Source organism: Lampris incognitus, chromosome 17 (assembly GCF_029633865.1).
Source record: "Lampris incognitus isolate fLamInc1 chromosome 17, fLamInc1.hap2, whole genome shotgun sequence".
Taxonomy (NCBI): Eukaryota; Metazoa; Chordata; class Actinopteri; order Lampriformes; family Lampridae; genus Lampris; species Lampris incognitus.
In genome coordinates, this window is record NC_079227.1 from 16,856,490 (window position 1) to 16,998,547 (window position 142,058).

The window sequence follows — 142,058 nt, forward strand, 5'->3', positions numbered from 1 at the left end:
CCCAAGATCGCTCATTTGTGTCCAACTCTAAGATAATTGCTAAGATTTGTGTCCTGGACTTGATGATATTGAGACTAGAAGAAAAACAAAAAACAAACCCTCTCTACTGCTCCGAGGCCTCTAAAAGCTACTACATCATAATCAGGGTGTTTCAGTAAAGTGCTAACCGATTTAGAAATTGCGCTGTCTTGACCCACAGCCCAGATTTTGATGACGCCTTGCAATTTTCTCCACGAGCCTCCATGACAGTTGTTAAATATATTGGACCCCGTAGTTCAATTCAACTCGACACTGTCCGTCTGTCACTTCACTCTTTACCGTGGGGCTACTGTACCTCGGAGTTGCAGAAGTGAGTCTCTCTCTGCACGCAGGTCCCGGGTTGGAGCATGTTGCTCATCTCTTAAGCCCATTTAACAGCTCGTTACTCTCCCCTTGGTCTTCTGTTCAGGCACTCACCACTTCTTGGTCAAGTTCCATTTTGCTAATGTGATGGAAATGAGCCGTGGGCATTGCAAAGTGAAGCACGGCCGAGTCAGTGGTGGCCTATACCACTGCACACCATGAAAACACAAACAGGCATAACAAGCTTCAACACTGACGGGCAGTGAAGGCAGAGAGGACCTAATGACAGAAAACAGACCCTGGCCACCTGTAATTCAATTGTGTGGTAATAATCCAGTGTCGGGATCCTGTTGTATTCCTAGCATGGTGCTCGCTAAAACCACTTCAGAAATCAGTCACCGAGGAAGTAATTTAGTGTACAGAAATAAGTTTTTCATCACAAAATATTAAATTGGTGTCTTTTTTTTTTTCTTATGACAGCAAATTATTTGAAACCACTTTACTAGAAATGCTAAGGATGTCAGTTTAGCCATTCAATGACACTGATATTTTCATCCATCCATTACCCAAACCGCTTATCCTGCTTACAGGGTCGCAGGGATACTGGAGCCTACCCCAGCAGTCACTGGGCGGCAGGCGGGGAGACACCCTGGACAGGCCGCCAGGCCATCACAGATATTTTCATTTATAAAAAAAAAAGCAAATCTCTTAAGTTTTTAATAAAACATCCACAAATCATTTTTAAAAATACCTTATCAACCAGCTGTGATGAATGAGAGTAAAAATATTCAACTGGCTCAATACTTGTCAAAAGATCGAGGGAGTGACATTGTCTGAGTTCACATTGCGGACAGAGTCTGATGAGGATTAGATGAGGTCATCACCAGTAAGAGGCGTTTGGAAAGCTCTGGACCGATCCGCCGTGTTGTGGAGGTCACACCCTCGCCTCGGCGAATCTGAAGCTCTGACAGCAGAGAGATCCGTTCGCTGTCTGTCTTGCACCCACGGTAAGCCTGTTGGCAATACATAAGAGTAGCTTGGTTGTACCAGGCAGCCAAGACACTTGGAAGACTTAAACCTTTCTATCCGGTTAGCATGACAGGGAATCAGGGAAACCTTTAAGATTGAGTAGGATGGTAAAAAACATGCTCCTCATAATTATTAGTTTCACTGGGATTATAATCTTCTTTCGGCTTATTCCCTTTTTCTCAGAGGTCACCACCGCGGATTTTACAGTTTCCATCGGTACCCTGTGAGGGCACAGCACCAATGGCAGCCATTGTTAACCCGGGCCTTGACTGATCCGGTAGGGTCAATCCGCATACTGATTTGGCTTTTACGTCAGATGCCCTTCCTGACACAACCACTAACCCTATGGACGGGGGCACAGTTAAACCGCTGGATGCCATCCCAGTATTCATGGGCTTGCGCCCATGCCTGTCGCCTGAAGTTAGTTAGTTTCACTGCAATTACAATAATCAAACTTATATAGCATTTTTCAAAATATTCAAAGACGCTTTACATCAGAGGCAAAAATAGACAAGCAAAACAAAACTTTAATAAAGATTAAAAAAGAAAGAAAGAAGTGGTGCCAATTAGTAATTACCTATTAGTATTACGTATGCCCCTCATAATTATTAGTTCAACTGCAATTAGGGCCAAAATTCTTTACCTTAACGCCTAACCTCCGTGAATTGGTTGCTTCCGTAAAAGCTGCGCACCTACTTCACCTAAGTGAAGTATTGAGTTCATATTTGTGTGTTATCCCCGATTTGTTCCATGTCTGCGTGTCGACAGTGAGTGTACCTGTTTGAGGAGCTGTGGGGAGGGGTAGGCTGCCAGGATTGCGGAGGCTATGTCTGGACTGACTCTGTTGAGCTGTTGAATCTGTCTCTTCCATACATGTAGCAGCCCCTTCCCGGTTTTGTCCACCCGCTGCCCACCAGCCCACTCACTCTCCAGGTGAAAAGAAAATCCTGTCTTCTCCCTTTCTCGTCTGAACACACACACACACACACACACACACACACACACACACAGAATAATTTTTTGTGTGGAAAGTGGCACTTATTAGAGTTGTTAAAGAACGAGGCTTACTCACTTGAAAGGGGTCTCTGCGACTGCTTTGGTTGTCATGGCGATGTGATCTGAAAAGTCCTGCCAGGTTGACAAGCAGCGAACTGAAACGCCAGTGTGGAGCTGGAGATGCACCAAAGCCTAATTGGATAGCAGAGGACAGAGAAGAGTAACGGCAAAATCAAGAAGATTTGAAAAACTCACACAATTCCTTTGTTCAAGTCACATGAACAGAAAAACACCCATCTGAATGGATGTATTATTTCTAGGTAATGCACTAAAAAGATAGGCAAGGTAATAATTTTAACAAAGGAGGGGTATATTATGTATGTGCAGGTTTTTGATATATCAGCCACAAACACTCCTAATCATGTGTTGTATCTTTAGTTTTGACTCATCTCATCTCATCATCAGTTGCTTCTCCGGGGTCGGGTCACAGTGACAGCAAGCTAAGTAGGACACTCCAGACATCCCTCTCCCCAGCAACGCACTCGAGCTCCTCCTGGGGGATCCCAAGGCATTCCCAGGCCGTGTTGGACATGTAGTCCCTCCAGCGAGTTCTGGGTCTACCCCTGGGTCTCCTCCCAGTTGGACATGCCTGGAAAACCTCCAAAGGAAGGCGCCCATAAGGCATCCTAATCAGATGCCCGAACCACCTCAACCGGCTCCTTTTGACGCGAAGGAGCAGCGGCTCTACCCCGAGCTCCCTCCGGATGTCCGAGCTCCTCACCCTATCTCTAAGGCTGAGCCCAGACACCCTACGGAGGAAACTCGTTTCAGCCGCTTGTATCTGCGATCTCACCCTTTTCAGTCATTACCCAAAGCTCATGACCATAGATGAGGGTTGGAACAAAGATTGACTGGTAAATTGAGAGCTTTGCCTTCCGGCTCAGCTCCCTCTTCACCACAATGGTCAGGTATAACATCCGCATTACTGCTGATGCTGCACCAATCCGCCTGTCAATCTGTTGCTCCATCCTACCCTCACTCGTGAACAAGACCCCGAGATATTTGAACTCCCTCACTTGAGGCAACAACTCATCCGCAACCAGGAGGGAGCAATCCACCATTTTCCGGTAGAGAACCATGGCCTCAGACTTGAGGTGCTGACTCTCAACCCAGCCATTTCACGCTCAGCTGCAAACCGCCCCAGTGCATGCTGGAGGTTGTGTTCTGATGAAGCCAACAAAACCACATCATCTGTGACGAGCAGAGATGCAATTCTGAGGTTCCCAAAACAGACACACTCCTCACCTTGGCTATAGCTTGAGATCCTGCCCATGAATATCACAAACAGAATTGGAGACAAGGGACAACCTTGGCAGAGTCCAACACCCACCAATAACGTGTTTGACTTTGTGCCTAGAATGTGGACACAGCTCTCACTTTGGTTACACAAGGACCGGATGGCTTGTAGCAACTGCCCTGGTACCCCCCACAGAGTGCCCCGGGGTACACGGTCGTAAGCCTTCTCCAAGTCCACAAAACACGTGTAGACTGGCTGGTCAAACTCCCATGCCACAAGGGTAAAGAGTTGGTCTGTTGTTCCATGGCCAGGACGGAATCTGTATTGCTCCTCCTGGATCCGAGGTTCCCAGAGAGGCTGAGCGATGTGATGCTCTGATAATTAGAGCACACCTTACGGTCCCCTTTTTTAAATATGGGAACCACCACCCCAGTCTGCCACTCCACAGGTACTGTCCCCAACCTCCATGTGACACTGAAGAGGCATGTCAGCCAAGACAGACCAACAATGTCCAGAGCCTTCAGCATGTCAGGGCAAATCTCATCCACACCCGGCGCCTTGCCACCAAGGAGCTTCTTAACTACCTCAGAGACCTCTGCCAGAGATATGGGTGGGGCTTCCCCTGAGTCTTCAGACTCTACCTCCTCCACTGAGGATGTGTTAGTCGGGTTCAGGAGCACCTCAAAGTGTTCTTTCCACCACCCGACAACATCCTCAGTCAGGGTCAACAGTTCCCCTCCCCAGCTGAACACAGCCTGAGTCAAGCCCTGCTTCCCCTTCCTGGGTCGCCGGATGTTTACCAGAACTTCCTTGAGGCCAACCGAAAGTCCTCCTCCAAAGCCTCGCCGAACTCCTCCCACACCCGAGTTTTTGCTTCCGCAACCACTGAAGCTGCAGCCCTTCTTGCCTCCCAGTACCTGTCTGCTGCTTCAGGAGACCCCTGAGCCAACCAAGCCCGAAAAGCCTCCTTCTTCAGCCTGGTGGCTTCCCTCGCCGCCGGTGTCTACCAGCAGGTTCTTAGGTTGCCCCTTCAGCAGGCACTGATGACCTTATGACCACAGCTCCTACCTGCCACATCTGCAATAGAGGCTTTGAACATGGCCCACTCAGACTCCATGTCCCCAGCCTCCTTCAGGACACAAAACAACTTCTTCCAGAGGTGGGAGTTGAAGACCTCATGGACAGGGGCCTCCGCCAGATGTTCCCAGTTCACCCTCACTACACGTTTAGGCTTGCAGTCTTCCCTGCCATCTGATCCAACTCACCATCAGGTGGTGATCAGTTGAAAGTTCTGCTCCTCTCTTCACCCGAGTATCCAAAACAGTCGGCCGCAGATCTGATGATACAACCACAAAGTCTATCATCGATCTTTGGCCTAAGGTGTTCTGGTACCAAATACACTTATGAAGTACCTTATGTTCGAACATAGTGTTTGTTATGGCCAATCCATGACTCGCACAGAAGTCCAATAACAAGGCATGGCTCAGGTTCTGACCGGGGAGGCCGTTCCTCCCAATCACGCCCCTCCAGGTTTCTCCATCGTTGCCCACGTGAGCGTTGAAGTCCCCAGGCAGAACCCTATCCAGGACACCACCCAGAGACTCCAAGAAGACCGGATACTCCAAACTGCTATTCAGTGCATAAGCACACACAACAGTCAGAGCCTTCCCCCTAGCGACTCACAGTCATATAGAGGCGACCCTCCCATTCCCAGGGGAGAACTCCAACACAGCGGTGCTCAACCGGGGACTTGCGAGTATCCCCACACCCGCCCAGCGCCTGTCACCTTGGCCAACTCCGGAAAAGTAAAGAGTCCAGCCCCTCTCCAGGGGTTTGGTACCAGAGCCCATGCTATGTGCGGAGTTTTGACTTCCTTGTGGAAATTTTACAATTGGCACTCCTTGCTTTTGTCAGTGTCAGGTACAAGCAATTTGCTTCATTCTGATGATCTATTGCTACATACACCACCAACGCAGTCTGCTACCGCTACCAACCAACCTACCTCCTCTACTTCAATTCGTGATACTTCAGGTAGTGCTTCAATACCACTATTCTTATTCCTCTTCTTCGCTGCCGCTTTTCCTGCACGTTGGGTCTCCCTGAGGACTGCTTCTCGTAACCTCTTTTGACCTTGAGACTTCTGGGATCTGGGGGTAAAGAGGTTGCATTTTCAATAACTTTTTTTGTGTTACATTTCTAACATCCATACCCCTGACACTAACCTTTTAGCCTAAAAGATTGGTCTGGGTATCTTCCCCCACTCAAATACACTTTTCACACTTTTTTTTTCAGACTACCACCAACTTCCTCCATCCACTCTATCAAACTGGCAAAAGAAACAAGTGGCATGTTTATCTTTGCTTACCACTGGACATGCTAATTCAAGCCTAACAGAAAATCATTAGCACAGAATGGCATCGTTTGACATACAAATTGAATGAAGTATTTGTCAAATTGTCATCTCGAGCAGCTTTAGATTCAGATCCAAATGCAGCTGTTCTCTGCCCACCTGAAGTAATTCTCCAGGTCAATAACCACCAGGCTGAGGATCTTGTCGGGGTTACGGGCTTGTAGGTCCTGGACCCATGAAGTGAGAGTGGGGGCATAGTCTGCTGCTCCATACTTCTGTTTCTGGGTTAGATAGGGAGGGTGAGAGGGGGATTACAATGAGGAGCGCAGTATCAGAAGTACAGGGGAAAAAATAATTTCACATTCAGACAGCACACAAATCTGATTTTTCTATTCCGATAAGACTGACTGTCCACACTGTTATTTACAAGTGATCAGATTGGATCTGTGCATTGAGGCTGCTGTGTTCATTTACTGGCGTATATTCAAGGATTAGTACAGCACTGACGTTGGTGTGTGTACGCTAACTAGTAGCACATTCTCCTGGGTCCAGAAAGTTATCAGGAAGAAAAGAGTGCATATTCTCATTGTTTTCATCATAGCAATGTCAAGTTGCAGTGCAGAACATGTAGCACCGTCACTGGCATTGAACTGTATCATTCTGTGCTGCTATCACCGCAGACATCACTTTGCACCAAGGGATATGCATGCATGAGAGAACCAATGGCTTGTGGAGACATACAGTTGGGAGTTTAATGAATTTTTATTTCTGCAAGGATCTTCAAGTTTGGCCTGCACTGAGGCATTCCCCTGCAGTGAATGACATACGGACATGTTATCTCTGCATTTGACCATGAAAGGCTGTACTGCTGGTGCTCTTCCATGCATGCTTGTTCTATGGTTTGGTTTTTTGTCACAAGTATGTGGTGCACTATCGCCTCTTGCCTGGTGGCATTGTGAGTGACATAAAGGGGTGGCAAGAGACACTTGTGATTCAATCTTAGCCGTCAAACTAAGACATCTACAGAAATGCCATTTGAATCCTATAGCAAACCACATGAAATATAGTTTGAATCTGATTTGTAAATAATCAGATTCCATGTTTTTTCTTTTTGCCATGGAAACAATAAAACCATGATCAGATTCAAATCAGATTATCACAAAATATCAGATTTGGGCTGCCAGTCTGAACAAAGTCATAGTTCTGATAGAGAGTAGATGGACCATTAAGGTTTAAGTAGACCTCTGTCTTTTAGTGCTACACATAAAAAAAGTTGCAAGAAGGGTTGAAATATAGGCTAAGATCGCAACTGACCCATATTCAGTGTGAAAATGACAACCAGCAGTCCCACAAACCTCAGTGTAGCTGTGGATCAGAGTAATAAAATCCTCAACAGTCATCTGCATCACAACTTGGGCCTCTGATACACATGCCTCGTTACCTGGCTGAAACATGTACAGACATTTAGAGATTTATTTAGACAAGGTCAAATACAAGAGGGAAAGAAGAAAAAAGGTGTATGTGTATACGAATTGTATGTGTCACCTGTGAGCAGGGAGCTTTTCTGATCCAGCTGACACTGCGTGGAAGGGTTTGTTTTTCTATGGCACAGCTACAGCCCAGGGCCTGTACCGACATCAACAAAGTGCCTCCTCCTTCCAGCTGTAACAGTGCTGTAAGTAAACAGTTACACAGTGAAGCCATGACATACCCATAATTACCTCACAATAACTACTTGGGTTGTAATCACAGTAAAACCTCAAGGATTATCATTCTTTACTACCCATGTAAAACCTAGCTTTTAGCATGTTTTATTTTTCCTCCCTGCTGCTTACCTGGGTCCACAACCACCACCATATATTTGATACACTCATCTGGCCTCAGGGCTTTAACTGCGTCTGCTAGGGCTTTCCGCTCTGCTTTCTGTCGCTCTTGTTCTAGTCTGCGCATCTCTTTTTCCCCATGATGCCTCTGTTTGGCCTCCCTTCGTTTAAGGGCCTCCTCCCTGGAGGCCTGGATCTTCTCTGCTGTCCTCTTGGCAGGTAATGCATTGCTGTTCCCTGCCCAGGAGGAGGACTTCAGAGGTGGCCACAGCTGTGGGATATCTGCCTTCTCTGAGGCATCCAACATGCCTTGGTCACCCTTTCTCCTGGGTATGTCACGGGAGTTGAGCATGGTCTCTGACTGAGAATGAACATTTTGACCAAAGAGGTCCAAGCTGGGCAGATGAGATGGGGAGTGTTGATGAGGATCTTTGCCATTAGTGACAGTGGAGGCTGAAATGGATGAACTAAGCATTCCTTGTCTCTGTTTGAGTCTCAGAGCCAGGGGAACAAAGGGTGCATCCTCCTCAGACTCACTGCTGACCATCATGACATCAGCCACTTCGGTACCAGCCCCTCGCTGCACAGCAGAGACTGGGGAGGAAGGGGGTACCTCCTCTATATCAGAACTATCCAGGACCACCTGATCGGGTTTATCTATGTGGGTCTGTGGGGTCTGGCAGCTATGACGACTAGGCTGGAGGAAGTCATATACAGGAAAGTCCTCGTCAAGGTCACTGGTGGAGTCACTATGGCTGTCCATATTCTTAAATGTCCATGTGGGTTAGAGACAAGATAGAACACAAGTTAGCAAGCAGTCATTAAGAAAAACTGTGCTTTGCTAAACAACAGCAACCAAATACACGTAGTCCCCGGGTTACGAACGCCCGACATACAAACTTCCGTATTTATGAACCGACCCCGTAAAGCCTATTATTTTAAAAAAAATAAAAGTTACACACAATGGTTCATACTAACGAATGGACGGACTACTCTGCGTGACGCTCAAAACACTGCACGTTTTAGGCGGTTAGTTGGTTAGTTTGGAGAGCACAAAAGGATGTAATTTGGATTTGTGAATGCCCACTGCCTACCCAGCCACTGACCTCGACACATGTCACTGCTATATACACATTCTCTCTCAATTATAAATACTGTACTGTTGTTACATTTATTATTATTACTGCATTATTATGTTTATGATGTTTTAGGTAAAATACTGTAGCGTGTTCAGGTTCACTGGGGGGTTGTACATAGTTGGGGGAGATGTTTTGCTGTTCTAGGGGGTTGGTAAACTGTTGCCAGGTCAAGGGTTAGTGGGTCGGGTCTTTGGAGAGAGAGAGAGACGACCTGTGAGGCGTATTTAATGGTGGTCTGTACGGCGTGGCTGTGGCCAACAACAGCCGTTAATAAAGCAACACTCAGTTGTAAGTTTTGAAGTGTGTTTTTTGATAGCAGTGAATGCTACAATATATACTATATACTAAGACAAACATTTGACTAATTGATGTTTTTACACCTACGCACATTCTCTGTCGCTCTCTCAATTACAAATACTGTACTGTAGTTACATGTATTATTACTGCATTATTATGTTTATGATGTTTTAGGTAAAATATATATTATATAAAGGGAAGGTTTACAAGATGGTTGTGAGACCAGCTATGTTATATGGTTTGGAGACAGTGGCACTGACCAAAAGACAGGAGGCGGAGCTGGAGGTGGCAGAGTTGAAGATGCAAAGATTTCCATTGGGAGTGATGAAGGACAGGATTAGGAACGAGTATAGTATTAGTATATTGGAGGGACAGCTCAGGTTGGACGGTTTGGAGACAAAGCAAGAGAGGCAAGATTGAGATGGCTTGGACATGTATGGAGGAGAGATGCTGGGTATATTGGGAGGAGGATGCTGAATATGGAGGAAAAGGGGAAGGCCAAAGAGGAGGTTTATGGATGTGGTGAGAGAGGACATGCAGGTAGGTAGGTGGCTGGTGTGACAAAAGAAGCTGCGGAGGACAGGAAGAAATGGAAACGGATGATCCGCTGTGGCGACCCCTAACGGAAGCAACTGAAAGTAGTAGTATATACTAAAACAAACATTTGACTAATTGACGCTAGATGTGAACTGTATGTAACTGTTCCGATTGACATACAAATTCGACATGACTCTCAAAAATGGAACTCGTTTGTAATCCGGGGACTACCAATAGTCGAAACTTTTTCTACAAAGTGGCATGATATTCAAGTAGTAAAACGTAACTAACTATGCTACACATGGGGCTGTTAGCGTCAGGATAGCTGAAGGTAAAGTTTAATTTGTTCATTTTCATGCATCCCGAACGTCGGCCACACTCACCGCAGTCTGCTCAGTCACTTAATCCAAACCCTGCGTGTAAAAGTTGTTCACTTGAAAGTTATAAATTATGAGTCAAACTCTGCACTTGCATGTAGATATAAACGTTAATCTGTAAGGAAAAACACCGCAATGAAATTTTCAGGTTAAGGGAAACCGCTTTTGTTTGACGAAGTTCCCGCAACAAACTGCAGTTTGGATTTGCCCGCGTCACAGGGGGGGAGGTATTTAAAAGTGACACACGTTCACGTTGACGTGCGTGCGTGCGTGTGTCACGTAAATCAAGATGGCGGCGATCGCGTCCTTGGCATTAAAATCCAGAACAGGTAGGGTCGAAATCTTTTCATTAACTTGCTGGCAATTAATTTATCCTCATATTAAATTGCGATTCGTTAAATTAAAAAATTCAAGTCACTCTGAATTAGGTCTTAAATTCAAAGCGGCTGTATTTTATGAGATAATCTGAGTAGGTCTTATAAACTAGGCTACCCATCTATGCAGAGCATGGCTCTGGATGTGCATTATTCGCAGGACTAAAACATTTTATGTTGAAAGGTCTAAAAAAGAAACCAATCTTTAGAATACAAGAACACAAGAAACAGGCTAATCCTAGACTTAAATATGCTTTACGTTTTATTAGATGAAATGAGCAGGCCGTGAGGGCAAACTCCATGGCCAATAAGCTTCAGCAGAATAATGTCTATGACTTCTGGAAAGAAGTTAAGGTTATTAATAATATTAAGATTTCCGTGCTATCCAGCATTGATGGGATTACTGGGCCTGAAACTATTGCTGAATTGTGGAAAAAAACACTATAGAGACATTTTTAATTGTGTAAAGAGTGATGGATTTAATGTTGGTGATGTCTAACAATGATGATGTGGTTATTAGACCTGATGAAGCGTGCTATGCCATTGAGAAATTGTCATTGAACAAAGCATGTGGGCTTGACCAAATAACAGCAGAATATCTGAAGTATGCTAGCCACGGAATCTCAGTGTTACTTGCTATGTGTTTTTCTGGATTGTTAATGCATGGCATCCTACCTGACTCTATGTGGTCTGTCTTACTAGTACCAGTAATCAAAGACAAAACTGGTAAAATATTCAGCATAGAAAATTATAGGCCAATTGCTCTGGCTAGCATACTTTCCAAAGTATTAGAACGAATTCTCTTGGATAGGCTTCAAGAATACTATATATCAACTACTGACAATCAATTTGGCTTTAAAAATAAACATGGCACAGATTTGTGCATATATGCATGGAAGGAAGTTGATAGTTAATATAGAAGACGTAACACTATAGTATTTATGTGTTTTCTGGATGCATCAAAAGCTTTTGACCAAGTTAATCATTGTAAATTATTTGTTAAATTACATGAGCGAGCGGTCCGCTCTTATTTGATAAGGATCTTGCATTTTTGGTATTCAAATCAAACTATGCAAGTTAGGTGGGGTAAGAGTATATCTGCACCCTTCCCAGTGACCAATGGGGTCCGACAAGGTGGAATACTGTCGCCTGCTCTCTTCAGTGTGTATATGGATGATCTTTCCAAAAAATTAAAAGAGTGTAAGACTGGGTATGTGGTGGGGGATAGTCTTGTTAACCATCTGATGTACGCTGATGACTTAGTCATACTGTCCTCTTATAATGCTGGCTTACAGCAACTGCTCAGAGTCTGCTCAAGTTATGGTGTGCAGCATGACATTAAATTTAACTCTACAGAGAGTGTTGTCATGATTGCTAAAACCGAAGAGTATCAGAAGCAAAATTTTTCCTCATTCTTCTTGGCAGACCAAGCACTAAATGTGGTGAACAAAATAAGATATCTGGGTCACATCATTAGGAATGAGCTATGTGATGACGATGATGTGCAGCGCCGGTGTTGCAAACTGTATGCACAAGCCAATATGCTGGCACACAAATTTCATGTGTACAGATGATGTTAAAACTGTTCTTTTTAGGGCCTACTGTACTCCACTCTGTACAGCCCACTTGTGGTGCAATTATAGCCAAGCAAAAATGAAAAAGCTGCAGGTCGCACATAATGATGTGTTCAGAATCTTGCTCAAGCTTCCAAGATGGAAGTGCAAGCCATATGTTTGTGACTAGTAATGTTCCCACTTTTCAAGCTGTGTTGAGGAATTTTAAGTACAAATTTATGTGTCGATTAGTTAATTCTAAGAATGTAATTATAATGCTCTTAACTGAGCCTGCACAAAGTGACACTTCTCTTGTTTTTGGAAACATTGGAACAAATGTCTATATAGCTTTTAATCATTGTGGACTTGTGAACTTATGTTTTTAGCTATATTTTTGTGTTCTTGTCCTGTGTTGCATTTCTTTGTTGTTGTCTTTAATATGGACCTACCTTTTTGTCTGAATAAAGTAAGATTTGATTTGAATAGTCATGCCAAATGTTTCCTCTGGGGGCTCCGGTTTCCTCCCACAGTCCAGAGACATGTAAGTCAGGTGAATTGGCCGTACTAAATTGGCCGTGTGTGTGTGTGTGTGAGAGAGTCTGAGAGTCTGAGTCTGTGTGTGTGTTTGAGTCTGAGTGAGTGAGTGAGTGAGTGAGTGAGTGAGTGAGTGAGTGAGTGAGTGAGTGAGTGAGTGAGTGAGTGAGTGAGTGAGATGGCCTGGCGGCCTGTCCAGGGTGTCTCCCCACGTGCCACCCAATGACTGCTGGAATAGGCTCCAGCATCCCTACGACCCTGAGGGCAGGATAAGCGGTTCAGATAATGGATGGATGGATGTCAAATATAAACTGATGTGCAAGGGTTGAGGTCTAGAAAAGTAGGGAAATGTTCTCCAAAGGAATTGAATCAAGTGCAACCAAGTCCAGTTGCACTTGATTCAATTCCTTTGGATAACTATGACCTGGATGAATTAGAACATTCACAGACAGGGAAATGTTCGTTATCTAAATTTGATTTAATGGTGTATTAGTGATGCATTTTATATTTTGTATTGTTAGACTGTATTTTTAGTATATTCCTCTGTAATGTTATTTGTTCTTAAACCTAGTGTTGATATATGTATTTAAAAAAAAAAGATTATCCACGAACAGCGTTCCAGTGGCTTTTTTTTTTTGCAGAGTAGTAGGGGAAAACTCATTAATACTGACTTATTGGTTAGGATTAGGCTAAGGGTAGGGTTATGATTAGGGTTAGGCTTAAGTTGGTTATGGATAAGATTAAGGAAAGGCTGTATGTAGAGTATGAATGTTAGTCAGTTGGTTCAGTCCCTGCCACCCTGCAATAGATGAATTTGAGTTACGGTGCCAAAATTTAATGACCGGTCTTGTTGGGACCAAGACACAAAAGGAGGTGTCAGAATGTCTTTCTGCTGTTGGTTCCAGGTCTGCTGCTGCCCTGTCAGTCCTCTCTTATCAGCACGGTTAGGTTTGCGTCGAAGAAGTCTGGTGGTAGCACTAAGAACACTGGAGGAAAGAGCCCGGGTCGGCGATATGGATTCAAGAAAGTTGATGGTAACGTCTTTGCATTCATCACTTTGTGTACACAAATTTAAGTTCCCTCCATACACACACACTTGTCTCTAGGGCTGGGCAATATAACGATATATCGATATCGTGATATGACATAAGGTTTGTCTTTTCCTGGTTTTTAAGGCTGCATTGCAGTGAAGTGATGTAATTTTCTGAACTTACCACGCTGTTCTAGCTGTTTATTATTTTCCTTTACCCACTTAGTTATTATATAAGCATTACTGATGATTATTTATCAAAAATCTGATTGTCTAAATGTTTTGTGAAAGCCCCAATAGCCATCCCCCCAAAATCGTCACAGTATCGATTATTAAGGTATTTGGTCCAAAAATATCATGATATTTGATTTTTTCCATATCACCCAGCCATACCTGTCTCATTATCTTATCCTGACTGTGCTGTCTCTATTATTAAGAATCCCTTATCTTGCAAAGTGTATGTTTTATTTGCTTTGGTTCTGAAATCTCAAGAAGCTGAAACTTGTTAGTTTATACTGACTAATGGGGACAAAGATGTGATCTCATAACTGTGCAAAAGAACAGGACAGTGCAGAACATACAATTTTACATGTTCCATATTCAGTACATATCACAGTCCAAAATAAGAGAACTACAGTTTAAGAAATGACTCATACCAAAACTAGACCCCTGTTGATTTAAAATCACTTGAAGCTCATCTAATTTCAGCCTTACATTTCGTTTATCTTTTCCATTGATTTCCATCCATTTATATAAATATGTGAGAAATGCAACCAGTTTGATTTCAACTGAGTTACCCAACATTTAACAATGTGACACCTACCCTCCTAACAAAATGACTGTTGGCATGAAATTAAAAACTATTATTCATTCAGAATTGGGGGAGGGGGCGTAACATTATACAACTAGTGTCTTTTTTATTTTATTGTTTAACTTCAGCTGACAAAATGAAGTATTTTCAAATAAAGCATTTGTGGTCATTCAAATAATTTATAATAGCATGTTTAATGTTTACACCACACAACCATCATGGAGGGCACAAAACATGTCTCCTGTCGGACAGCAGTTGTGGTTGTTGTGTTCATAGTTAAGTAACAGCCACAGACAGTGAGCCATCTTTCTCCCAATTTACCATTTGTGAAGATGTTTGAAAACATCTTTAGAATTTGTGGTGACGGTTGTGGATGATGGGCTGACTTTACTTTTAATCTGTTTTCAAGGTGGTTTTGTCCATGCTGGCAACATCCTTGCAACACAGAGAATCATGAGGTATCACCCTGGAGCACATGTAAGTGTTTCAGCATTCTGTACTAAAATGATGCGTGAATATTATGTTAAGACCTAAAGCTAAAATTCTGAAGATCTACATTTAAACAAATATACCTTTTGATGCTTTCTAAGACTAACCTATTTAAGACAGCACAGCTGGGACCAATCCAATTCAATATCGGTATTGGGTGCCGATACTGACGTAATTCACTCATAAGGTATCGAACTGATGTTAACGATCCACAACCGATTCAGATTCCATAGTCTGATAATTTTATGAACTATAAATGTGTAATAATGCAATTTTAAGCCCATAGCCAAAATGGAATATGTAAATTCAGGTAGTATGCAGTGTTTTGAGTGTGGTGATGTCGGACACAAGCACTTTGCTTGCCCGCATAGAGAGCGGGAAGTGGAGGATGCAGAAGCCACCGACTAGGCGGCTGAAACTCTAAGACTCTGTGGCAGAGACCCTCATCCATGCCGTCATCACCTCCCATCTGGATTATTGCAATGGAGTCCTGTCTGGGGTACCTAGCAAAGCCCTAGACAGGCTTCAGCATGTGCAGAATTCAGCTGCCAGGGTACTCACCTGTACCAAGCCTTGGCAACACATCACTCCCACCCTTTTCCTCCTTCACTGGCTCCTGGTCAAATCCCGCATTTCTTATAAAATCCTCCTCCTCACCTATAAATCCCTCCATGCCCATACCCCTCAGTACCTATCAGACCTCCTCAACCCCTATATTCTGTCCCGGAATCTGCGGTCAACAGACTCGGGCTTGCTTTCCATCCCCCACACCACCCTGCGGACTTTTGTGGATAGAGCCTTTAGTGTGGCAGCCCCCACCCTTTGGAACTCTATTCCAGCAGAGATCCGCAATCTTTGAACACTTTTTTTTTTTACCCCCTTTTTCTCCCCAATTGTACCCAGCCAATCACCCCCCTCTTCCGAGCCGTCCCAGTTGTTGCTCCACCCCCTCTGCTGATCCGGGAAGGGCTGCAGACTACCACATGCCTCCTCCGATACATGTGGAGTCGCCAGCTGCTTCTTTTCACCTGACAGTGAGGCGTTTCGCCAGGGGGACGTAGCGCATGGGAGCATCACGCTATTCCCCCCAGTCCCCCCCCCCCGAACAGGCGCCCTGACTGACCAGAGGAGGTGCTAGTGCTGCAACCAGGACACACACCCACATCCAGCTTCCCACACGGCCAATTGTGTCTGCAGGGACGCCCGACCAAGCCAGAGGTAACATGGGGATTCGAACCGGCGAGCCCCATGTTGGTAGGCAATGGAGACAATTTTAAAAGACTACTAAAAGCCTGCCTTTTTGCTAAGGCCTATGGTCTGTAGTCTTTTGTTTGGTTTTTTTTTTGTTTTTTGTTTTTTTGTTCTTATCTAGTGTAAAGCATCCTTGGGTTCCTTGAAAGGCACTATACAAGACTTAAGTTGTTGTTGTTGAAACACTAGGCGGCTGAAGCAGGGGGAGTAGCGAAGAGGCGGGGGGTGGGGGGGGCGATGGCCGCGGGGAAACAAGTGAAACACCATAAATGTAAAGCTGGAGTCTCCTAAGCTTCAAAGTAATTCGGATAAAGATAAAATGGCTGTAGATGACGTAGTAACTGTATCAGAGGGACCCAGTGTGAGTGGAGGTAGTGGCGCTGCTGGGTGTGTAACCTCCCCGGCGGCAGCTGCTGCAGCTGAGCCCGGTCAGGAGGCGCAGAGTGCCGGAGAGAAGGCGGTGGCGGTGACAATCTTCAACCTACAATTACTTTACCTAGGTTATTGTCACAATTTGATTTAATTGATGTGTGGAGAAAACAAATGCAAGCACCAGACAGTACACACGGGTAAAGGTTTCAGGGAACAGGGTCATTGCTGCCAGGCTAGACAGGGTGTCTATCACTAGACACCTTAACACTAGGTTTGTCAGGAGCAACATATTTCCAGTTGGTTTTACAGATCACCACTTAGTCAGTGTTGTTTTATGTCTTTCACCAACAAAAAATTTTAAATCTTTCTGGCATTTAACATGAAATGACTACAGGATAGATCTTTTTGTAAAAAGAGTGAATTATTTGGGGTAATTTGGAGGGGGGGACACAGTTTGACTCTGTCAACTAACACATTAAAGCAGTTGTCATAGCAGTTTGCACTCCTACACCTGATGGTATGTGACCCCTACTTAAACTACAGTTCAAATAAATTGCTTTGGAATAAATTTAAATTTAATGCATTTTTGTATTTTTTTTGCTCTTTTAACAAGTGCTGTATGATTTACTACAGCCTCATGTAACCTTACACATAATACAAACAACAACAATAAGGATAATAATAATAACAATAATATTCATGAAAAAAGTGCTCTGGTATCGATATCGGTCAGTATCTATATCAGCAGGTATCCAAATTCAGGTGTCGAGATCGGAACTGAAAAAGGTGGATTGGTGCATCCCCAATCCAATCATAAACCGTTTTGTAGTCACCGTTTTGTAATGGTTACTGTCATTTCAAATGGATCTCTGAAATCTGGGTTGCTCAAACGCCTACTTACCACAGATCACCGTTTATGGCAGAGTAAAACAAAAATGACCATCTTCAGGATTGAGGTTTAAACGTTCACTGGCCAGTTTCACTCTAATTTGTGTGTCTGTTGCTTTGTTCCTCCCCATCTCTATCCCCTTTATACTACCTCTTCTCATATGGGCTTTCACCCTCCTTTTGCCTTTCTTCCTTCTTTGTCGACAAGGTGGGGATGGGCAAAAACAACACACTGTATGCCCTTGAAGACGGTACAGTCAGATTCACAAAGGAGGTCTTCATCCCACCGCCTCGTTCCGCCGAAGCTAAGCTCACTACCAAGCTGCCAAAAGGAGCTGTACTCTACAAGACCTTTATCAACATCCTTCCCACCAAACAGGAGGGCAAATTCAAACTGGTGGACATGGTATAATACTGGCAGGACTGGGATTTGATGCAGTGGATTGAACCCAGTTTTTTTCCTGTGAACTCGCGCATTGTTGGGATCAAGATGGTTTTGGTATGAGCACGTTGGAAGACGTTGGCCTTCATCAGTGCATCGACGGGGTCACACAGATTGGAATAATCAGTGCCCGTGAGGCATGTGTTTGGCCTAGTCCGTGAGAGAAGTAATGCTGAACTGAAATTCCCATGCAAATCCTTTTCTTTTAACTCATTAGATTCAGCCCTCCTTCAATGAGACGCTTCATTTCACTAGCTAGCCCAGGACACTGTACATCAAGGAATCTTTGCTCCCCCCCCCCCCCCCCCGTGGTTATTTACTGGAGCGTTATTCCTTAAAAGCCAAACGTGTATTCTTGACAGTGTCTGTACATTAGCTGTCTACATCTGTTGTGCCGTACCAGAGTGTCTGTCACATAAATAAAGTTTGACATGTATAACTCTTTACATCTGCCGACTCTGGCTTTGATACAAGGAATTTATTGATTAATGCCAGTAATTATTTAATGGACTAAAATACAATTCCCGCTGTTATTGGAGAAAAGTTTGCAATTCTATCACCAACCACGAGAGGTCTCAATGAATTTTGTTATCAGCTTGTGTTAGCCCTATACAATATTCACTATATACTAAACTTAATGAATATACCGTTCACTCGCTTTATATTCATTCAAGTTTAAAATGTCATTGAAATTGCCCTTCACAGAAGAATAGTAGAAAAAATGAAACGAGTATTTTTATTTATTAGCTGTCCTCTCATAAATTTGGCATAAGTTCAGAAGCAAAAATCAGTTTTAAGAAAACCACTTTCTGAAGTGCAGATCTAAACAGAGGTTTAGGATGAGGCTCATATGTGGAAAAGAAATTCCTGATAATTGGCAGTCTTGCTCTGGTATCCTAAATGTGAATGCTAAGGAGTATTGCTGTAAGTGTAAATATCAATACCTTTTTTTTCTGGTCACTGGGTTTGTCTGTTTGACATATTCCATCAAGAATAGGAGTTGAACAGTAATGATGGTATTTTGTAAATACTTGTGGTATGCAGGGGAGTGTGGACAATGCCTGGTACACTTTGCATGGGAGTTTTAACATTGCATATATAAACCACAGCAGGCATACAGTACATAGTTGGTGTTCAGATGTGTGTACTAACAGAAGGACGGGTAATGGTTAATAAGAGAAAGTTGCGAGTCATCCAGCATCTAAAGTCCAGAAGACAATCTGAGAATGTTGAGATTTTTAGCTGATCTCACTTTAAAAAGAGAAAAAAGTGGTGTGTTTAGACAGTCCTTTGGTTAAAGTGGATTATCTATTTTTTGTACTTGGTATCTGACCTGGGTTAAAAATTAACCCTTTGTTGTCGTCCAATTGCTTTCTCTCACTCTTCGACCAAGTAGAGATCTTAAGACTGACTTAACACTTCACGCAATGCAGGTTTTCACCATGAAGTGGCTTCTGCTGAATGCAGAAGCACAGTGGGCGAGCCACTATCCTTGTCCATATTAATTATTGAAATGAATTGATTCATTTGTCCTGGTCACCAGGACCCTCTGATAGTACAGCTTCAGAACTGTAATTAGGGGAATTCCAACAAGTGTAATCACAGACGTCTATCAATGGCCATGCCTCAAAGGAGTCATTCCCCAAACTCTGCTCTTGCCCCCAATGATATCATTGGCTTGGCTCTGTAACCAGCTCTTCCTCAGCCTCTAGCTTGGCAACAGATCTAGGATCAACATTTAAATAGACAGTGACCCCAGGTTGGAGCTTTGTGTCAGTTGGTTGGACACAGTGGGGCCTTGATGTTGTGATGACTGCTGAACGGGGCACAAGTTTTGGTTGGGTTGTGAGTTTTGTGTGTTTGTATGGATCGACAGCTGCAGGTCCAAAGTCTGAAAGTCCACAGGAGATATTTCAACAGACTGACGGAGGGTCCCCTCGTATGTTGGTGGAAGCTGTGGACATACCAAAAACAGCATATGATGTAATGAATTAAAAAAGAGGCGTTGATTTGGTGTGGTTCAGATTTAACAATTCTTATTTTATCTCTGTACATACAGTACCAGCCAAATGTTTGGAAACACCTTATTGAATGCAAGTTTTTCAGAATCTTGGAAGTCATTGCCTCAGAAGTCATTTCTTTCCAAAACAATTCTAAATCTAAAATAATCTACATTTTGAAATACCCCACACCCTAACAAGTTGTTTCATTTAGTACTTGAGTGAGGTTTAGTAAAAATAAAGAAAAAACCTACTATGAGTAGGTGTGTCCAAACTTTTGACTGGTACATGAAATAATAATATGACGATATAATTTCATGACCTCTAAGTCCAGGGTCATGATTCAAAGTATCTATGACTTTACTTGAAAAACCTAACCTACCTCATCTTCACAGTAAGAGCCACTGAGGCCGAAGCGCTGGGCGATCATAGAGTGGATCTGCCTCTGTCGGTCCTTTTTACGTACACTCTCATAGGAAGGCAGCCGTGGCACAGGCCCATTCAACTGGTAATCATTTGGCTTTCCAATGATGAACAATCCTCCAGCCAGCTTGATTACATAAATTCAAATACATACGTATACATAAATACATTTTCAGACAAAGCCTTAGCAACGATATAGTGCACATTATGTGTGTGTGTGTGTGTGTGTGTGTGTATATGTATATATATATATATATATCTTCTCATCTTCAGCTGCTTTTCCGGGGTCGGGTCGCAGTGGCAGCAAGCTAAGTAGGGCACTCCAGACATCCCTCTCCCTAGCAATACCCTCCAGCTCCTCCTGGGGGATCCCAAGGTGTTCCCAGGCCAGATTGGACATGTAGTCCCTCCAGCGAGTTCTAGGTCTACCCCGGGGTCTCCTCCTAGTTGGCCATGCCCGGTAAACCTCCAAAGGAAGGCGCCCAGGAGGCATCCTAATCAGATGCCTGAACCATCTCAACTGGCTCCTTTCGATGCGAAGGAGCAGCGGCTCTACTCCAAGCTCCCTCCGGATGTCTGAGCTCCTCACCCTATCTCTAAGGCTGAGCCCAGACACCCTATGGAGGAAACTCATTTCAGCCACTTGTGGCTGCGATCTCACCCTTTCGGTCACTACCCAAAACTCATGACCATAGGTGAGGACTGGAACGAAGATTGACTGGTAAATTGAGAGCTTTGCCTTCCGGCTCAGCTCCTTCTTCGCCACAACGGTCCAGTACAACGTCCGCATTACTGCTCATGCTGCACCAATCCGCCTGTCAATCTCCCGCTCCATCCTACCCTCACTCGTGAACAAGACCCCAAGATACTTGAACTCCTTCACTTGAGGCAACAACTCATCCCCAACCCGAAGGGAGCAATCCACCATTTTCCAGTCGAGAACCATGGCCTCAGACTTGGAGGTGCTGACTCTCATCCCAGCCATTTCACACTCGGCTGCAAACTGCCCCAGTGCACACCGGATGTCGCGTTCTGATGAAGCCACCAAAACCACATTATCTGCGAAGAGCAGATATGCAATTCCGAGGTTCCCAAAACAGATACACTCTTCACCTTGGCTACGCCTCGAAATCCTGTCAATGAATACCACAAACAGAATCGGTGACAAGGGACAACCTTGGCGGAGTCCGACATCCACCGAAAACATGTGTGACTTTGTGCCAAGAATGCAGACACAGCTCTCACTTTGGTTATACAAGGACCGGATGGCTTGTAGCAACTGTCCCGGTACCCCATACTCCTGCAGAACTCCCCACAGAGTGCCCGGGGTACATGGCCGTAAGCCCTCTCCAAGTCCACAAAACATGTAGACTGGCTGGTCAAACTCCCATGCCCCCCTCACCACTTCCATAAGGGTAAAGAGTTGGTTCATTGTTCCACAGCCAGGACGGAATCCACATTGTTCCTCCTGGATCTGAGGTTCAACAATCGGTCTGAGCCTCCTTTCGAGCACCCTAGAGTAGACTTTCCCAGGGAGGCTGAGTAATGTGATGCCCTGATAATTGGAGCACACCTCCGGTCCCCCTTTTTGAATATGGGAACCACCACCCCAGTCCGCCACTCCACAGGTACTGTCCCCGACCTCCACGCAATGCTGAAGAGGTGTGTCAACCAACACAGCCCAACAATGTCCAGAGCCTTCAGCATCTCAGGGCGAATCTCGTCCACACCCGGCACCTTGCCACTGAGGAGCTTTTTAACTACCTCAGAGACCTCTGCCAGGGATATGGGTGGGGCTTCCCCTGAGTCTTCAGACTCTACCTCCTCCACTGAGGATGTGTTAGTCAGGTTCAGGAGCTCCTCAAAGTGTTCTTTCCACCGCTCGACAACATCCCCAGTCCGGGTCAACAGTTCCCCTCCCCGGCTGAACACAGCCTGAGTCAAGCCCTGCTTCCCCTTCCTGAGTTGCCGGATGGTTTGCCAGAACTTCCTTGAGGCCAACTGAAAGTCCTCCTCCATAGCCTCGCCGAACTCCTCCCACACCTGAGTTTTTGCTTTTGCGACCACTGAAGTGGCAGCCCCTCTGGCCTCCCGATACCTGTCTGCTGCTTCAGGAGACACCTGGGCCAACCAAGTCCGAAAGGCCTCCTTCTTCAGCCTGATGGCTTCCCTCACCACCGGTGTCCACCAGCGGGTTCTTGGGTTGCCGCCTCGACAGGCACTGATGACCTTTTGACCATAGCTCCTGCCTGCCACATCTACAATAGAGGCTTTGAACATGGCCCACTCAGACTCCATGTCCCCAGCCTCCCACTTCTCCACTTGTCCTCCAACTTCTTCCGAAGGTGGGCGTTGAAGATCTCACAGACAGGGGCCTCCGCCAGACGTTCCTAGTTCACCCTCACTACACGTTTGGGTTTGCCAGGTCTGTCCGGCAGCCTTCCCCGCCATCTGATCCAACTCACCACCAGGTGGTGGTCAGTTGACAGCTCTGCTCCTCGCTTCCCCCGAGTGTCCAAAACATAACGGCCACAGATCTGATGATACGACCACAAAGTCTATCGTCAATCTTCGGCCTAAGGTGTTCTGATACCAAGTCAACTTATTAACTACCTTATGTTCGAACATGGTGTTTGTTATTGTCAATCCATGACTCGCACAGAAGTCCAATAACAAGGCACCACTCGGGTTCAGATCGGGGAGGCCGTTCCTCCCAACCACACTCCTCCAGGTTTCTCCATCGTTGCCCATGTCAGCGTTGAAGTCCCCCAGCAGAACTATAGAGTCCTGAGGCGGAGCCCTATTCAGCACACCACCCAGAGACTCAAGAAGGCTGGATACTCCAAACTGCTGTTCAGTGCATAAGCACACACAACAGTCAGACCCTTTCCCCCAGCGACTCGCAGTCGTATAGAGGCAACCCTCTCATTCCCGGGGAGAGCTCCAACACAGTGGCACTCAGCATGGGACTTGTGAGTATCCCCACACCCGCCCGGCGCCTGTCACCTTGGCCAACTCCGGAAAAGTAATGGGTCCAGCCACTCTCCAGGTGTTTGGTATCAGAGCCCATGCTATGTGTGGAGGTGAGCCCAACTATATCTAGTTGGTACCGCTCCACCTCCCGCACCAGCTCAGGCTCCTTCCCTGCCAGAGAGGTGACATTCCACGTCCTGAGAACCAATCTGCTATGCTGGAAGTCGGACTGCCCCAGTCCCCTCCTTTGCCTGCTGCCCGGCCTGCATTAGACCCTACCCCAATGCTCATCCCCGCGTGTGGTGGGTCCACGGGGTGGTGGCTCCATGTTTTTTCGGGCTAGGCCCAACCGGGCCCCATGGGCCAAGGCCCAGCCACCAGACGCTCGCTGATGAGCTCCCCTCCCAGGTCTGGCTCCAGAAGGGGGCCCCGGTTTCTCTTTTCCGGGCGAGGTGTTGTAGCTCTGCTGGTGTAAATTCACTGGGTTTTTTGGGAATCGCTTTTAGTCTGGCCCCTCCCCTGGGACCAATTTGCCTTGGGAGACCCTACTAGGGGCTATTGCCCCTGACAACACAGCTCCCAGGATCACTGGGACACACAAACCCCTCCACCACATTAAGGTGACGATTCTCGGAGGATATTTACACATATATAGTATATACACATATATACACTACCGTTCAAAAGTTTGGGATCACATTGAAATGTCCATATTTTTGAAGGAAAAGCACTGTACTTTTCAATGAAGATAACTTTAAACTAGTCTTAACTTTAAAGAAATACACTCTATACATTGCTAATGTGGTAAATGACTATTCTAGCTGCAAATGTCTGGTTTTTGGTGCAATATCTACATAGGTGTATAGAGGCCCATTTCAAGCAACTATCACTCCAGTGTTCTAATGGTACAATGTGTTTGCTCATTGGCTCAGAAGGCTAATTGATGATTAGAAAACCCTTGTGCAATCATGTTCACACATCTAAAAACAGTTTAGCTCGTTACAGAAGCTACAAAACTGACCTTCCTTTGAGCAGATTGAGTTTCTGGAGCATCACATTTGTGGGGTCAATTAAACACTCAAAATGGCCAGAAAAAGAGAACTTTCATCTGAAACTCGACAGTCTATTCTTGTTCTTAGAAATGAAGGCTATTCCATGCGAGAAATTGCTAAGAAATTGAAGATTTCCTACACCGGTGTGTACTACTCCCTTCAGAGGACAGCACAAACAGGCTCTAACCAGAGTAGAAAAAGAAGTGGGAGGCCGCGTTGCACAACTGAGCAAGAAGATAAGTACATTAGAGTCTCTAGTTTGAGAAACAGACGCCTCACAGGTCCCCAACTGGCATCTTCATTAAATAGTACCCGCAAAACACCAGCGTCAACATCTACAGTGAAGAGGCGGCTGCGGGATTCTGGGCTTCAGGGCAGAGTGGCAAAGAAAAAGCCATATCTGAGACTGACCAATAAAAGAAAAAGATTAAGATGGGCAAAAGAACACAGACATTGGACAGAGGAAGACTGGAAAAAAGTGTTGTGGACGGATGAATCCAAGTTTGAGGTGTTTGGATCACAAAGAAGAACGTTTGTGAGACGCAGAACAAATGAAAAGATGCTGGAAGAATACCTGACGCCATCTGTTAAGCATGGTGGAGGTAATGTGATGGTCTGGGGTTGCTTTGGTGCTGGTAAGGTGGGAGATTTGTACAGGGTAAAAGGGATTCTGAATAAGGAAGGCTATCACTCCATTTTGCAACGCCATGCCATACCAGGTGGACAGCGCTTGATTGGAGCCAATTTCATCCTACAACAGGACAATGACCCTAAACACACCTCCAAATTGTGCAAGAACTATTTAGAGCAGAAGCAGGCAGCTGGTATTCTATCGGTAATGGAGTGGCCAGCGCAGTCACCAGATCTGAACCCCATTGAGCTGTTGTGGGAGCAGCTTGACCGTATGGTACGCAAGAAGTGCCCATCCAACCAATCCAACTTGTGGGAGCTGCTTCTGGAAGCGTGGGGTGCAATTTCTCCAGATTACCTCAACAAATTAACAGCTAGAATGCCAAAGGTCTGCAATGCTGTAATTGCTGCAAATGGAGGATTCTTTGACGAAAGCAAAGTTTGATGTACAAAAAATCTTATTTCAAATACAAATCATTATTTCTAACCTTGTCAATGTCTTGACTCTATTTTCTATTCATTTCACAACATATGGTGGTGAATAAGTGTGACTTTTCATGGAAAACACAAAATTGTTTGGGTGATCCCAAACTTTTGAACGGTAGTGTATATGTACAGTGGAAGTATACATCGCAGTTCACGTTTGTTTTTGTTTTTTTGTTTTTTTTCCCCCATGATTGTGAATACATATGCAATGTGTTTACCTGATGTCCAGGAGCACCCTGTATGGCAGCACTGTGTTCGTTGTAAGCGTAGCTAATCAATGAGTGCCTCCTGTGGTACTGGGTAGGAGCATTCTAGGATAAGAGATCATCAGTGATAGGTTATAGATTGACCCGAGGCATTAGTGTAAAACAGTGCCATTAACTGGTGGTAACATGTTAATTTCATTCGTAAATATAATATAGTCACTACCAATGTAGTCCTTCTCCAAAGACTGTTTGAGCCTCGAGGACTCTGTTTTGGACTCTTTAACAGATGGCTGTTTTGTAATATTATAAATACTGCTGGTGGTAACTTCAAAAAGTATCACTAATGTGATGAAATTGTGAGTAACCATTATCATTGGCCTGTGATAGTACTGCAACGGCGAATCAGAAAATGGCAGGCAACACAAAAGTCCATCCAATATTTTTTTCCACATCATTAAGAACAACACTCATAGCATCAGATGACAGAGGTTGTCACCTTGTCTGTTGTATACAAAGACTCAATACCTGCTGACAAAAAAATGTAGCGGTGTCACAATGAGGTCCCCGCTCCCCTTCATACCTTTCATTATCACTTCTGAACATTTGACCTTATCTTCTTTTTTTTTTAAGAGTATTCAGAGGTTGTTTTTTTTTAGTTTTTTTTTTTAGATTATTCGTTTTACCTCACTCTACACGATTTATAGTGAAGACAACTAGTTCAGTATCTGTTTATCCTTGTGATATGTGAATTTGCTTTTTCAGTATTTCCGTCATTATGTTTTTATGCACGCTCAATAATCCAGGTAAGGACATCACAGAGAGGTGAATCAGTTCATCTGGACACAACGTTTAGTCATTAACGTTCTGTCATCGTTAGCCTTTTATTCCAAATACAGCTTAATGACTTGTTAGGCCCTGTGATGGCCTGGCGGTCTGTCCAGGGTGTCTCCCCGCCTGCCGCCCAATGACTGCTGGGGTAGGCTCCAGCATCCCTGTGACCCTAAGAGCAGGATGAACGGTTTGGATAATGGCTGGATGGATGGACTTTTTAGGCATCCTTTCGAAACCACACCTCATTGTATAGCCAAATATCATATGAGGAATTAATTTCTGTAAAGCTCTCGTCAAATCCCCCATGTCATCAAGTTGGTAGTGGTTGCTCTTACTGTATAATGTGGTCGGCCCTGGTAGGCGGTCCTCTCCCTGCAGCACAGAGGATCCTTTCTATAGCGGACCACCAGCACCAACACGAATACTATAAAAAACACTACACTGGCTACTGGAGAGGACAAGGAAAACATTACTCACATTTAGTAAAAAAACAAATGCAGAACAGTAACCTTTGACCTTTGATCAAATAGTTATCTTATTATCTAGATTAAAGCAAGATGAAATTTGCAAAATAACGACTGACGAGCCTTAAATGCCATTAATATGTTGGAAGAGTCGTAAATGAAACCGCGTGCCATAAATACGCTTGAAGTGTCGTAAATAAAACCTTGTTTGTTTTTATTTATTTATTTATTTATTTATTTATTTATGGATATAGTCTACTCACCGGAAGCCACAATAACCTTCTTTGGTTCGACCGGCGGTGTTGGCGTCACTGCGGTTGAATAAGGCATTTTCCCCATCCCCGCTTTATACAAGAGCGTCTCTCCTGTACATTTACTTTGCAGACATGACCGGTAGAAAACCAAAGTCAGATTCCGTTTCAGTCCCGTTTCACGGGCCAGAGCGGCCCTCTCGAGCCCTCTCGCGCACACGCCCTTTTACGCGCTGACTGGCATAAAGTTGACAAAGGTGCGCTTTTACGCAGTGGACCGAAGAACACCGGCGTGTTTTGACGACAAACTACTGAGCAATTATTAACTTTTAATCTTTAAGGAAACAAATTGGCTGGCCGGATAAATCCTGAAACGGGCTCTTCTGAAAGCGGTCCGCTGCTCTCGCTCTCCTCCGCCCCCCCGCCCCCCCCTATATTCGCTTACCCATGCGTAACGAAAAGAAGGCGTTTGGCGTGAATCTTGTGCAGCCTCTAGAGGAAGCTAGTGGAGACAACAGCCATCTGTCACGGCGCATTTGGATAGCGCGCATAGGCTACGGTGCCCTTTTTGTCTAAATGATAGATGTCTTTTAAGTCTTTCTGTCGTGTCATCGATCACATTACATCTACTTGCCCCTGCAACTCTTCTCCCACAGCCCCACCGCAGAGGGCTTCGTGATGCTGAATTGGCGTGACGTGGTCGAGTGGTCACGACAGTTTTTGTTTTTTTGTATATATATATATAGATACATATATATAGGCAGCACAGCCTACATACACGCCTGTGGTTCAGTTCAACGGAGGCGCGGGGGGCAATTGTTATAACGGGGGTGGAAATTGGGTTGGTGCGACAGGATGGTTGGTTGGTAGATGAATTTCAGCGACACCCCAAGAAAAAGTATAGCGGGGTCGACACAAAGGGAGAAAGTGTTCGTGCATGTGTGTGTGTGTGTGAGAGAGAGAGAGAGGGAGGGAGAGAGAGAGAGAGAGGGGGAGTTTTGTGAATGAGAGTTGTGCGTTGTGCCGTTATTTTCCTGGTCAGGATCTGCCATTGAAAAAAAAAAGAAACGGAGGATGGAGAGGATGGAGTCTATGGAGCCGATCTCGGCGTGTTATACCACCGATTACCCCGAGATCAAACCCGGGGGCGACCTTGGATGTAAAGAGACCACTGACGGCCAGTCAAAGACGAGCCCCGCTCCACTGTACGACGAAGACTTCATGCATAAGGTAAATCTAATATTCATAATCTCTGCAATATGAACACGTGTGCGTATTTAAGTGCGTGTGCGCGCGTGTGTGTAGTATATGCACCAATTGGGTGTTTTGTTTTTTTCATGTTCATGGCAGAAAATTAGCCAAGAATGTAAACTTAGTTGTTGGAAAAATTAATATTTAGTATTGTTCTTTTAGTATCGGCTCATTTTTGACCCAGACAGAATACGAGGGTTATTGTGATGCATTATAACCGCCACTGTGGTCCTGTGTGACTTGCGCTCTCCGTGGTGCTGATCCCGATCATCAAGCATAGGAGTTGGTTGCTTTCCAGGCACATGCCCCAAACTTGCATCGATGCTGAGTGGTCAGTTTTCAGGTTACCACAGTTCACTTTACTCCTATCAACTCCTCACAGAGCCTGCTGCACAGGAACAGCTCCCAGACCAGTCAAGGAACACGTCTCATTGTGTTGTGCCATTGGTCTTGTAATGGCCTACTTTCTTTCACCGAGGCGCACTCGTTTTAGATATAGGTCAGCTGGGGAAAAGCAGTGGAACAACACTTTCCATCTGCGACTCTACAAAAGCAAAACACGTTTGCAAGGTTTATAGGCCAGGACCGGAATGATTGGCTGCCTCCAAGTGACCCCGTGTTACCGGAAAATAACTGAGTCCCTTCATGGATTGTCCGCCTGATTGGAAAGCACTGACTCCATCTAACGTATTCATTTTGCACTTTGGCCAGCTGCCTCTTAAGTGCCACAGGACTATTACATTTGAACGACTCCCACTGCGCTTCACCCAATCTGCCTGTCTCTCCGTCTGCCTTTCTATCTTTAGATCTCTCTATTTTTCCCTCTTTCCTCCAGGCAGTTGTGTTTTCGTGTGTTTGTCAGTCAGATTGAGAGAGAGAGAGAGAGAGAGAGAGAGAGAGAGAGAGAGAGGGACTGTTTTATTGTGAGGGCTGCCAGGGCTGAGTTGCAGGGCAAATTATGGTATTATGAGTCGTTTTTTCACACTAGCCAGAAGAAGCAGCGTCATATAGACACCAAACACAACCATCTGCCCATTGGGCCTTTTCTGGTTTTCATCCACACCTTCCTCTGAACACTGTTTTCTTGTCTTACCACCATAAATCTTCCCCCTTCTCTCACTCCATGCCAAAAGGCTCTCTTTCCCCCAGCGTTGGTAATAAAAGTTATAAATACACTTCCTCTTTTAATCAGGATCACCCCAAACCCACACATGCACGTACATGCGGATGCACGCCCGTATGCTTGTGTGCATGCGCATTTGCGGGCATCAGCTGTCAGAGTGGTTTAACGTCCTGGAGGCAGCAGTAATCCGCCACTTTTCATCCAGTTATGCAGTTTCTATCCTCTTTAACCATATCTGCTCAGAACACACCCAGGACCAGAATGCGTTTAATTTTTTTATTCAGTAGCATTTCATGAAATTGGTATAATTGTGATGGACATTTCTATGGCTTCCAATCCAAACTGTGCTTTATATGAAATCGTCAGAAATACGTGGTGATCTGAAAAACCGTACTCAGTAACTTATATTCCAGTTCACAGCACATCGGTGTTAAATGCAGACTCAAAATAATACTGAACTATTCTTTTTTTTTTTTAGATCCTGCTAGCGATTAGCCACCCATGGCTCCTGAGTTCCCCGGCCTCTTTAAATTTTCAAATCCTGCAGTTAAGATTTTAAACACAGAATACTCTTAAGTCAACTGCTTTTTCCGGGGTAGGACCGATAATAGTTCATGTTTGGTGCCTGCGTAGCCTGTGGTCAGATGACCTCATCACGACGGTTTTTTCCCCACAACAACAACTGGGCTCCAGCAGGAAGGAAGTACAAGCACTGGCGGTTAACTCAGCTCCCCGGGAGCTCTGCAGAGCACTGAAATGTGTTTCTCTCATTCTGTCTTTCTCTCTTTTCCTTTCCATCGCCGTCTCATATTTCCTTTTGTCCCTCTTGCAGCCTTTCTCTCGCTCTCTTTCTCTCTCTTTCTCTCTCACTCAGAAACACATACATGCACACATGCACATACACACACACACACACACACACACACACACACACACACACACACACACACACACATCCATGGTCATCATCTACTCCACGTCAAATGCTCGAACATCTGTGGTGCTTCAAGCTAATTGCATCCAGTCTCCAGGGGGATGTTATGAGGCAGGCTCACTTCCAAGCCAACCCTGTTACCACGGTAGCAGCATCATACTCCTCTCATACACACACACACACACACATACACACTCAGATGTTGTAGTGGTGGCATGAGGGATGGGATAGGGTATATTTATATGTAATTGTGTGTGTGTGTGTGTGTGTGTGTGTGTGTGTGTGTGTGTGTGTGTGTGTGTGTGTGCGTGTGTCTGATTCAAGCATTAATTTAACTAATAAACTTATACTGCATGGCTTCTGTCTTCATACATGATGTTTCATAGCGTAAGTTGTTCACCAAGGTGTCTGCTGGGTAAGAGAGATATGCACTGCATTCATGTTAGATTGTTAGGTGAGGATCACCTGAAACACTAATATCGATATTGGATTGCCATATAGTATATATATATATAGAGAGAGAGAGAGAGTGAGAAAGAGAGAGAGAGAATATGCTGTGGCGGAGAGGGTGTGGTGGGTGCATGGTTGGCATGGGAGCCGGAGAGTCAGGAGTGACTTATCTGGTAAACAAGCCTGTGCCTTATCAACTTCTCTTTGTCTGATAAAAGCCTGATTAAAATAATAGTATGAATAAGACCTGACCATATAAACCGTTTTTTTTTATTGCCACGGCCCCAATAAGGGCTTCACTGGAGTACTGTGTGCAAAGCCTTTATTGTGATGTTAGTCAGGTTATGGAAACCCTGTTTACCTATCACACTGTTTTTCCCGATCAGAGTTTCTGTGACATCTTTGGACAGCATCTACCAAGTTACAGCAGCTGAACAGATGGCGGTCACCCGCTGTTGGCCAAGTTACCGTTTTGTCGAAAAACGAGTGAAACAAAACTGCCCTCAGCATCTCTGAGACGGTCCTGTGCAGCAACAGCACAGAGATTCTGGCGGCGGCAGGTAAACTCGCTGGGCTGGGAGTGGTGCATTAGCAGCAAGCTGCGGAAAGGCTGCATATATTAATCATCATTAGTCAGACAATGCTCCATTGTGTACAACCTGCAATATGAAAGGAAGAGTTTGTTCATACAACTCGTGTAAACAGCCTAATCGGTCTATTGTCTTGTTTAGATAAGGACCTCCGCCGGGTGGTTGTGTGCATGCCAGTGTAGCCTGTGTGTGTTTAGGCAGGCACAGGGCAAAGCAGGCAAAGGGCAAAGTTCAGGGGGGAGTCGGATAATGTAGACCGCGTTTAGCCGTTGTATTCCAGCCCTTGCAAAGCAACATTTAAAAGATGGGGGAGACTGGAACGGGACAGTGGGAAAGAGACCGGAGAAGGAACGTTTGTTCCGTCATCGAACGCCGAGATTATTGGATGAATCACACCTCGTCCACAACAAAGGCCGTGCCTTTCAGCACGCCCTACCTCCAGAGGACCTGAGTCCCGCCACACATGCGCGGCAGAGCTGCGTACTAGTCAGTCTTTCCATTGACGAGCTGTCTGAATGATGCTGACGCTCTTCCCATCACTCAGCGATATTCTCTCTGGACGGTTTCAGCGCATGAGGTTGTTGTGAGAAGAAAGCGTGCATCCTCAATCGCCGAGTGATTATCAAGGCTCTGTTGTCATCCCTCAGCTCATCTCCATTATCTCATATAACAGCCAGTTTACATAACTGCCAAAAAATCCATATTGAATTAGCAGCCGAGGCGTGATACTGAACTCTCCTGACGCAGAAGTCTCTCAAATCCCCTAAACGCCGAGATCAAACGGTGTCGAAAACTTGTAACGGGGCTTTTTTAGAAAGCCGTTCCAGCATCCCGGCACACACCATAACACTAACCCCTGCCCCCATGCCCCCATACCCCCAGCTGCCACCACCACCACCCGCCCATCCATCCTTCCCCGTGTAATGTGTCAAAGGGTGGTGGATTCGGAAACGGAAAAGGGAACCCTACTAACACTTTAAGCGATGCTTATTTTTCCCCCAAGCAATATCTTTATTAATATTTGTAAATTATTCCCAACAACAAAGAAACAAATGAGTTCTCATCCAGCAAGAGCGATATTAAAAGGCAAATAGATTATTGCCCAATGTTAAAATTGGGCCTTCCCTTACATGTCAGACATTTGGAGGATAACAACAGGATGCAAGGAACAATAAAAATAAACATATGTAAATAAAAAATGGTAAATAAATAAAAATCAAATGAGTTTCTCTGCTTCTCACAAGGGCTCCTCTATTGTTATATTCACGTCTTCCTTTCATTACTTGCACATCGTTATCAAGCTCAGACACACAGTTCACATGGAGCAGAATAAGTATTTAAAGGAGTGAGTTCACACAACCCCAGAGGACCACTTACATTTATACCTCGTCTGCCACATCCATCACATCACTTACATCCACCTTCTCCATACATTGTATAAAAGGACCCCAAATATTTTCAAAGAGCGGTCGTTTACCTTTAATAATGTAAGTAATGTTTTCCAGGGGTAAAGTTATGGACAGTTCTTTAATCCAACTAATGAGTTTTGGCTTACTGGTCTCCTTCCAAGAGAGGGAAATAACTCTTTTTGCCGGCAGTAAACAAAGATGATCCGGGGCAGCAACAGCTTTCCTGGGTGTATGACGTGTAGCAGGGTGTAAACCTAAAATGAAAAACTTGGGGTCAAGTGTTAAGTGTACGCCCAGTATCCTCTCCAGAGCTTGTTTAATCTCCCTCCAGAACTGTTCGACTTTATCGCATCCCCGAACACAGTGAAAAGATGTCCCCTTCTCCTGTCCACACCTGATACACAAGTCCGGCATAGCACTATTATACTTGTTTAGCTTTTCTGGTGTCCTCATCAGCCAGTTATATTGCAGCGATGTGAGCCGAGTATTCACAGTTTGTGTTTGTGCCTCAGCTCCTGCTGCTCCCCGTCCCCCGGAAGGGACGTCCCTCAACTAAACCATTATATCATTTTGAGACGATACCCTTTCCACAGCAGTTGTTTTGCATTTCTGTGCCCAGAATAGGTAATGGGGGAGCCGACAGACCCTGACTTTGAGACGATCTAATAAAGTTTTTCACCTGTAGGTGTTTGAAGTACTTGTGTGGGATGTCATATCTGGCAACCAACTCCTCAAACGACATTAAGGCCCCGCTATCTGCTGCCACGAGGTCCCCTATTGGCCCCTACTGACCGTTTTCAGTCCACTTCATAGAGCCTGCATCTGCTCTGCCAGGTGGAGGGAAAAGCAATGCTTATTTTAGCGGATGATGAAATGCAATTCCCTGATGTGAAAAGTCTTGATGCCCAACTTTTTCTTCTTCTTCTTCTTTTTTTTCCCTTCTTCTTCTTCCTCCTCACTCTCTCACCCCCATCGAGCTCTCTTTCTACTTACCTGTGTTGGGAATGCTGACCTTTGGCCTTTCTATCTTAGCATGAGATCTCATACAGGGCCCCCGGAGAGCACACTGAGGATGACCGAGTTCAGGAGAAGTTGCATGTTCTCGACCGGCACCTGTTTGAACCCCGTATGGGCTGGGTCGGCTGCTGATGCGTCAGTACTGCTGCTCCAGACGCACATGGCTAAGGAGATGGTGTATTGATTCATGCTCCTATTTATGGAAAGGATGCTTTTAGTGTTGTATTTCACTTGCTTTCCAAATGTTACCCAGCCGGGTATTTGAGTCTTATTCTATTACGAGGACACTTGTCCAATATCGTTGTCAAGGTAATACGGTTTTATTTGTGTGTGTGTGTGGAACGCCCGAGTTGACGCAGTCGCTGACTCACAGTTTTAATCAATCCAAGTGTGTGTGTGTGTGTGTGTGTGTGTGTGTGTGTGTGTGTGTGTGTGTGTGTGTGTGTGTGTGTGTGTGTGTGTTTTCTGGCAGACAATCCTGGTCGGAGACAGCGGAGTGGGAAAGACATCTCTGTTGGTGCAGTTTGACCAGGGCAAGTTCATCCCTGGCTCCTTCTCTGCCACCGTGGGCATTGGCTTCACGGTGTGTGTGTGTGTGAGTGTGTGTGTGTGTGTGTGTGTGTGTGTGTGTGTGTGTGTGTGTGTGTTTATTTGCATGCCTGTGTCTCTGTGGCTAATGTTTGTACAGTAGGTGGCAGCTCAAACAAATCAAATAAGTCAAGTGCAATGAATGATTAGCCGAGTCGCTTGTCAGGCAGTCTAACCTCCGAACATCGGCGCAATGAGTCCAATGTCCTCTCTCTCTCTCCCTCCCACCCGCCCCGCTCCGCTCAGAACAAAGAGGTGCCAGTTGACAATGTAAAGGTCAAACTACAGGTCAGTAAATCATTTCTACTCAATACTCTGTGGAATTTCCCAATAGTGGCCTATTTTTCAAGCAAAGACCTTGTTTCCAACCAGCGATAAACCCTCGGCTGCTTTGCCACCCCTCACCTGAAATCCCTATCGTAATAGTCGCTGTTAAACCCAAGTGCATGCTGGGCCGTGCGTGTGATCCCTGTCAGAGAAATTTCTTTTTTCCTCCATTCAGATTTGGGACACGGCAGGTCAAGAAAGGTTTAGGAGTGTGACGCACGCATATTACAGAGATGCACAGGGTAAGACGGAGAGATGAGAGTCCGCATCACTTACTGGGCTTTCTGTCGTGTTCATCACCAAGGAATTTTTTAATTTCATTTGGGGGGGGGGGAAGAACTGAAAGCTGCAATCATTAGTTCATCCATCCTTTTTGTTTGTTCTTATTTGCAGCCTTGCTCCTTCTGTACGACATAACCAGTAAATCGTCCTTTGACAACATCAGGGTGAGTCTGAATCATCGCAGGGGCCCTGACTGATGTGTAATGAAGTAATCAAGGAAAGGAAATAGCCTTTAGCAAGACATCCCAAAGGGGCTCGCAGTGACCTCTGTGTGCATGTTAACCTGTCATGCAGTCATTACCACCATGCAAATATTCTCTCTTCTCTCTTTCCCCCCTCTCACTCTCTCTCTCTCCTCTCTGTGTCTCTATCTGTTTATATGCATAAGTGTCTGTCTGTCTGTCTGTCTGTCTGTCTGTCTGTCTGTCTGTCTGTCTGTCTGTCTGTCTGTCTGTCTGTCTGTCTGTCTGTCTGTCTGTCTGTCTGTCTGTCTGTCTGTCTGTCTGTCTGTCTGTCTGTCTGTCTGTCTGTCTGTCTGTCTGTCTGTCTGTCTGTCTGTCTATCTATCTATCTATCTATCTATCTATCTATCTATCTATCTATCTATCTATCTATCTATCTATCTATCTATCTATCTATCTATCTATCTATCTATCTATCTATCTATCTATCTATCTATCTCTCTGTCTGTCTGTCTGTCTGTCTGTCTATCTAGGCATGGTTAACAGAGATCCATGAGTATGCACACAGTGAAGTAGTCATCATGTTGCTGGGCAACAAGGTGAGGAAGGAGTGCAGGAGAATCACTACAGAATAAGGACAGTAGGAAGAAATCACGCATTGAGAATAACATATATCATCTTTAAGAAATGTGTTTTGAAAAATGTCATTTCACATGATATGAACGTTTATGAAAAGAACACACGTGTGTGTGTGTGTGTGTGTGTGTGTGTGTGTGTGTGTGTGTGTGTGTGTGGTGAGCTCATTCACTAAATAAGTAGTTTTTGTCCCTCTCTCCACACTGAATGACATTCACATGACATCATTCTGTGGTAACGATGCTGGTTTGCTTAAAAGCCTGGGCATTTGATATTTTGGGTTGTTTGCGGCGTCGATCTAGAAATTGAAGCGTATCCCACTTTAGTTGTCATTTGTGATTGTTAAGATGGTGTTGTGTGTGTAAATAGAGATGTCCTAGCATCACCGCACAGTGCGCTGTGTGTCACGTGTTCGTGTGGTTCTGTCTGTCAGGCCGACATGAGCGGCGAGAGAGTCATCAGGAGGGACGAGGGAGAGAAGCTTGCCAGAGTGAGTATTTTGCAAACCGTCTTGTGCATATTTCAGAAACCATATTCATCAATCTATAATTATCATGAATAACTCACTTCAAACATGTGTATCCGTTACTCGGCTGCTAATTATTGATGTTTTCTGATTCTTGATATCGAGGAGTATTCAGTGCCTTTCATGGAGACTAGTGCCAAGACCGGCGTCAACGTGGAGCTGGCTTTCACCGCGGTGGCTAAGTGTGTCATGACCTTTTTACACAATAATAGGCTTTCCACGTTGCGTCTGTTACGACAGCGTCAACCTGGCCTGCACTGACCAGGCCTGAATCGCGGTCCTTATCACATGTCTGTGGTCCAGTTTTTTGCTTTGTTGTTCACTAAACTCGTGTGTCTTTCTCTCCACAAGGGAACTGAAACACAGGGCCATCCGACACCCGAACGAACCCAAGTTTCAGATTCACGAATATATCGAGGCGCAGAAGGAGAAATCGGGCTGCTGTAGCTATTTCTAAACCTCCTCTCCACATCCGCCTCCTCCCCGGTTCTCCCCTCCCCTCCATTCCATGCACGCTTGGTGAGCCATCTTTGAGGAACACAGAGACACAGGGTGAGAGAGAACAGAAAGAGGTTCCATGACCACGAAGCCACCAGGCCAACCACCGGGCCACCGAGACTGACGGCTGAATGTTGACAGAATGAGAAATCCAAAGCTGGGGTTTGCTGCATACGACAAATGATTGCAGATCATTTCTCAGTTGTCACTTTTCTTTCTTTTTTTGTGATTCCCCCCCCCCCTTTTTTCTCCCCAGTTGTACTTGGCCAATCACCCCACTCTCTGAGCCGTCCCGGTCGCTGCTCCACCCCCTCTGCCGATCCGGGGAGGGCTGCAGACTACCACATGCCTCCTCCAATACATGTGGAGTCGCCAGCTGCTTCTTTTCACCTGACAGTGAGGAGTTTTGCCGGGGGGGCGTAGCACATGGGAGGATCACGCTATGCCCCCCAGTCCCCCCCCCTCCTGGACAGCTGCCCCGACCGACCAGAGGAGGCGCTAGTGCAGTGACCAGGACACACACCCACATCCGGCTTCCCACCCGCAGACACGGCCAATTGTGTCTGTAGGGATGCCCGACCAAGCCGGAGGTGACATGGGGATTCGAATCGGCGGTGTCACTTTTCAAGAGCAATGGATGTTCTTTAAGTTAAGTACACCCTGACATCGTCATATGCTAGTAGAGAGCAGCCTATGTTACGTTATGCCACATTGAAGTATGTTCTTCCCTCTGCAAGAGCTTGAAAGTGGATCCTGTCGGAAATATCAGCGTTTCAGTCAGCCGTTGCAGTCTTGTGGTAACTTCAAGAGTGACGCAATCTACCAATGGATCGAGAGTAAGGCCATACACTGTGTCCTGGAGTCAACCCAGCGTCAAGTAAATGCATTTTACAAAAAAAAAATAATCTCTAAGTGAGCCAAGCATCCAGGAAGGATTTTCTTGATAAAATGCAGTCAGTTACTGTCGGATAAAGCTCAGGGACTCGACTAGCAGAAAAATGTGCAAAGCAAACGTGTTTCGGTGTGAGCTGCAAAGCTGCTTGTAGAGAGGAAAGGAGTCTAGCTAGCTATTACAGTAAGTGGTGTAATAAAGAGATCATCGACATTACAAATGTTGCTCTGGACAAGGTAACAACATCCACAATAGATCAAACACGCCAACAAAGAAGAGTGAATTATTTGCACAATGGTTTACCACAGGGAAATCCATTGTTCTGTCATATTTAGTCCTCTCTAAAAGTTGTACACATTTTTGAGAGATAAAAGTTTTATTTGATTACTTACTGTGTTTTGCCAAGTTTGCTGCATGCTTTTTGTCTTCTCTTCTTGTAACTTTGTTCACTTCTAGGATTTGAGCTATTTTTTTTTTAGATCAGTTGCATGTTTACAACAATGCAGAGTACCAAAATTTTTGTGCAATGCATCCAAAATGAATTTATCCCTCTCTGATGTTTGCATCACTATGAACAATTTCTTTATGTGCACTCTGGCTGACATCATATTTCAACTTGATGCCCAGGGTTTAATTTCTGCCCTCAAAAAAGGTAAAAAAAGATAGGTAAGAAACGTAGAAGACTCTTGTCCTGTGTTGCATGGTTGGCTACCGCATCAATACAGAGCACATCACAAATTACATTACGCACTAATGATACCAATGCAGTGGCCCCATGTTCAGGTTTTACTTGAATTTAGGACAACTTGTGAAATGCCTGTCTACCAGTGCGCAAGTTCAGAATGACCATCCAACAACAGTATACAATTAAGTTTTGAGGAAAAACACGCTTAGAAATAAGTTCATGTTTGTTTTATTGAAGTTGGCGCTGCTATTCATAAAGTGACAGTCCAGATTGCTTGGGTTTATTATATCTATAAGTGATTCACATTTTTGCTCTTCAGACCTTGTATACGGTCAGATTTTATTTGTTGTTGGAATTATATTGTCCAAAACTTTTATGTGCTGTATGCTATATTAAAAAACAAAACCAAACTATTTTTCAAACATATTGAACTTTTCTAATAATTGTTTGTCTTCCCAACTGTCCTCGGACCAGTTTGCTTTGTGTGTGTGTGTGTGTGTGAGAGAGAGAGAGAGAGAGAGAGAGAGAGAGAGAGAGAGAGAGAGAGAGAGAGAGAGAGAGAGAGAGAGAGAGAGAGAGAGAGAGAGAGAGAGAGAGAGAGAGAGAGAGAGAGAGAGAGAGAGAGAGAGAGAGAGAGAGAGAGAGAGAGAGAACCGCCAGAGGGCAGCATTACATCCTGCTGTTGAATTTACAGGCCAGCTACAATCAGATGCGCTTCATTCACAAGCACACAAGCCAAAATATCAAGCAGAAGGATGGAAACATTAAATCAAAACAGAACATTTGTGACGTCACACAACATCTGTCTGCTTCAACCCTCTGAACAAAATCTTCAAATAAAATCAGGAGGTTTGGCGTATTTATCACACACACACACTAGCGTCACGGCGAATGTGAAACGAAGTAGTGATGGTGGATTCGCGAACGACCCGATTCTTTTTTAGCGGCTCTTTGGTACGAGTTTGGTGTACTTCGGTCGTACTTGGTGATGGCCGTTCTGTCATTGTACCCAAATGTCACTGTCTGCCCTAAATCCACTCCCCCTTAACGTGAACAGTGAGAATCAGCAATTCTAGACGTGTTTGTGGGAAGAAGAAAAAAGAACCAAACTCGAAAATGCAGCAGCAGTATTTGGATGCACTTAAGCAATAAAAAAAAGGATAAAGCTGAGTGCAATACTTGCAAATCTAAAATATAGCTTAAAGCAGGGTCAACAAACCATCTTCACCGCCACTTAAAAACACAGCATCCAACACAGACGGATATGGCGTCACCTTGTGTCACGTTTACAGCGCAGATCATTGACATTAGGTCTGGCAATACGAGAAACGTAGTGCTGCTAAACCCGGTCCACACATGTGAAATCAAATCATATTGGGGGGATGTCTAAGTCTGAATCTGATCGAAATCTAACGCTATCGTTATCATTGTGCTTATTTCGCAGATAAACATAACCTGCCCCCGAAAAGAACGGCTTTCGGGAAGGAACTCAGCTAAAAGATCCGGCTCCCTTCAGTGAATTGAAATTCCCATCACCAAAGACGAGCCCTTTAACTGCAAAAAAGAAAAAGTGTGAGAAAGTAGGTCGAAGTACAAGTGAATCGAATATAAACTCAATAGTCAGGTCGTGTGGAAAGTAAAATCAGGTTTATCACGTGGGCTACGTTCAAATAATTATGAATAACTCGAGGGGCATGGCACACAGGTGGTGCAAATGCGCAGATGTACAGTGGATACAGATGTACCGTACCCACGGACAACTGCGTTAGGATACGCCCACGATACACCGTCCTCTAATCTAATTTATTGTCATCCAGAAGCTTTATCCACAAAATAACGTGAAAGACCTCCGCTGGTGGCACAGGCGGTCGGTGAGTGGTCTATAATGCTCCGGTGTTTTTCCCACCCGTGACGACTGATTGGCTCTGTCACCTGTAAGCTGCGCAAACGGCGTCGTTTACGCAAAGCGTTTCCAATCAAATCCAGAAGAAGCGCGGGTCCGTATGCAGAAGAAGTAGACCTGCGCTCTGCTGTGTAGGAGAAGCACCGCGGCGGGACGGGGCCGGGGGAGAAGACGACGAGGAGGGATTGCGACACAGTTTCGGGGAGGATCTGCAAACGGGCGGTTACGAGTGAAAACTCAATATCGCAGCGGAAAGTGAAGGAGGGAGAAGTCAGCCAGCTCGCAGGAAGTCGGACGGGGGCCGTTCTCGGGGCGCACACAACAGGTGTCGCTTAATGATCGGGTGGCAGTAAGCGGAGCTCACTTTCTAACCGTTTCAAGTCAGACGTTTTAGGACGCTGGATCGCAACCGTTTCCCTTAAAGTTTGACCAAACTTTTTTTTTTTATACGAACATGTCTCACCTCCGACCAAGACTTTGCTCTTTGGAGAAGGGACCGGACGGCTACGGGTTCCACCTGCACGGAGAGAAGGGAAAGAGCGGCCAGTTCATCCGGCTGGTGGAACCCGGCTCCGCGGCCGACGCCGCGGGTCTGCTCGCCGGGGACCAGCTGGCGTTCGTCAACGGGGAATGCGTGGAGGGCGAGAGCCACCAGCAAGTCGTGGCCCGGATAAGGGGCACCGCGGGGGCCCTCCGACTTGTCGTGGTAGACGCGGAGACCTCGGAGCTCCTCCGGAAACACAAACTGCAGTGCCGTGAGGAGTTCGTCACGGACGGGATCCCCCTGCCCTGCGGCGACTCCGACCGCGGGGACGCGCAGAGCAACGGCAGCCGGAGGGAGTCCGACCCGAGCCCGGTGGAGAACGGCGCGGTCACCCTGGAGAGGCTGAGTGTGAGCTCTAAGGTAAATTAGATTTTATTTTATTTATTTACTTTACTGTCAGAAAACAAGGATACGTAATTCTCGCAGATGGGAAGCGCAACTTTCTTGGGACTTTGCCGCAAACAGAACAACACGTAACGGCGTCTTCGCCTCTTTGTAAATGGGTGTAAATAGGCGATGCATGCGAGTAGCTTACGTTAGTCTACATGTGGTTTACGTAACATCCTGTTTGGGCAGGATGGCAATACAATACAAAGCCTTTGCACAACACGGAGCGAGCGTTGGCTCAGCCGGCGGTCTAGAGGTGCCAGCTGACGGCCCAAATCACACACTTAAAAACTCCCATCACGGACTCGATTCGCTTGAGCTCATTTGCATCCCTGTAGATGGCGACTCTTGTGAAGTCTCACCGTGGATGAGTCTGCATAGGCAATACTAAGTGACAGAGTACAAAGCAGAGAGACCAAGTAAAGAAAGCTGTGTGTGTGTGTGTGTGTGGGTGGGGGGGGGGGGGTCAGAAAATAAGTATATTTCAACAGTTTCCGTGACGATAACAATTTTATATTGTAAAATGAATAAATTCAACACGTCTAATGTCTTACAGCAGTGCACTCACAAACATTATTTTTGACACACATACACACACACACACCAGTAAATTGCAAGCCAGGTTCTTTAAGTGCTGAGCATCTGAAAACTTGCTTTAACCATTTTCAATTGCATCTAAGAGCAAATGACACACAGGTTGATAGCGAAGCCTTTCAGCATCTCCCAAATTGCATTTTAAGTGAGGCTGATTTGCATATCTGTCACTGAAAGCTTTGGCATCTTACATACACACTGGATGGGTCATACGTCGACGCTGTTTACTGTAGATTTTGAAATTCATCAACAACTTTATACTGGGAGGTATGGAAAATGATATTATCACTATAATCATGGGGCGTTTTGCATAGTATGGATACATGTGTCACGGTATCTGCCTACATATGCAAAAGTGCCGTGTTTAAGAATTCACATAAGTTCATCACATTGAACTGTTTGGTAATGTAGAGGATAATATCAAACCAAAGCTACTTTCAAATAATACTCCTTCAAATATTTCAGACCTCATTTTGTGAGACATTTCAGATGATGGATTCTTTTTATCATTTAGACAGCAAAATTGCATATCACAATGACAATAACTGAATTTCATGCCAATACAAGACCATTGAAAGACGGTAGTATTGAATTATTGCCCAATCTACTGCAGGAGTTGGGCTGTACAAGCCAAAACAAGCAAGCTCTCGTTTTAGTTTCCTATCTCCTCCAAATCTGTTTCTGGAAACCTGCAGTGTTTGTGTGGGGGGGAAATAGATCCTGTGCTACCACAGGTGAATCATATAGGAACTATTAGCTTAGACAGGTGACACGGTGAAGCATACCATAAGCTTCTAACCATTCCTGTTAAACAGTCTGTTGGACAACAGAAATGTCTTTGAGTTCCTCTGTTCTCCCTCCACGTCTCTGATCAGGTTTTGCCTGTCAGACCAGGAGATTGACTGCTTTGATGTGTGTTGATGAGACCGCACATGTTGTCTCATGTTCTTGTCATTGTCTATAAGGATTTAGAGATAAATGACGTCATTAGCGCTTAGTTACTCAGGCCTCATGAAACTTCACAATCTGTGCTAACTTGCAGCTGAATGAAGATGTTATTCAGGTCTGTGGGTACAGATGCTGGTGTGTCACAACCTCTTGTTTTACTGGGAATTTGCTTTGCACTGGTAGGCCCAATACAATTATTAGTGAGAACACTGTTTCACTCCCGATCTCCACTGTCTCAGCACAACCACTGTCATTTCTAGAAGGAAACTATGGACTTCATGCAGGTCCGGCCATTAAACATGTACCCAGCTCTCAGATCCTGGGTGCAGCTGTCGATCGATCCACAGCAACGTAGAACTGAATTACATTTCACATTCCATATATATGATTCTGTGTATTGCATCTCCCGTATGGCTTTCTCTCTTCTCTCAAGAGATCATGCTCTTGCTGTTTGTTATGAAGTCTTTTTTTTTTTTACAAGATTTCATAGCTAAGAGTGTGCAAGGCTCACCAAGACACCAGAAAATACCTTGGCTACGTAACAGTGTCAGCAGGTGCAAAGTCTATAGCCTGACATTGGGTAACAGTAATACAAAGTAGCCTTGTTTTCAGCAGTGTTTTGCTATTTGGGGAACTTAGAATAGAAAAGCATTGTTATTTATGACCTGTGATACTGATTTGGCAGTGATGTGAAACCTTATTGACCGCCACAGGGAAACTTTCTTTTTGCCTTTACCCTCCATATAGGGAGGTTAAGAGGTCATCTACAAAAACTGGTAGGGATTTAGTGTCTTGCTGAAAGATATTTGGGTAGGGCGGATTCCTGCCAACTCAGAAGCCTTTGTGTGGATGTTCAGGTTGAAGGGTGTTCTTTCTACTTGCCAGGCCACCCTGCTGCTGGGAAAGTGGCCATGTTTCCAACAAGACACACAATATCAAATCAAAATTAAAATATTTAAGGCAACAAGCAAAAAAAGTTGCAAATCCTTGTGCTTTATACGTAGGATGACATTTTGATTGATGTGTGTTTCAGGGGAGCTTTTGGACCATGTGAGGTTTTTAGAAAACTATCAATACTGTATGCAAGTCAGTGTCTCCATCTCTTTCCTATCTGATATGAGCCATTTGCCTCTGCAAGTTCTCTGGCCTTCACTGAGTGGCACCCCTTGGCTGGCTAGCATCTGTGATGCTTCTGTCTTCTAGCCACATTCCTCACTGATGGGAGACTTGGCAAGGCCTGACTGGTGGCCTGATAGTGGCCTTTGATTTTTTATCTTATTTTTTTACTTTTTTTTTGGCATTTTCCACCATTTTTTATTTGATAATGATAGTAGAGAGAGACAGGAAAGACAGGGGAGAGAGGGGATGACATGCGGCAAGGGGCCCGGGCCGGATTCAAACCCAGGCCGCTGTGGTGAGGACTCAGCCTTATAACTTAAGGTACGCGTTCTACATGTGAGCCACCAGGGCACCCCAGTGGCCTCTGATTTTAACTAGTGTTGGGGAGTAACTAGTTACATGTAATGACGTTATGTAATGAAATTACAAAATAAATGTAAACGTAGTCCTAATTGCTACATCAATTTCTCCATAACTGTAACCAGTTATAGAAAAAAATATGTAATTAAATTACTGTTACTAATCAAAATGTTGGCGATCACAAAGGGGTTACATCTGCATATATCCCCCCCCCTTTTCTCCCCAATTGTATTTGGCCAATTACCCCACTCTTCCAATCCGTCCCGGTCGCTGCTCCACCCCCTCTGCCGATCCGGGGAGGGCTGCAGACTACCACACGCCTCCTCCGATACATATGGTGTCGCTAGCCGCTTCTTTTCACCTGACAGTGAGACATTTCGCCAGGGGGACATGCTATTCCCCCCAGTTCCCCTCCCCCCTGAAGAGGTGCCCCGACCAACCAGAGGAGGCGCTAGCGCATCAACCAGGACACACACATCCAGCTTCCCACCCGCAGACACAGTCAGTTGTGTCTGTAGGGACGCCCGACCAAGCCGGAGGTAACACGGGGATTCGAACCGGCGATCCCCGTGTTGGTAGGCAATAGAATAGACCGTCACGCTACCCGGATGCCCCTGAATATATTCTTTTCAGTAAAAAGTAAATTTGTTGTGGGGGTTGTGCTTTAAAATCAAAACATTCAAATCTTAATTGAGGTTATATTGAATAACTTTTAATAAAAGCTTGACAGTAATCAGTGTTGAGTACTGTTGTGAGGTTTACACTGCCGGGTTTACATTTATGTTTTTAGGACTTTTCAGCTTTATTGCCCAGTTTAAAACATTTTTTAGAAAAATAATCGAATATAATAAGTTGCATTACCATCAAGTAATTAAAATCGTTACATTACGGGGCATCCAGGTAGCGTAGCAGTCTATTCCATTGCCTACCAACACGGGGGATCTCCGGTTCGAATCCCCGTGTTACTTCTGGCTTGATCAGGCGTCCCTACAGACACGATTTCCAGCATAAAGTTCTCCAAACCTCAGACAATGCGTGCCGAGCCCTCACAGAAGTCTTCTTTGAAAGGAAAATTAGCATTTGGGCTGACCAAACTACCTCAAAGCAGTATCGTAACCAAACCTTAGAAGGGCTGGTAAAACCAACTCCGCCGATGCTGCTCTCCACTTTGGATGAAAGCGCGAGCTGAGCGAGCGTGTCATCATATTATGGTAACATCCTGGCCTCCGATGACTCAGACCCCTACCACCCTCTGAGTGGTGTATTCAGTTACCATGGAGACTCCCGCAAGCAGAATGAGGCATTGTCCATGGTGTTTGCATGGGGAGATCAGGAAAAGGGAGAGAGAGATTCGTCCAAATAGGAAAGAGGAGAGAGAGAGAGAGAACTCTCACGCCTCAGCTAAGGAGGCCACACTGACCCTGAAATGCCTGCACCCCCTCCTCTAACATGCACTCTCAATGGGGCTGTATTCTCCCCGGGTATTGGATTGTGTCTGTGTGCGTATGTGGGGTGGGCGTGGGCAGGAATTGGCTGGCGTGAGGATCAAACTGCGATTTGTCCGGCACTTGGAAGACTTGAAAATGTCTCACAAGTCGGAGAATAATGAGCAAAGATAAATCAGGCCTAATCTGCAACACAACCCTATACATATTAATGGTAAAAATGAAGAGTCATGGTTGAATAATAAGGGCCATGGCCAGTAATAGGGAAGATATTTCTGCTGTTCTTGCCATTTTAATGGTAAAAACGAAGAGTTTTGGTTGAATAATAACTAGGTCCATGACCAGTTATTGGGCTGATACTGCTGCAGTTCTTGCCGTTTCCATCCTGGAAAGCAGTTGTTTTCAAACCAGACTTGTCATGCCAGGTCAAAAGTGCTATTTGGTTCGCTGGAATACTTGACACAACAGGTGAATGTAATTAATTACATGGCAGAATAGAAAACCATGGGCGGCATGGCGGCCCAGTGGTTAGCGCCGTTGCCTCACAGCAGGAAGGTCCTGGGTTCGAACCCCAGGCCGTCCCAGGTCCTTTCTGTGTGGAGTTTGCATGTTCTGCCCGTGTCTGCGTGTGTTTCCTCCGGTTGTTCCAGTTTCCTCCTGCCATCAGAAAAGACATGTATGTTAGGGTTAATACTCCTGCCTGTGTCCCTACCCAAGGCAATGGAAAGAAGAACTGAAGTTGGTCCCTGGGTGCTGCGCGGCGGCTGCCCACTGCTCCTAGCTACTAGGATGGGTTAAATGCAGAGAGTACATTTCATTTGTATGTACGACTAATAAAGAGTATTCTATTCTATCTGTACTATGGGTGGGACAGCCCTGAAAACCACTGCTGTTCAGCAATTGCACTGATATTTTGCATCTAAGTGGTCACGCCAATCAGCTTGACTGTCATGTCAGCTTTAATTCTCGTGTTGGTAGACGGTCCACACTCAGTTATTCGTTTACAAGTCACTCACTCATTACATTTTCCCTGACGTGAATTTCTGGATGCCACTCCTTGGGTGTTAGATACGTGAGTGCTTGAATACTTTATACTTCGGACTCCGGGAGGGGGTAGCTTGAAGGCCTTGAGGCAGCTGGTGCGCCTCCAAGGGCTCTCTACGGAGTTTCGTAACACTCCTTATCACTCAGCTCACATAGTTAGGAGCCGCCTTCAATTTCCCTTGTTGCTAATGTGAGTCTAATTCTTTGGCCTTGAGTGAGTGGAACGAGAACAATTGATCTGGTGCTTTATTGATTTGGGAGTACTACAAGCCATGAATCATGACTTAAGACTAGTTTTCTTTCCTTCTCGATGCTGAGGTCTTCGCTCATGTTTACGTGTTGTTTTTAAAATTGAAAAAATGGGGTTCTTTTTTTTAAGATTAGTGAGAATATTGTGTCAGTGCTGATATAAAACTCGATTTCTTTTTCGATGTTTAAGTTACCCTTGAGTCCATCATTATTAAGCTGTGATGGCCTTCACTCTGTCAACCAGGTTTTATATGGAGAGTCTCATTACAGCTGCCATGCAAAACAAACTACAACATGTTGACATCGTCTCATCTAGATCCTTGTTGCATCAGCTTGTTCACATATGACACTCGAAACAAATGTGCACTCACACATACACACTATTTCAGCACTGCCAGTCTTGCTCAAAACTGCCTTTATTCATAGTTTTATTGTATTTTCTGGACAAAGAATATGAACAATTCCACTTTTTTTTAAAAGATTGGTCTCAGGGTTTAACAAAGAAGTACCAACTTAATCTTAATAATTCCACTCCCTGTATCTCAAGATGGCCACCAAAAAAAAAAAAAAAAAAATCTGCAGATCTATTAAGGTTTTGTCAGGGTCCGTGGCATGATGGGGAATATAATAACATTTAGTTCATTTCTCTCTCGCCGTCGCTTTCTCTCTCTTGCTTGCCGTACGCTACTCGTCTTCTCTCTGTAAAACTCTGCTAATGAATGCATCGATTCTACATTATAGACAGGGCTTCATCCTTAAGCTTAGCTTCATCCTGTTTTCCCTTCTAATCAATTGAAGGCGCTAAATTGAGTGTTCACTGTCAGTTTCAGCTTGACCAAGCAGCCATTGATCGGGACAGATTGCAGATAATACTGATGCTCTCTCTGCCGTCTGCTGGTGCAGATGCACACAAGGCACAGGAAGTGGTGTTGAAGAGAGACCTGTTTTAAATGCAATAATGAAAATATATGATTTCCTGTGTCTGCCCCCATTAAATGAATTACACTGCCTTTTATTGTACCCTCATCCAAAAAAAAAATCTTCCCATCTTTCCCTCATCGCTCCCAACTTTTGAGTACTTTTCTCAGCTCCTCTCTTACATGATCCCTCTACATTCACAGCAATGACTTCTGGGCTGTGGCCTTATATCTTTATTTTCCTTAATGTTGGTTACTTGTAATGTCTTGACACATGCTCAATAACCCAGGTAAGAAAATCAAAGAAGGTTGAATCAGTTCATCTGGACACAACATTTATTAACAGAAACGTTTCATCACTCAACTAAGTGACATCTTCAGTCTCAACTGACTGCAGGTATCCCCACCCTTATAAACAACACAGTTACATAACGACCGAAACCAACAGCCAGTTTCATATGCAAATATGGACGTGACCACTAACTAGAGTTTCAATAGCCATGTGTGCAGTTCACAGAGGGTTAGGGAATGCTGCAATCACAGCACTGTGAAATGGTGACGGATTTACTCTTAGCCCCCCCCCCCCCCGGTTCAGGGATGGTTGTTCCCTCTTCACATAGATGGCCTCTTTGACTCCCCATTCAAACCATCATTCCTCCCTATCAAGGATTATCAACATTATATTTATATATCAACATGATATCAACATTACTTGTAATGTTGGTGATCAAGGATGTGAAAGGGATTGCGCTGTTGCAATCATTGTCAGTTTATTTTCAAAATGAGAAGAAAAGCCGAACATGAGCTTGCAATATTAATAAAAAGTTATGCAGAGTTGATCAGATTTGACTCCCATTGTCTAGGTATAGGAAGCCAAACAAGGAACAGTAATCAATGTCAAATCAAGCAATTTCAATGCATCTTTTCCCTAGAATCAAATACAGAAAATCAGAAAAAAAGAGGCTCCAGCTTTACTCAGTACTTTACTTTTACGGTGTGTGTAGGGCCAGGTGATATAGACAAAATCCAATATCACAATATTTTTGGATCAACTACCTCAATATCGATATTGTGGGGATGACTATTGGTGCTTTCACTAAACATTTACACAATCAGGTTTTTGATAATTAATCATCAGTAATGGCTCTATAATAACCAAGTGGGTAAAGGCAAATAATGGAACAGCTAGAACACTTTACTGTCACTTTACTGTAAATCAGCCTTTAAAACCAGGAAAAGACAACACTTGTGTCATATCACAACATGACGATATCCAAAATCACAGTTGATTTCTACTCTCATATCACGATATCGATATAATATCGATGTATTGCCCAGCCGTAGGTGTATGTGGCTTCATCCACTCTGCCAGCTATTTAATCATCTTCATATTTGTTGTATTCAACACTGCATAAATGAACCTTTGTGAAAATTCGTCTTATGTTGCATGTAACTCGCATGTATGCACATGCATGCAAACACACACACATATAGTATAGTATATATAGCAGCTTCCTGTGTTGCTACTTGTCTGACAGTGAGTGCTTGGGTGGAGCGCCAGCGCTATATGCAAAGCAACCACTTCCTGTCCTCTGAAACTGGTTGCCATAGTGTTTGAGCCCCAGTCACTGTTTGTTTTTCTCTGAAGAGACATTGATAGCCATGATATCGCACGTAGTGATGTTTCCACGTGTTCTCTACTGACTGTGTGAGCTGATCACATCCTCGGACAATAAATAAAAAGGTAAATATTATCATGTTCATCAGGAAAGTACACAAGGCTCTCTCCCAGCCACATCTGCCACACCGATAAGCCGATAGTGCTCTGACGCTATTGCCATATTTCAAAGCTGTTAAGATCCCAGTCATTATGGTTGGTGGGGAGGTCATAATGTATGAAAAAGATGTGAATCCTGTCAAACTAGGTAGTTACCCAGGTGACTATTATAATATTTCCCCTATCACCCAAGTGTTAATTCAAGTTGGTGTCTATTTCACATGAGGAAATAGCAGAGCGAAGAGATGGGCGTTTCTTTGTATAGGCTCTACACTACAGAAATTTATTTACGGCATGATTTCAGATCACAACTTGGTGTTCAGCAATGATAAAAAATATGATCCCAAAGAAAGCTGTATTACTTAAAAGTAATATTACGGGCATCCAGGTAGCGTGGCGGTCTGTTCCGTTGCCTACCAACATGGAGATCGGCGGTTCGAATCCCCGTGTTACCTCTGGCTTGGTCGGGCATCCCTACAGACACAATTGGCCGTGTCTGCGAGTGGGAAGCCGGATGTGAGTATGTGTCCTGGTCGCTGCACTAGCGCCTCCTCTGGTCAGTCAGGGTGCCTGTTCAGGGGGGAGGGGGAACTGGGGGGGAATAGCGTGATCCGCCTACGCGCTACATCCCCCTGGCAAAACTCCTCACTGTCAGGTAAAAAGAAGCAGCTGGCGACTCCACACTCCACACACTCCGTCGGAGGAGGCATGTGGTAGTCTGCAGCCCTCCCGGATCAGCAAAGGGGGTGGAGCAGCGACCGGGATGACTCGGAAGAGTGGGGTAATTAGCCAGGACCATTGGGGAGAAAAAGGAGGGGGAAATCCTAAACAAAAAAAAGCAATATTACACCGTTCATACGTCAACTGAATTGCTCTGATGTTGCTAATATGATTATGCACCACTCATCTCCGTGACCCAACGATTCAAATATTCTCTTGATTTGACGTCCCGTTGAATTGTGAGTGATCTGCAGGGTACTTTATTCCCCAGCACACCTTCATATCAAGCATTACACAACCAGTTCTCCCCTGCGGTGCAGGTTGCACTGATCTCTGGACTTCTCAAGTTGATTTTTCACGAGTCTTGCACAAGCGGGACTCTTAAGGCTTGTGTGTCTCAATACACACAATGATGAACAAACATTTAAACAGTACTGCAAGAGATATTTGACTTTTCAGTAATTCTTGAGATGACGCTTGAACCATAAGTGTCATGCACTTACGTCACACACTTTTTTTTTGTGTGTATTTCGTGTCTAGGCTAGGTTAAAACAACACCGTGCCATGCCTTTATACAGGATAGGATCCCGTGTTAGAATAGAGTGAGCTGGGAAATCATTAACCTTGGATATTCAACAGGACCGGGGAATGTTTACAACAGCTGTCCACCACTGTCTCAATTTATACTGACGTCCAGAATAAAGCCTGCACAGCAGGATGTGGGATCGTTCTGAGGACACTTTATGGCTCGTATAATGACAAAGCTCACACACACCAGGTTCAAGCATCCATGTCAGCAAGCTCTCGCGCTGCTCAAGTGTCCTTGAGCAAGACCTTGAATTACCCACAAACCTCTTGAGGTGCTCTTCTGTTGTTGTGCCTGCACTCTGGCTTGCCTGTGAATCAGTTCCAATCAAACTTTATTTAGATTGCATAATCCATTATCCAAACCGCTTATCCTAGTCAGGGTCGCGAGGATTCTGGAGCCTATCCCAGTTGTTATTGGGCGGCAGGCGGGGAGACACCCTGGACAGGCCGCCAGTCCATCACAGGGCTCACACACACATTCACACCTAGGGACAATTTAGTACGTCCGATTCACCTGACCTACATGTCTTTGGACTGTGGGAGGAAACCTACACAGACACGGGGAGAACATGCAAACTCCACACAGAGGACAACCCAGGACGACCCCCAAAGTTGGACTACCCCGGGGCTTGAACCCAGGACCTTTTTGCTGTGAGGCTACCGTGCTAATCACTGCACCACTGTGCTGCCCTGCAAATGGCACAGTGGCGCAGTCGCCTCACAGCAAGAAGGTCCTGGGTTCGAGCCCCGGGGTAGTCCAACCTTGGAGGTTGTCCCGGGTTGTCCTCTGTGTGGAGATTGCATATTTCACACGTTAGAATGCAAGGCGCTTCATAGTGAATGCAAGTCCACTGTTAAAAAGAAGATATTGATAATGAGAGAAGAAGACGGCAGTAAATAGGTAAAATAAAAGTTAAGAAATGGGGCAGGTGACAAGAGAATTTGAATCCGGAAATCTGTCACAAACTCAGAATTGGATACTCTTGACCTGATTTTATTCTCTTTAGCTTTCTCACGACAGTAAATTTGCTGTAAATTTTGGGTTGAGCTATCAAAACGCTGCGTACAGAGAGGCCACATGGAAAGAATAAGGCTGTCCGGGTGCAGGCGTGGTAAATCCTTTCTCTGCAACACATTTCATTTCTAGGAAAGTGTGCAGTCAGCCACGCTGAGCACAGAAGAGTGTTTTGTTTTGTTGCCAGCATGTTTTAGGGACACAATTTTAGAAAGGCTGATGCATTTGGATCCTCTCCCAGTAGTGCCGTCGTCAGTATGGTGCTCATCAAGTATTATGAGCACACTTTATCGGTGCTGATTGCTGCTGCACCACTAACTTGTAGGTTTCCTGTGTAAACAGGCTGTGTGTGTCTGTGTGTATGTATGTCGGTGTCTGTGTGAGCGAGTGCAAGAGAGAGAGAATCATTGACTCGGGGATGAGAAACTCATACTTGTTGTCAAATGTCAATTGGATTGTGCTTTAAAACTCAGTCATTTCAACATGCTTGTTGCATGTTCTCATTGACACAGTGGATGCTTTTTTTAACTGCAATACACACACACACTGCCGTGCGGTAGATGGCTATTATTTTCTCCTCAGTCTGTGTGTTGGAGCATGTAGAGTGGTAAATTACTGGGCTAAATACGAAGGAACTAGGAGCCAGCAGCCAAACTGATTCCCACTGGGCAGCTGAATGAAGAACTAATGTTGACATTGAAGTCTACAGAGGAGTCGAGGTAAGCGAATGGAATAAAGTGGCTTGACTCATTAAGTGGTGTCAGACTGCGCAGTAAATATGATGCTTCTGTATTTGCTCTGCGGAGGGTATTGATTTTCAGTCTCTGCGTGCAGTTTGTCACTTCAAAAGGGCCTTTTTAGCCCCTCGTGTCGCTCCTGCCTCCCTCCTTTTTTCCTCCTCCTCAGTCCCACGCTGGTTACTGTCACTACGCCCAGGCCCTTGCTCTTCATGGGGTCTCGGAGCCCACAGCGGCTGACAACGACAGACTTTGTTCTGGGAGTGACAAGAGGTCTGAGCCCCTTGATAGCCATCTGGCCATACAGTGGCCCATCACTACCATCAGCAGGCTTTTTAGACCTCGTCTGCATGATGCGGTGTGTGTAATATTAGGACCGACCTGTAGGCATACGTCTCCTGGAGAGAAAGAGAGGCAGAAAGGGAAACCGTTAAAGTGAAGCTGACAAGAGGGCGAGAGAGAGAGAGCGAGATTTATGAAGACGGTAAGTGAAGGAGACGTCTCCGTTCTCCATTTCTCTGGCACGCGCTCCCAAGGTCTTCATCAGATTGACTGTAGATTTGCTTGGACTGGCAGAGTAAGAGAGGCTGAGTAGGAGAAGTAGTTCTCTGTCTCACTTCAACTCCTGTGCCTTGGGCAAATGCCGTCTTCTGCCGTGGTGGGGTGAATGGCTCTCACTCGCCTCAGCTGGAGAGACCGTCTTGTTTGGAAATCTGCAGGCTCATGTTCAGGGTGTGTGTGTGTGTGCATGCATGTGTGCGTGTGTGTTAGTTGTTCACAATATAAACCGAGGAAACCTAGCATTTCTTTATTATAGTCACTATGTAGACTGCAAGACAAGATAGTCGTGGCCTTCTAATAGCATTCTAATTATATTTTGGCACCTGAGATGTTATGGCGCTATTATGTCTTCCGCAACAGCCACAGGTCATCATTTCTAAATGAACATCCCTCCATTTAGGTGTTCAAGTCATGAGGGCTCAGCAATCATAAACCAACTTAATTTTATATGACTCACTGATCCACCGCAGTAACTGCTTTACAAATGTGCAGGTAAGCTATCCTGAGCAGATGCTGAAGTTGCAAAGGTTGCTCTATAAACGTCGAGCGGCAAAGAATCATTAACGGGCGACTGCTGATTACCAAGGCCGCCCCACAGATAGCGGCTGCATAATCGGGCAAAGGAAGTGAAGAGAGGGTCGAGGGGCACATTTTTTCAGGGCCTTAGATGTCCTGTGCAGCTATCACCTAATGCTCGTACCAGATTTAAAAACCTTTTTATAGCGGTAGGATAGAGTCAAACTTTTTGAATATTTATGCTGCCATTTATTTATTAAAATGAGCCGGACGTTTCAAACTAAATTAAGGATCGTAAACAATAAAATTGCTGAACGGGCAGATAAGGCGGTCCGCTGTGAGGTCTTTCCACAGCGCAGTCATCTGGACGTGACCTGTGAATATCCCAGGTTGGCCTTACGGCTCAATCAAAGAGTTATTGTAGTCTCAGAGATATGGGGAAAGCCGAGTTAATGGATGCCTTTTTAAAAATGGCGTGAGATTTGTAGTCACCTACAATGACTAAACGCTCACTGACAATACTTTTAAAAGACTGGTAGATGGTTTAATTCCTCGGTTGGGACATTTACCCGTAGAGGAACGCTGAATATCAGCTGGTCAGCTGCAGGGTGCTACAGAGGACAGGCCCACTTCTGCTCAATTTTGACAGGAAGTGAGGTCAGCGCGGGTCACACCCATGCATGTACCCACACACGTATACACACACACACACACTCTGCACACACAGAACCGGGTATTGTTCTGCATTCCAGCTATCAGCTATCCTAGTGTGTTACCTATGTTGACGCTTACTGTATCATTAGGCTTGCATACGTCACAGAGGGAAAATAAGCTTTTTGTTGCACTTTTATCTTACATTCTCTTTGTGCTCTGCTTTTCTTTTTTTTCTTTTTTTTTTTTTTTTGGCAGACAGGATGCTTTGTCTGTCAGCACAACTATCTGTACCACACGTGAATAGGGAAGTTCTGTCCTGGCTCTCAAGGCCTCTTAAGAGATTGGATTTCAGTAAAATATGAATCTGTAATCTCAGGGTAATTACATTCTTTTATTCGTTGCACTTTTTTGCTAATAGACGTCTTGTTGTATTGCTCCATGGGCAGCGCACAACAACACAAGCAAATGTCAGGTGCTGACAGTTTAGTTCCCACCGGAACTGCCCGATAGTGCTGCACGATTTGGTGAAAAAGTCACGTTGCGATTATCATGGGCACTATTGCGATTGCGATATAATAAATTTATACATATACAAATAATACAAATTTGTCACGTTGCAGCGACATGTAGCAACTCTCGTTTTGCATGTTTTACACAGTACTTCTTTCTGCTCAATGTCGCTGAGCTTGAATCCAAAATATCGCCATATAGCAGAGAGCAGGTTTGTTGTTTGTTTGTTTTTTGTTTGTTTGTTTGTTTTTTTGCCACCAGTTCATCAGCATTAACTTGCTCGTTGTCATCGGCATCCATTTTTTTCCTTCTTTCTGGTCTGCGCACAGCACACCAGAAGTCATGTGACGCACACATTTTATTGCTTAATTAAGTCGCAGCCTTTTGCGGTTGTGTAATCGCACAGTCTGACGTCGCGACTGCGATTAGATTAATCGTGCAGCGCTATTAAAGATGTATAACTAGCTGAATCTGCCAGTTTCTGCCCCTACAGGAAGGGAAGGCCGAGTTGCGGCCTCGCCTGTGCCATCTGAAGAGGGGGGCGAGCGGCTATGGCTTCAACCTTCACAGTGAGAAATCCAAACCGGGCCAGTTCATCAGGTCGGTGGACGAGGACTCGCCCGCGCAGGAGGCCGGTCTGATGGCCCAAGACAAGATCGTGCAGGTGAAGGAACAAACGCGGCGAGTGTCGCGCACAGACATACCGCCTCTCGCTCACCACACCAGTAACCTGTTGTGTCACCGGCTGACTCGTTCTCATCCTCAGCTCACATTTTCTCCACTAGCCCTCGAAGTGCTTGTGTACACATGTGTGTACAACACGTATTTTCAGTCATATTCACAGGCTTTTTTTAGAGGCAAGAGATTGGTGTGTGTGTGTGTTTGTTTATATGTGTGTTGGTTATAATCCCATTACCTCAGAGGTTTAGTGGGAACTCTAATCCACAGTCGTGTTATTTAATAGCAAGTGTGTCTGTTTCTGTGTTTTGCAGGCAAGTCTTTATCTGTGCTTTTGTATGTGTATGTTTATATGATGCATGTTTGTTTCTGATTTTGTGTGTGTGTGTGTGTGTGTGTGTATTTGTGTGCCTGTGGTGTCTGGCATGCCTTGCTGTTCCTGTGACGCTAAAATGAGCCTTTTCGTTCTTCATTGTGTTGCTGTTGCTCGCCCCCACAGGCCATGTCATACGTAATGGGACCAGAGTTAATCCACTTACTGTGCCTCTGGGGGACTGGGGCTCTGAATTACACACTGGTCAGACAGTCTACAGCGCCTCTCCCAAAATATTCATGCATAATTTACACGGTTGTACCACAACTGTCTACAAATTCTCATCAGGTGGGCGAGTATAAAGGAGAGTCGGGTCTGTATGTGTATGCGTCTGTGTCTTTCTACATAGAGGTTGCAGGGTGAGGGGTGTGAGCACGTGTAAGGGCTCTGTTGTCCGATGCTGGAAGTGTGGGAGTCGGTGAGAGGGATTCCAGACCAGCGTTCCCACCTCAGATTTTCCTCCCACAGGAATTCCACCGTGACGGATCTTCCCTGGCTGTTTGATTAGTTCCTGGTCCGGGATTATGCCTGACCAAGGTTTCCTTGACACACCACCTTGCACAACATTCCCAAACGTTTCCAACACGTCTGACATTCCTCCGTTGTCATGGAGGAGCTCCAGATTGAGAGCTTCCCACTATCTCGTTTAGGAACCTCCCCGCTCTATCATTTGTTTCTTCTTCGCTTTCCGCTCTGATGGGGCTGGTGTGAAATCCCAAAAAGATATGTCATGTGTTTTTTTTCTTTTTGGCTACAGATTGTAAGGGAAATTGTGAGGGGAGATTCTCCTTACACAGCCCTTGTTCTAAACAAATAATTTGTCTACTTCTCTCTCTCTCTTGTCTCAATCCTGTCTCTGACTTGCATTGCTCCTCTTCTCTCTTCCAGGTGAACAGTATGTCAGTGCTGGGCATGAAGCACGCAGAGGTGGTGGCAGCCATCAAGGCAGGAGGAGATGAGACCTCCTTGTTGGTCGTCGACCCTGAGACTGACGCCTTCTTCAGCAGCTGCAAAGTCCTCCCAACTGAGAAGCACCTCACTGGTCAGAACACACACACACACACACACACACACACACACACACACACACACACACACACACACACACACACACATACACATAGACAGAGGTTACCCAATGGCAACTGGTCACTGGGAGACTCAAATTTTCAGCCTGGTTCAGACCTTGAGTCCTCCATTTGCCCCTATCATGTGACCTTAGCAATGTTAATTGTATACCATTATATCTAACGGGCCACCTGATCGGGAAAATAGAGAAAACTTCTGCCTATGGCAAAGTTAAAGGGTCTATATGATGCAGTGTCAACAGCATTATTCATGATTTATACGTGCCAAAAACTTTAGGCAGTAGATTTTAGATTTGGTTTTATTGGAAAGACTGAACAGCTTTACTTCTCTCCAGTTTTCTGTTTGCCATAGACAGATTTTCCATTACATACAGAGAAAATGGGACTGAGTTCATTGCCATGGTGTGGCAATGGATGCTACTATTAGCTGTTCCTGCCATCCATCATGCGTCTGCTATTTGCTAGCTAATTATAGGTGACTTCAGAACTTGAACGTTGTCCAAAAGCTCATTTTGATTGTGTAGTTGCATCATTTTATCAAATATTTACTGGCCCATAATGTTCAACAAGTTCACGCGATGTTTTATTTACCCATTTCTTGCATCAACATCCGTTGGCATCATCTAACAGACCATCCCTGAATGAGATTTCACTCTGTGGTCCTGTTTTTATCAAGCCAGCACCAAATGTCAGACGTGGCCAAAATCTTTTACAGTTGGTTCCTAAAATCGAGCAGGCTGGAAATGGATGAGGAACCGCGTCTTTCATGGGTACACCCATGGCACGAGTTTATAGTGGAAAAAAACAAAACAAATAAAACCGCTGGTTTGAAATGCATTGTCGTCATTTGTCATTTTCCAGTGTTTTTACTTTACTGTTGATGATCGTTTATTGCTGAAGTTCCTATACTGGTCTCATGTTTCAACAAGTACACATGTGGTTAAATGACCAAAGACTGAATTTAATGATCAAATGCAAGGCCATCAAAATGCAAATTGTCCTCTTTAAAGATGGAGTCATAGGAACTGTATCTACAGTTACCCAAACAAGGCAGTACAAGAGCATTTGGGCGACATGGTGGCGGAGTGGTTAGTGCTGTCACCTCACAGCAAGAAGGTCCTGGATTCGAACCCCGTGGTTGTCCAACCTTGGCGGTCATCCCAGGTTGTCCTCTGTGTGGAGTTTGCACATTCTCCCCGTGCCTGTGGTGGGTTTTCTCCGGGTGCTCCCGTTTCCCCGCCATCAAAAAGACATGCATGTTATAGGGTTAATACTCCTGTCTGTGCCCCAGACCGAGGCATGGCAAGATGAACTGGAGTTGGTCCCCGGGTGCTGCACGGCGGCTGCCCACTGCTCCTAGCTACACAGCTAGGATGGGTTAACTGCATAGCATAATTTCCCTATGGGGCTCAATAAAGTATATCAAAATTTTAAAAAAAATCCCCATCACATTTGCATTGTTAGTAGGCTATTTATTAAGGGATAAAACAATGATACACGCATAACCAGTGACCATTTCCTCAGATCTATTGTTTATTTAACATTATAAATACCATTTGGATTTAATTACACAGTCTTGAGTTACATACAGTGTATATGGATGGACTGAGACTCTTGTCCTTTTCTCTTCTAGGACCTCTCCCTGAGCCTGTGTCAAATGACGAATCGGAGGAAGACGAGGTGAGGATTAGTGTGTGTGTGTGTGTGCACATTTGCAACACAGTCCTCCATTCTTGGGTGCACGTGACAATATATAAGTCCTATCAGTGTTTTCCCCAGCAGTTTGTCAGGGTTCTCCTCCGACACGACTGATACATTTATTTGACCCTTGTGTGCCTCCCCCCAGCTCAGAGAACCAGATAGCTGCTTGGAACAATCCCCACTGATCCTCTCTAGACATTCCTGGTCGAAGATTAGTAGATCTGGACAGTGTTGTGTGTTGGTTTCTGTCTCTCCTCATGTGCTGCTAGTTTCCCTTTCAGAGAGAATTTGAAATACGTAACACAGACACAAGAAGATGAGAATCTCACAGATAAACATTGTCCTGTACGACAAAAGATGAATGCCCCCACCTCCTCTTTATACACACATGGTTAAACTCAAATATGAGTGTGCTGCACACACGCGAGTACACACACACAGAGACCCAGTGACACCACGGGAAAAGTGGATTGTTCCTCGAGTGACATTGCCGCTGACCCCTCTAAATGGCAACAAGATCAGGGGACAGTGGGCCAGTGTCTCTCCCCATCCCGTCCTGGAGGATTGGAGTGCCTATAATTCCTAGGGCGTGTTGGGGATTATGCAAATGAGATGACTAACAAGGCGAACTTGCAAATGCAAACAAACACAACTCCCTCAGCGGCAAGTACAATCACAGTTATCCATTTATTTGCGGTTATATAACAACACGTTTGTCACAACAGCATTTATTCCCTCAGTGCCGATGTCCTCTGTTATCAACGGAACCGGGCCATAAAAGCCAGTTACTCCTCACACATGCAAGCCTAATCTACCCTTCATGATCGAAATGTACTCTTTATTCACCAGGGTCATGCTCAAAACACAGGAACCATTGCAGAGAACCGTATATCTCAGATGATGGCTCATGTGATCTCGTAGAGACGTCAGATAAATTTGGTGGCTTCTTGGTGTTGGTCACATGTATAAACAACATGACCAACAAGCAGACATAGAAAGGGCTGTGTTAGGAGCTTTTAATTTCAGGATATGTGGTATATTCACGGTAGTTTCGTCTGACGTCTTTTAGAAATGGTGGATATCCGTTTCAGTTCTGTACAAGCTTGAGTCAAGCAGGGTACGGTGGATTGGGACAATGCAACACGAGAATGTGGCGTTGCTCTGGAACAAACGTCTGTTTGACTGTCTTCACACTTTAGCAAGTTTTTATTTTCATTATGTGCATAGATTGGTGCATATTTTACTGCTAGGTGTTGCCATGGGAGTTTGTCAAATACAACACAAGGTTTTGAGACAATCCACCTAGCAATAGTGCAAAAGCTCTGAATGAAAAGAAAGCTTTTCCTGCCCTCTAGTGGATGACATTATGTACTATATCTGGTATGTCAAGTGCATTGAATATAAAGTGTGTGTGCGTGTGTTTTGAAGGGGAAGCGAAAGACAGCAGTAGAAGTGCATCCTAAAGTGTCTGTGAGTCCATCTATTTCCAGTGCCTCCTCTGATGCATCCCTACCAACAGCCACCACCAGCACCCCTCCTCCAGAGGTGTGTGTGTATATATATATGTGTGTGTGTTTGAGGGGGTGTTCTCTGTTTGTGCCAGCATACGCATTTGGAAAGGGAGTGAGGTTCAGGGTTAAGTGCATCTGACTCCATACGCATCTGTGCTAACAGCGACAAAATTTGCTGACTACTTGGCCTCCATATATTGCTGGGCAAATTTTGCTTACTTGCAATATATTGATGTGTCAGTAGTTGGATATGAGACTAGATATCTGGGATTCTGGTTCTTGTATGTCCTGATATAACGTCCTGGTCTTAAAGGCTGGGTTAGTGAGTGATAAGTTATCAATTTTCTGAAATTAACACAGACTGCTTTAGCTGAGTGAAATGAACAACGAATGCCTCTACCTGCTTGGTCATCATTTCCATATTACTAACACTTCTCAACTTCCCTGCATGTAAATATCTTAAGAAAGGCACCAGTAGTAATATTTTGATATTTGATTGTCAATATTGCCCAGCCCTACCGAGAAGGGCCTGTATATTTCATGATATCCATACAAACATAAGCTTCCATGGCTGTGTGCAAAACTCCATGTTGGAACTAATTTGAATTTCTTGTTCGAAAATCTATTCTACAAGGGGGAAAACGTTATGTAATGTGAATTTGCATGTGTGTCTGTGTCCAGGCGGATAAGGCTCCAGGGCCGGTCTCTGAAGCCAACGAGGGTATTGGTCTGAGCATGTCGGTAGCCCAGGCCAGGGAGAGAGCCCACCAGAAACGCTCAGCCAAGAAAGCTCCACCAATGGACTGGAGCAAGAGGAACGAGCTCTTCAGCAACCTATAAAGAGGTCAAAGAACCCGTCTCTCTCTCGCTCTCTCTCCCATACGCATTCCTTATGAAAGATGCATATATGTTCAGTTCATTAAGAACATTTAACCTTATATGAAACAGTGTTATTCTCATGATTTTATTGTTTTGATTTGGCTCTGCTGTGGTTGATTATTAGAAAATGGACTAATAAAAATAGTGTAAGCTGAGATGAAAAGGGGAAAATTACATGTTTCTCAGAGAGGAATGTGCAAAAGCTAATGAAAGACCTATTACCAGACCTGTAATACTAAGATGATGTATTCACATTATGTGAACAATCAGTAAGGCTGCGTATTGTAATACTGTCAAGCTTTTGATTTCTGCAGTCACGACGATCGCGTTTAACAGTTTTAAGGAATGAGAATTTGCATTTGCAGTGAACATCTGTCGATGAATAATCAAACGTTAGAATTTAACCATATGCTTGATGGCCTGTAAGGTCTCAGCGCTTCCTGAGACCTCTTGGTCAAAGTAAGGATTCATGAAAACACAACTCTTCATAGAATGTATATTTTGCTTATTCATAATGTGAATTCAGACGTGAGACACTTTGGAGACGGTCATTCTTACAGTAGAGTCTTGAGCGATAAGACACAACTGCTTCTTCAGCCTTGATGTGAACGGCTGCTCATCAGGTCCATGTGTATACCTGCATAGAATCACCTGTACATCCCCACTGTCGTGATCCACCCTACCAGGATCCCTTTCAAGAAAATTAGATTTTTTTTCCCCCCCATCTTGTTAGATTTGTACATATACAGTAAATAATTTGAGAGGAATTTTTATTTTGACTGAAATGAAGAAAAAAAAATCCTCAGTTGCTTCGATTGTTCTGAAACTGTTTTCGGATATCAGACTTACTTTGTAGAGCATTTTGGTGGGGATTTAGAAATATAAAAAATGTTTAATCAAATGAAATTGTCTTGAGGCTTTTTTTTCTCTCCTTTCTTGTGATGTATCAATAACACATTTGTTTGCACACCGCTACGCTCTCTGGTCGTAAATGACAAACCAATTTTAAGTACAAATGATTCTTTTAATTATTTTTATGGACAATGCACAAAATGAATGGAATGTTAATGAAAGTATTTGCATTAAAAACAACACAAGAGAAATATCAGTAGTAATTAAAAGTTTAGGATTTCATGTCGAAATGCACCGTATCCCATGAAAGTTTTCTAAATAAATTCAGGATTGTGGAGTACAGAAGGGGTATTCTGTTGCCTACCAACACGGGGATCAGTGGTTCCAATCCCCGTGTTACCTCCGGCTTGGTCGGGCGACCCTACAGACACAATTGGCCGTGTCTGCGGGTGGGAAGCCGGATGTGGGTATGTGACCTGGTCGCTGCACTAGCGTTTCCTCTGGTCGGTTGGGGCGCCTGTTCCTCCCACGCACTACGTCCTCCTGGCGAAACTCCTCACTGTCAGGTGAAGAGCAGCTGGTGACTCCATATGTATCGGAGGAGGCATGTGGTAGCCTGCAACCCTCCCCGGATCGGCAGAAGGGGTGGAGCAGCGACCGGGACGGCTCGGGAAAGTGAGGTAATTGGCCACATACAATTGGGGAGTAAAAGAGGGGGGGGGGGAAGCTTGTGATGTCGTGACCCAGAGAACGGGATGGATTTATGACAGAAGCAGGGCGTCTTCATCGTACTAGTTCTCTATTTCCCTTTAAGGTGCAGAGACAAATGGTGGCCTGATGGAGGAGTTTGGCGTAAACCAACAAACAACATTAGGCAGTGCAGAAAACGAGGACAAATTTCAATAGATAATACTCTTTTGGTACAATTCAGCATATTCTCTTAGTGTTATGTATTCACTTTTACTGGAATAATTGAGATGTTGGCTTCGCTTGCAATCAATAAGGTTGACTTTTTTTTTTCATAATGAGTCACCATTAACCGTTTAATATTTTCTGCAGGAGGCAGGTCACCAGTTGCACCCTGAGGATAGCAGTAAAATCTTTCACAACTTTTCTAGAGATGGACTGACTTCCATATGCTCTAATAAGAGTTTCGCTACACGGCAACCTGACCTGGACAACCTGTGCTCTCATTGAAAATAGTGCTTTCAAGAATTGTCCCCCCCCCCCCTTCTATTAACAAAATTCTTATGTGCCTCCCCTAGTGAGTATAAAAACTTGTCCAATTTTGGAAAACCATTTACAATCACACATACATAAGGAATATGCTGCTTGTAACACAGTAAACTTATTTTATATTAATATTTTCTGCTCTGTAAAAGATAAGCTACAAAATATGCAGCAGAATAACACGCGTGTATGATTTAAATATTTGATCAATCTGTCAATAAGAATTCCATTTGTTAAAAAAAAACAGTCATATACCTTAAGTAGTATAAATATAGTCATAACTCCATTTACAATAACTTTAAACACATCAGAATACAACCCAACATACACTGTGCCACCATACACTTAATGCCAATATGCAAAGCTCTATGCATGTACAGTTAATATATATGTAAATGAAACAGACCCTTATTTCAGTAGTAGTAATATATCTCTCACACGTACACATCTGGAAGGCTGATCCCACAAAAACAAACACCTATCTGCTCTCGCTTGCTGTTGCTCCAATAACATTCCCAGGTGTGTGTCCTAAGGCTAAGTGCATGTGTTTAAAATCGGACGAATATCCCAGGAAAGCTGGCGATACACCTTCTTTTTAACTGGAGGAGTTTGGAGATTCCGTGGGACTAGCCTCACCATATCTCCACATTGCTCTCCTTTCGGATACCTGTCAAGGGCTTTCTTTTTTGTCTTTGTACTCCTTTCAAGGAATTACTTGGCCCAGGTAGAGAAGCTATTCCAACATGGCGTTCAGCTGGTCTGCCAAGTCATCAAACATATTGCCAATGTCATCCAGAATGTTTCCCGCTGCCTTCATTGTGCTGTTGCCACTGAGGAGGTAGAGAGAGAGAGACAGACAAAGAAAAAGAGAAGCAGGTCATAGTTCTGGATTTGTATAGTAATTATACTTCTATCAGTGATAAGCATGATGAATATTTTATGTGACGTTGTAAGTTGGCGTTACCTGTCCATACTGTTGTCCTGTGCCAGTTTGTTCTCCACCACTTTCAGCGCAGCCTCCAGTGATGTGCTGGTCTCCTCCAGCCTCCTCTGTACCAGGAGCTCTGGACAGGCCACGCCGGCCGGGGCCTTTGCTGTTTTCCCTGCCTGGCCTGGGATTGCTGGGGAGGATGGAGCGGGAAAAGCCAAACTTTGGACCACGTTTAGGTTCACTCCTGGGGGACATTGGGCTGTGAGGAATGGAAAAGTTGTAGAGGGAAGGAGAGGAAAAAAAATGGAAATATGATCAATTCATGTCTTCAGTGTTATAGTTTTGTTTATACAAATTGGATGATGATGATTAGGTGATGTACTTTATTGATCCTCGTGGGAAAACTGAGAAGTTGCAGCTGCAGAAAGGTGAATTGAAACAGAGATAAGAATAAAAAAAACAAATGCACAAAAAAAAATCTCAGGGTTAAAATAAAGTAGTAATAATTTTCTTATCAGGTTACAGATGCACACGTTAAAGAACAGGTTTTAATTGAGTATGTTTTTTCAAGTTTATTTGATGACTTACAGGCTGAACTGGGCTGAGGGACACTTGAGGCAGACGCAGCAGCAGGTCTTTGTGGGCTGGCTGACTTGGAGATCATAGCCTGTACATATCTGACTGGTTTAGGACTGGGGATGGATGAATGTGGCTGTACACTGCTGCATAGCTTCGGTGAGACTGTGTGAATCTGCACACTGGTTAGTTTAGGAATCTGGGTGCCAGGTTGTTTAGGAATTGAAGACGCTGTTTTCTGGGGACTGGCTGGCTTGCTGGTGAGTGGTGGTTTGAGAGGACTGGGAGGGTTGCCAAACATGGGAGGTTTAAGGCCTTTTCCCATTGAGCCCACCCTCTGGAAAACTTTTTCCTGCCCCGGAGATTCCTCATCACTCAGCAAGTCACCATTGGTGTACGTGTGGAATACATTAGCTCTAGCTGGTGTGTGTACAAATGAGTGCTCTCCATTGGCAGGGGTGGTGACCTCCTCTGGTGTCCCAGCATCTTTGTCTTTGGGTTTGTGTCGTCTTTTCACGGTATCCGACTCTTTTAGATTGAATTCCGGAAGCTCCAGGGTCTTTGGGACCTGAGCAGGGCCTTCCAGGGGAGACTGGGCCTTCGTTTCATCCTCTGCCCGGCAAGCAACTCCTACCCGAGGCCGTTGTTTGATGGTGAGATTACCCTCTTCAGCAAAAGGCAGAATGCCACTCGAGCTGTTCTTTGTAGTGGGGTTATTTGCCACCTGACCACTTTTCCTGCCTCTCACGTTCTCATCAACTTTGCCCTCAGTTCCTCCACCTCTCTGTAGTCTGTCAAGCCTTCCCTCTGTCCTTTCACCACCAGTCTTCTTCAGGCCTGCTAGTCCCTGGACAGGAATGGGTTTGGAGGAGGGTTGTACAGGGGTCTGAATTATAGGTGCAGGTATGTGAGCAGAAGAATCGGGTGAATGTGGGGATGAGAGAGGTGAGCAAGCAGGTGTGCGTGGTGAATGGGGTGGTGGGATGTCTATTCTCTTGGAGGGACCACCAGCACATCCTTCTAGTCTGGCGGCAATGCTCCTCACACTTCCTGCACTCTCCGTCGCCACTCCTCCCTCCACCTCGACCTCATCCTCTGACTGGCCTGTCAAGGCGCTGCTCACTGAGCTCATCCTCTTAGGAGGTGGTGGTGGTGGGCCTTTGTGTCGGGAGCGAACAGCAAATGAGTGGCTGCGGTTGATGTGACGCTGGGCACCGGTAGAGCTGCTGTGCCCACGTCCTGGTCGGCGTGCCAGGGTGGCATACGAGGGCATGTTTACAGCAGAAGCAGAGGTGGTAGAGTTGGTAGGGTCATCCTCTTCGTCCGGCTCGCCATCAGACAGAGCGTAGCGTGTCAGACTCTGGGCACGCTTCTTGGGCATGCTCTTTTGGGAGTTGACAAGGAAGCCCTGTCCAGGCCGGGGACCTGGGAGAGGAACAGCTCCAGCCAGGGGCTTGGACAGTATGCGTGATGCACCATCTCCACAACCTGCCTGGGTGTGGAGGTAACTGAAGGCTCTCTGTGTGGGAGATGTCTGCGCAGAGGGAGAAGGAGGAGAAGAAAGTGGATGATGTTGGGGTTGATAGAGGCGGCTAGGGGATTGAAAGGGTTTTGACTTGGGTGGAATGCCTGGGTAGGCAAAGCGCGGCATCTTGCTGGGGGTTAACGGAGGAGTGAGAGGAAGGAAGGGCAGTTTGGTGGGGGTGGAGGACTGACGCTGGGGTTCCCATGTCTCTGTGGATCTCTGTCTGTTTCTCCCTCCAGGACTGTCTCCTCCATGCTTGGCCTCCCCCCCTCCTCCACCATTCCCCAAGCACTCCTCAGGCTGACTAGATGTCCCAGCTGATGCTGCTGTGGCTTGATGATCCTGATTATAACCCGGATAAGAATTACCGGAATTCCCAGAGCCACGGGACCGCATCCCGATGCTTTCCTGACTCACTGACTTGGTAGACATGGCTTCTGCAGAGGCCGCGCCTCTCACAATAAACCCCTCCCCCACTCCTCCTCCTGCCTTGCCCATCATTGCACTCTGGAGCTCGATGCTCAACTCACTGTCCTGGAAGGAGAGGAGTGCCCTGGGCGTGCGAGGAGAGGAGCAGCAGTCATTGGAGGGAGCACCAGAACGTGTGTGAGATTTTGTATTGTGTGTTGGTGTGTGCTCAATGGCCACCAGCTCCAAGGCAGCGGGGGGGTTTTGTCCCCCACCAGCTCTGTCAGCATGGTTACGAGAGCGCTGCAGGTCACAGAGTCTCTTTACTGCCAGCATCAGCTTCTTTTGATGGCCTGAAATGGACAAAGTCATTACATTTATTCAAATCAGAGACAGAGAGAAGGTGTGGATGCTTGTTTGTGCATGTATGTGTGTTTGAGTGTACAGGTCTATGCACCTGTTACTTTGACAATGTAAAGTCTTACCCAGTTTGGTGATGCCTATTTCCTGCAGATCCTCCCAGGTGATGTCTTTGACAATAGAGATTGAGTCATATCCATTCTCACACAATCTCTTCTGGTACTGTGGCAGACCTATCACACTCAACCACTCCCCCAGGTCACACTGTCAAACAAAGAAAAGGGATGAACGGGGGGTCAGCATTGTCATCTCAAACTGAAAACGGCACAACTATCCTAGATGATGTGTGACTCAAACTATCAGGGCAAAACTAAGATAGATAGTTGGACATGGTGTCACTTTATGGGTTTTACAGTGTGTGTGTGTGTGTTACGGGAGGTCAGGCACATTTTCTTACAGGAATATAATCAGGCAGCCACTCGGGGATGCTTAGGTTGCCTATCTCTATTGAGATCTTCTTGCGGTGGCCTGGCTTGGTCACTCCAATGGCTGTCAGGTCCTGAGGAACAAACATCAAATTTAGACACTGAATTAATGAAAAAAGCATTACCAATTGGTGGACTCCTTCATCTAAAGCACCGTATAAACAAAATTACTGCAAACATTGTGTTCTCAAGGGTCATCCAACCCTTAACCATGGCAGTGTTAGTGCCATTCTCCACATACTGAGCTAAACTATAAATATATATAAAAAATATATATATTTTTTTAATAGCATTTATACATACAAACACTCACAAACCTCAGGGGTCATTCTGCTGATGGTGGGTACATCATATCCTGCGTTGATGAAGTTGGATGTGTACTGCTCCAGTTGGAACTCACACAACCACTGGTAAATAGCCTCAGAGTCCTGCAGAGAGGAGGGACACAAGAGTACAAGTATTAACTATTAAGACACACACGAGTACATTGTGGATTTATGTCGTGATATTCAAAGTTACAGGAGCCTTTTTGCGCACACGCACACACCTTGCCCTCCAGGAGTTGTTCTGGCCTCACAAATCCCTTCTGTGGCGTGCTGTTGGCCTGCCGACGGGGACCACCTAGAAAACACACACTATTAATCAATCGCAAGGGACGACAAGCCTACGCCCAACTCAACTTTGAATTCTGAGGAAGGAAGCAAACATTGTCCAAATTTAATATTGATGATATATAATTTTTTTAAAAAGTCGGCGAACTGCCAACTCCCCTTTAAGAAAACACTGTCGTCAAGAACAAACGGCATCACAGCATGAAAAGTACAGGACGAATTGCCAATTCCTACAAAGTGAATCAGATCCATACGGGTGGGGGGGGGGGCTGGGGGCACGCACAAACTAGTAAAGCAATGACTGATGCCTGTTTGCTGGTGTTATTCTTTAACCAACCTCTTATTTTTGTTGAGTCCTGTCATGTAGTCTTGCCAGGTGAGCGAAGATGTGTTATCGACCTGATCTGAAAGGCCAGTGAGCACGCTAATGACATATTACCACAGCTCACTGAAGAATGTACTGTCCCTCCTCTTTTTCTCCTTCTCCCTTCAGGGGGATCACTCCATTTACCTCTCTGGCTTCGCTATTACACCTCGCTTCTGACGAGCTCCGTCTATCCCTCAGTCACAGGGGCTCTGTCTACCACCTGCAATGTTCTCTTCAGTTGTTCATCACTTCTGCTTTTACCCCATCAACTCTGTTTTCTGTTTCTTTCTATTTTAGCCTCGCTCGCCTTTGCTGTCAACGGGCCTGGGGCCCCAGTTATGCAGAGGAGCAAAACAGCACCTAGTGCAGAGTTATTTGGCCCTGAGGGTAACAGTGATAAGCAGACAGAGAGATACATCTTGGTGTTTCTGCACACCTCATTAAATCATCAGAAACACACGGCTGCAGAGAGAGAAAATGTACTCTTAGACTACACTGTACATAGTCTAAATGAACATGAAATGTCCGGTGACAAAAAAAGCCAGCCACTATCCAGGATAATGTGAATTACCCTTCTGTAAACGGAGCCCTGGAGAACAGACAAAGCATATCAAAATCATCAGATGGGGAATCTGAACATGCGTCTGTGCCCAGAGATGGTGTAGTATATAGTATTTCCTGTTTAGCTTAGGATCAAAACCGTACAGAGACTGCTCTCCTGTGTCTCAAGCGTTGTCTCGCTTTCTGTCTGGATGACCAAATTAGGAAACGGTTAAAAAAAAACAATCAACACCCGCAGCCAAACTCGACCATAGAAAATGGACACGTGACCCTTACCCTTCAGCAAGAAAGCGAGTGGCAGAGCTCCCGTTGTTTTGCACTTCATCGCTCTATGCGTCCCTCTTTTGACACTGCAGAACACCACCCGCTATCGGTCTGTCTGACACACATCCCCCAGGTTTAACTTGGCGATAAATCCCACTCTGCAGTTGCCTCATCCGTTCCTCTTTCTCTTTTCACGATACGAGCCCCTCATCTCTCGAATCCTCAACTTGCCTTCATTTCACAAAGATACTTTTTTTTCCCCTCCGGTAGAACATCCGTCTCCTCCCTCCTTAACCACTCCCCTCATTCCTACAGTCTCTGTTTACTTTTGCTCCATCCCCCTGACCTTGAGGTTGGTTCAGATCCCTCGCTTCTTGCCGCACAGCGCCCTTTCAACAGCGTGCAGATGAACCGCTGAGGGCTCTGCGCTGAGGCCTCACTCAGCAGAAACAAACCCTCAAAGCCCAGAGGATACCTCGCACACAAGTTTTCTTCTGTGTGTTCGTACCTGGCGCTTACATCACACAGCAAACACACCAAAGAAAGGCTTCTTCTTCTCCAAGGCACAAAAGCAGTTTTTTATTGTTTCTTTTGATCTGAAGTGTACACGTGTGTTGCAGGGAGAAACTGGCGATTTTACTGGTTTCGGCGGTGAGATAAGCCCATTTCCGCTCCTTTTTGCTCTCATTTCCTTCAGCCTTAAAGCAATAAAAGTTCGGTTTGCAGAAGAAGCTGAAGGCTTGAGAATCTATTTTTGGGAATTACACACTTAAATTCGCCGTCAATATATTGATATACGCACGCACGCACGTGCGCAACTCACTGACAGTGTCAACATGGAGAGTGACCAAAGTGCAGAAACCTACTATATCAGGTCACATGGGGGAAAGTTTATAGAGGAGCTTGGGAAAATAGCATTTTGATGCTACAACATACGTACTTCGACCATAATTTGTATTTTCCAATTCGAATACATAGGGAACACTACTGGGAAGCCACAGAATGATGTAAAAACCTCAAAAGCACACAAAAAAATGGATCTTGTGCAATCTCATCTCAAAAAATATGCTAAAAATAGGCCATATGAAAGTAAAAATGTGATTTTATAATCTGACTGCAACTCTCCATGACCTCAATACCGTTTCCATGACATTTGATCAATATTTTATCATTTTCCAGGTGTTTTCCATGACTGGAAATACTAGTCTGCAAATTCCCAGGTTTTCTGGGATTTTCAGGGTGCGTGGGAGCCCTGCACTTACTGTATCTACATGACTTACCCGAGCGTAAAACCCTGAAACTGTAATAGTGATTTAAGGGCTCGCCAACAGACTTGACTTTATAGTTTCCTGGCAATGCTAACACGTCTCCAATGAACCATATGCCCGTATGTTTTTCACAAGGAAAATAACAGAAAAAGGTTGGACGGAAGGAGAGAAGCAAATAAAGGGAAGCGCCAAGTGAGGAAATATTTGAGGTGCTGACTAACCTGTGGGCGCGTCGGCCGGTTTGCCATGCTCCATCCCTGCAGTGTGGAGGTGGTCTCTCGATTCACCAGTAGAGGGAGCCAGCTACACAGGAATACAGGGAACAGTACAGAAAAAAGGGCCCCTCTTAAAATGGATTGATAATAACGTCTTTCATAAAGGGTCCTGTTTACAGGGTGTTCTATATAGGGCAGGTTACGAGCATTTTTCTACAAGGAACGATTTCATGGCTTGCACTTATTTGTGAAAGAATTTGATGGTCTAACCTTGCCGGCGTCGGCATTGTGGCGGACATGAGTTCCATTCTGTTTGTGGCCGCTCTCTGAGCTTTGCCCACTACCAGCACTGCGACTGCTGCCCACGCTGCCCGCACTACTAATGCTGTGTCTGTCACCTGTGTGTATGAGAGACAGAGAGAGAGAAAGAGACAGAGAGAGAGACAGAGAGGGAGGAAAGGGAAGGGGGCAAAAATGTAGAAATTGGAAAAGATCTTGTGACTGAAAACTAAATGTTTAGGTGTAGCTGATGGCTAATGGCATCGTGCCAGGTAACTGATGGTGCTTGTGAAAACTGAATTAAGAGTCTGTGTCACAAACTTTAAGGTGGGATGTAGACAGGCAGACTGTTGGGCCTTAAAAAGCCTGAAGAAAACTTCCAGGCAGGTGCCACAAAGGAGTAGAGATTTTAAAAGGGAGTGGCGCACACTTATGTTAGTGGATCATTAGCCTTTTTAGGTAACAGGTAGGGTTGCCATTGGGTGTGATTAGGTTCAGTCAGGATTTGCAGGTCAACACTTTGGGATATAGTGGGATAAGGCTGGGGGTGGGGATGGTCAGTAGGGGGTTGAGGGTAGGTAAAGCCTCCTGCATGGGTGGTGAGTACACTGAGGTGGGATCCACCTGGGGGGGAGGGGGAAGTACTCTGAGTTCTACAAACGGCAAGCAGATAGGCCCCGTTTACACATGGCATTAACATGTGTCTTGGGTGATCTGATCACAAGCAGACAGCTCTAAGTACGTCAGTTCACACCTGGCATCAGAATGCATCTCCACAAGCATCTCAAATGACCATTTGTGATCAGATCTCACTTCCCCGCGCTATATGCAGATAAGCACGTACACCATTTCTGTTTCCAAAGACCAAATGTGTTGTTTTTAACCTGCGGGAGGCAGCATGCAGCATATTGTTATGGCTTCTTCTTCTTGTTTCACACTTTAATGTTATTTTCAGACGGGGAGCGATTGACGCACCTGAGTAATTCCTTTTCAATGAGAGGCTAGCTAGCGGGCAGGTAGGTCGGCACGCACAACCTGTCAGGCAGAGGGACCAGTGGGCACATGAGATGATGCTGGATGAAACTGTTGCGGTCATGCTCGTCTCGTCTCACACCCACTACCAGAGTTGCATTGTCTTGAACTTTTCTACACGATGCGCAGTGTCACCCCACAAAATGGACGAGAGACTGATGCTTATATATAACTTTTCTAAACAGATATAGATCTCAACTAGACTCAACAGTAAACTGACTGAACTAATTTGAAAGAAAGAAGATACAGTTGTACCAGCAGGGATACAGTAGTGTACAGTAGTGTGGAGTGCTTGTCTGCCTGTCTATTCAAATGAGGAGCAGATTGAGACCCCCCGGATCCAAGCGGGTTCGCAAGTGAAGTGTCGCTTACTGTCTGAAAAGAAAAAGATCATAATATGACGTCGTTGGTACGTGAATGGGTACGTACTTCCGCTTACGCAGATGACGTCAGTTGAGTAGGCAGTCCTTCAATGTGGCCCAGGACACATTCGCATACACACTGCTAAAAGAATGTGGCCATATGTAGCCCAGACCGCCTCCAAATGTGGTCTGAGCTATCAGATCTCAATGCGTCCACAATGCGTTTTGGGTGCATTCGTACCTGTACTTGGAGCTGTCTACTTGTGATCAGATCACCCAAGGTGCATGTTAATGTAAACAGGGCCATAGACCCATTTTATTCCAGATGGATCAGAAGCACACGGGTTGGCTGGTTTCTACCAGGCCAAGTATTTTGAGGTGTTAAAATTGCTACAAGGAGTTTTTCATGGATTATTTAGCACTCTCGATGTAATATTGATGCCTGGACATGGCTGCCATAATTAAATGAGACCATCAGAGAGAAGATTAGATGTTGCTGTATCACGATTCCAAATGTTTGTGTTCAGGTCGGATTTCCTGCAGCATCTGACGAAACGATTTACAGCACACAGACGGGATGGAGAGCCACAGTTAGCAATATATTACCTCATTCCTGTCTATCTTGCAAACACTGATTTCTCCATAACACCACTGCATCTCTCACTTGTCTGTAAAACAAATGCATGAGCTACCAGAGGGTGAATGGAGATCTTTACGACAATGAAGTTGTGAAACAATACCGGTTTTCTCCACAGCATCACGCAAGGTCAATGAAAATCCAAAACTCCTCGTGGCAGCTTTAACTGTGGCGTATTGGCGGACTGGGTTAAACAGTGGACTGGTGGATGGGTTAGGGTGAATTCCTCACAGGGTGAAGACTGGCAACAACAAAGGAACCCTAGAAGCACGCACTCAGGGGTCCTCACGTTGGAAGCAAGCTAGGAGCCACACACTCTTACCAGTGGGAGAGCTCCTGAGGACCCAAATGTCCTGAGTGGGGCTAGCAGGACTAGCTGGGGCTGAGAGCTGACTGCCAGAAGGATCACCTAACAAACACGCACACACATAGACACGCACACTTTAGCCAGGTGGAGATCCTTGTATGCAGACACACATTGACACTCATAGACTCGCCACACCAACTTTAGCAAGGTGAACCTATCGAGCTCACGCTCAGCTGTGCTACAGGTGGGTCAAAAGGCAAGATGCATGATTGCACCACCTAGCCCTGGGCTGCAGCAGAAAGGGGCTAAAAGAGGGGACACTGAGATCAGAGAAGTGATGGTGGGGAAGTATATGGTCTATCAGGACAGTCTTTGAAAGAAATTAATATAGATGATAAAAAGAATTTAAAAAAAAGAATGATCACCGTTACAGAATATATGCATGAGTGTGTGTGTGTGTGTGTGTGTGTGTGTGTGTGTGTGTGTGCGTGCGCACGCGCACCTGCGTGTTCATAGTAGAGGGTGTAAGAGTCATCGGTCTGAGGGGTAGGGCCATGGCTTGCAGGAGGAGCTCTGGACAGGAAGTGTTGCCGTTGGTTAGGTAGAGAGCCTTGGCGGGAAAGAGTGCCCCCTAGGTTTAGGGAAATGGGCACAGGAAAGGTTGACATGCTTGAGTGAGAAGTATTTTTGCACATATGTGCGCACACGTGCATACATATGTACACGTTGCCATGTGCTTTTATGTGTATATGTGCTTTTATGAATATATGATGTCGTATGGGTATGTGTGGGAACAACCCAAATTAATTTTTGGTGCTGTAGAAACAGAATCTTTTGAGTACATTATGAAGTTCATCATCAATCCCATTCACTAAATAGATCCACCACCACTAAAATGGGAGCATATTTTGTCTAAATCCCCTCTGGTGTTACATAAGGGACTGATGAATGGGAATGTAAGATCACCAGTATTTCTGAGAGGGCTTACTTTCTTTTATGTGTGTGTGTCGGTCCGTGACTGCTGACACTGTTGACATTATCATTGAGCACAGACGCACACTCTCACACTCTGCTGACTTTGCCTCTTGAGCAAAGAACCTGTCAACTGCTCCCAGCTATAAATTGAACCCATTTGCCTCTCCCCTCTTTTCCCTCAAGCACAAGTAAACCCCACCACACATATATCCACACACAGAAACAGGGCGCAATATCCCAGCCTAGACTGTAAAAGCTTTAGCACAGAGCTGACACTTCCCAATCTGGCCATAGTAATCCTATTAATGTGTGTGTGTGTGTGTGTGTGTATGTGTGTGTAGGCCAGTTGAGGACCTCGAAATGAAAACATGCTGCATGCTGTGTTCTAGATCATGTGGTGTGCATATCTTTATTTCCTTGTTGGTTACAAGACCTCTCACTGTATCTGTGTTGTTGTATTAATTTCACTGCATAGTTGCAGGTGAAAAACAAATAGGGTATTCAGATTCATGCAAACATGCCCCTTCTTGCAGATGGCCAGTCAGATTGACGGGACAGAGACCGAGCTTGTGCATGACTGTCAAGAGCACTTTTCAAATCAAAGTTAAGCTAGCCCTGGGCTTGCCGGGGCTAGTCCCCTTTAGAAAGCTCTCATGTGAAATTGTTAGGTGCCCTGAAGCAGAGTGAATTAGCCTCAGGTCAAAATGACCCTAGAGAGATCAAGATGTCACGATGTACTTTATTAATTAATCTCCGTGGGGGAAATTCATCCTCTGCATTTAACCCATCCCAACACACACTGGAAGCAGTGGGCAGCTGCCGTGCAGCACCCGGGGACCAACCCCAGCTCTTCTCGCCATGCCTCGGTCAGGTACACAGGAGTATTTACCTAACATGCATGTCTTTTGGCATCTTAAGTTAGCTCTAGGCTCAGCTTAATGTTAAAAACTCTTTTTGTATGTATGCATAAAACATGAGATTTGATGTTTTGTTAAGTTTGTGCACGTGTTGTGCGCATGCCTGCCTGTTTTACCTGCTCTCCTGCTGAGGACTTCCACCACAGATGGGGGAAAGAAGCCCACCCGGTCTGTTCCCCGCTGGTTGTCATGGATGTGACCTTTCCACCGCCCGTCTGAGTGCTGCTCCAGGACCTGCAATTAATCAATCAACCAATGTAGGTTTTGTCTTAAGTGTGTGCCGTCAGAATCAGCCTCGGTGCTGAAAATGTCAAAGGTAAAGCTACCAAAGGTTACCAAATGATGAGGCCATTTTACATCTCGTTAAATCCAATTAGAAATACAAAACGATACAAGCATTTCAAAAAGCATCTGAAAAAGACATTACTACCCATTATTGTACAATTTATACAAAAAAAGATTACTCTCATTATCATTAATTACCTATAATTTGCAAATTATTTTTCACAAGGCAGTGACAAAGTGCCGTTAACAGCTTCAATTAGGGGAGGATTTCCTTTTCTGCATCTATTAAATTGCTACTTAGCTTCAGGGAAAACAATGTCCCCATTGTGCATCAAGCCATCGCTCCTAGGGCATCTCAAATGTCCCTCGTCTTCTCGGATTTACTGTTGACATATACTTCAGCTCAAAAGCTGCACAGAAAAATGTCTGTTTGACAAACATTTGTCTTTGTTAACTTATGTCAACTCCAAAGTTGTGTTTCAACTCTGTATGACTTCGCAAGACACGTTTTAAGGCTTAAACAGCAGAGCCATGAACTCAAAACACAGTCAATTGAGTGCGAACGGTAACCAAGTGCCTGGAGATGCTAGAATAAACACATCTGTGTTCAGACAGGATGGAGCAAAACAAGATACGAGTTCAAACAACATTTTTGGACGTCAAAATGACTTGTGGAAAGATAGTGAAATGCACTGAATCACAAGGAAACACATAACCACGCACAAGTGCACAAACACGCGGCAACACAAACATGCTTGCACTCGCATGCATACACAAATGAGTGTCTAAACAATGTGTGGGAGAGAGAATGAGCAAAAAAAGTCCATAATGAGAGAGTGACTTGAGCAAGTTTCTACCCGTTTCTCTTCTGCGGTCTCTCATTCAGAGTATGCCAAATTACCCTGTACCATCCAACACAAATCCCAACACAAGGGATACTTTACTACAAGACTGCTTGTCACATAATCCCTACATAGCCGGTTTTTCCTCATACAATGAACAGCCAGAGAGATGACGCGGCCAACCGGCATGAAAGAAGTTGATTTACCATGCCAAGAAACATTTCTGGGACAAAACACTGGAGTGCACCTGAATATCCTGATGGCTAACAAACAATGATGGCGTAACCGCCTAGTTTAAACACTTAAACACAGTAATTCACTTGGGAAAGGTACACTAATTGATTGTTGAAATTCCTCATAGCAGCAAAACAAGCTTGTTTTTTAGAATCCCCACTCAGTTAGGCATTTTTTTTCAATTCCATGAGCTGCCAATAGACAAACAGGCAAAAAAGGAGAAAAAAAGGCAAGCAAAAAAAATAAAATAAAAATAATCCCCTTTTCTCCCAAAACAAATTTTGGCCAATTACCCCACTCTTCCGAGCCGTCCCAGTCACTGCTCCACCCCTTCTGCCGATCCGGGGAGGGCTGCAGACTACCACATGCCCCCTCCAATACATGTGGAGTCACCAGCTGCTTCTTTTCACCTGACAGTGAGGAGTTTTGCCAGGGGGACGTAGCGCGTGGGAGGATCACGCTATTCCCTCCAGTCCGCCCCCCCTCGAACAGGCGCCTTGACCGACCAGAGGAGGTGCTAGTGCAGTGACCAGGACACATACCTACATCCGGCTTCCCATCCAAAGACACCGCCAATTGTGTCCGTAGGGACGCCCGACCAAGCCGGAGGTAACACAGGGATTCGAACCAGTGATCCCCGTGTTGGCAGGCAATGGAATAGACTGCTACACTACCCGGACGCCTTGGAAGCAAAATGTTTTGAGCTGAGCTGAGGCAGCTTGGTAGAGTTCAACAAAACAACACAGCCAATAGAAAGACTATTGGAGAATATAACCATGACTTTCACAACCATTACAAACATTTGCTCACACTCAACATACACAACCATGAGTTATGTACCATGATGACGTCCCCGGCTCGGAGGTTAAGGGCTGTGGGATCGTGGAGGTTCCAGTAGTCCTTTACTGCACGAACCTGGAGGGAACTTGATGCTTCTAAAGAGAGAGGGGTTGGGGTGTAATCCAATTGATTATACAAATCTAAACAAATAAAGTTTGTTTCATTCCAATAAACCTGCGTTCTGATCCGATGGATACCGACCGCTACAAGGCATCGCCGTACATGGTAAATCGAGATCCACTGACCTCTAAGCAGCTGTTTGATTTCCTTGCTGGCTGTGGAGGTGGTGAACTGGTTGACAATGTCCAGAGCTGTCTGGTTGTATGTGTTACGCATATTCGCATTAATTCCCGCCTAGGGACACACACACACACACACACACACACACACACACACACACACACACACACGCGCACACAGTAGGGGTTGTTGTTTCTGTTAAGAGACAATTCTGAAATAACATCGTCCTACTTGAGGAACTGTGTCGACACCTCCGTCTTATACCAGCGAACACAAACACTCTGCTTGTGATAATGAGCCTAAGGTTGGGAGACACATATTTCTTTCATACACAGACAAGGCCAATGTGTGAAACTGACGAAACTACGTCCATTAAAGTTAATTAAATCCTAAATCGTGTTTTCTGAGCTGTAGACATTTCTTCATACCCTCAACCGGATGAAATCTTAAATATCGGACATAATTTCAACATCGGCCATGAAGACTTCCCCAAACCCATCCATCCATCCATTATCCAAGCCGCTTATCCAAATTCGGATCACGGGGATGCTGGAGCCTATCTCAGCAGTCATTGGGCGGCAGGCGGGGAGACACCCTGGACAAGCCGCCAGGACATCACAGGGCAAACACACACATTCACACCTAGGGACAATTTAGTACGGCCGATTCACCTGACCTACGTGTCTTTGGACTGTGGGAGGAAACCGGAGCACCCGGAGGAAACCCACGCAGACATGGGGAGAACATGCAAATGCTGCACAGAGGATGACCTGTGATGACCCCCAAGGTTGAACAACCCCAGGGTTCAAACCTAGGACCTTCTTGCTGTGAGGCGACCACGCTAACCACTGCACCACTGTGCTGCACTTCTCCAAACCACTTTACATTTTTTTTTAATGAAAAAAAAGTTTTTGTTTTTTTTAATTAACCCTCTTTTCATTGAAATGGTCACTTCTACTGCACCACTGGCACCACCCTCATCAGTGACATAGCACCAAAGATTTCAGTGTATTCTAATTGTCAGAATCAGAGTTTCATCTTCAAGTCTCTGGTTCTCCCACTCTACCCTCCACACCTCAAACTGGTATTTTCAAAAGCATTTGTTGGGCAGCAAGACAAGCTGAACCCGTGTTTCACATCACCCTATAACACTGAAAAGTCACTTAAAAACATGGTGTGTTTACGCTGTTGTTGCTTACGTCAAGTAGCAGCCGCACTACTTCAGTTTTGCCGTAGAGGGCAGCTTCATGCAGGGAGGTCCCGGCTTTAGTGACTCTGTTGATGTCAATACCAGCTTTGAGCAGCAACCTGAAAATCATTGCACACATTAGAGGAAGGCTGCGGGTGACTCATTACTCCACAGAAATGGATCCGTCAACTCAGTAGTTACAAGCATCTGGAATATCTCATTAAATCATATGCCCCCCCGCCCATACAAAGACACATTAACTAATATCTCGCCACAGCCCTGGGAGAGGACCAGCTGTTTGAAAGCTTAGGGCATCCAGGAGGGGGCCCTGGGCTGAGTATTAGAAGTTCAAGTCGTGCGCTGAAATAAATAATTAAGACACACTGATATTATTTCACCAACACTTCTGAAAATTAGCTGAAATAACACAACGCCCCTGATATGCACTGAGGTATTTTCCATTTGAAGGAGAATAGTTAAATGGGTCCATTACTGTTGTCTAGACCTTTACTTGTAACAGTTTAATGGGAGCTAGGAAGCTCCCGTTCTCCCCTGGGCAGGGCCGGGGAATGTGGGCAGGCGAGGATGTTGTTTGCAAACACGGTTATGACTTGATGAGATCACAGCAAGTGGGGCATAGCAGGGGTGCAGGACGCACAGGAGACGTGTTCAGAAATGCATCGGCGGAACAGCCAGCAAGGGATGTAAACCAGCTTCCTCAGCTCCGCAGAGCTTTAAATCGTGTAGTGCAGAAACTGTGTGAGAGGCTGAATGTCTGAAAGAAACGTCTCAGAGCTTAAGACTTCTTTCACGTCTGTCCTGCTGATTATCAAGTCATTCAGCCCCTCCCTCCATCAGGAGGAAAGTGCCATGCCTTTTGCATACAGAAAAAGCTATTTCACATCAATTAAGTTAGGGACATTATAGGTTATTACAAAGGCCGTTTTAATCCATTTTGTTTAGGTGTTAGTGAGAAGGCTGCAAAAACCCAAAACAAACCAAACCAAAATAAAATGACTCCTTCTGAGAGTGATCATTGCTCAGTTAGTGAGCCACACAATCATCCCTGCTGTGCCATTTTACACGTTCTCTTCTTTGTCTGCCATTGCACATTCCAAGTCAGGAGAATGTGAGGGGAGGATAGGAGAGAGGGGTTTCCAAAAAGGACCGCTGTGATGCAATTTGGGGAGAATGGGAATTGTTAATGGCACATCAGCGAGAACGGAGCTGCTTGGGTTCATACATACCTCAGGTTATGAAGTATTCTGTGGTTATGTGTTAAAATTCCTCAAATTACAACACATACAGTACTTAATACAGGTTAATGCGAGTAAATATGCACCGGTATACACACACACACACACACACACACACCAACAGACAGTAAACACACTCCACTTAAGTAGATGCAGATGAGGGAGGAACAGGAAGGCAGCAGCACTGAGTTGATGTAAGGATTTCAGCACTGTGCTGATTGTTGCCGAGCCTCTTTTTGCTCTAACCTGATGATGTCTCTGTGTCCGTTCCTCGCAGCCAGGTGGAGGGGCGTGGTGGAGGAGGAGTCTAAACCATCCCGTCCCTCCCCCTCAAGCAGGGTTGCCACCATGTTACTGCTCAGCAGTAACTGAGCCACCTAAAGAAGAAATGAAGGAGAGGAAAGAAGGCAGAGAGTGAGATCAGACAGGGATGGTGGAACGGGAGGCAGAAATTACAGCATTAGCAATATAATGACGTAACATTTACTTGACAAACTGGAGTAAAATTTGATTTTTTTTGGGGGGGGGGGGGATTTCCCCTCTTCTTCTCCCCAACTGTATCTGGCCAATTACCCCACTCTTCCGAGCTTTCCCAGTCACTGCTCCACCCCCTCTGCTAATCCGGGGAGGGCTGCAGGCTACCACATGCATCCTCCGATACATGTGGCGTCGCCAGCCGTTTCTTTTCACCTCCAGTTCCCTCTCCCAACCGAACAGGCGCCCCAACTGACCAGAGGAGGCGCTAGTGCAGCGACCAAGACACATACCCACATCTTGCTTCCCACCCGCAGACACGGCCAATTGTGTCTGTAGGGACACCCAACCAAGCCAGGGGTAACACGGGGATTTGAAGTGGTGATCCCCATGTTGGTAGGCAACAGAATACACTGCTACGCTACCAGGACACAGCAATATAATGACTTAACATTTACTTGACAAACTGGAGTAAATTTTTTTTTTAAAAACAATCATAGATTAACAACATATACATCATATATACGTGGAGTTTTTTAAGTACATGGGGGCATACCTTGTATGCAGCCATTTGATGCATACAAGGTATATCTAAAGATACCCATGTCGCTACATCATCCTAAACACACGTGCACATGACAGCCCAAAGTCTGCTATGCTCCCCCCGTCAAACTGCAAACTCAGACGAGAGAGCCAGATGATTTAACAAGCATGACAACTCTGTGTGTGTGTGTGTGTGTGTGTGTGTGTGTTAAATCTGAATTACATTGCCAGCTATACGTTTCACAACGAGGCTTATCCGCAGATGTGACAGAAGGACAGAAAAGCACACACTGCAGTGTGCAATCCCTTTAAAATGTACAGTATGTGTGTGTTTTGTGTTCCCAGGAGGAGGAGTCAAAGCTCCTTTTCCTTTAAGCTCAAACAAGCTTATTTTATATTGGGTAGTGAATCTAAGCTATGCGAGATGTCTGACATTGGCCTTGTCCCCTCTACTCATCACATGGCCTTTGTTAGACATGGTGGACAAATATATACACCCACACACGCGCACTCACACTAAAATACACTGAGTCCTTGTGATCACCACTTATTCTGATCAGCGGGTCTCACATATCACCAGCACAGAGGCGGAGGTTTCATGTTTATAATGGGATAACTAGGAGAACATGAATTAGAGTCAATGAAGCTTTAAGAGAGCTACGATACTGTACCCCACACACACACACACACACACACACACACACACACACACACACACACACTATAGCATGACTCCTCCATTTCATTCTTCTGACTAAGCCGACAAGACCTAACCACAGCTATGCAAATTTGAGAACGCGAGCCTGTCTCACAGGTAGTCACATACATACACATGCAAACACACACACCTTTAGCCTGCCGAACTCGCAGGCCAGATCTAGAGGGGTCTTCTTGACTTTATTCATCAGGCATGGGTTGGACTGGTGCTGCAGCAACATCTCGGACTGAGAGATAAATAGAGAGAGATACACACACATGGTCATAAGGAGTACGAGAGAGAGAGAGAGAGAGAGAGAGAGAGAGAGAGAGAGAGAGAGAGAGAGAGAGAGAGAGATGCACAGAGTGTAAAATAAGAAAGAGAAGAAAGAGGTCATATGTTTTAAGGCAAGGCAAATTTATTTGTATAGCAAATCTCAGAAACAAGGCAATTCAAAGTGCTTTACACAAAACATAAAAGGCATTAAGACAAAATGTAAAAGCAACATAAGGCAATAAAAAGACATTTAATAACAAATAAAAAGCCATAGTAAAAGTTACAGCGCAGTGCAACATGATAACCAAAAGCTTCAAATTTGACTTAATAAATGGCAGTGGCACACAGGAAAGACTTCAGCTGTGATTTTAAAAGAACAGAGTTGCAGCAGACCTGCATAAAAAGTGAAAGCTGCTTCTCCATGTTTACTTTTGACTTTGGGGACAGAAAGCAGACCTGTCCTGGACAATCTGAGAGGTCTGGGGATGGTTCATAGTGTACCAGAGGATCAGAGATGTATTTTGGCTCTAAACCATTCAGTGCTTTATAAACCAGTGAAAACATCCAATACGTGCATAAACTCCTCAGCCATTCATCCCAGCACGGTCTCAGCACGGGTGTTGATGTTTTGTCTTTAAGGAGAAGATCGAACATATGATAGCTCTGCTGGTGTCTCTGGGCCAAGGGGGGGTGGGGGGGGGTCAGCATTGTGTTTTATGCTGTTGTACTGTGGGGTCACTGCAAGTAAAAGGAGAGGGCAGCAAACACGGCAGGGCTGCCTATGGGTTCCATGACGTGTTGAGGTGTCTGTGAGCGCAGCCAAGACACGCTGAACTATCCGGTAACACGTTTCATGAAAAGAAAGGACGAGGCTGAAAGAACGTAATGCGTGTGTTTGGTGTCACCAGACTCAGTAACTCCATTTCACCTACAGACTACCAACTCCTCCGCAAAAAGAAAAACCTGTCTAATGGTATTAATGGTATTGTTGGTGAACAAAGCAAGCTGAAGCACAAAGAAGATATATTTCACTGAAACGGAGGGCCGGCAATGCCTTGAAGCATTCCCTTTGGCGGTGGTGGGGGGTGTCTGTATCCACATCTGCCTGCACTTGTGTGTGAGCACTCACCACATCGTAGTGTCCATACTGAGCAGAGAGGTGCAGGGGTATCTGTCCGTCATGGGAGCGAGTGTTGACTGAAGCTCCAGCTCTCAGGAGCAGTAAGACAGAGTCCGCTTTGCCCTGCCATGCAGCGTAGTGGAGAGGGCGCATACCTAGGGAGAGATCGACAACGGGAAAGTACACAGGGAGAGACAGACAGACAGACAGAGAGAGCGAGAGAACGAGAGAGAGAGAGAGAGAGAGAGAGAGAGAGAGAGAGAGAGAGAGAGAGACAGAGAGAGAGAGAGAGAGAGAGAGAGAGAGAGAGAGAGAGAGAGAGAGAGAGAGAGACAACGACTTTAGGCAGGAATAAGGAATCTGGGATGGTAACGCCAGTCAAGCTATGGAAACAGCTAAAACAAAACAAGGAGGGCAAATGATGAGTAAAAATAGGGATTGACGCCAACAAAATAAGCGGGGCACAAATGATGAAATATCATTTCCTCTCATTCATGATTATTGCCAAGCATTGAAGTGTTTTCGGAGTTGTTTGCTCTGACGGGTGAAGCTTGTCTGCTGTTCCGTTACCGTTGATGTCCTTGATATCCACAGTGGCCTGGGACTCCAGCAGCAGAGACAGCAGCTCTGTGGTGCCTGTCAGAGCGGCATGATGCAGCGCTGAAAACCTGACAGACAGAGAAAGAGGGGGAGAGAGACAGACAGACAGATGGAGATAGATGATGAGGGAGCGGAAAAATAAGAGAGAGAGAGCGAGAGAGCGGCAGATCGAGGGAGAAGAAAGGGAAGAGACAAGGAGATGACAGGGGTTATAAATCTCGCTGACGACTTTACAGGAGGTGTACATTTTTCAGAAATCCAAATTGAAATGAAATGTGTGTGTGTGTGCATGCACAAGTGGGCGTCTGTGTGAGTGTGTGCGCTCACACCAAAACTCTGGACTGAGATAATCATCTGCGTGTTTGTGCCCGTGCATGTGTGTCTACTTGTCTCTAGGTGTCTTGTCAAGTTGCGATATATTCCACAGAGGAACAAATTAAAGACATAAATTCTTAGCTATGATTCTGGCTTGCTTCGGGACACAGACGCGTAGCGTTGCAGACGAGGTGACCCTCTATCCGAGGCAGACGACCACTGAATTATGACCAGGGCAGACCAGGCTCCTCTAATCTCCCGGCTCATGTCCTTTGGCTACCCCACCACACACCACCACCACCTCCATCCTTGATGCTGCAAGGGATCCGAGCTAGTTGGTACTGCACCTATTTTCTGATGCAGAGCCTGAGAGAGCGGGTGTGTTTTTGTGTAGCCTTAAGCGGGAACTTTCTATTCCTTCTCTTTTTCTCTGCATTTATTTATATGTATTTATGCAAGTGTGTGTGTGTGTGTGTGTGTGTGTGTTTATCTCAATCCCGAGAGGAGCTCGGTGCTAGTTTGTTGAGAGCCAGTTGCACTGTGTGCTCTCATTTCTGCTCAACACAACTTTCTGTAGACTAAGTAATTAAGTTTAAGTTAAGTTTAAGTCAAGTTTCCTTTATTAACCCCCTTGGGGAAATTCCTTTACTGCAAATTAACCCATCCTAGCTGTAGGGTACAAGCTGCTCGTGACAACATGGGCAAAACAAGCAGTCGCTGCTCCAGAACAGTCTGGCGATCTGGAGTCTTGACTTGCAGACATCAGACTGTGTCGAGAGGTTCCTTACATGCGTCAGGCTTTTACCGAGAGACCGTATCTGTCCATCTTAAGCCGGTCTCTAGGAATCTCTTCCACACAGCCATCAGACTGGAGCCATCTTCAGACTATGACTGGGCTTATGTGGTTCATTGTTTAGGTTCCTGAAAGCCTTAGTCACACACCTGTTGACTTATCTATACATCCACCCATCCATCTCTCTCTGCAAGGCTTTGTCTCATTCATCTCACCCATTGGTGAGGCGTCTGCCACTTTTCATTTTTCTTCTGAGGGCTGGCCATCTTTAGTCTCCAGCCCTCTCTCTCCATCTCCCTCCATAAAATGGGCAACACACACACACACACTCTTAATCCCCAGCGCTGTAATACTGGAGTAGTGTTGACTTAGTGACTAGTGACTTGTTTGCTCCCTGCCCCTCGTCTCCAGTCCTTCTGAACTCCTCTCATATATCACACAGGTTACCCCCCCACCACTATACCACACACACACTTCAAATTCAACACCCCTATTGTGTATCACCTCCCACACACCAAACTGACCCTGCGTGTAGACACATGCAGCACACACTCAAACACACAAGCGCGCGCGCACACAGCCTGTGCACTGGCACGCGCTTACTCAGCGGTTTGCAGGAGGGCTGTCGGATATCCTTATTAAACAGACCCTGCCAATAATAATAAAGCTCAATAGATGAGAGGTCATTCAAAGGGGCATAAGGAGTCTAAGTACCTCACATTACGTGTGTGTGTGTGTGTGTGTGTGTGTGTGTGTGTGTGTGTGTGTGTGTGTGAGTGAGTGAGAGACAGAGAGAGAGATAAAGACAGAGAGATGAGAGAGCGAGAGAGAGAGAGAGAGAGAGATAAAGACAGAGAGAGATGAGAGAGCAAGAGAAAAAGAGAGAGGGAGGAAGTATAAATAAGAAAATTAAAGAATTACAGAGTATAGTGTGTGTGAAAGAGTGTATGTCTGTGCATCTGTGGTGTGTGTGTGTGTGTGTGTGTGTGTGTGTGAAAAACTCTTGATTCCTGTTTGTCACATCTGAACATTTCTGCCAAATATAACTGAAAACTACCCTACAGCAAACAAGAACTTCCAAAAAAAAAAAAAGTTTCCAAAAAACTGAAGAGAGCAAAGACCTTCCAAATAAGGGTGACAATGACTATCACACATTTTAAGCAAATAATTGCCTCTGATAAAAAAAACAAAATGGTTTTTATTACCTTATCGCTGACAGCATATGGTTATACTCATACTGATTACATATCAGTGTGTGTGTGTGTGTGTGTGTGTGTGTGTGTGTGTGTAAGTGGGTGTGTTCAGGGAGGCAGGTGGGGGGTTGTAGTGGTGGTGGGGTTGTTCCAAGTCAACCATGAAACAACCACACCAGGTAAGGTGTATGTACTTTCCACCCTGCTATTATAGCTTCAGCAAAGCATGTCAATCAAACGCCCCGATGCCAGAGTGATGCTTCCATTACATTCTTGTGACTGAACTATGTCCTAACCGCGGCTATGCAAACATGAGAACACAAGCCTGTCTCACACACAGTCGCACATTCACTCAACGTCTGCAACACACACTCCCTTACCCATCCGAGTCCTGGTAGTTGATGTTCAGTCTCTTGGTGGAGCCCAGCAACTCTGGAAAAGAGGGGGGAAGAGAGAGAATGGGAAAAGTCTATTAGTTTGGGGAGAAATTTAATTTGTCTTTTCATCACAGCACTCCCGAGCTCCTTCCATTCCAGCAAGAACTCTGTGTTTTCACAGCAGGAGCGCGCTTGTTCTTCTCCTCCTTGCTGTCATCGCGACGTCTTTCAAGCAACCTGACAGCTCGACAGAAGAGTGTGTTCTCCGCCTCTCCCTTCCTTCTCGACACGACTCCTCCAGGGCAGCCAAATGAATCAGAAAAACAATTTGCCTTGCAGAAAACGCACCAGTCCGGCTCAATCATATGAATCTCATCACAAATGTAAGCGATTTATAGTGACGACCAGGGAATACAATGTTTTTGTATGCATGTTCAAAAGTAACAGGGTGCTAAAATAGCGAGTCTTGAGAAATAATACCTGTTAAATAAGCATGACTAGACAATATGACTCACCTGTGAACATACAGACAGCTACTTGTCCCATGGCTTAGTCACACATTCTTGGTTCCATCAAGTAACCTCCTGTTGGCTTTTTTACCCACTCACCTCTCTTCCCGATATACTGACGTTCCCTCTCTGTCATGGTTCAAAATAAGGCCAGGACCTGAATTATATCGTGCACCCTGGACACCCTTTGTCTTGCTGGGCTTTCACCATACCCACCCCTCTTTGTCTCTGCAAAACTTTCTCAGCTCTAAGTACTGTCCATTCTCAAAACCAGTTCTTAAGCAAATCCCTACTACCTGACTACACTTTCATAAAATTAAACTAGACTTGCAAAGGCAGGGGCCGAATCTTCAACTACCATCTTCTTTCCACCTCTGGTGTCCTTCTCTGATCTCCTTGTGAGGACACAGAGCCGTATAGGGACTACTGTCCCCTGCCCACAGATGGGCCGATCTGCCGAGGCAGAATACAGAGCCATTCATAGGAATCAATTTCTCCCAAAATCTTCTCCCACTTCTGTGAGGAAAAACTCAGTGTGTGGGATAGAGTGAGAGAAAGAGAGAGAGAGAGAGAGAGAGAGAGAGAGAAGGGAACTGGAGCACTGGTCAGCGGTAGTAGTGTTGCAATAATAGTGGAACACTATTTCAACATCACCTCTAACCCACTAATACCCACTGTACATTACAAGACTTCAGAAACCTGAAAATCCTGCATTGCTCTGGCCGAGACTGATTTTAGAAACATCCTAATTGTGCCCGCAGCAGCAAAAATCTCATTGCATTATTTGATGCGTAGTAGGCGCTGACAACAGCCTCGGTCTTTGTCTGCAACTGCACTATGGCCTAATAGCTCAACTTTCAAACACCTTGTTTACATGCCGGCGTAGGCCTGGTCCAACACTGCACAGTGAAAAGGGCCAGTGGCATGACTGATGCTATCGAACCCAAACAAGACAAGTGCGAGAAATAAAGAACTAAATTGCACAAAAGGGTACATTGACAATTACACAGATAGAAGAAGTGGGCACTGGGCGGTGAGCCAAGTGGGGTCTAAACTGTCCCGATGATAGTGAGGCGCCTTTCGGGAGTTCTAGTTACAACTTGAGCCGACATTCCAGACATAGCACGCCCACCGTACTATCCTACCCCTTCGCTCACTCACTCACTCAGACTCTCCTCTATGTCTCTTGCTCTCTTCCCTCTCAATTTAATCTATCTTGATTTTCCTCAGCTTTCTATCTCCACTTTCTATCTCCATTTCCTCTCGCTGAAAACAGTAGTTTCCTACTCTGCAAATGACTACAGGGGGCTTAGTTTGACATCAGGGTCAATTAAACGACCAGCATGTCAGCAACTGTGTGTGTGTGTGTGTGTGTGTGTGTCCCCCTCCCCTTTCCCAGCGCTTCCCACACACAACCAACATGATCATTTGCAATGCAATAGCTCGCCTACAGAAACACGAAACCAGTCATTTACTGTGTCCTACGGGTTTGGATTTTGTCAAGACAAAAACCATGCGCACATCTGTGTGAATGCACAACAAAACACACATACACACACAAAACATACACAACCTTGGGGATTTTCAGATATGATACCTCAGTTACGGGGTAAACAAAAACAAGGCATGAAAAACAAGGCATGAATCACCTGTCTGCTGTGAAATCATACACCTTATCCAAGAGCTGGCGTTTATGTGCAAGTGCACAACGTATGTGTATTGCTTTCTGGGTGTGAGGTGCAATGCTAACTGAACAGTAAATCTCAGAACTTTTTTTTTTTAATTGCCGAGACATTGAAATTCCCTTGTTCTTTAAGGCAGAGTCGGCATCTGCAGAAATGGCTCTGCGCAAAGACCCGCGTATGGAGCTCATGTGCCGTGAAAAATCAAAAAGCTTTTCAAAACGAACCCAAAGATGGGGTTTCGCGGCATGTTCGGTTCACCTTATTCAGTGTGCCGGCCGCAGAAGGATTTCACCTGAGCAAAGCTGCAACACCCCTGAGCAACTTTTCCAAAAAGATGATGCATCCTGGACTGAACCAAAGAGATGTCGGCGCTTTGATGTGGAGAACACGAGCAAAGCAACAGTCGCAAGGGGAGGGGGGGGCATTCGAATGCATCTTTTCTCCTCCGTTCAGGTGAGATGAAGGGGAATGTTTTCTATGCCAGGTGAGTAAACAAGTAAAGAGGTGGGGGGGGCTTTTAAAATGCTCACCACAAGATCAGACAAATGCCCAACACCTTGTTAATGAGAATACAGCAACATCTAACACAACAAGCAATAAAACAGCAGCATCCTCCCTGTTTCATCACCTAGCTTGACGGTACTGCTTCATTTAGTCATTTCATTTAAAAACAAAAAAATCTAGCCTTTGCCCAAGCTTTGATAGGTTAAAGGGACATCCAGATGGTGTGGTGGTCTATTCCATTGCCTACCAACACGGGGATCGGTGGTTCGAATCCCTGTGTTACCTCCGGCTTGGTCTGGCATCCCTACACACACAATTGGCCGTGTCTGCGGGTGAGAAGCCAGATGTGGGTATGTGTCCTGGTCACTGCACTAGCGCCTGCTCTGGTCGGTCAGGGTGCCTGTTCGTGGGGGAGACTGGGACTGGAGGGAATAGCGTGATCCTCCCACGCGCTACATCCCCCTGGTGAAACTCCTCACTGTCAGGTGAAAAGAAGCAGCTGGTGACTCCACATGTATCAGAAGCGGCATGCGGTAGTCTGCAGCCCTCCCCTCCCCAGATCAGCAGAAGGGGTGGAGCAGTGACCGGGACGACTCGGAAGAGTGGGGTAATTAGCCGGATACATCTGAGGAGAAAGGGGGGGGGGATGAATCTCGCTTTCGGGAATGCTTCTCAACTCCAATGCCGCGTGTTGAATCTCACCGACCATTGTCTCTGATTAACAAGCCTCAGATATTGCAACATCCAGATCACACTTGCCCTTTTCTCATGCTGTCTGAGTATTTCTGAGATGCCCCGTCCATGTGGTTCACAAAGCGTAAGATGAGAGCCGCTGCTCCACGCATGTCACTATGACTGTGCTCCGCCGAGCATCTGTCGCCCTCCACGTTTTGACAACCCGTGTCGCCCTGCAAGAGCAACCCGTTTCCAGAACGCTGCACACACGTTGAGGTTGGTTCCTTTCTATCCTCACATTTTAGAGAAAGACACAGGACGGGCTTTCATCCGTACTCTAGCTGCCCTTCACACTCCAAACTACTTCAAGCGGAAACACCAAAGAACCAGAAATAGAGACAATTACCCTACCAGGAAAAGGAAAACACACAACTAGTTGATGCATATTTGATTAGAGAGGTAAGAGGGGTGTAAGAAGAAATGATGCCATTTGCTGGATGGCCTAACTGGAATTCTGTTGATTGCTCTTCATGGGTGGAAAATATTCCTTGGAGGAATACCGCGTGGAATTCTGACCCATTTCCATCCACATGGGCCTATCATTACCCAATGCACAAATGGATCCTTGATTCTGAAACTATAGCTTGGGATGACCCTATAACATGTGGGGCCCAAGATTTCAAACATACAAAAACAGTAAAGCCACAGTGGCGTGGGGCGAAGCTAAAATACAGAGGAGCGAAGGGGGTAATTTCGGGCTATCATCTGTCTCTTGAGAAAAATGGTTTGCGGTTAGGTAAAGACCTCATCAAGGGAAACGCTTATCTGAAGAACACATCAATCTAACTCCACTGATTACTGTCAGGGTAAACACAGGCTCCGTGACCACCAAGACAGAGCAGAGGCCTGGTCACACCCCACATCTTCTGAGGAATTTCTAATAATACAATTAAAAAATTATTTTCAAAGCATTCGTTTCCTCGAGCTAGACTGATAGAAAACATTACCTTCTAGGATATATTTTCCTTGGAGCATGTACTGCAGCAGACATTTATCAAAATAAGGGGCACCAGAAAGTTCATGGAATATGGAAGTAGATGAAAGTGTCCTTTTCTACCTTGAAACCGAAGTTTTCCACGTTCTCCATTTTGAGTAGTCCTCATGACATACAGTACAATTTACAGTATGCTATTAAAGTGTTAAACATCACAATAGATCCTGATGGCGGTATGGTATAAGAGGCACCATTTTGTTGTTTCTCTGCCACCTTTTTCACTTCTTATCCTGATGTTGGGGAGATCTTTTTCTCAGCCTAAGACTAGCCTGCACACCTGCATCACAGGCCCGGGAGAAACCAAGCCCTTATTTATAATGAAATGAAAGCCACTTTATTCGACATTGTATTCTTACAATGAATTCGTTCTCTGCATTCAATCCGTCCTTTTGTATAGGAGCAGTGGGCAGCTGCACCACCCGGGGGCCAACTCCAGTTCTTCTCTCCATTGCCTTGCTCAAGGACACAGGCAGGAGTATAAACCCTAACATGCATGTCTTTTTGATGGTGGGAGGACACCGGAGCACCCGGAGGAAACCCACACAGACACGGGGAGAACATGCAAACCTCACACAGAAAGGACCTGGGACAGCCTGGGGTTCGAACCCAGGACCTTCTTGCTGTGAGGCAACAGTGCTAACCACTGGGCCACCGTGTCGCCAGATATCAGAACGTCTTGTGTCTGTAATATCCTCCTTGGTCTCTGCAGCGAAGCGTCCCAGGCAGATGGCAAGGCGATGAGCAAATCCTTGTAACTGTGTGTGTTTGTGTGTTCCATGTCAAAAAGTGCAAATTAAACAGGGACATTAAGTCTCTTACAAAGTGTGTGAGCCATCATCCAGTTCACTCTCTAGTTTAGAAAGAGGAGAGTGAGGCGGTCTATTCTAGCTCTCACAGTGCCAGCTATCAACTTCAAAAAAACACAAAAAACCCCCAACATAACAAAGACCATTCTTTTGTGAAGAGCTGTTGCACAATGGCTGGACTTTGAAGATATGATGATGTAAAAACACTGTGATGGCGAGGGGGCAGGGAGGAAAGTTGTTAAAACTTGACTGCCACATTGGCCAATTAGCTCCAATTGATTTGTCAAGCCAATGGACAAATTTCCCCACGATCCAAAGTCTGAACACATCACTATGCGAGTGGCTGTAGCTTGGCAGCAAAACACCACATTAATCCCTTTAAAGAATTACATTTATCAATATTTCATACAGAGGAGATGCTTGTGAGGTTCAGGCTGCGAGGAAGAGCAGAGTGCTGGTCAACGTGTCAGAATAACTGAAGAATGGACAAAAAGCCCTCAAGTGAGATAAGGAAAAAAAAAACCTTCAAGTGAAGGTGAAAATGTAATGTAAAAAATTCAGTTAACAAAAGGAAGCATAGCCCTATGTGGCATGTGGGGGGGGGAGAGAGAGAGAGAGAGAGAGAGAGAGAGAGAGAGAGAGAGAGAGAGAGAGAGAGAGAGAGAGAGAGAGAGAGAGATGTAGTTCGTGGATGTGTGTGTGTTTATATCATTTTATCCAAGCAAAAAAAATACTGTACAGAGCCAAAAGAGGACAGTGCATATGAATAAGCAAGGCGACACGCGTTATCTTCATCAATTCTTCATCAATTTTTCCATCACTGCATCCTTTGATAAGAAAAAAAATAATAACTAGAGCTCTTTCTCGAGACAAACCCCCCTGTGGCACAAAATAGATGAGAAAAACCAATACATCAAAACAGACCTAAGCCACATCATCCAATAATGTTGCTTTTTTGTTAAAAAATTCAGGCAGTAATCTCTCATGGTGTCGCTTGCAATTGGGTCAGACACATTCAATATTCGTTCACAATGAGCCCATGTCGCAATGAAATAGATTTTCGGTGTTGCACTGTTTTCTGTGCCGTTTGGATGTACATGAATTTGTTTGTTGCGTGTACAATCATTCGCTTGTGTTTACTTCCCCGCAAGTCACCAGGAGATTACCACAGGAAAAACACACCTGGAGGGTATGAAACAGCATAAGTCCCAGCCCTGCACCTCGAGGACAAAACACTTTACATACCATTCAAATCATCTCTGTTTACACTGGCTGCTAAACTCACTTCAAAGCCCGTCCTTAAGGCAGCGCACAAACTTTCCACCACAAACTACGGATACCAGGCAACGCGTTGCACATTTGCACGCATGAACCAAAAATGTGTTTGGAGTCTTTTGGTAAGCTGCTGTGGTTTGAAACAGTTTTAACAGATCGGTAGCAAGCAGTTGTGTTCACCAAAGTGTGGAAAAGAGATCCCAGCAGTACACATGGAATCGATTTCAGGCAGCCCTCGCTCTTGGATTAGCATCTGCTCAGGCTGACATCCTCATACTTAAAACAGTAAGCACACCATCAGTCTCTAATGAGCAATAGATCACCACGCGTCAACCAAGTATGTCTGACTGGCTGCGTGTTTGGAGATAAAAACAAGTCACTCGCATTCTGCAAACAGGACAACTATTCAAAGATCGCCACACATGTCTTGTGGGTGGACCTTGACAGCCATACAAATTTCAGAGCTCACCAAAACCCTAACCCTTGGGCTAGTTTAGTGAGTAAAATAATAATAATAATAATGATAATAATGTTACATACTACACAGCTCTACAGGAGGAATCAGGAACATTTTATTTGTCGTTTCCCCCAGCCCACAGCAATGCAAAACAAAGACAAAAACACATATCCAAACTACAAGAACACACATATCCAAACTACAAAAAAAACTACAAAAACACATATATCCAACATAAAAAAAAAAAAAACCTGTCCAAGAGAGCAAACACCAGCCAGGATAACTGCCGGTCTTGCATGGGCTAGCAGTTAGCTTAGCCTGCCCCGCTTCTGCGTCCGTTAGACCACCCTCGGTGCTTCCTCTTCGGGCGCAGCTCCAGGCAAGGCCATGGTCCCTGGGCCCACCGGACACAGCAGATCAGACTCCCCCAGCTGATCCAACGCCAGATCTCCCAGCCAGACACCCTAGACACACCTCCCCACACTCCACACGACGACACCAAAAACACAGTCAACGCCAGGCAAGGCTGCCGCAAGACTGCCCTCAGCATTATCAGAACTGCCGGTCTGCATGGGCTAGCAGTTAGCTTAGCCTGCCTCGCTTCTGCATCCTGTCAAACCGCCCTCGGTGCTTCCTCTTCGGGCACAGCTCTGGGCAGGGCCATGGTCCCTGGGCCCACAGGATGCAGCAGACCAAGCTCTCCCAGCCGATCCAGCGCCAGCTCTCCCAGCCATCAAACGAAGACTAACTTGGATGCAGATGTGGACAAAGACACTGCATGGATGGTACTGGGTGAGGCTGGGTAAGTTTGCGCCACCATCTTTTCACACCGGTACAAACAGGACTAACAGAGTACATGATTACTGCAAAACCAAGTACAAAAACACAGATATAATTACCCTCTATTATACCTGTTATATAGTATATATATATATATATATATATATATATATATATATATATATATATATATATACACAACTTTGTTAAAAGAAACACTCAATGGCATGGCAAGTGCTCAACAAATAAGGAGCAAAATAATCCAGTGAGTCAAGTAAATTCTTTATGAAGAATAAAGAATTTACCTGTCTCACTGGATTATATATATATTAGCAAGACATGTCCCTTCCCCATCTCTCCCTTTCGCCTCCTGGAAAGATGGCTGACAGAAACCTACGTTGAGTCCAGAGATGAGAGTTACCGGTGGGGGAGATTTGAGTCTAATTAGAGGAATATGACACAGGTTCATAAAGAGTTCACCTGCCTGCAGTGCTTCTTGTGTGTGTCTGTTGTACAGGTTGTCTTGGCTCATTGTTTCCTTCTCTTTGATGTTTAACAGTTGTTTGGTAGCCTCTTGTTGTCTACTGCTTGTGTATTAAACTCTCGTTGTCTTCTTTTCTTACATCTTAGCCTAATCCTTTTTTGCAGTTTTTTTTATAAGTGGAATTATATCAAAGCAACTTACAGCATTATACAAAAGACGGCAAAATACCCAATGGAAAAAAAATTGCGTACTCTAAAAGTTATAGACCTGAATCAACTCTTAACCCTGCGCTGTTTATGAAAAAAAAACTGTGGTTGATGTAGACTTAACATCATTTCCCGTTATGCTGCCCAGGTCATAAAAACACCACTGGGCTTAGGCTACTTTCCTTATCGACCCCCTACTAACCATTTAACTGCCATGTGTTTTATGGAATTTGGCCAACAAACACAGCATGAGGTCACATGCCAACATGTACGGAAAAGTCATTACTTTTCTCATTAAACCTAAAAGAAAGGGATCAATACAGCTTCCTCTCTTAATGTGGAAATTTGGGCGAATGGGAAGTCAGTTCACACTACTTGGTTTCGTGAACATTGAAACCTGGAAGGCTACAACATCCGTATTACACAAAAGGAACAGCCTACTGAAGGACATTAATTTAACACACACACACACACGCACACGCACACACACACACACACACACACACACACACACACACACACACACTAAAATGTCATTTCCTTACACCCCAAATTAATTATAAGCTAGAAATACAAGTCTGTAATACACTTAACTGAATTATACTCAATAACACAGACCCACTTAAGATTCAGAGCACTACCCCTATTCATCATAAGAGGGCGTATGAGGAAATGTCCTCATGCATGTTCAATAATCCAGCTAAGAAAATCACAGAAAGGTTAATCAGTTCATCTGGATACGTTTATTGAGAGAAACATCTCATCACCCATCTAAGTGACCTCTTCGGTCTCAAACCCGTGGGGGGGGGGGGGGGGCTAGGGGGCTAAGAATACATCTGTCGCCATCTTACAATGGTGTGATTGCAACTATTCCCCAAACCTCTGTGAATAGTACACACTGCCATTGTTAATGGTCACGGCAATTTGCATATGAAACCAATCGTTATTTTCGGTCTTTATGCCACTATCGTTTATAAGGGTGTAAGGGTGGGGATACCTGCCATAAGTTGAGACTAAAGAGGTAACTTAGATGAGTGATGAAACGTTTCTCTCAACAACAAAAAAAACGTGTCCAGATGAACTGATTCAACTTTCTGTGAGTATGAAGAAAACTTTTGATTTTTTTTCAAGCTGGGCTTTGTTAATTGAAAATGTCTCCAAACTTTTGGACTGGGGGGGCGCTGTCAAGCGATGAGTGAGTAGGACACACTCACTGGTAGCTCCAGCAGATTTTAGCTCAAAAATAAATTTTTGGCAAAACCACACAAAGTATAAATTAAGAAGTGTACCGAAGTCTTCTGGGAAGCCAAGAGAACAATAAACCCGTGGGATAATGTCAAAACAGAACGATGCAAAGTTGGATTTGAACAACGAAAGAGGCCCAAATGAAGCCCCGGGTCAAGCAAATGCCGGAGAGGCTGCTCTAAAAGCAGACAACAGCGACATACTAGGGGCTATAGAGTCACTCCACTCGGAGCTGACGCTCGTCAAGTCAGAAATTTGTAACAAAATTGAGGCTGAGATCTCAGAGGTTACCATTACACTGAAATGGGAGATAACACGCTGAAAACCAAAAACGACGCAGCAATAACAGTACTAAAACCCCAAATGGACTCACAAAACTAAACTTTGAAAGAGTTACCAGACTTGGTTAGCGGCCCTTTGGATGCACTGCATGACCTGAAAGACAAAGTCTCCGGGCAAGTTGAAACTCTCTCAGAAAAATGTCTAGACCTAGAGGGGCGCTCGAAAAGACAAAACTTGAGAGTAGCAGGAATAAAAGAGGGGAAAGAAAATTGCCAAAAAATGAGGGATTTTGTGGCTCAGATGTTAAAGAGGCACTAAGCCTTGAAGAAGCACCAGAGATAGATGAGCCCATAGAGCTCTATGGAGACACCCTGGTGACAACAAGCCACCGCGACACCTGATTGTGAGGATACATTTTTGTCACGCTTATGAAGACACAATACAGAAAGCGGTGTCCATCAAGGATTTGACATTCCAGGGTCAATGGATCCAAATCTTCAGGGAGCTCTCAACTGAAGTGGTTAAATGCAGAGATGCATTCAGGAGGATACTACGTGACGAATCTGGAGTCAGATTTGGACTTACATACCCAGCCAAGCTACAAGTGTCACACAACGGGTCAGAGATGTTTTTTACGGATCCAGAGGATGCTCGTCGGTATGCAGAGCACCATTTTTGACCACCAGATAAAAACTGAGAATTCTTCATGCCAGATCTCCAGATCTCCATTTCAGACATCCAGAGAAAGATTAAGAATTAGGACTTTCCATTTCAGACCTCCAAAGAAAGACAGAATGAGGACTCCAACGAGAGCCGCATACAGGTTGGCTCTTGCTAAAGATTATGGTTTACATTGAAGGTTAAATCGCACATTCTGTCATCATTAGTATTTGTCACAAACTGTTGCGGCCTATTCTGTTCAAGGGCTTGAGTTTAAGTTTACTAACGTATCTGTTACTGAACCAATTTATATATAGTTGGGCTTGCATTAAATGAAGTTTCCTTTACTAATCCCCTTGGGGAAATTCATTTACTGGGGATATTAACCCATCCTAGCTGTGATCTGTGTAGCTAGGAGCAGTGGGCTGCCGCCTTCATGCTGTGCCCAGGGACCAACTCCAGATCTTTTACAATTGCCTTGGTCAGGAGCACAGACAGGAGTATAAACCCTAACACGGATGTTTCTTTTGATGGTGGGGGAAACCTGGAGTACCCGGAAAAAACCCACCGCAGACATGGGGAGAACATGCGAACTCCACACATAGAGGATGACCTGGGATGACCCCCAAGGTTGGACAACCCTGGGGCTTGAACCCAGGGCTTTCTTGCTGTGAGGCAACAGTGCTAACCACTGGGCCACTGTGCCGCCCTAAGCAGAAAACTGTTAAGCAGAAAACTGTTTGACAAGACTCACTGTCTTTCTTCCATGATTGATAAGGATGATGTTTCACAGATTTTGTTGTTGGATATTTTTCAAGCACATGTGAGAGGATGTGTTATCTCCTTTCAATCCTCGCAAAAAACATGATAGCTTAAAACGATCACAGTTAGAGGAACAAATACAAAAAATAGATGCAGAAAATGCTTCTAAAGCATCCACTAAGACACATAATAGAATCTCAGCCCTCAAATACCAGCTCAATCAAACACTTCCTGAATAGGTTTCTAGTACCTCCATGTTTACCAAACAGACCCATTTCAAATTTGGGGATAAACCACATATTGCTAGCAAGACAGTTGTGGAAAAGGGAAAATGATAGGACCATTCACGTGATAAAAAAAAAAAAATCAGAATCTGGCACCCCTTTTACCTCACATAATTATATTAATAATACATTTCAGCAATTTTATGAAAAATTTTACACTTCTCCAGCCATTGCACCATCTGAGGTTATAGAATAATTTTTATATGCATGTAAATTGCCCACATTAGCGCTGAGGGATTGGGGTTCCTTGGAGACAGAAATAACATGTGGGGAAATAAGAAAAATAATCAGCTCCCAAAAAAATGGTAAAGGGTCCAGGGCGAGACGGGACATGCAATGGGTTTTATAAATAGTTCAATAGCATTATTGCTCCACATCTGCAGAGGATATACAAGAAGGCTTTAGAGGTTGGCATGCTACCACCAACATTAAATGAAACTACTATAACACTTATTCAAAAGAAAGGGTAAGATTTAAAGCAGGTGGGTTATAGAGACCATGTTACTATTTAACACTGACAAGAAAATCTTGGCCAAGTCCTTAGATAGAAGACTCAGTTCTCATGGCTAAATTGATACACCCTGATCAGACAGGGTTCATCTCAAACAGACACTTGTTTCATAATTCAGACATCTTTTCAATATTATGTATTCCCCAGAAACTATAAGGAGGCTATGTTCATCTTGAGTTTAGATGCAGAAAAGGCCTTTGATTGTGTGGAATAGTCCTATCTATATGCGGTGCTACGAAATTTTGAATTTGGAGTAGGATTTATCTCAAGGGTTAAGTTACTATACAACAATCATATGCTAGAATCCTTACTAATTGGACAGTTTCAGATACATTTAATCTGTACAGGGGCACTAGGAAGGGATGTGTTCTTAGTCCCTTGCTGTTTGCACTTGCATTGGATCCCCTTGCAGAGACAATTCAGGCATGCACGGAAATTCATGGTTATGACACTGAATATACGTCAATCAAAATATCGTTATACGCGGACAATATTTTGATGTATATAACAACACCACAGACTTCTAATTCCTATCTTATTGGAAACAATTGAATTATTTGGTTCTTTCTCAAGATAAGACAAACTAGAGCAAAAGCGAGCTGATGCCTGTGCATTGTAGAGACCCTGGCCAGGCATGCTCAAACACACTCTATTCAAATTGGCTTTGGAAAAATTCACATATTTGGTGACAGAGATCATAAAGAAATATAACTCCCTATTTGAAGCTAATTTTGTGGCTATATTAGACAAGTTATGGACCAAATTAGAGTTTTGGAAAACACTCCCAATTTCCTTGATAGATAAAGCAAACACAGTTAAGATGATGTCTCCCTCGATTGTTAAGACTTCTTTCAAAACTTACCTATATACCTTACTAAAACATTTTTTTTAAAACTGTATTCCATAATTCTTCCATTTATCTTGAACTATAAATCCCATAGGATCAGGAAGAGTCATCTGTGCAAGTGTAAGGCGGGTGGGGGGCTGGCCCTACCAGATTTCAGGCACTATTATTGGGCAGCAAACATCCGCTGTGTCTCCTACTGGCTGGCGGAGACAATTGTGCTCATCAGCTGGTTGGCTATGGAGCGAGAGGACTGTCTACCCTACTTGCTCATTGCTATCGTAATGTCTCACACCCATTTCAAAAATCATGTTGTAATTACAATCCCATTATTCATAGTACTATCCAGATCTGGAGACAAACAGCAAAACAATTTAAGCTTGGGGCTCTATCTTTTACACTGTCGATATCGGCAAATCCGGCATTTACTCCTACAACTATTGATGGAGCCTCTGATCAATGGAGGTAATTAGGACTGTAAAGCATTGGGGATTTATACATTCAAGGTAAGTTTGCATCATTTTGGCAGGTTCCGGAGAAATTTGGGCTGTCAAAGTCAGATTTTTTTAGATAACTCCAGATTAGGCACTTTGTGAAGACCCATCTGCACAATTTTGAGAGCACAACACCTGACAAGCTGAACCAGCATCTGAGAGACTGTATAGTGGAATGACATGTAATTTCATTTATATATGATGTATTGCAATACCATGGACAAGTAAATATGAACTGTATAAAAAAGGACTGGGAAAAATAACAGGATAAAAATAACAGAGGACATCTGGGACTAGTCTACTACTACTTTCAGCTGCTCCCATTAGGGGTCGCCACAGCAGATCATCCGTTTCCATTTCTTCCTGTCCTCTGCATCTGGGACTAGTCTGAAATATGTTTATAGCTGCTCTCAATACCAGGAACTGTTTGGTATGGTTTAAAATGTTATACAGATTGCATTACTCGAAGGTGAAGCTACATAAAATCTTCCCAGAAATGTCACCAACTTGTGAGAAATGTGACCAAGCAGAGGCAGTTTTGCTTCACAGCTATGCATTATACCCTAAATTACAAGTACTCTGGATTGCAATATTTTCATGACTTTTAAAATCTGAGAAAGTTGACTCAGTTCATCTGGACACATCTATAGTGGGAGAAACGTTTCATCACTCATCTAAGTGACTTCATCAGTCTCAACTGACTGCAGGTATCCCCCCAACCATATAAACAGCACAGTTGCATAACGACCCAAAACATAATTTGCATATGAAACCGATTGTTGGTTTCAGATCGTTGGTCCAGATAAATTTATTCAACTTTCTGGGATTTCCTTACCTGGGTTATTGAGCATGCATCAAGAGATTTTCAATGTCCAAATATGACCAGATCCACTTTTGGTTATACAGGGCACATCCAAAAACTCTAAAAACCTACAGAACACACAGCATCATCTCCTGTCTTATGGTCTCCTTTGTGCAAAGAAACTTATTTTCTTGTTCTGGAAAAAGAAAAATGTGCTGACTTTTAAATCCTGGATAACACTGACCGATACCCTCCACCTGATGAGAGTCTGACATATCCTTAATGACAGACTGGAGGAATTTGAAAGTATTTGGAGACCGATGATCTCCTCTATGGAAGAGACAGACAGTTAAGATGCACTTTGCAAGCAGTAGCCTTTGTCACATCTAGGTGGCATTGCTCGGGAACGAGGTTGATGTTGGGGGGAGGGGGTATATTATTTGCAAATTGGTAAGTTACCGATCTTTGGGTCATTGTGCTGTATTTGGACATTTTTTATTCAGTTTTCTTTTCTTTGTTTTACTGTTTTTTGTCTTGTTTCACCTTTTTTACTTCCTTGTTTGTTTTATGTTTTTAAACATTGGAAATGAAGAATGATATCCACGCCATAGAAATCTGTGTTACTGATGTACACATGCTTCACAGTAAAGATATTTGAAACACAAACTTACAGACAAGGTGTTATGTATGCACACATCGACAGTGCTGCATTTGATTTGGTGCTGTTCTATTGTGCTGGGATCGATTGGTGATACCTGCGGGCTCTGGGTTGTTTGATCGGGTCTGCCTTTGATGCTGTGTCAGTCTAAATAAAGAATGCCACGGAGAGGTTGTGTCGAGCGACAGCGCTGTGTCCTGACGTGATTTAAAAAATACAATATTGGCGACGAGGATGGCTGATATCTCTCTCCCACCACCTGCCCCCTTCCTGGCATTACCTGGCGAGCCTCCGGTACCATGGACTCGCTGGCTACATAGTTTTGAAAATTACATCATCGCCTCAGGGCTCGACGACGTGAGCCAGGCTAGGAAGACGGCTCTGTTGCTACACTGCTTGGGAGCAGAGGGTCATCGTGTGCTCGGGTCTCTGGGGAACGTCACAAGCTTTGCCGAAGCTGTGGGACTTATGAGCACCCATTTCGCTGCTCCACAGAGTGCCCTCCTTCGGCGATTTATATTCCGTCAGCGACACCAACTGCCTGGTGAGTCTGTGCGGCAGTACGTAGCTAATTTGCGAGGGCTAGCTAGCTCAGGCAAGTTTGGCGTGCTTCAGGACGAGATGGTTCGCGACCAGCTAATCGAACACACCAACAACGCAAAGGTGCGTGAGACTCTCCTGCTGGAAAAAGACGATCTGCTGCTGTCCAGAGCAATTACCATCGCACTACAGGTTGAGGGAGCAGCTGAGTGTGCTGCTATGCTAAATACACAGCAAGTGGCCACCTCCAGTCAAGCTGCCAACGACTCCTCCCTCTACTCACGGCTGCCCCTCGGGACGCAACCCAGCCAGAGCGAGGCGGGCGCCGACTCCACTTGGGACGTCTTGCAACTGCAACGACGGCGTTCTCGGCCCCGCCCTCAACAGTCCTGTGGTAACTGTGGGTCTCGGTCTCATGTTTCAAGGGCTCAGAACTGCCCTGCCCGTGGCCAGACATGCCGTAGCTGCGGTAAGCACAATCACTTTGCCAACGTCTGTCGATCTTCCCCGGCTGGGTCAGAGGGCCACACCCCCCAGTCTTCAACCGCCGTCATTCACAAGGTGAGCTCTGGGCCAGTGTCATTCAAATCATGCACAGTCAACATTAATGATGTGTGCATCCCCCTGCTGTTGGACACCGGTGCAAGTGTGTCTCTCCTGAATGTTGATACCTACAGTCAATTTTTCGGTTCACTGCCACTGTCCGCACCCTCAGCTGTCCTCTGTGGGTATGGTGACTCCAAAATCGATCTGGTTGGCTCTCTCCAAGTGACTGTCCGCTATGGAACCAAGCTGGTGCCCAATGCAGTTTTTCATGTGGCACGCCGTAGGGCCAACCTGATGGGCCTGGACCTGTTCTCCGCTCTGGGGTTCTCCCTCTTAGACACAAGGGGGGCAGCAATCCTGACTGTCGCCACACCTTGGCAGCAGAAGTGGCCATCGCTGTTTATGGGGCTGGGCTGCCTCTCCGCCTTCACCCATCAACCTCTCCTCAACCCTGCTGTGAAATCTGTCATCCAACCACTGCGCCGCATCCCGTTGGCTCTCCGTGATGGGGTCTCCGCCGAGCTGCAACAACTGCTGGAAGCTGGCATCATTGAACCGGTGGACGCGTCACCTTGGGTCTCAAACCTCGTGGTGGCTAAGAAGAAGTCGGGGGGCCTGCGTGTCTGCGTCGATCTACGTGCAGTAAATAAGGCAGTGGTCCCTGATAAGTATCCACTGCCCACCTCAGAAGAACTCACTGCTCAGTTCTATGGCTCTGAGGTGTTTTCCAAGCTCGACCTCAGACAGGGGTACTTACAGGTGCCCCTCCACCCCAGCAGCCGAAACCTCACAGCCTTTGTGACACATGCAGGAGTGTTTCGCTACACCAGGATGCCTTTCGGTCTCAGCTCCGCCCCTAGCTGCTTCCAGAAAATCATGGTCTCCGTGCTGGCTGGCATACTGGGCATGGCCATTTATCTGGACGATATAGTGGTACACGGGCCCACCAGTGAAATCCACGACAAGCGCCTTAACATGGTCTTCGCAGCCCTGTCCAAGCACAAGCTAACTCTCAATGCTGAGAAATGTGTCCTCTCTGTGCCAGCCATCGACTTCGTGGGGTTCCGGCTGTCAGCGAGCGGTGTAACTCCACTACAATCCAACGTGGACGCCATTCAGGCCATCCCTGAGCCCAGCTCGGCCGCCCAGGTCGCCTCCTTCCTGGGTATGACAAGTTACTACCTGAGGTTTCTTCCCCAGTACTCTGCGACCACAGCCCCCCTGCGCCAGCTGCTGCGTAAGGACGAGCCATGGGTGTGGTCAAAGGCATGCAGTGACGCTGTGCGTGATCTCAAGACTCAACTGACTTCACCACCAGTGTTGGCTCACTTCGACATCTCCAGCTCCACCTTTGTGACCTGTGACGCATCAGCCACAGCGATAGGGGCCGTGCTGTCTCAAACCCAGAACGGTGTGGAGAAGCCCATTGCCTTCGCCTCCCGTGCCCTCAACCTGACCGAGCAGCGGTACTCCGTGGGTGAGCGTGAGGCGTTAGCCTGTATCTGGGCTTGTGAAAGGTGGCACCTCTACCTCTATGGCCGCTCCTTCACCCTCAGGACAGATCACCAGGCCCTGACAGCACTGCTGTCCACATCTGGGAGAGGCCACAAACCCCTGAGGCTGCACCGCTGGTCTGACCGCCTCCGCCAGTACAACTTCAGCCTGCAGTTCACCCCAGGCAGAGACAATGTTGTCGCCGACCTGCTCTCTCGCTCTGTCTCCACCCCAGCTCCACAGACGGACACTGACTGTGTGGAAAAGGACATTGTCCAAATGCTACACACACCCCTCCAGGCCACTGTCTCTCTGCAGGAGCTGAGGGCAGCCTCCGAACAGGACCCTGTCCTCTCCCAGCTCCGCACCTACATCCAGAACGGCTGGCCTCACAAGGTCCCAGAGGAGCTGGCTGCGTTCGCCTGAGTCAGACAGGAGCTCTCCTGCTGGAACGACACCTGCGTGGCACGTGGGTTTTGCACAGTGGTCCCAGCTGCTCTCCGTGCACGTGTTTTGAATACGGCGCATGAAGGCCACCTGGGCATTGTGAAACTGAAACAGCGCTGCCGAGACCTGGTGTGGTGGTCGGGGATAGACAGAGATATTGAGGCTCTGGTGAAGGACTGTTCTGCCTGCCTTGTGAGTGGCAAGACTGGCCACCAGGCTCCCCCACCCCTGCAACCTCTCGCCTGGCCCCCTCAGCCCTGGGAACACCTGCAGTTGGACATTTGTGGTGAGATCCATGGAGTTCCCCACCACCAACGCTTCATGGTGGTCGCCTACGATCTACACTCAAAATGGCCTGAACTCACCACTTCCGGCACTGTGACCTCACAGATCATCATCGACTTCCTGGACTCTCTTTTCTCTCGCTGGGGCCTCCCAAAGGCCATCACCACTGACAACGGCCCTCAGCTGGTCTCTGCTGAGTTCACTGCTTATCTCGAAAGCAAGGGCATCCGTCATATACGCACTGCGTACTACCACCCCCAGGCCAATGGCGGCGTTGAACGTTTTCACCAGTCACTGAAGAACGGCCTCAGAGCACACATGGCCCAAGGGTGCTCTTTCACGCAGGCCATCCGTCACACTCTGCTGCACTATCGGGCCACACAGCACTCGACCACAGCCGTCTCCCCAGCCTCTCTCATGTTAGGCCGGGAACTGTGCATGCCCCTTGACAGGCTCCGCCTCTCCACACCTCAGGCACCTCCCTCTGGGGTCAGAGCCTCAGTCACTCGTCAGCAGACGCGGATGAAGCAACGGTTTGACCAGTCAAAACGAACCAGGGTGCCAGACATCAATGTGTCAGACTGGGTCAGGGTCCGCAGGCCCCACAGGGACAATAAAATGGCTTCATACTGGTCCTCTCCTCTCCAAGTCACCCGTCAGCTGGGCCCAGCCACTTACCTCCTCAGCGATGGCACTTGGTGGCACTCCAGTCGTCTACGGAAGGTGTCAGCTCCGCCACACACAGCTGGTGACACAACCATAGCCATTCCCTCAGCATGGCGAGACGCCCCGGGGCTTCATGCAGCTCCTACACGGGCCCCAGACATTTCTGGGCCTCAGCTTCCCCTGCCATCTCCCTCCCCACCTCGGCCTGCCCAGCCTCAGGCCGCCCCGCGACCTGTTCGCACACGTTTACGCCCTGGCCACCTAGAGGACTTTGTGTCAACCTTTCATGTTTGAAATCCTGCCGGGGGGGGGGGGGGGGAAATGTTATGTATGCACACATCGACAGTGCTGCATTTGATTTGGTGCTGTTCTATTGTGCTGGGATCGATTGGTGATGCCTGCGGGCTCTGGGTTGTTTGATCGGGTCTGCCTTTGATGCTGTGTCAGTCTAAATAAAGAATGCCACGGAGAGGTTGTGTCGAGCGACAGCGCTGTGTCCTGACGTGATTTAAAAATACAATACAAGGGGCAGGGGGCAAGGTCTAGGCCTCTTTTATGCCCAACGTTAAATACGTATACGGTTACAGACGGAGCCTTCTGTCCGCACTGTATTCATTTCGTCCTTATTTGTGCACTTTTTCTGAAAACTTACGGATAAGGACGAAACACAGCAGTACCACCGGAAATTGTGGGGGCAGTGTAGCCAATAGTTCAAGCAAGACCAGCGAAACACGACGAAGACTTTTTAAAAATGGCGGAACTCTTTGAAGAGAGGTTGTGCGAGTTGGTGAGAATTTTAAAAACATGTTACGTCGCCCGAGCACAGGCGAAGTAAGGCACAGGTACACTAAAACGACCTCCTCCACCTTCGCCATGTTTGTTTTTGTCAGAAATTTTTGACACTGAACTGCTCTCTAGTGGATGTATTGCTTAACACCCATACCAACATAAAGGACGCAAAATGTAACGTGTGTAGAAAACTATAGGGCAAAAAATACAATTGGATCCAAAATGATAACAGGTCCCTCTCCGGGCTACTTTGGATGGTCAAATGTGGTGCAAGGATCCTACTTTGTGGGGACTTGTTCATCAGGGAAACTCAACCGTTAAAAATACCTTTCAAAAATGGTCCCACTGATAGTCCGCATACAACCCCTTTCGTAAATACCAGGCTATGTACACCCAATCTCTGTTGGGACCTATCGAGCGATCTACATCTTCCCATGTTCAATTTTAGCAGGGTCAAGAGGAACTTTGTTTAAGGCTAGATTTGGACCCAAGACCCTTCCTTCGAGCAGCCTCGGTCTGCTGGGAGGGCTGATATTGACAAGATAGATAACAGAAAGAGTCACATGAACAGTCTGAGCTCAACTTGTTTGTAGACAAACATCAGCCAAGTTTAGAGGAGCAGGTAGCCCCTCTGCATTAGACTCTTTTTTTTTTTTTTTACAATATCAACCACTTCTTCATCATGTTGTGGCCTTACTTATGACAGAAGTCCATATCTTCCATATCTTCCATTCCCAGACTCTATTACCATGACACTTATTATTACAGTGAATGGCTTCTTTTTCTAAAACATGAGTCCATGGTTTTTACAGTAACTACAAAGCAAGCGGATACATACAGTTACTATAGCTGGGGATGTCCGTTTATAACCAATTCATCTTAAGAGAGCAATAAGGGAAAGAATAAAAGTAAAAAATGAATAAATAAATAAATAAACAGCGCATGAGAATGGAGAAGATCAAAGTAACAAAAAAAACAGTAGTTGGTACAAATGCAGCATACTGCTGATTCTCATTACCACTACCTGCTACTGATACAGCCCAATTCCCATCTGAGACATGCACCTCAACACATAAACACACACACACACACACACACACACACACACACACACTACTGAGACATCTAACCAAAGCAACTTCTTTGTCAGATAATCAGAATATCTTTGTACAAGCACTAAACAACTCTAAAAACACAGAACGCTCTTCCGTCAGAGCTCCTCATTCCCCCCCCCCTCCCCCGTCTTTTTCCAACATCTTATCAAAGGTCCAAATCAAAACACATGTCTTTAGTTCCAGAACAAGTAGAGGCAAGGTTGGATAAGCAGGCACCAGTGCTTTCAGAAACCAGTGACTTAGTGGCACACATCCTGGACACAACATTCATGTCACTGTCTGAATGATAGCTTGGCTGTAGTGGCGGGAGAAAAGAATAGGCCTAAATGAGGATGAGTACCAGCCTAACTATGCACAGCCTGGAGCTAGTAATAAAAAGCCTGTTATAGTAGATTAGATGGCACTGTCTATCACTCACTCACTCACACACACACACACACACACACACACACACACACACACACACACACACACACACACACACACACACACACACACACACACATGCACAACTTAACTCCTTCGCTAAATTCCCCAGCTATCCCAGACAGGCTACCCCATCTGTTATGGCAAGAAAGGGGTTAGGATTAAGAGTGTGTGTGTGTGTGTGTGTGTGTGTGTGTCTGTCTGTCTGTCTGTCTGTCTGTCTGTCTGTCTGTCTGTCTGTCTGTCTGTCGTGCACATAATACAGTACAAGAGCAGGTGAACTCAAAAGCCCTTCAGACACTACTTGGCTGCTACCCAACAACTCACGCTGGCGGATAGAGTAGAGGTCTGATTAACCCAGTTGTATCCTCTTAGCCGGCTAGTTAAAAGCGCTAAGTCCTGATGTGTTGCAAATTCAAAAGACTACAAAAGAGACAAAGACTTGGTCCTAAAAGCAAACAGCTGGGCACTCTTGTTATAAGAAACGGCTGAAAGGGACACACCATGCTTTTGTTTACACACACACACACACACACACACACACACACACACACACACACACACACACACACACACACACACACACACACACACACACACACAGCCATATATAAACACACACATGCATGCCCATGTACACACACACACACACAGACACTCCTCTTTTTACCTATAAGTCTAAGAGTCTTCTAATCTGACCCGAGACCAGATGGGTTATCCCTGATTGGGGACAAGGGTATAAGAGAAGGAGTAGAGAATCAGGAAACGATAGGAGGAAATAATCAGTTGTGGTAACAGGAAGGAACAGTTACCTCCATTGACAGGCTGGGCTTAGGAATTGTAAGCATGCACAGCCAACACTAACAGGTTTGATGACTCACAAGTTTCAGGTTAACTGAGTAAAAAAAAAATGTCCGTAATGAAGCGGTCCAGTTTGATTTTTTCCATGTACTGAAAATATGCACATTCATTAATTTGAATGTTTTATTATTCCAGAGAAAGCTAAGTGAAATCTTTGCCTTTACTTAATAGTTTTAAGTTTAAAATTTTACAGCTATGTCAACTCAGTCATTATTATTTAATGTACTTCATTCAGAGGGTTCCTGGTTTCTTAGAACAACTGAGCACCAAAATCTATTAAATTACTTTGAGAGTGGGCATCTGGGTGGAGCGGCGGTCTATTCTGTTGCCTACCAACACGGGAATTGCCAGTTCGAATCCCCATGTTACCTCCAGCTTGGTCGGGCATCCCTACAGACACAATTGGCCGTGGGTATGCGAGTATGTGTCCTGGTCGCTGCACTAGCGCCTCCTCTGGTCGGTCAGGGTGCCTGTTTGGGGGGAGGGGACTGGGGGGAATTGCGTGATCCTCCCATGCGCTACGTCCCCCTGGTGAAACTCCTCACTGTCAGGTGAAAAGAAGCGGCTGGCGACTCCACATGTATCGGAGGAGGCATGCGGTAGTCTGCAGCCCTCCCTGGATCGACAGGACGGGGTGGAGCAGCGCGCTGGAACAGCTCGGAAGAGTGGGGTAATTGGCCGGATACAATTGGGGAGAAAAAGGGGGGGAAAAAATAACTCCAAGAGTAACCTTCTACTGCAGCAATATCATTATGCCATTTGTGTCTTAGTGCAGTATTCGTTTAGAGAAAAATGCAGGTCAGCCAATAAAGAGCGAGATGCTTCACTCCTCTCCACTATCAAACTGCATGGTGAGGTCCAGAACTGGAGAACACCGTTTTCTACAAACACTGTCTGCTCCTCATTGACAGCATCACACTTACTTATTCAGAGAAAAAGCAAGCGCTGCGTTATTCTTAAAATGCAGCTGCAGCTATAAAATCACAAGATATTCCCCCCAGTTCCTTTCCTTGGATGCAAACGAAACTTATTTGACTATAAAAGGCATCATAAACTAGTTCAACCGAAAAGAGATCACATAATCTACCACTCATATCAAGAGACGTGCCAATTCAAACCGAGCTCATTCGCTTGGTTAACCATTTGACAGGATTTTAACTATGGTCAATGCAATTCTGAAGCAGGAGTCTGGAATTACAATTTAATGAAGCGCACCTTCAGAAAGGTTTTGGGTGACATAAACGAGATGTTATTTAGACACAGATATGCTAACACAATGTGGGGCGGCAGCACGCCATGGAGATCCAGCATGATAAGGAACGTAGGCTTGAGGGCGTGTGTGTGACCATAAAGCATTTGGGGTTTAGACAGCATTCTTAACAAAAAAATTTGGAGCACTTGCTTATTTCTTCTTTTTTTTTTTTACGTTAATTGACCTGTTGATTGACTTACACGTAACCCCACTATAGTATCAAAACGAGCTGGCCGAGGTTGGCCGCCCTAGATTTCTTTGCCTAACCTTGCTGATGTCCCAAATGGTCCACTCATACACCCAATAAATGTTCAAATATGATCTTTTGCCTTTGTGTCGGTTGTCCATCTGCCCACTAAGAACAACCTAAAGGCCATGTATTTATCTTGACTGAATGAGGGTTGGGCTGTGGTCAAGATGAAAGCAAGCATTTGCTGCAACAAAAGCCATTGTAATCGTAAAGGCCTTTGAAGAACTAGCTTATAATGGTCTTCTTTTAGGGAGGGCGAACAACGCCCATGTCAGTATCATTCAGTTTAAGTGTGTGTGTGTGTGTGTGTGTGTGTGTGTGTGTGTGTGTGTGTGTGTGTGTGTGTGTGTGTGTGTGTGCGCACGCGCATGATGAGTATTTCACACTAAAAGGCATGATGCGAGTAGCTAGACCAACACCATCAAAGGCTTCTAAAACATGTTAGATGTTCATAATTCACCTGTTGACTGGCTAATCAAACAAACAGAGAGAGAGAGAGAGAGAGAGAGAGAGAGAGAGAGAGAGACAGAGAGAGACAGAGAGAGAGAGAGACAGAGAGAGAGAGAGAGAGAGAGAGAGAGAGAGAGAGAGAGAGAGAGAGAGAGGGGACGTGCCAGAAAGGATAAATCGGGGAGGGGATGATAAGCCTTGTTTAATTGACTGAGCCCAAACCTCGTGTCAGCAGATGGTGAATCAGGGGAAGAACCTCACATCTCAGCTCCCTGTCCATCAGTAGGCCCTGGGGCCACCGCTAATCCCCCCTTGGGTCATCATGAGCCATTCTGCACCATCTTCCTACTAGTTTTAACTTCAGGTACCATCACCAAGTGCCACACTAGTCACTACTCTTCTCACCGAGGAAATCCACCATCCATTTTCTATCTCCCTGGCTGATCTTCATTCTTTCCTACTCTCTTCAAACTACACCAAGTCTATACTTGACAGCTGTATTCCCACACTCACTACACACACAGCAATCAATACCGTTAGATGGGCACAATTCTTTGGCTTTATATTCTTTTTATGTGCGTTTCGCAGAAAGTTGAGTCAGTTCATCTGGACACAATAATATGTGTTGTGTCCAGCCAAACTGATTCAACTTCCTGCAATTTCCTTATCTGGATTATTGAGCATGCATAAAGCCCCTTTATGTGTTTGTTTGGATCCATTGTCATACAGCGCATCTTGCTTGCACAATATGTTATGTCCCATCACATTTTGTCCTGCTGCTAGTGTGGGAGTCCTGTTTTGTATTGTGCACATAATTTGTCAACATCAATTCAGAAGAGTAAAATTTGCTCACGTTGTACTCGGGAGATAAAAGCCATTCTTTTTAGGCTTCCCCCATTCCCTTACAACCTTTTTACTACATCGTCCACAGACATTGTTGTCATCAGGCCAGATTACACATCTCATCTCATTTCTCTGCCAGCCTCCCATCTCAGCCTTCATCTGGCTTTCCTCTGCTCCCCAGTCTGACAATCCCTTTCTTCTTACAGCTGGACCACCCTCCCACCCAAAACAACCTACTACACCATAAGCCCCATGGCCTCAAGCAATCTCCTGCATCCAGTCAAACCAGCTGACTAGCCACCCCAGCGATATTACAAGTTCTGTCAACCAAGTGTCTGATCGCTCCCTGACCCCATAACCCCCAACACCACCACCCTTCCCCTCCAGCCACAGGAATTAGACTGAGCACACGTCCGCCTTCCTTCTGCACCCAGCCCTGGTCCAAGGCTTACCCCCCAAAGAGTTGGGCACGTCCAGTATGTCACCCTGACACCATCAAACCTTCTCAGTTAAACCTGACCCCCACAATCCCAAGGGGCAACTCTGTGCTAAGTTTGGATAGGCTGTACTCATTTTCAATGTCACACTTAACTTAATGTGACCACACAACTGCAAAACACTGTTTTTGGAGGGATTTGGTTTTCCAAGCCAGCCACTACCAAACAATCAATCAGCTTTTAGTGACAATTGTGGTGAAATGGCTATTTTGTGAGTGGGTAACAGCATAGGTCATCTGCAGAGCCAGCACTGCAGCAGACTGGAGCATCTGCTGTGTTTTTCTATTAGACACGGACGTCTGGCAATAGTGACAAACAACTAGACCATTGAACATGTCCAACAAGGCCCCTCAGGGATCAATGGTGTTGAAAGAACTGTGTGTGTGTGTGTGTGTGTGTGTGTGTGTGTCTGTGTGCACGCGCGTGAGATAGAAATAGATAGATAGAGATAGAGATAGTGAAAAACATGTTTTCTGTCTGTGTTGTGTTTTCTCCAACCAGGCTCATACGAAATTTTGTCTCTTTTGTGTACACAAGTACATGAATGAGATGACAATAAATTGTTCCTGAATTGTTCCTGACCTACTTGGATTCAAAAGATTACACTTAGCAGATCAGGTCAGATAGTTACTGAGACCAGTGTTCAAATGCATACTGAAAAATATCTTGCTTCGAGTAGTTCAGAGAAAAGTACACAACAAAAGGAACAAATAATATCACATCATTCTACGTAGCAAGCAGCGTCTGCCTCCACTGTAGTGTGTGCCGGAGTTATTTTCCTGACAGTTAAGAGCTTTTTTTTCCCCGAGCAGCCAGCCACGATGATGAAAGCCCTGAGCAGATAACTCCACAAAGGGAGGCTTCGACTTTCAAGAGTCTGCCTGGCCTTAACTTTCCCCAGGCCTGGATAAAGAGAATACTGTCATTAGCGACAATGCTGCAGTAACAGAGCCAGCTTGTTGCCCAGACCAGGAATCTTTGTAGATAAGAAACTTGAATAAATAAATAAATAAATAAAGCTCCTAAACCTGCACAGTGAGGCATGCAGTCTGCAGGGTCTGCATCTGGGAGATTAGCTAACATTGTACAGCATTTTGAATCCACTTAGTAGCAAATCGTTCCCAACCCAACTGCTGGAAGGGCGGTATTGGTGTGTTGGTCGACAGCTGAATCTGATCATGTAGTTATCACAGAGACATCACTTGCTACAGACGGACATGGAAGGAGACGAGACCAGGAAAAAAAAAAAAGGAAGAGCACTTACCCATTAGCGCCATTGTTACAATTTACTTTTCTTACTGTTGCCATAATTACGTTTTTCCTTTTCTGAGATCAGTGCCACCGTAGACTCCTGCAAGTAAGGCCTTTTGTTTTACTATGTGGAAAGCACTGCATATTAAAATCAACTTATCTAAATAGAATCTCAACTGCCAACTCTGACCACCTAAACCTTTTGTGACAGGTTTTGTTTTTTGGTTGTTTTTAGCCATTTTTTTTATGAGAGACTTCTGTGTAGTCCACAAAGGTCACGTGTCAGCAACTGTTTTGCATATTCGAAGCTATAGCTGCACAAAGAACAACCAGCACTCACAGAATATGACTGGTTGCTAACACTGGACTGTTAGCGGTCTTTTTTCGTCACATCACCGCTATGTGACATAATTTTTGGCCCGTTTGCATTCTGTCACCCTGAATCAAATCAGTGTTTTTACTCTCATTATGAGACCGTGTGACAACAATGACATTTTCATTTAAAGTTAAAATAAGTGATTGCAGATGGAGGAGTCGGGGGGGGGGGGGTGTCCTACTGGAGATTAGCGGTTGTGGTGAGAACCCAGTCCTCTAGAGTTTCTTGGTGGAAACTACATTCCACTTCTATCTATAGTCAAGAATAAAGGCATCATCATAACATTGAAATAATTCTGTTATCTAACCTCCGTTTGTGTTTCAGGACACAAAGTTGCACAGCCTGAGACTACGTGCACAAACAGAAAAGACAGAGACACGTACAGAAAAGACAGAGACATACAGAGACACGTACAGAGCATCCGGAAAGTAATCACACCCATTCACTTTCCCCACATTTTGTTATGTTACAGCCTTATTCCAAAATGGATTAAATTCCTTTTTTTCCCTCATCAATCTACATATAATACCCCATAATGACAAAGCGAAAAAGGTTTTGTAGAAATTTTTGCAAATTTATTAAAAATAAAAAACTGAAATATTGCATGTACATAAGTATTCACACCCTTTGCTACGACACTCAAAATTGAGCTCAGGTTCATCCTGTTTCCACTGATCATCCTTGAGATGTTTCGTCCTCTGGTTCAATTCTTGCCAGCTCGCTTACATCATTGAGCTGACAGTCCCCTGGGAGGATGCAGTCGATGAAGCATACAAGCGTAAGAAGCTGCGGTACGCCAACCTAGCAGCTGAAGCAGAGGACAGAGGCTGGAAGGTGAAGGTGTGCCCTGTGGAGGTGGGTTGTAGGGGCTTTGTTGCCAGCTCCACAGCAAAACTCCTGAGGGAACTAGGTGTCAGGGGGCAGGCCCACAGGAGAGTGATCAAAGAGCTAGCCAACACTGTTGAGAGGACTAGCCACTGGATCTGGATCAAAAGGAGAGACGCCGTCTGGGCTGCCAGGGTGAACAGCTAACCACAGGTCACACACCCAGGACCGATCAACCTGTGGTGGGCCTGCCTCAGCGGAGGGTGTCTTGTGATAAAAAGCCAAAACACCCTGTGATGCTGAGCCACACAACTGACGATGGGTCCTGGTGGTGGCAATGTCACTTTGGCAGACATCTCCAGTTTAATTCCCACCGAAACTGTTGCAGTGCAAACACTAGGGATTTTAACAACCAGTCCTTTTTTTTAATCTTGAATATGTGGAGTAAACCAGTGACCACTGCGAAAGGGCAGCTGACAATCACGGAAAGACCAGATGATGGCCTGGAAAGACTGCTGACAGGAGGGAATAGACCCCAACGGGACTGGTATGGGCTAGCGACTCATACTAGCAGGACCAAGTGCTAGTTAGCGTTCCTGAATCCACCCAAAATTGCTACGAAAACTTTTAAGGAGAAGAATACCCCCAGAGTCGGCGAGAGCGGGGGCGCAAGATGACTCACAGGTGGATCACACGGTAACGGAACAAGGAAAGGATTTGACAATGAGTCGGACGACCACCACTACAACCAATGGATCATCAGCACTGGCAGGACAAAAGCTGCACAGCTGCATCTGTGGCTGGTCAAAGGTTACATCAGTGAAGGGTCTCAAGATCCATCAAGGCAAAAAGAAGTGCCTTAGTGAGCTCGGCAAGGGGCCTCGCATTGACCAATACTTTTTAAGAAGTAGGCCAAATCAGTCGAGTGAAGCCCGGAGGCAGGAGAATCCCCACAGTCCTCAGGGTATCAGCACCCCAGACGTAGTTCAGCTTTGCATAGACCCTCCAGTGGACTCCGGTCTGGAGCCCGGCCAGCCACAGCCAGCAGCAGAGAGGAAGATGGAAGGAAGAAAACCTCAAATCCTGTGGCCCAAGTCCAGCCAGAAGATTGAGTGGGAGACCATCAACTCTGACCTTGTCCTCTTGCTAGAAGGTCAAAAGGGAACAGTTGAAAGAAAACTGGAGAATATGGGAGCCATAATTTACAGCTATGGCGTAGAGAGATTTGGCGTAAAAGAGAAGATACCCAGTAGGCAGAAAGACCCTTCAACCCAGCCCAAATCCAGGGGGCAGCGGGAAATTGACAGGTTGGTGAAGGAGAGAAGACAACTGAGGAAGCAGTGGAGGAAGGCCACAGAGGGAGAGAGGGTTGGGCTTGACGCACTGCAGGCTGAAATAAAGCAGCGTTTGACAAAGCTGCAAAGAGCAGAACACCTCAGACGACAGCATAAGAGGAAAGAACGGGCTAGGACTCGCTTCTACAGCAACCCTTACAGCTTTGTCAAGAGCCTTTTTGACAGCAAGAAGAATGGGAGCCTCAAGAGTCCCCATACAAGATCTGGAAGAGCACCTAAAGAAGACCTACTCTGATGTCCGGAGACATGAGCCAGTCACCATCCTGGATGACATGCCACCAATTCACCCACCGGACCACCATATGGACACAAGACCCCCCACATGGAGCGAGGTGGAGAGGACGGTAAAGCAGGCAAGATCGATGTCAGCTCCTGGGCCCAATGGTATTCAGTATAGACTCTATAAGAACACTCCTGGAGTCCTGAAATACCTCTGGAAGCTGATGAAAGTGGCATGGCAGAAAAGAGTCATACCCAGGGCATGGCGAAGAGCAGGAGGCATTCTGATCCCCAAGGAGAAGAACTCTTCCTGCATCAGCCAGTTTCACCAGATCAGCCTTCTAAATGTAGAGGGAAAGATCTTCTTTAGCATGATTGCCCAAAGGCTCTCCACATTCCTGCAAAGAAACAACTTTGTCGATACATCAGTGCAGAAAGCTGGGATCCATGGCTTCTCGGGATGTCTGGAGCATGCTAATATCATCTGGTACCAGATAAAAGCTGCCAAGAAAGAACGGAGAGACCTGCACATGGTTTTCTTAGACCTCGCCAACACCTTTGAATCGGTTCCTCACAAGATCCTGTGGATGGCGTTTGATTTTTTTCCATGTCCCCAAAAACATCACAGAGTGGGTCAAGACCTATTTTCAGGATCTCCAGTTCTGTGTCACAACACAGAACACCACCACCACTTGGCAACATCTGGAAATAGGCATCATGGCGGGCTGCACTATTTCCCCTCTGGCATTCACCATGGCAATGGAGCTTTTCATTCGTGCATCTCGATGGGTGGTGGGAGGCAAAAGGTCCAGGAATGGCCTGTGTCTTCCACCAATCCGGGTGTACATGGATGACTTGACCACCATAGCAACAACAAAACCATGCACCAGGTGCCTGCTGCAGAAACTCCAGGAAAACAAAGTGGGCAAGAATGGATTTTAAACCAAGCAAATCTCGCAGCATCTCCGTTGTTAAAGGCCAACTAACAGATGGACGGTTCTGCATCAGTGATCAACCAATCCCCACAGTCCGGGAGAAGCCCATCAAGAGCCTCGGATGGTGGTACAATGCAGACCTCAAAGACAACCAGCAACTGGAGCAACTTCGTCAGGATACAATCAGTGGCCTCAGGCAAATCAACAACACTGCACTGCCCGGGAAGTTGAAGCTCTGGTGCTTTCAGTTTGGGCTGCTACCCCGACTCATGTGGCCAATAACCATGTACGAGGTCTCACCATCTCATGCAAATCGCTTGGAGAGGCTAGTGAACTCGCAGGTGAGGAAGTGGCTCGGACTGCCAAAATGCCTCAGCAGTTTTGGACTCTACGGCAATGGAGCCCTCGCACTGCCAATTTCCGGCCTGGTTGAGGAATTCCAATGTGCCAAAGTGAGGCTGGACATGTGCCTCACAGAATCCAGAGACCCAGTAGTGAGAGGAGTTGCTCCAACCCTGGCAACAGGGAAGAAATGGACCCCAGCTGCAGCTGCACTGGAGGCAAAATCTGCCCTCCGCCACCGAGACGTAGTAGGCCATGTTCAACAAGGCAGAGGCGGCCTTGGCCTGGGAATAAAAACACCTACCTGGCAAAAGGCGACTACTACCGAACAGAAAACTATGGTGGTTGAGGAGGTTCGCCAACAGGAAGAAGCAGCCAGATGTTCTAAAGCCATAGCACAAACCAAACAGGGCCGCTGGATGAGGTTGGAGGGTGTTGAAAAGAGGAAACTCACATGGAGTGAGCTCTGGAGAATGGAATCAAACAGGCTGAGTTTCATCATCACTGGAGCATGGAATCAAACAGGCTGAGTTTCATCATCAAAGCCACATATGATGTCCTGCCCTCTCCCACAAATCTAAATCTCTGGCTTGGAGAGAATCCATCTTGCTCCCTGTGTACAGCCCCAGCAACCCTCAAACACATCTTGGTTGGCTGCAAGACCAGCCTCACCCAAGGCAGATACACCTGGCGACACAATCAGGTGCTCGGCAGCTGAACTCGATCGCAAGAGGGCTTCCATCAATGCTCAACCCTTCAACAACCAGGAAGGGCCCTGGCGTTTTCCAGCTTTCGTTCGGGAGGGGGATAAACTGAAGGCCAACCCTTCACTTCCGGACTTAGGCTCACTAAATTCAGCCAGGGATTGGGAAATGCGAGTGGACTTAGGCCAGAAGCTCATCTTCCCGACAGAGATCACAACAACCACCTTGCGACCAGACCTCGTCCTCTGGTCCAGTTCTTGCCAGCTCACTTACATTATTGAGCTGACAGTCCCCTGGGAGGATGCAGTCGATGAAGCGTACGAGCGTAAGAAGCTGCGGTATGCCAACCTAGAAATATGCAATATTTCAGTTTTTTATTTTTAATAAATTTGCAAAAATTTCTACAAAACCTTTTTCGCTTTGTAATTATGGGGTATTGTATGTAGATTGATGAGGAAAAAAAAGGAATTTAATCCATTTTGGAATAAGGCTGTAACATAACAAAATGTGGGGAAAGTGAAGGGGTGTGAATACTTTCCGGATGCACTGTACAGACATACACACAAAACAATTTCTTAACACAAGGGGAATACAAAAAAACATAAGCAGCATCAGCCTGTGTTTGACCTTTACTCACTTGTCTTGTTGCACTTGACTTTGGAGAGGAGTTTGTGTGCCAAAAGAAGATCTCCATTCTTCACAGCTACCAGCAGATCCTGTTCCTTCCCCATCACTACAGCCTTGACCACAGATGAACAAACACTACTTACAGTGGTCAGCCACAGACCCTGGGCTGTCTGTTCATTTACAGTTCCTTCAGGCAAAGACTATCAGCATACTGAAAATGTGTTCCAGACACATTTTTTGTTGTACCCAAGTCTCTAAAATAGTCCCTCAGCCCTGTTCCTTGGAAGACCTAATGATAAATGGAGAGATAACATCTACATATAATAGTCAGTGAGCATCGTGTCCGACAGAACAGGTAGTTATATTTTAACAATTACAAGAGTAGACAGGCTCAGCACCAGGTGGAGAGGCAGAGTGCTAGGCAAGCAGTTCCCCTTTTTCTGGAGTCCAGGTCCATTTTCTGTGTTACGTTCTTACATGGAATCCTGTCTGGTGTGTGACGAAGGTCTGGATATGGATTCTGGATGAGTGGTGCTGAGCCTTGGCTGACTGCAGGGAGTTATGTGAAGAGTTCGGTTGGTAGTGTCTCTCAGTCAACGTGGAGGCTGCAGCCCAGCCTGCCATAACCGCACAGAAGAGGTTGCTGGAGAGACAGAGAGAGAGGCAGAGAGAAGAAAGTGAGAGAGCGCAAGCGAAAAGTGAGGAAAAAAAGTCACTTCGTCTAGATAATTTACTGCCAAAACACATCAAAGTATCAATTTATTTCCAGCAGAAAAACATCCTCCCCGTACTCTTCCCATGGCTGTGTCACAGCAAGTTGCCACTTCTCTCTCCATTACTCTAAGGGCTGTGTGATTATGGGCTTTCAAAATGATGGGTGTTAATAGGGTATAGTAAGGAATGGGAGCTTTAACATCTTAGCTTCTTGGATAACCTTCAAACTTCTTTAAAATGTACCCAAGTCATAACAGAATTGCCCGAAAGTCTGATCTGCCCAAAAAAAATGTGCTGTTTTTGAGGTCTACATCACCAAAACACTGGAATAATGCGGCGATCCAAATTACATTTAAAAAAAAAGAAGTGCCTATTACATAATCTAAAAAGCAAGCATCTAACTTGTTTTTGTGCTTGCATCCGATGTGGGCATGTTGAACTGGGTTTGTAAAACTGCAGCTTTTTATGGATGTATTTCAATGAAATTAATCCATTGGTTTGTGATTTAAGATGAAACGCGTGAAAACTTTGATCTCTTTCTATGTTCTGCTGGAAAAACAGATTAAGTATGATATATATTATGTTGATTCATGGTCATGGCCAATCTGGGCCCTTACACAAGGTTTTTTTTTCCAGGATGCATCCTGGATATCACATGTCAGTGACACAGAGACTGCAGCCAACTTCTGGTGCAGCCTACAGTTCTCTGGTAGGTTATAAAGCTGAGCTGGAGCAGCCCCGTCTTGCATACTGTTAGAGCCTCTCATCATCATAGGGTAGTGTGTGAAGGCAGACCGTTTCTGTGAAACATGAAATACTGAATGACTTAAATAGGCCACATTCACAGTGAATGTGATCCGTTTGATTAATTTTTCATACATGAAGGGCCTTTGATATTAAATAACCTTATGCAATCGTGCCACACCTCAGATTTTGATGAATCGATGATGTCACCATTCAAAACAGAAGACGGGTTAAATTCCGGCAAATCGATGCTAGAATTGACTAGTGACTATTGGGCATGTCTTTTTAATTTGACCCGATTGTTGTATCTCATCCATGCAAGAATGTCTTGTGCGCTACACAAGCCAGCATAATCTGTGAATCTTTCCATGCACTACAGGGAGCAGTTCTTAGTCCATCCAAGACGTTTCCCAAAATGTAAACGTAAAGGAAGTATCCTTTCAGTCGACTTGTGTCTGACTGGCTTTCCGCCAGCTCAAGTCTTTGGAAAAAGCAGCAGACCCTTATTTTTTTCTTTCTCGAGAGGAAAAGTGAGGCAGAGCTGACCACAGCTTCAAAACCAATTTGCCTGAAATCTCCATCATTCGGGACACCAAGTGCAGAAATGGCACTAAGGGGACACTATATAACGAGAAGAAATTTCTTAAACGGGGGTAAAAAAACAAAAACAAAAAAAACAGCCCCTACACGTTTTGTCTTCATCTACCACTGAATCATATCTAAGATCAAACAAACTCTTCAGCCAGAAACAGCCTCCAGTTGAGACAAAGGCTGATTCTGGGTGCAAAACAAAGGCCACAATTAGGACTACCGATGAGCCAATGAGGCAACCAGCAGATCACTAGACATCACTATGTCTCAAAATCCCTCATTAGATTGAAAGCAATAGAGAAATTAAGAAGGCAATATTATTCTTTGTTTGCAAATCTATGTGGGGCTCTGGGCTGTACAGAATACACATTCTGCTTACCATCTAAAATGAGGGGCTTTTAACCAGATGTTGAACCCTACTGCACGCTGTCATTCTATTTTATCTGGTAAAGATTGAATTCATATCTACAACCAATATTTTTAGGCATGGCAAAAACAGAAGTAGCTCCTAACCAGACCAAAAGACTGTTAAAAAGATAAGCTATATAAGATAATTATTTGTAAGGAGAAAAACTATCTATGCAGAAGCATCGCCTTGCAGCAGAGGACAGTGTATAACTTTTCACACATGATCTAAAACTAGAAAGACACCTTGCTGAGCAATAAACAACGTGCAGCCCATAATACCAAACAAGATGCAGTAAAACAGACCAATGATAATGAGCCATTTATTTTCCAACTGAGCAGGGAAGCTGGCTGGGATTAGTAACCACGCAGTTCCTAGTCATACGACCACAAGCAACTCGATCAGTGGCTAATGCATACTTGAACCAATACTACATATGCAGCCTCATATGGACCCATCTCTGTACGTCTGCATGCAGCTTGGTCCACTTGATTTAACTCGCGGGCTAACTTGGCCGAAACTCTCTTCTTCAATTGGCGCGCCTGCCTCGGTAAGTCAGGTGCTCTGCTCCGACCAAAGTCATCAAATCTATCCGTCTAATCACGCTGATGGGTGTGATCGATTCTTCCCAGCTTATTTGTCAACTCAACAAAGAGATATTTAAGGAAACCGCGGCCTCACCTGCCGTGGTAAGTAATGCCCGCCGTGGCGCTGACAGACGCACGTACCGGAGGGAGCGCTCGGATAGCCCGTCTGTTAAGTTGCAGGTGGCGGGGTGACGTCTCAGCACCCCGCAAAGCACCCCGCAAACACAAACGACACTCCGACACAAACGACAAAGTAAAAATAAATAAATAAAAAGACTAGATCAACACGGGCGATTGACTGAAAAAAAACATTTTCCTCACTTTCCTTCCCTGCGGTGCAGTACGGTTAAAGAGGCACAGCGCCGACTTTGACAGTTTAAAGGCGCCAAGGCTCCTCCTTCCCCCGCCGATCGCCCCAACACAACATCCGGGAAAAGTGGCGGAGGCTGTCAGCTGGCACGTCTGAATTCCCCAGGAAAAAAAGACTAAATGGCAACAACAGTTACATATTCGCAGAGTATTTCCCTCACATAAACATAATCCAATTAATAATTCAATTTCTCAGCCCGCTGAAATCCCTCTTTAAAATGCGGCTGACGCGAGAGGGGCGGCAGTTGTTAATTGGCGCCATCTGTCGGAAAAAGAGGGAAACGGACGCTGACAGGAAAAAAAGGTTTTCAGCGCTTATTGCCGTTAATGCGGCTTTTTATCCATCCGTAGACGTCTTCGGAAGCAGAACTTGAGGCTTTTCCATTTCGTGTCAGTTAGTTATGGATAAGGTAATTATAGAATAGAATATAGAGCTTCATTTATAGTGATGGTAACATAAATTATACAAACGACACTAACAATTTGTATTCATCATAATTGTTTGTAAGTCGTATACTGATAAATTATACCAATATAGGGTTAGGGTTGTGTTTCATTGTGGTGAAAATTCAAAATCCGTTCCTCAGCTTGCCACTGTTGAAATGTTAACAAGTGTCAGAATGAACGTTTGGAGGTTTCTACATTTTCACGTTGGTATACTTTTCTACAGCATGTTTGCAGAGGAAACGTTTGCTTGTTAATAGTTATATTTCTGTCTCTTCCGTGTTTGTATTAAAATGCAATAGCATACAAAAATATCTTGTCTCTTTGCTCTGAAAAAAAATCTTTTTTATTGCTTTATTTGAAAGGCATTGTGCATTATTACACTTCCCTGGCAGAACTGATAATGTACAATGCTGTGCCAAAATAGACACATCAAATTTATAACAAAACACAAAAAATACTTGTCTGTATATAAACTCACTTAACACAGAAAGACTTGAATGCTTTGTTATGTGAGATCATAATTCTTTCATAATGAGCCAATTAGACAAACGTGTTTAATGGGCACTGTCCATAATAAAATATTTCAATTAAAAAAAATAACTTAAAAAAACGAATTAATCTAAAAACATTTACTGTCTTTTTTCCTCTTTTCTCTCTCCAACACATGCACACACATGCACACACATGCACGCACGCACACACACACACACACACACACACACACACAATATTAACAACATATCCACAGTTTCTTACTGATGACAAAGCTTAAAAAATGGTAGAAATGCAATATTTAAAATGCTTAAATGTTGTGGGATTTCCTCACATGAGCTTTCAGAAGCTCTGGCCGACTGAAAGCCATTTCACAGACTGAACATTTATGGGGCTTCTCCCCCGTGTGGGTCATCTGGTGTCTTTTCAGAATCCCTGCACTTTTGAAGCATTTTTCACAGGTAGGGCACTGATACGGTTTCTCCCCTGTATGCATTCTCATGTGCGCAGTGAGGTAATAAGACTGAACGAATCCTTTCCCACATTCCTGACACTTAAATGGCCTCTCCCCCGTGTGATAGCGGGTGTGTATTTTAAGCTCTGATGCCGATCTGAAACTGTTACTGCACTTGTTGCACGAATAAGGCCTTTCCTGAGTGTGAGTCAGATCGTGTCTTGTCAACGAGCTTGCACTTCTGAACAGTTTACCACAGTGCGAGCATGGGTACCGCACACCAGCGTGCACTTTGGCAACATGGAGGTCTAAGCTTCTTTTAAGCGCGTAGGCCTTTCCACAGTGTTCGCAAGAGAAGCGCCTTTCCTCGGCACTGCTGTGACAACACAGCCTGTGTATTCTCAGGGCCGCATTGGACCTGCAGCCCTTTCCACAATCCCAGCAGAGGAAGGGAGCCTCCTTTGTGTGAGTCCTGTCGTGTAGTTTCAGGGCGGACGCATAGCTGAACGCCTTGGGACACTTAGAACATTTAAACGGCAAGTCGCCTGTGTGAACTCTTTCGTGCCTGATCAGGCCCTTCAAGTCAGTATAGCTCCGTTCACAAAATGTGCAAGGAAAAGGCCCGCAAAAGTTATGCACGTCCAAGTAGTGCCGGTTGAGGTCTTCGAAGCCGCTGAAGGTCTTGTCACACATCATACATGGGCAAGGTTTGTGCCTCAGGTTGTGCGTTTTAAGTCTCGCCATGTCTGGAAACGACCTATTACATTTTGCACAATAGAATGGATTGTCTGGCAGTTTGCATTTCCTAGCCATCTTGGGGAAATTTGAACTTCTACGCTCGTCTTGCTGTGAGCCCTCCTGATTATCAGTTGCCGTCTCTCCACAGACAGTTTGCTTTGCCTTGCAAACTGTGACCATGTGCCTCTTCAAAGCAGTTTTGGAGCTAAATTTTACCTCACAATTAGGGCAGGAGAGGTGGGGCACGTCCGTCTCTGTGATTGCAGGTGTACAAGTGTCCTCGTGATCACAGAGGACACAATTATTGGCCTCTGATGTGGATTCAATAAGCTCATTGATGGTTGAGTTTTCGCCTCCAGTACTAGATGACAATCTCTGGTTTAGTTTGCTGGTTTTCTCCTTATCATTATCAACGTGTTCTGTGGACACCTGACATCTTTCCGAATGTTCCTTTGCATTTGCAACACCTGTGCAGCATTCATTACAAACAGTATAATGATGAGGGCCCTCTTCTGGGTGGATCTCCTTTTGATTCCCCAAGAAAAGACAAGAAAGGGCCACACCACAAAATTTGCATTCCTGAATTCCCTGACAAGTTTTCCCGTGGGGTTTACTGACAACCTCCAGTCCCGGACCATTACTTGCATTTTCCCGGTGCATCATTAAATCGTCTTCATCGTGGAAAACAGATTGTTTCTGCCTTGCTGTCTTTGACAACTGAACTCCACTGCTGCATGGCTTTGGATCGTTCTTCTCTGTGGTTGGAGGACCTCCTTCGCTAGAAAGACTTTGTTTTTGATATATCGGGCATGATTCTTCACTGGTCTTGAATTGTTGTGAAGAGTTCTGACAGTTACTGCAATGATAGCGTTCACCAATAGGAGCACCAATGTGGCTTCTCATATGTCTACTTATCTCCAACGGTTCAGCACTAAGTTGGTCATAAGCTTCACGTTCACTGGGGTCTTGAGTTGCTCCATCCTCAGGTATCTCGGGTGATATGCTCCTCGGTTTTTGCACAGTGATGCAACATACATTTACCTCGTGTCTCTTCAGGTCATACTGGAATTGAAAGAGTTTATTACACTGTTTGCACTGGAATGGTCGTTCCCCTGTGTGGGTTCTCTGATGTCGTCTCATGTCAGATGCACGACTGTATGTCTTACCACATGTAGGACAAGTCTTACTCGCTAATGAATGCTGAGCGCCATTTTTAGACTCATTTTTGGGTGTCATCATCAAAAACGATTTCATCTTCAAACCCCGGTTTTTTCTCACTGGTCTTGGGGACGCAGAGGCAGGTGGCTCAACCCTGAGCGCTTGCACAGCTGATGTATGAAGCAAGGGAGATGGCATCACATAAGACACACTGACGATTTTCATTTGTTTGTCAGTAAATGTGCCACCAGTGGCCTCCTCATTTTCGTTCTGCACATGTGTTTGGGTTCCAGGGTGCTTTACTTCAGCAGTAGAATTACTCTCGGGTACAGTTCTGTGTGAGCTCTTAACCTGCCCATCCTCTCGAGAAGCCACTGCTGCTTGCACATCTTCAATGTACATCTTGTTCCCAGAGGGTCCCGTCACCTCAGCATCTTCCATTCCCTCGTCACTTTTTACAGAGGGGTGATTTTCAACAGAACTGGAATTTGTTTCTCTTTCTTCAATCGCTATGCTTATATCTTCTCGGCTTTTTGTCCACGTTGCATTTTCCACCATCAATTGTTTAACAAAGGGGTCCATGTCATCAGTCAATACCTTTTTTTCTAATGCCATGTTGTGCTCTTCTGTCAAATCAGTTTGCATAGGCAGGAGACGGAGAGCTGCACATATGGTGTCTTCAACAGTTAGACTATCTGGAAAATTGAAAGACAAAGAGGATGCCATGTTTACCAATGTACAAGATATAATCCAGCGCAAGCAATTAGATAGAGGCCCAGTTCAGGTGCTAAAGGGCCTTAAAAAGTAGGACACTGAATAGTAAGAATTTTGTACAAATAAATGGTTATGGTGGAGAACATCAGGTTTCTCTGCCATGAATAATGTGGCCCACTGGACGGGCAGCACAATTCACAAGCCACATAATGTCGATTTTACAGGTTTCTGTGGGTTTTTCTAAGCAGTTTCTTTTCACATGCTTCATCTATGGTGTTCTCCCATAGCACTGTGAGCGTCACGGTGAACACTATCCGCTACATCTTTGACCTCAACTCTTGAATTGCTGAGGACTAGGGTTCACTATTCCCGGTGGGGTTATCAGGTTTTTCTCAAATCCAGGGCAATTTGCAAGTTTCTGCCCTCCTTTAGCTGTTCTACAAAACGACTGCTCAAAAATGCCCCCCCCCTCTTCTCTGTCACAGACAAAGGCATTTTCAATATCCTCCTCCTTTTCAGCTAGTGAATTCATTTGCTTTCAATTGTTGCTGCGAGACATTTCATTAATCGTCCCATTTTACATCCTGATAGAATATGTTTAAGTATAACTATGCCTGAACAGAGGACATTGGCAGGACCTTCACACTGGTAGTTAGTTTGGGGAGATGATAGCAAAGCAACAATGTAACCTTTAATGAATTTAATTTTGTTCTAACAGTACCTTATGATATCAGTATGTCTGAACCCTGGCTCTGCCTGCTGAGGTGCTTCTCTTGGTTCCCTTTTCATCTCACTGATAAAGAAGGAGCTATATGCTCCAAACTGTCATATCTTTAGTTTCTATCAATATGAACGCTAACCTTCACTTTGTGCATTTGATCTCCTCATTCAGAGTGGATACAAGCAGTCTATGAATCTTTATCACATAAATTTAAAAAAAATCACTTCTTAAAACAGGACTCTAATGAGCCGCCTTTCCAACTGTCATGGACTTGCATATGAGCTAATCCAGTCTCTGTAATTTTTCCTATCTTAAATGAAAATCAGCCTTTCATCATGGGCCACGCTCACCAAGGTGATGGACTAAAATGCAGGAAACAAAATGTTAGCTTGCCATATAGTTTCGTCTTTAGCTCTTTATATTTTTAATGCCTCTATTTACATCCTGCCTTCGCTCTTGAATCTATTTGTTGTCATTTCAAGTGGCATTATTACAACCTCCAATGCTTTTGATAGATTTCACCAATATTTTGGGAATTGCTTACTTGTGTTTGCAAAACTTGTCAGTTTTTGCATTTGCATTGCAGGTATTACTTGACTTATTCCCCTCGACTTCCATCCTTGACCAATTTAGGTTATCTTTCAATTTATTCAGGAATCTTTCAGAACAAGGCTCTATACTAGTCATAACAATTATATACGTGCATATGTATACATATATATATATTAAGATAGATGTAGAAAAAAAACTTTAATACATAGCACTACAAGCTTGATTCATGCATCACGCACTCATCAGCTGCCAATGTGATTCAACACCATTGACGGTTGCCGAAAAAATGCTATATATATATATATACATACATACATACATACATACATACATACATGTATATACACGTATATATACATATATATACGTATATAGCGGTTGTTTTTTTCCTGAAACCGTCAAAGTGTTGTTATAAGTGCTCAACTAATGAGGAGTGGAATATCAATACAGATACAGGAAAAAAAAGTTTTAATACATAGCAGTACAGGCCTGTTTCATGTGTCGCACACTCATCAGCTGCTAATGGACACCGTTTTTTCCTGTATCTGTATATAGACTTAGCACAAAAAGTAAGGAAATTTGCGTTTGGTAGATTATTTCTTTGTTGTAACAATGCTTCTTGGCAATAAATCTTATACCGTTGGAAAGCCTGTTTATTTCCCTTTTAAATGGGGCCACATTTGTAAGGAACATGCATTTGTGGGATGAGCAGCAGAGCTGAGCATGTGGGTTGCGCCCATGAAAAATTTGCCAAATCTTCCCTGCCAATGCCAAACAGCTTATTTTGCTGTTGCTACTGACTCTTGTTTTGAGCTTCTGGTACCCCAGCTGCTGACAATCAGGTGCCTGATACAAGATTTACTGCCAAGAAGCATTGTTACAACAAAGAAATAATCTACCAAACACAAATTTATATATGTGTGTGTGTGTGTGTGTGTGTGTGTGTGTGTGTGTACTATAAGGACTAATGGATGGGAGGTGCAGACTTTCCCGCAGCCTTACCCCACCAATTACCCAATTTGATGGCATAACAATAAATACCATTTTCCTTGTAAAACCTAATGCCACCTATCTACCTGAGGCTGCCATTTTTATAACTGTAAATAACATTTTAATAGCTTGAACAGCATGAATTACAATGTGGATGAAGTTTGGAACTATGGAGAAGAACAAAAGACTCTCATCACATATGTCCACTAAAGTGATATAACAGTGGTGCTGCACAGTCACATAAATTTGCAGCACAGCCATTTTGAATTTCAAGCCAGCCAAACCATCACTTTGTGTTTTAGTGGATATAGTTTACATGACGCCAGGCCATCTAGTACTTTGCTAAGTGATTACCATCGTCACTGAGTTGGTTGATGTCTTTTCTATCATCCAGAAGAGCTTTAAACTCCTGAGATTGAGACAAAGACCCCACACATTCTGCCAGAAGAGAGGGAATATCACTGACCATGCAGGAAACCTGGTCATGAAGAGGACACAGAAATTTAGTTTCAATGCTGTGAATAACTAAAACATTGCCAGTGCATAATATACTATTAATGCGATTTACCTGTTTCAGATTTGGAACCGGAAATAGTTTTTCAAGATGGATTAGGAATTTTTCCACAAGCATCTGTATAGCTTTATTATACTTGGGTCCAAATTTTGCCGGGAAAATATCCTGCAATTGACAAATTGATCTCTGTCAATTTATTTTAAGCATGTGAGAAAATACCAGCTACCTATCAATAATTATTTATCTCTAATATTGTGATGTAGTAAATCTTGACACACTTACCTGAAAGAAATTCTGCCTCTGATCTTGGTTTTTAATTAGGGTTTGAATAAGACCAACAATATTTGATCCAGATAATTCATTCCCTGCATCACTTGCCTGCTTTAAGTAAAAAGAGTAGAAAGAGTAAAACTCTATTTGTGTTGGTATCCATTTCATTGTAGTAATCATGTCATGACTGCTGGGATAGGCTCCAGCATCCCCCGACCCTGAGAGCAGGATAAGCGGTTTGGATAATGGATGAATGGATTATATAATATACAGAGAAACGCACCTCTTTGTTCCATAATGAAGTGAGTGTTTCCATTCTGTCCAAATGTGGCTGAATGGTCTTCAGGTCTACAGTCCTCTCTGGACGACAGATGTCTAGTAACAGCTGAAACCAAAGGAAAGCAGTTGAACTCACAAAATACCAAACATATATCAAGTGCTTTAACAAGAGCTCTGGTGCCTCAGGGTTGCTTTAGTACCTGCACTCGAAGGCTGAGACTCAGCAAGCACCTCTGTCTGTGATTAAGCAGCTCTGGGACAATGTCAGTGACCATTGTAACAAAGTCATCCAACAGCCCATAGTCAGAGACAAGTTTATGCTGGACAGTGTGCCAGATGGCTGCTGAGACCAGACGAATAGGAGGAACCAGAAGACGCAGATAGGGAAGTGAAAGAGAGGGATCTGAAAAAAAAATGGTGAAAACAATTATTATTTCTTATTTTGGAGATTGGGTTGGTTATATAATTCTAAATATTGTGTATACTGATAGATGTACAAGGATGGGAGTGGAAATGCCTGGCTGTGATTGTGAATGACACCTGCCAGTTTGAGCTGCTTCTCTCCGGCCAACAATTCAGAGCACCGACAGCCAGAAATAACCTCTATAAGAGATAATTTATCCCTAACGGGCTGAGTTTACTCAATAAAACCAAAGGCGCCCTCCTGTGTGTATTTAATATATGTGTTCTTGGTTATGCCATTTACCGCGTGTTACTGGTAAGGTTTCTAAATGGGTTGTGTGCTTCCTTTTATTCTGGTGTTTGACTGAGATGAGACCAAAGACAAATTCCCAGCCTTGGTTGGACAATAAACTTATTTTTATTCGGGGGGGCTGAAGGGGACGTTGGGGCACACCATTTTGCTTGTGGCCGAGCAGGTCTGCGCTGATCGTACACGCAAATTGTCAAGACTCTACATGTCCATTCAAAATTTAGGAAACACAGTAGATCATTCGCAGATAAGCTGTTTCTGACTATTACATCTACGGTGAAATATTTAATAACTGTAACAAAACGATCTGCTGCCACCGTCCACATCGTTCCTGCATTTATTTAGGAGGTTATGGAACGAGGCCAAACTGCTTCCAAAGCCACGAGGTGATGGCACATTAACAGAACACAAATGTCCCAAAACATATGCTTTACCTTTACTTGTAGACACCTGATGCATTTTTCGGGGCTTCAATGAACTTGTGTTCTGCTCCTTTGTAAAATCACCATAATTTTGCCGTTAAAGTGAAAGAGCGGCTAGACACGGGGAGTCCCGGAGATATTTGGCGGTAACACAGGAAGTACGCGATAAACGCGGAAGAGATCGTCGCGTTGCCAACTTAGAGGCGTGGGTACATTAATGGTGGTTGATGTCGGTAGCGGCGATTAGGTTTACAAAATGTACTCAACGGCTTAAAATGCTGAGTAAATAGCGCGAAGGTCCCCTAAGAAAATATCCCCTCAGGTTTGTTGTGTTAGGAGCTGGAGACATACACTTGCGTGTTCGTTTGCAATTGGATAGCATTACCGCCGTCATCTAATATTAACTTGCAACCCACTTCTGAGAGTCTCTTATCGACTAGCCTGCCCGTCCGCATCCTTGGAATCCAGTTCTACCACATACCGGCGTGGTATTTCATTTAGCTTGTCTCCATATGTGTCATCCACAGCTGAGGACGTTGGTTTTTGTAGGGTGGGTGATTGGCTACGTCGCCTTTCTAGTCGCCATACGAAGAATGTGGACAGTGAAATACACGCGAAGTCCCCTCGCCCGCTCTCTGTTCATGAATATGGTCGGCGAAAACGATTCGGCCGCAATCGAGACACAACGGGTATGCGTTACTGGCAGTGAATACATTATAGACTTTGCATGTTCAGACTAACTCATGGCATTGCTCTTAAAAGAAAGTTTTGAAAGATGAGTACTTTTGGGATACTTCGGACTCTTATGCTTCTATCTGTGTTCTTAACGCTTGCTTTTCCAGTTCTCGGTATTCCTCTTTGCAGGGGCCAATGCTTAAATATATTCACATGTGGTGTACATTGTCAGAAAACTGCAAACATTTTTTTCCCAAACCGAGGCAATAACAGTTTAACAATGTCTAACCGTGTGTGTCCATAGTCCTGTCCGGTGTGACTGTATTTTGCCCTGCTTGCCACCGATACAACCGAAGGCACTGGGTGCCTATTTTCCATGTGCTGTTCCAAGCGTAAATATTAAATTCGGTCCCCTTTCTTTGTCAGTGGTACCGATGCTCTCCGGACTTGCTTGGAGAAACGCTGAGGCCATTGTTTGTCCAGAGCCACTTGGACCCTGACACAAGGGCTTTTCTCAGGCAGAGTATAGAGAAGTCTGGTTGGCTGTTCACTCAACTCTACCATTCTTTTGCATCAACAGTCCTAAGCCGTATGATGTCACGCACCTCCATCAATGGGTAAGTAACGCAGATAGGTCTTTGTCTCTGTTTTTACTCTGTGTATGTCACTACACCAAACACCTCACTCAGACTTGCTCTTCAATCTGTCCCAGGTTGCTGGGTCGTGGCTCTATGTTTGTGTTCTCCGCGGAACAGTTTCACCAATTGCTGCGCATAACTCCAGAGTGGAGGGCAGAGAGACTGCTGGACCTAGGGGCTGGGGACGGTGGTGTCACAGAAGTGATGGGAAGCCATTTCAGAGAGGTCTATGCCACAGAGGTTTCACAACCTATGAAATGGCATCTCCAGAGGAGGAATTACATGTGAGTGCATTGTTGGGTTCTCCAAAGTAGCCTTTTTGCTACTGCGTGATCCTTTTCAAAGATAGTAACAAAAGAGAGAATTGTTCAATAACCCTTTACCAGAGCACATGCCCATGATAATGTTACATCTGAGGTGAAAACATTTCTCTCTCTCTCTCTCTCTCTCTCCGTCCATCTCTCTCTCTCTCTCAGAGTGCTGGGTATAGATGAGTGGCCGCAGAAGGGGTTCAAGTATGATCTGATCAGCTGTCTGAACCTGTTGGACCGCTGTGAAAATCCTCTGGATCTGCTCAGAACCATGAGGCAGTCCTTAGTTCCTGGTACGGGAAGAGTCATCCTGGCTGCAGTGCTGCCCTTCCAGCCCTATGTGGAAATAGGTCAGGCAAGAATCAATATTTTTTTTTTACTTCGGTAAACTCGGTGCTTATCACATGTACTCAGTTGCCCCTTAAGGCACAGTATGTCAACATAAAAAAAACTTTCAAAAAAAGTAACATGGTATATCAAAATATTTAATTTATGTTTCCAGGGGGGAAATGGCAACGACCCAAGCAATACCTAAGAGTGAAAGGGAAAACCTGGGAGGAGCAAGCAACAAATCTGTCCAATGAGGTGTTCCAAGCAGCAGGGTTTGAGGTAGAAGCCGTCACACGGTTGCCGTATCTCTGTGAGGGGGACATGTACAATGATTACTATGTGCTCGATGATGCAGTGTTTGTTCTCAAGGCTTTAGAGGATTGAAAAGTTTGTTTGTTCAGCACATAATCAAACATGCTGTGTTTTATCTCTCAAAGAATACCAAATGAACCGAGGGTCAGAAGCCCAAGTTGTGCAAATGTAAGTGTCTTTTTAGGCTGTTGCTCCTAAAAAGCGGTTAGTACCTTTTATGGAAAATTAATTTAGAAACACTGTAAAAAATGTCTGGTTTGAAGCTCAGGGAGCTTTTATTTGTACCAGCCATCTTGTTTGAGAGTATTAGCTCTTTTCAAGCAAAAAAAAAAAAGTCAAAACATCTCCCTGTGAAATGCCATATGAATATGTCAAAACATCTACCTGTGAAGTGCGATATTAACTCATCGCGAATCTGTAAAGGAAATGAAATCCTCATAGACATATCTCAATGGAAGTGGTGTCTGTTGTGAAAAGCATTTTGTGTGACAAGTGTTTAGTATCAGTGGTGTTTTTTTTTCTTTATCATTCCTTTATCCACACTGCTCAACCCGCAAAAACAGTCATAATTTGTACTTGTGAAGGACCAACAAACACAAATCATCACTTTAAACTGGGCTATTTTTACTAAATGTTACAATTGATAACTTGATAGTATTGGTGGTGAAAGCAGTATGAGGCCTTTATTCAAGTCGATATCATGCATCTCTAGAATGTTGTTTAACTTGGGTCTATAAAATGTGCCATATTTGGTATAATTGCACTGGAAGACTGACTTCAAAAACAAATAAATATTTTATTGTGTTTGTGTGTCTAAGTGTTTAATTTTTCTACTGAAGTGGAGGTGACGTGTAATTACTTGAAACTGTCCTGTTTGAATCACAAATAGCCGAAGGAGTTCGCCTCAGGTTTAGCACATTGATAAGACCCGCCCCTCTCTCAACGCACTGCTCTGATTGGCTGAAGTGTCCAGCGTTTCCCGGCCTGCATTGGGCGCTGCTGTCGTTGGCCACGTCCCCAGGCCACGTCGCGCATTACTCGCCATTTTCCCCCCCCCCAACCAAAACCAAGAATTGCCCGTTCCAGTATCATAATCGTTTCAGTATTGGTAGATCTGAATTTGTTCTTTAAAAGAGACTGACCAGTGGTCCTTTTAAAGATCGAAACCGGTTTGCTCCTTGCAAAAAGCAAAGGCGGCTTTATACATCGTGCAGGATCATGAACGTTTTCAGACTTACCGGCGATCTCTCCCACCTAGCAGCCATCATCATCCTGCTGCTAAAAATATGGAAAACCAGGTCTTGTGCCGGTGAGTATTCATATGATATGCAGCTTGCATGATTATAGTCATGGTCGTGGATGCAGCGAGATATTCGATAATCGGCTACAAAAAAACCCCAGCTGTTGTGGAACGCATTGACAGCTGGCTTGGTGTAATAAGTTAGCCTGTTAACGCTAGCTTACGCCCGACTAGCTTCCTGGTAATGCTAGCTGATCAGCCCACTTGCCTTTCATTTATTCACAGATTCATTACTACTGCTGCCACCGTTACTCTTAAAACAAGAACGCTCATTATGTGACACCGCCATAGAAGTTTGTCTCTGCTTAACATGGGTGTGCCAGTGCCGTTAGTGGTGACAGTGCAATGGGCCCTGTCCCATAGGTGCATGCCCGTACTGGCATGACGACACGATGGTGAATTGGGGGAGAAACCTCTTTTCGGTCGCGATAGGCATGTTGTCACTTATTCATGCGGGCGAGGGAGGTCAGGGATGATGCACTTTTTCGTGTTTTGCCCCTGATAATCGTACCGTTAGTTCGCTTGGTGTGACCTCTGACGTGGCAGCCCTGACACCTCGCAAAGAAAGACCAAGCTATCACTATTTTGGTTTCAGATGTTAAGATCTCGTATGTCTGTGCTTTTATTCTTGCCTCACGAGGTTACTCTACTCAAACGTTGTTTACCATATAACTTTTAACGTGTTTACCGTTTCTGCAGAGGTCAAAGATTAGTATGCCATCTGCAACCAGGAATTGCAAGATAGATTGTTATCTGAGCGGTATCATTAATGGTTTACTGTAGGCAGTGTAAGAGGGTTTTATGCCGCATATTAATATACATTTCTATCTACATACATTATCTGGTTCAACGCTTCTTAGCTGTGCAATCGAGTCACCGTAAAGCTATCCAAGTGTCAGAAGTTCCACTTGACGTTCTGTAACTATAATGTTCCAACAAAACATTTTGTTATAATTCATGTCATTGTATTTTGTTCTTTTTCTTGACTGACAGTGAGTGTCATTGAAGAAAACCCTTTTTGTCACTTGTTGAAGGGTCACATTGTCAGAGAGGAGGCAGCACATTTTAAGTCGGTTTGAGACCAATTATGCTAAAGGTGCAGGTGAAGATGAGGACACGAACTGCAGTGGACAATGTTGTCCTCATGTTGCATGAAACCCCTTAAACATCTGCAGTCTGCACTCCAATTACTAGGGATACAAAATATTTGAGAGAAAATCGGTGTGCCCCCCCCACACACACACACCATTAAAGAAATACAGGCCTCCATGAGCCAAAAATGCAGTAAATCAAACCATTTTGCTTTTATTGATGATATGTTAGTCGTGGCTTTTAGTATCAGGTTTTAGTTTTGAGTAACACCTCCAATACCAGTTCCTCCAATTTAGCTTGGTATCGGCCTGATATCTGACACCAGTGTCGATATCGGTGCATCCCCACCAAATACAGATTCAACTGTTACCGTATGTGCAACTGTTTAGTACTTGGCTATGTACTGTCAAGCTAAATTTCCAATTTCATAACTGAAAAGGGAGCATATGTGTAACTTAAGCATCTTTGCAATGATTGGCGTTTTTTCCATGGCGTTATTGTCATCAAAGAAGTAATTTTAGACTATACTAAAGGTTGTAGTATTGTGGAATCTAAATTGGAGTTGTTCCTTATCAGACGCAAGGGTCTAAGGACAGGATGTTGTGTTGCTGTAAAGCCCCTTGAGGCAAATTTATAAGTTGTGATATTGGGCTATACAAATAAAATTGACTTGACTTATACATCTCCCACAAGCTTCTCATTTTTATGAGTTTACACAATGTCATGATGTGAAAATCTGTTTGAGGGGTTTGTTGTTGAATTGAGTTTGTACTGCTGTAAGACGTTTCGATTTCTTAGACTGGCATTTTATAATAAAACATTGTTTTAATACAGCTATGCTATGTGTGTATCTAGCCAGTGTAATATGTGACAAGCTGTTCATACTAATTGTTCTCATGCTAGCCTTATCAGGCAAGTCATGTAGTCCAACATTAGTGCATTACCCGCACAAAAGATTAAGGCAGTGGATCCACCCAGAAGAAAGAAAGTTGAGATCACGTTGAAAATAATTGACAAAATTACACAATGATATGCTACAGAATGGGTTTCAATCATTTTCACAAGTCCAACTCACAAGATCTCAGCTTAATGGTATAGATGCTTCCTTAGGGAGAAAAAGTCACCTGAAAGCCCTGTTGACTTTTCCCACACTTGACCGGTACCTTCCACTCATCCATCAATATTTCTGTGAGGCAAAGAGACTGCTAGATGTTTTTGTTATATTAGCTGTTAGTGTTAAGATTTTGCAAAGGGTCCAGAAGACAATATTGTTTGCTTTTGCAGTTTGACTTGGCTGTGGTATTTTAACATAACGAACGAAATGTGTGCAGCACCTTGCAAAACTTACCAGGGGCAATAACTGCATAAGTGTACACTAATGAGCCAAAACATTATGACCACTCACAGTCGAACCAAATTTACAATTTTTACAGAATTTTACAATTTACATTTTACAATTTAAATAGGAGAGCTCACCAGCAAATTGAGCCGATGACGGAGCCTAGGAAAAGTTGAAGCCCGTCGTTCAGTACGCTGACAATGGTGCAACCTTCTCCCAGTAGTCAGAACGGGGGGGAAATGAAAAATCCTGACACCTGGATTCACAGTAAATGCCATGGGATCTGTTGCCCTTGGCAACACATTGCTTGTCAAGGATTTGGGGACATCCATGGCATCGGATGAGAGAGGTTTCTGCGGAGGCAGTGCTGCTGTGGTCCTCAGCGCCACAGGGCCGGTGGGCATTCTTTGGTCACAAGGCATGGGAGCATCACTGTGGCGATTCAGTTTTGTGGCCATGGCAAAATTATGTTTCAGCATCATCAGAGATAAATAATGATCATCTCCAAACAAGGGAACATGTCATGGTCTTGGTAGATTAGATGGTAAGCGAACAATGGGTTCTCGTAGTCAATTTGTTGGATGCAGGAGTAAAGACCTGTGTGACTTCGACAAGGGCCAAATTGTTATGGCAAAATGACTGGGTCACAACATCTCTGAAACAGCAAGGCTTGTGGGGTGCTTCCGGTCAGCAGTGGTGAGTATTTACCGATGGTGGTCTGAGGAGAGACAAACCGGCAAAAGGGTGTTGGGTGCCCAAGGCTCATCGATGCACAAGGGCAACAAAGGCTATCCTGTCTGATCCAAGCCAACAAGACTGTCTACTGTGGCACAAGTCACAGAAAATTTTAATGATGGTATGGGAGGAATGTGTCACAACACTGTGTCACACCCTGCTGAGTATGGGACTGCATAGCCGCAGATCAGTCAGAATGCCTACGATGACCCCTGTCTGCTGTCAAAAGTGCCTGCAATGACGAGTGTCGAAACTGGACCTTGGAGCAGTGGGAAAAAGTTTGGCTGGTCCGATGAATCCCATTTTCTTTTAGATCTCGTAGGTGTACGTGTGCGCCGTTTAGCTGGGGAAGTGATGACACGAGGATACACTGGGAAGACAACAAGCTGGTGGATGGAGTGTGGTGCTCTGGGCAATGTTCTGCTGGGAAACCCTGGATCCAGCCATTCATGTGGACGTCAGTTTGACACGTACCACCTATCTAAACATTGTTGCAGACCAGATACAACCCTTTATGGCAATGGTATTCCCTGATGGCAGTGGCCTCTTTCAGCAGGATAATGTTTCCTGCCACACTGCACACATTGTTCAGGAATGGTTTGAGGAACATGATGAAGTAAGTGTTCAAGGTTTTGCACAGGCCTCCAAATTCTCCAGATCTCAATCCAATTGAGCGTCTGTTGGATGTGCTGGGCCAACAAGTCCAATCCATGGCGGCTCCACCTCACATCTTACAGGACTTAAAGGATCTGCTGCAAATGTTTTGGTGCTAGATTCCGCAGGACACCTTCAGGGGTCCTGTAGAGTCCATGCCTCGGCGGTTCAGCACTGTGTTGGCGTCACACGGGGACCAACGGCATATTACGAACGTGGTCATAATGTTTTGGCTCATCAGTGTATCCTTGTCTGCAGAGTGAGGTAATTGACACGTTTCAAAATGGATTCTAATGATTAATCGCCATTGTTGGAATATAACCAGTTTTCGAAAGGTGATAATATCAGCAGATCCATCTGACCTGTGTGTCTTACTGTTTGTCACTTGTCAGGTATTTCTGGAAAGAGTCAGATCCTGTTTGCTTTGGTGTTTACCACTCGCTACCTGGACTTGCTCACTTCCTTCATTTCCCTCTACAACACTACCATGAAGGTGAGAGACCCAATCATTAACCCCACCCTTACTAACAAGTCCTAAAGCATCCCCCTGTTGAACCCCATCCCCCTCATGGTGAAGTTCTAAATTCAAAATCTTAAAACCATGGTGTTTCACCAAGCTGACACCTTTGTTTGCCAGAGGCTTATGTGTAACAGCAAGGTGGAGCCTTTGTGTCTTCCCAACTATTGTTAACATCTCAGTCGCTTACTTGACCATTGTTACAGCAGGTAAGGAATAATTCGAGGGGTGGGCAATAATCTTGCATTGATTGTGGTTAAAAAATTTTTTAGGGTTTACCTTTGCAAGAAGGCTGCAAGCACTGTAATATCTTAAAGTAGTCTACAGCCCACATGTGTGATATGTGCTTAAGCAAATTTGCTGCATAACTTTCTTATTAACCCACCCCTCACAGTCTATACATTTAAACAGTTGGTATGCAAAATACTCCCAAGTTCTCACCACAAATAACTACCACACCATGTTTTAACTATCTGCTAATTTTTACTATTTGTGAAATTATTAGTTATGGTGGTTACAGTCTACAATAAGGGTACATTAATAAACCAGTAATAAGCATTAATTAACCGTTAACTGTGTCTACTAATCATTTACTAATGCTGTTAATCATTTACTAATATTAGTTGGTACCTTAATTAACCCAAAAACCCTTAATAAATGTTAACAAGAGGAATTTGTTAACAGTTACTTGATGCTTATTCTTGTTAGGGTTAGTTAATGCTTATTACTGTATTGACTAATGTTAATTAATGTATCCTTATTGTAAAGCGCTACCGTTACGGTCTTTACACTTTATATGAAAGATAACTATTATTCCCTTAGAATCGCAACTTTTCTTGCTTACCAATGCCATATGTCCTGTGTGTTTTATGTAAGTGTCCTACTAATTCAGTTTGGTTGTTGGTGCAAATTTATTTGACTAATTAAAAGTTGCAGCTTCTGATTAGATAAGGAAAATTATTAGAAACTTTAAGTTACTAGGAACAGGGAATGTGAACTGAGTTTGCATGCTGCTTCTGTAAACAAACTGGTCAAGTTGGTAAAAAAAAAAAAAAAAAAGTTGAAAAAGGCTTCCCCCAGATACTTCCATTTGTTTCAGATTTGCTAAGTGTGACGGACATTTTTTATATTTCCAGTGAGGTATTTTGAAAAAGATCCAAATTTTATCACAAAATATCACAAGTGCATTATTGAGAGTAGCTTGTATAAAGATTTAGGCACTGCTAACAAAGAAAATTGAGTGAAACACTGTATACATCCTAGATGAATGTGGCAACACTCATCCCCATCTTCCTTTTCAGGTCATCTACATTGGATGTGCATACGCCACTGTGTACCTGATCTATGTCAAGTTCAAGGCTACGTATGATGGTAACCATGACACCTTCAGAGTGGAGTTCCTGGTCGTGCCCGTTGGAGGCCTGGCTTTCTTGGTTAACCATGATTTCTCTCCCTTGGAGGTAAGCATTTCAACTTGGTGCCACAGTTGCTCTTTGTACTGTGCTCAGATTTATATCTTTCAGTTGGTGACAGAAAACCCTTTACTCGCTTGCTAGGTTGTATGTAGTATGTGTGTGTTGTGTTTGTCTGTATCATTTTGGTGAGAATGACCAGTGCTTTTTAAATTTGTTCAAATGTCAGTGCCTTCAATTTCCTTACATCAAAACTACTGTTCTCCCTTCCATTCTCTTTGTTTAGATCCTGTGGACATTTTCGATCTACTTGGAGTCTGTGGCCATCTTGCCTCAGCTTTTTATGATCAGCAAGACAGGCGAGGCCGAGACCATCACCACCCACTACCTGTTCTTCCTCGGGCTCTACAGAGCCCTCTACCTCATCAACTGGATTTGGCGCTTCTACTTCGAGGGCTTCTTTGACATGATTGCCATTGTCGCCGGGGTGGTGCAGACCATCCTATACTGCGACTTCTTCTATTTGTATGTAACAAAAGGTGAGTTGTGCTTTAAGTTTCCACTTTGTCACAAAACAGTAGTAGCTGTTTGGTCCGCTATATGGATGAGTGCAGTTTGGCTTTTTAAGGATGGACAATGGCTGTTTGGTTTTTTGATTTTGCAAAGGCTTCTGCTAATCATCAAGTCCCTGAATAGACTTCTCTGCATTAGCGATACAAGGCTGCCAGCAAAGAATGCTGTGCAAACCTACTTTTTAGTCCCTAGTCGGGTTTAGTGTGTGTGAACTGCAGATGAAACTCTTTTACACTCAGCATTCCCTCCAGCTCTGATTGACACTTTACTTCCATCATTGGATCAACCTTTTTTCTATTTGGTTGCGGGAAAAAATAGACCAATTGTCTGTTTTAAAGAGATCAGTGTGTTTAAAGTTGTTTTCTTTAAACTTTGAACCAACTCATTGTCATAGTGAATGCACATTCAGCAAATTTACACGAGTTTGGCGTTATCCTTTTACTGGGTCTGTTAATGTTGGAACTAGACAGAGTTCACTAACCGCTGTGCATCTGAAAAGAAAATCATCATGCTGCATTGTCCCATCTTTGCCGTCTAACATGATTTTTAGTCAGGTGGCCTGTCTGTCATGAAAGAGAGTCAAACATAATCATGCCCTTTCTATTTCAGTACTGAAAGGAAAGAAGCTGAGTCTGCCAGCTTAAGTGCCAAAGAGAAGTGTTTTGGCAGACTCACAAAGAGGAGGAATGGGGGTCAGCACAGGACATCGCTGCACCTCCTCTTGACCCTTCCTCCTCCCCTCGCTTCAGTGTAAGATGCCTGAGACAGAGAGCGAAAGGGAGCTGCTGACAGGAGGCCCTGCACCTTCTTTTGACCATAATGAATGGAGTCAGAATCTGCAGAGGCCATCCCATGGCCTTTGGATTTCTGTTTGACGCATCTTGCCTTAACTTTTTTTATTACCAGATCTGTATAAAGGAAGAAAAAGTAAGAGGTTTTCTACATAAAATGTGTACTCAAAGATTTGACACTCATCAGTGAATAGAAGATGAAAATGTAAATCTGCCTTTGATTTGGCATTGGATGATATTGGAGCGGACTTCTTGTGGTGGGATATTGAGTCAGGCATTAATGTGCATTGTTTTTTTTTCTGAATTGATTTGGGGGGGGTGGGGGGTATGTTCGATCCCCATAACTTTGGCTGGCAATCTTTCTTTCAAAAAAAATTTCAATAATTTTCTTGATCTTTATGGCCCCGTTTACATTCCTGTGTACAAATAAGGCTGTCTGCATTGGTTTTCCAATGCTTTTTGTCAGTGTAGATTTCATATAAATGACCTGACTTTTGATTTTATTTTTTACTGAGTTTAAGTGTAACTCTGAATTATGTTTT

General features: G+C 44.9%; 8 protein-coding genes and 1 long non-coding RNA gene across 12 annotated transcripts in view; 5 read left to right on the forward strand and 4 right to left on the reverse strand.

Annotated features, from left to right (window-relative positions):
* Positions 1-1,181: 1,181 nt before the first annotated feature.
* eme1 (essential meiotic structure-specific endonuclease 1) lies at positions 1,182-8,600 on the reverse strand. Its single transcript, XM_056296691.1, has 8 exons — positions 7,850-8,600; positions 7,560-7,687; positions 7,370-7,459; positions 6,174-6,295; positions 5,667-5,811; positions 2,444-2,559; positions 2,149-2,338; positions 1,182-1,355 (listed from the first exon to the last, which is right to left on the reverse strand). The coding sequence occupies exons 1-8, from the start codon at positions 8,598-8,600 to the stop codon at positions 1,182-1,184; spliced, it is 1,716 nt and encodes a 571-aa protein (XP_056152666.1).
* A 1,867-nt stretch (positions 8,601-10,467) lies between these two features.
* On the forward strand, positions 10,468-18,374 carry mrpl27 (mitochondrial ribosomal protein L27). Its single transcript, XM_056297379.1, has 4 exons — positions 10,468-10,516; positions 13,554-13,682; positions 14,899-14,966; positions 17,698-18,374. Exons 1-4 carry the CDS (start codon positions 10,477-10,479, stop codon positions 17,899-17,901), a joined length of 441 nt encoding a protein of 146 aa, XP_056153354.1. The 5' UTR covers positions 10,468-10,476; the 3' UTR covers positions 17,902-18,374.
* Positions 18,375-18,386: 12 nt separating this feature from the next.
* LOC130127669 (uncharacterized) lies at positions 18,387-27,641 on the reverse strand. Of its 2 annotated transcripts, none has more exons than XM_056297378.1 (5): positions 27,260-27,641; positions 26,868-26,977; positions 25,714-25,806; positions 20,314-20,481; positions 18,387-19,885 (listed from the first exon to the last, which is right to left on the reverse strand). In XM_056297378.1, the coding sequence occupies exons 1-5, from the start codon at positions 27,333-27,335 to the stop codon at positions 19,670-19,672; spliced, it is 663 nt and encodes a 220-aa protein (XP_056153353.1). In that variant the 5' UTR covers positions 27,336-27,641; the 3' UTR covers positions 18,387-19,669. The 2 variants fall into 2 exon arrangements, with proteins under 2 accessions (XP_056153353.1, XP_056153352.1); XM_056297377.1 differs by having other exon boundaries at positions 26,868-26,980.
* Positions 27,642-28,321: 680 nt separating this feature from the next.
* On the forward strand, positions 28,322-37,061 carry LOC130127791 (ras-related protein Rab-37-like). Its single transcript, XM_056297512.1, has 9 exons — positions 28,322-28,477; positions 34,494-34,604; positions 34,856-34,897; positions 35,112-35,178; positions 35,330-35,382; positions 35,934-35,999; positions 36,470-36,526; positions 36,668-36,744; positions 36,914-37,061. Exons 1-9 carry the CDS (start codon positions 28,322-28,324, stop codon positions 37,017-37,019), a joined length of 735 nt encoding a protein of 244 aa, XP_056153487.1. The 3' UTR covers positions 37,020-37,061.
* Positions 37,062-40,628: 3,567 nt separating this feature from the next.
* On the forward strand, positions 40,629-62,344 carry nherf1a (NHERF family PDZ scaffold protein 1a). Of its 2 annotated transcripts, XM_056296828.1 has the most exons (6): positions 40,638-41,444; positions 55,719-55,889; positions 57,165-57,318; positions 58,998-59,044; positions 60,494-60,610; positions 61,258-62,343. In XM_056296828.1, the coding sequence occupies exons 1-6, from the start codon at positions 40,995-40,997 to the stop codon at positions 61,414-61,416; spliced, it is 1,098 nt and encodes a 365-aa protein (XP_056152803.1). In that variant the 5' UTR covers positions 40,638-40,994; the 3' UTR covers positions 61,417-62,343. The 2 variants fall into 2 exon arrangements, with proteins under 2 accessions (XP_056152804.1, XP_056152803.1); XM_056296829.1 differs by lacking the exon at positions 60,494-60,610 and having other exon boundaries at positions 40,629-41,444; positions 61,258-62,344.
* A 189-nt stretch (positions 62,345-62,533) lies between these two features.
* LOC130127254 (caskin-2-like) lies at positions 62,534-119,081 on the reverse strand. Its single transcript, XM_056296830.1, has 22 exons — positions 118,974-119,081; positions 86,895-86,946; positions 84,184-84,281; positions 83,623-83,768; positions 82,369-82,464; positions 80,750-80,880; positions 79,258-79,366; positions 78,064-78,172; positions 77,819-77,913; positions 75,734-75,851; positions 74,228-74,356; positions 73,741-73,827; positions 71,379-71,506; positions 71,115-71,196; positions 68,370-68,443; positions 68,140-68,250; positions 67,795-67,896; positions 67,463-67,601; positions 65,057-67,330; positions 64,502-64,727; positions 64,205-64,367; positions 62,534-63,141 (listed from the first exon to the last, which is right to left on the reverse strand). Exons 1-21 carry the CDS (start codon positions 119,065-119,067, stop codon positions 64,271-64,273), a joined length of 4,497 nt encoding a protein of 1,498 aa, XP_056152805.1. The 5' UTR covers positions 119,068-119,081; the 3' UTR covers positions 62,534-63,141; positions 64,205-64,270.
* A 10,219-nt stretch (positions 119,082-129,300) lies between these two features.
* LOC130127279 (uncharacterized) lies at positions 129,301-129,739 on the reverse strand. Its single transcript, XR_008811801.1, has 3 exons — positions 129,708-129,739; positions 129,437-129,535; positions 129,301-129,319 (listed from the first exon to the last, which is right to left on the reverse strand). It is a non-coding gene; the product is annotated as an uncharacterized LOC130127279 (long non-coding RNA).
* Positions 129,740-131,015: 1,276 nt separating this feature from the next.
* mettl9 (methyltransferase 9, His-X-His N1-histidine) lies at positions 131,016-133,907 on the forward strand. 2 transcript variants are annotated; one of them, XM_056297381.1, is made up of 6 exons: positions 131,025-131,159; positions 131,365-131,526; positions 131,939-132,129; positions 132,225-132,434; positions 132,627-132,811; positions 132,964-133,907. In XM_056297381.1, exons 2-6 carry the CDS (start codon positions 131,431-131,433, stop codon positions 133,173-133,175), a joined length of 894 nt encoding a protein of 297 aa, XP_056153356.1. In that variant the 5' UTR covers positions 131,025-131,159; positions 131,365-131,430; the 3' UTR covers positions 133,176-133,907. The 2 variants fall into 2 exon arrangements, with proteins under 2 accessions (XP_056153355.1, XP_056153356.1); XM_056297380.1 differs by having other exon boundaries at positions 131,016-131,526.
* Positions 133,908-134,159: 252 nt separating this feature from the next.
* The window catches only part of kdelr2b (KDEL endoplasmic reticulum protein retention receptor 2b), an 8,535-nt gene continuing 636 nt past the window's right edge, over positions 134,160-142,058 (forward strand). The window contains exons 1-5 of the mRNA XM_056297143.1: positions 134,160-134,412; positions 138,616-138,716; positions 140,042-140,200; positions 140,439-140,691; positions 141,335-142,058. The exon at positions 141,335-142,058 is cut by the window's right edge and continues 636 nt beyond it. Of these exons, the coding sequence (XP_056153118.1) occupies positions 134,322-134,412; positions 138,616-138,716; positions 140,042-140,200; positions 140,439-140,691; positions 141,335-141,369 (639 nt within the window). The 5' untranslated portion in view covers positions 134,160-134,321 and the 3' untranslated portion in view covers positions 141,370-142,058. The remainder of the gene's footprint in view (positions 134,413-138,615; positions 138,717-140,041; positions 140,201-140,438; positions 140,692-141,334) is intronic.

What these genes read in the sequence shown, in the direction of transcription:
- LOC130127254 (XM_056296830.1), bottom strand. Translation starts at nt 119,067, where the DNA reads ATGGGGAAGGAACAGGATCTGCTGGTAGCTGTGAAGAATGGAGATCTT. An exon ending in GCGAGTTCGGCAGGCTAAAG is followed by an intron (nt 80,881 to 82,368) that starts GTGTGTGTGTTT and finishes TTTCTTCTTTAG; the next exon opens with GTGGCTCAGTTACTGCTGAG. An exon ending in ACAATGCCGACGCCGGCAAG is followed by an intron (nt 71,197 to 71,378) that starts GTTAGACCATCA and finishes ATTCCTGTGTAG; the next exon opens with CTGGCTCCCTCTACTGGTGA.
- eme1 (XM_056296691.1), bottom strand. Translation starts at nt 8,600, where the DNA reads ATGGACAGCCATAGTGACTCCACCAGTGACCTTGACGAGGACTTTCCT. An exon ending in TGATCCACAGCTACACTGAG is followed by an intron (nt 6,296 to 7,369) that starts GTTTGTGGGACT and finishes TATCTAACCCAG; the next exon opens with AAACAGAAGTATGGAGCAGC. An exon ending in CACGAATTGAAGTAGAGGAG is followed by an intron (nt 2,560 to 5,666) that starts GTAGGTTGGTTG and finishes CTATCCAATTAG; the next exon opens with GCTTTGGTGCATCTCCAGCT.
- mrpl27 (XM_056297379.1), top strand. Translation starts at nt 10,477, where the DNA reads ATGGCGGCGATCGCGTCCTTGGCATTAAAATCCAGAACAG. An exon ending in GGCATTAAAATCCAGAACAG is followed by an intron (nt 10,517 to 13,553) that starts GTAGGGTCGAAA and finishes TGTTGGTTCCAG; the next exon opens with GTCTGCTGCTGCCCTGTCAG. An exon ending in TGGATTCAAGAAAGTTGATG is followed by an intron (nt 13,683 to 14,898) that starts GTAACGTCTTTG and finishes TCTGTTTTCAAG; the next exon opens with GTGGTTTTGTCCATGCTGGC.
- LOC130127791 (XM_056297512.1), top strand. Translation starts at nt 28,322, where the DNA reads ATGGAGAGGATGGAGTCTATGGAGCCGATCTCGGCGTGTTATACCACC. An exon ending in CCGTGGGCATTGGCTTCACG is followed by an intron (nt 34,605 to 34,855) that starts GTGTGTGTGTGT and finishes CGCTCCGCTCAG; the next exon opens with AACAAAGAGGTGCCAGTTGA. An exon ending in TCATGTTGCTGGGCAACAAG is followed by an intron (nt 36,000 to 36,469) that starts GTGAGGAAGGAG and finishes TCTGTCTGTCAG; the next exon opens with GCCGACATGAGCGGCGAGAG.
- LOC130127669 (XM_056297377.1), bottom strand. Translation starts at nt 27,335, where the DNA reads ATGGGGAAAATGCCTTATTCAACCGCAGTGACGCCAACACCGCCGGTC. An exon ending in GAAGGTTATTGTGGCTTCCG is followed by an intron (nt 26,981 to 27,259) that starts GTGAGTAGACTA and finishes TGTCCTCTCCAG; the next exon opens with TAGCCAGTGTAGTGTTTTTT. An exon ending in AGGGCCGACCACATTATACA is followed by an intron (nt 25,807 to 26,867) that starts GTAAGAGCAACC and finishes CTCTTATCCTAG; the next exon opens with AATGCTCCTACCCAGTACCA.
- mettl9 (XM_056297380.1), top strand. Translation starts at nt 131,350, where the DNA reads ATGTGTCATCCACAGCTGAGGACGTTGGTTTTTGTAGGGTGGGTGATT. An exon ending in CCGCAATCGAGACACAACGG is followed by an intron (nt 131,527 to 131,938) that starts GTATGCGTTACT and finishes TTTCTTTGTCAG; the next exon opens with TGGTACCGATGCTCTCCGGA. An exon ending in TCACGCACCTCCATCAATGG is followed by an intron (nt 132,130 to 132,224) that starts GTAAGTAACGCA and finishes AATCTGTCCCAG; the next exon opens with GTTGCTGGGTCGTGGCTCTA.
- nherf1a (XM_056296828.1), top strand. Translation starts at nt 40,995, where the DNA reads ATGTCTCACCTCCGACCAAGACTTTGCTCTTTGGAGAAGGGACCGGAC. An exon ending in GGCTGAGTGTGAGCTCTAAG is followed by an intron (nt 41,445 to 55,718) that starts GTAAATTAGATT and finishes CTGCCCCTACAG; the next exon opens with GAAGGGAAGGCCGAGTTGCG. An exon ending in CCAGCACCCCTCCTCCAGAG is followed by an intron (nt 60,611 to 61,257) that starts GTGTGTGTGTAT and finishes GTCTGTGTCCAG; the next exon opens with GCGGATAAGGCTCCAGGGCC.